At 42.0% G+C, this 105634-nt stretch overlaps 2 protein-coding genes across 5 annotated transcripts; both read left to right on the top strand.

The window, feature by feature from the left end:
• Positions 1-14502: 14502 nt before the first annotated feature.
• BLNK (B cell linker) lies at positions 14503-100602 on the top strand. 4 transcript variants are annotated; one of them, XM_020883162.2, is made up of 19 exons: positions 14503-14700; positions 15752-15951; positions 39736-39801; positions 44547-44596; positions 56866-56906; positions 61253-61315; positions 61491-61647; positions 64606-64769; positions 69648-69729; positions 70921-70992; positions 83104-83176; positions 85127-85154; positions 85945-85987; positions 87088-87175; positions 87612-87643; positions 91343-91419; positions 92214-92297; positions 93236-93391; positions 95791-100602. In XM_020883162.2, the coding sequence occupies exons 2-19, from the start codon at positions 15905-15907 to the stop codon at positions 95908-95910; spliced, it is 1443 nt and encodes a 480-aa protein (XP_020738821.2). In that variant the 5' UTR covers positions 14503-14700; positions 15752-15904; the 3' UTR covers positions 95911-100602. The 4 variants fall into 4 exon arrangements, with proteins under 4 accessions (XP_020738821.2, XP_020738815.2, XP_020738828.1 ...); XM_020883156.2 differs by lacking the exon at positions 14503-14700 and having other exon boundaries at positions 15672-15951; XM_020883169.2 differs by lacking the exons at positions 14503-14700; positions 61253-61315 and having other exon boundaries at positions 15672-15951.
• On the top strand, positions 100502-101257 carry LOC139035948 (large ribosomal subunit protein uL6). Its single transcript, XM_070469953.1, has one exon. The coding sequence runs from the start codon at positions 100541-100543 to the stop codon at positions 101117-101119; it is 579 nt and encodes a 192-aa protein (XP_070326054.1). The 5' UTR covers positions 100502-100540; the 3' UTR covers positions 101120-101257.
• Positions 101258-105634: the final 4377 nt, after the last annotated feature.

Below are 105634 nucleotides of genomic sequence, written 5' to 3'. Positions count from 1 at the left end.
CACCTGGCACCCATATTTAGAAATTTTTAAACACACACACACCAGCCTCTAGCACTGAAGTGTGCAAAACATTACAGGAAGCTAATTGCTTAAAAGCAGTGTGAGTTCAATAATTTATTTGTAAGTCTGTTGTTTGGAACTTGAAAGCACTGTTCCCCACAGAAGCAGAGCTATAAATGGTGCTTTGGTCTCCAGGCTCAAAAAGACTGTTGGAAAAATGTCTGCTCTGGTGATGAAAATAGAAAACGACTCTCTGCAATACAGTAACTGAGCCAAAGAGAAAAACTAACAAAGTAAGAACTTGCTTGCTTTGAATGCTTGTGCTTGAAGAGGTGTGGGTTTCATCTGAGGAGGCGGTACTATACATGGAAATGGAGATTCCAGGGTGATTAGGGGTCATTTCCATAACCTAGGCTCTTTGGAAGTTCAGTTTAAAGCCATGGTGTTCTCTGTCCCCCATGCAAGAAGGGGTACAAACCACAGTGTTTCGCTGCAACTTCCATGGTTGGCTTCTATTTTGGGCACAGAATAGAATGGAGAGCAAGAGAGGCAGGGAAATTTTCCTGAGATGTCTAAAGTATTGGAGAAAAAGAGAGAAGGGATAAATAAAGCTCTTTGACTTTGTGGTACCACAACTCCCACTGTTCCTTTTGTGTAGAAAGTTCCCTTTGTGCCTCTCCTGCCGCACAGGGAACTTCCTACATGTACATAAAATGCCAGCTCATAGGTCCTCTTCTTTGGGGAACTGTCCCCATTTTCCTCACTTCCCCACTGGCTCTCAGCACAGTGTATAAATATCTCTAAGGAACCATACTTCACATCTCTGTAAATTATGTATTTGTATGTCTCCTTCACTTGACTAGGACCCATCACAGGAAGAAATCATTTAAATTGATTTTTTTAAATCTCAGGAACCCACACAACACAAGAATGTGTATTTCATTTATCTAAGTAGGAAGAAGCTGTGAGCAGAAGGAAACAAGACTAGGGGAGATAGTGGGGACATCATTCTGCCAAAGGGGAATATTGGAGACTGTGGGAAGAGATCTCAGATCAGAGCCTTCCCATCTCTCACCATTTACTTTGTTGGTCCAGAACCACTTGCTTCTTGCTCAAGATGAATGGGGAAAAGACACCTTGAGGTGTGTTAGGTGAGATGGAGATTGCATAGAAGACACTGCTTTATGTGCTATGGTGATAATATTTTGAGTTTCTCTAATAGCCAAACTCCCTTCTCCCAGTGAAAGCTTCTGATTTTCATGTGGGAATCAGCCATGTGATAGCCTCCGACTCAGGCTATAGGGCATAGGATAGCCTCTGACTGAGGCCCAGGATGGAGCACAGGGTACCACTCTCCCTCTCACTTTGGAGTTTGGTTCAGGGAAGAGATGTGACCAAAATATCCAATCAGGGTAGATCTCACTTTTGAAGGTGCTGTCACGATTCTGTTGTACTTGAGCCTGAGGGCCTGTGAGGCTGAAATAGAACAGTGGTATCCTGGTGAATGTTTAATAATTAGCTCTCAAAAAAAAAAAAAAAAAAAAAACCATCTGTAATTTGAGATATTTGCCAATTCCTATGCTATAAACATTTCCACCATAGCTGATTTCAAGCTCCAACCTCATATTGCTGTGATGGTAAGGTAGAACCACCATCACATGGTCCTTCCACCATAGTCGGAGATACAATGGATTTAAATAACCTCAAGAGCACAGATAAAAGCAAAATGTAATAAAATAACTAGGAAATATGGGTTTTGAGTATCTATTACCTTTGTTTTAATTATAACTTAATTGTATGCTTAAATAATTTATCTCTTTCAAACAATGACTATGTTAACAACAAGCTCACAAGGTGCCTAGAGTTTTAACAGTTGTTTCTCAAAAGCTGATATGAACTAGATCCAGCAACCCACTGAGCCACAGCCATCCAACCTGTAAGGATTTAACCAAGAGGCCCAGAGAGTGTGAAAAACAGTCATAACCATAACTTTTACCATATAACTCTGTAACTTGTTCAGCCCAGGAAAGTTCTGCCATTTATGGCTTTAATCGACTGATTGATTCATGTGATTCCATTTTTTCTTTCTTACCATATTGCTTATACGTCCTTCTTTGCTTTTCTTTGTGATTGAGCTAGAGTTTGCAGTTACATGTACAGATAAAAAAACGTCCACTTTAAAATAACACTATGCTACTTCACAAGTAGTGTCAGTACCTTAAAATAAAATAATTCTAATTTCTTTCCTCTCATCACTTGTATTATTACTTTTATTCATTTCATTTATATTTAAGCATGCATAACCATATTCATTGAAAAAGACCCTGATGCTGGGAAAGATTGAAGGCAGAAGGAGAAGAGGGAGACAGAGGATAAGATGATGATATGGCATCACTGATCCAATGGGCATGAACTTGGGCAAACTCTGGGAGATGGTGAGGGACAGGGAAGCCTGGTGTGCTGCAGTTCCTGAGGTTGCAAAGAATTGGACACGACTTGGCAAATGAACAACAAAACATATACATAAAATGTGTACTTAAACACACATACATTGTTGGTATTTGAATAAATTGTTATCTGTTAGACCAATTAAGAATAAGAAAAATAAAAGTTTTCATTTTACCTTTACCTATTCCTTCTTCAGTTCTCTTTCTTACTTTATGTAAAATGATTTTGACCAATATTATTTTCCTTCTCTCTAAAGAACTTGTTTGGGCTTTGCTGGTGACTCAGTGGTAAAGAAACTGCCTGCCAGTGCAAGAGATGCAGGTTCCATCCCTGGGTGGCAAAGATCCCCTGGAGAAGGAAATAGCAACTCACTCCAGTATTCTTGCCTGGAAAATCCCATGGACAGAGGAGCCTGGTGGGTTACAGTTCATGGGGTCGCAAAAGGATTGGACACAACTTATCAACTAAACAACAACAAAGAACTTATTTCAACTGTTCTTGCAAGGCAATTCTAATGGCAACAAATTTCCTCAATTTTTCTTTGTCTGGTAAAGTCTTTCTTCTCCTTCTGGTATTCTCACTGCATATGCTACAACTTTTTTAGTTATCCAATAATCCTTGAGTACTCTGTTCTGGTTTGGGGTTTTCTTTGGGCTTTTTCCCTCAATCTTTGTCCTCTCTGCTTTTCAGATCTGAGGATTCTATTGAAATCTACTCTAGCTTTGAGATTCTTTCCTGAGCCAAATTCAGTCTACAAATAAGTCCATCAAAAACATTCTTTATTTCTGTCACAGTGTTTTTTTAACGTCTTACATTTCTTTTTGATTCTTTCTTAAGACTTCTATCTCTCTATTTACATTGCCTACCTGATTTTGCATGCTGGTTCTTTTATCCATTTGAGCCCTTAACATGTTAATTATAGATGTTTTAATTTCTGGTCTGATAATTCCAACATCTCTGCCATGTCTGGTTCTAATGTTTGCTATGTCTCTTCAGATTGTGGGGTTTTGCCTTTTGGTATGCCTTGTAATTTTTTTTTTTTTTTGACAGCTAGACATGATGTATGAGGTAAAAGGAACAGCTGTAAATAGGCCTTTAGTTCCGCGGCAGTGAGGTATGGGGGAGGGGGAACATTCTGCAGTCCTAGGGTCAGGTCTCAGCTGTTCAGTGAACCTACTCCTCCAGACCATGAACTTTACAAACGCTTCTCTTTTTCATTTGTCCCCCTTAGGTGGAACAGCATGACTGGAATTGGGTACTTCCCTTTCCCAGGTCAGTTAGTCTCTGATAATACACCAGCAGGTTAGGCTGTGGTTAACTAGTTTCCACTGGGGGCAGGGCTTCTTGCTAATGGAGTGCTCTGATTTATTTCAAAATGTTTTCTTTTCTCCACCCTGACCGGAAGCTCAAGGGGATTTTTCTCTGCTATTTACTGTGGGAACTTGGTCAAACTCTTAAAGGTAAATCTCACAATATTGTTGGAGTCCCCTTAGGCCTGGGTCCTGCTGCAGTTTTTAACTCTCAAGAGTTGTCCTCACTGAGCCTCCAGCAACTCATCAATCACAGTTCAGGTTTTTCTACACCTTCTCTTGTTCCTACAGTGAACTTGCTGGTTTTGCCAGCAAGTTTCTGCTCTAGTAAGCCGTGATGACCTGTATTCACCTGTCTGCCTCTCCGACCTTGGAGGAAGCAGTTTGCACATTATCCTTCCTCTCTTACAGAACAAAGAATTGTTGATTTCTTTCAGTCTATTCAGTTTTTCACTGTTGTTAGGAAGGAGTGACAACTGCCAAACTCCTTACATATGAAAACAGCAATGTCAATGATTATTTATTAGTCTTCACTGAATCTGTTACAATATTGTTTCTGTTCAGTATTTTGGTTTTTTGGCCTCGGGGCATGTGGGATCTTAGCTCCCCAACCAGGGAACAAACCCACACCCCCTGCATTGGAAGGTGCCAGCGTGCTTAGCCGGATTCGACTCTTTGTGATCCTATAACTGTAGCCCGCCAGGCTCCTCTGTCCATGGGATTCTCCAGGCAAGAATATTGAAGTGGGTTCCACATCTCCTGCAGTGGGAGGTAGATTCTTTACCACTTGAGCCACCTGGGAAGCCCTGCATTGGAAAGTGAGGTCATAACCACTGGGTCACCAGAGAAGTCCCAATGTCAATAATTTTTAAAATCGATTCAGTTCCTGAATTGGAATAGTAGTTGCATCTCACATAATTTTTACTTTATTTGCACATATCTTTTAATAACTGTCAGGCTTAATTCAGAAAGCATTTTATTATATACAAATAATAGTGTAGTTTTGTGCTTGCTCTAGAGAAAGACCAGAAAAATAGAACACAGTCCTTTCACTGGAATGTTCATAATCTCATCAAGATAATAGGATACACACTTAGGAAAATAATATATTAGAAAGTTGGCATATGGTTAAAAGTAAAGACTGTGGTCCAAGAACCAAGAGCTTGAGGAGGTCAGAGTAGCAGCCCAGGTGGATCAGAAGACAGGACAAGCTTCCAGGAGGGATGTACCTTGAAGGTGAGTGGGACTTGGACAGGTCACAGGAAGTGAGAAAATGATCAAAATTGAGGCCATAAAAGGGAGATGGGAAGACTATGCCTGGGGACTCCTGAGCAGCATTCTCTTTTTGATGGAGAGGGCATTAATGAGGAAGCCTGGGGCACCGGGCAGTTCCATCATTCCTGATGGCTCTGTAGAGGGGCTTGAGGTTGCCAAACATTTGGAGTCCTGCCATTTTTTAAACTCTTACATGAAAATGTCAAATGTATAGAAAAGCTGAAAGAATGATACTATAAATTCCTGTATACCTACCACTAGCTTGTCACTGCTAACATTTTTTTCTGAATAATTTGAAAGTAAGCTGCAGACATTAAACCTCCCGAAAGTGTCCTTATAAGCCTTATAAGGATCTTTCTATACTACCTCAATACCATAACCATTCTTTAAGAATGTTAACAATTCCCCAGTATCATCTAATCGCCTGACCACATTAAAATGTTCCCAATGGTCCCCAAATATCTTCTAGAGTTCGTTTCTTTCCACCAGCATCCTATTTGGGTTCATGCATTGCACTTGGCTGTTATGACTCTTGAGGGAACATCTCCACTATGTCTCTTTTATCTTTTTTTTGAACCCAGGTGGTTATCTTGTAGAATTCCCCACATCTGGATTTTTAAAAATTGTATTCTTTCCTCTTAATGCTGCCCAATTTGTTTCTATACCACCTTTACTTCCTGTAAACTGGGCAAGACTTCATATTTTGGTTTAGCTGGGAATGTCCTGCCTGTCTGTACAAGCAGTCCTAGTGTAATCGTTAAATGAGTCATCTTTCACTCTCAAAAGTACCTTAGTTTGGGTGATTAATTTTATGTTCATTCTCTCGAAACGGGAAGTTAGGTCTAAAAATTGATTTGAGAGGGATCAAACATTTGTGGCAACAATGCTTCTTAGTGAAATGCATTTAGTTTTGCATCACTTTAGAAAGTGTGGATCATACTGAGTTTGATCACTCAAAGCAATGACAGCTAGGTTTCATCTCTGCAAACACTGGTTTTTCCCTTCACAATTAGCTAGCAGCCCTTGAGAGGAGCCTTTACACCTTGAGAATATCCTTTTCCTCAACATTTCACCTACTAGTTTTAGCATTAATCGATGATCCTCACCTTAATCAATTATTTATTTGCAGTTGCAAAATGATGACTTTTCTTATTCTGTAATGCTTTCTACATTTACTAGCTAGCATTCTTAGAAAATCAAGGAAGATTTTCAATTCCTCTTTTAAAAGATACTTCATTCCTTTTTAATTTATTAAAATTAAGTAAGTAAGGAGTTGATGGACTAGTTATCTCTAATTGTGGCAAAAGGCTTTGGGTTTTGGTTTTATTTTAGGCCAGTGAATTTTAATTTGTTCAACATTTTAAAATAAATTACTCTCATTATTCATTTCTGTTGCTTAAATCACCTTCTTCAAAGATCTGCTCCCGTGTCTTTGATGCCCTCCCCACCCATTCACTATCCTGAGTGTGTCTGTGTTTTTTGGCACAAAATGTTTCATGTTCATTGTCTATTGTCTATGTTCCAGACCTGAAATCAACCCTTCCTTCTAGCCTCTAGCTCCTGCCAGTGGGCATTCTGTCTGTTTCTTGATAAAATTATAATTGAGCAACTTTTCATGTGTCTAAAATCTGGCATGTCATTGCTTTTAGGTCCTTTCAATATTTTATGCTAGGAAATCATCAGTTCAGGTTGATAATTTCAACTAAACTTAACATTACCAAGTTTTTCTTTGATTTTATGTTTGTATTTCTCCCCTCATACTAAGAACATTTGTTTGTACTAATATTAATGTATTTATTAGCTTTATCTGCTTTATACAAAAACACTTCAAAAATTATAATACACACTCTATTACTGAAAATACAAAGCAGAATTTGAGATTTCTTTGTAACATTTTCATTTTTAGAATATATTTCACTGAGGATACACAGAGGATTACGTTCAAAAGTCAAAATAATTCTCTTTACCTGGGTACGCTATTATTTACATTCATTTGTTTCTGTTTATTTTTATTCTAAAGTTTGCCTTTTTAAATGTTTGTGATAATTTTGTTTCTAATGTATGTCAAACCATTATCTAGCTTAAAAGTCAAAACAGAAAAGATAGATCCAGAGAATCAAGCTGTATCTCTTCTGCTCTATTTCCAGCTCCCTTCTGCCTCCTATAGGTGATTATTTGTATTAGTTTATGGTTTATCCTTCTAGTGTTTGTGGCTCAGATGGTAAAGCGTCTGCCTGCAATGCGGGAGACCTAGGTTTGATCCCTGGGTCAGGAAGATCCCCTGGAGAAGGAAATGGCAACCCACTCCAGTACTCTTGCCTGGAAAATTCCATGGATGGAGGAGCCTGGTGGGCTACAGTCCCCACGGGGTCGCAAAGAGTCGGACACAACTGAGCAACTTCACTTTCTTTCTTCTTTCTTGCAAAAATAAGTGTGTGTGTTTCCTGTATCTTCTTGTTTTAAAAAAGAAGCAGCTTATACTGTCCTGACCTTGTCTATTCCACTTATCATATCCCAGCGGCCACACCATTTTTATGGCTTCACAGAACTCTGCTGTAACGGTGAACTAAAATTGATTTAACCAGTCCCCCACTCTAAAGCATTTAGGTTTTTCTGATTTTGGTTGCTGCAAATAAAATGAAAATAAATAATTCTGTGTAGATGTTGCACACATGTGTATGTGAAAGTGTATCTTCAGGAGAGGGTCCTCAAATTGAGATTGCTGGGTTACAAGGTCAATGCATCTATTCTAAAGTTAGTTATCCCCAGTTCCCCTCCATGAGGATTGTAACATGTTATTAGCAAAGAGCGCCTGTTTCCTAAGAAGCTCCTATCATCAGACTTTCAGACTTTTAAACTCTGATACGTAAACATCTATATGTTCTGGTTATAAACTTTCTCTTAATAGGAGATGGATTAAGCATCTTTTCATCCATCTAAAGGCTTTTCAAGGTCTTGGGTTTTGCCCACTTTTTTTCCCATCTCAATTCTTAGTAAGTCTTTATCTACTAGGGAGATTAACCTTTTATCTATGACCCATGAGGCAATTCTTTACTCCCAATTTGTCCTTTGTCTTTTGATATTGTTGATAATACTTTCTTCCCCCTTGAAAAAGTTCTTTATGCTTTTCTAGTTAAATTTATTAATGCTTCTCTGATTGCTTCTGGGTTTTAAGTCATAGATATGGTTATAAAAAAAATTTAACAGTGTCTTCTTTTGGTACAGGTATGGCTTTATTTTTATAGTTAGATTTCTGATCCATTGGTAGTTTGTCAAATGGTTTGAGGTATAAATCTAAGTTTTATCTTTTTCCTAAGTGGCTTTGCAATTGCCCTGCTTATTAAAAAGTCCAGCTTTGTCTTATTAGGTATGCCACATTCATAAAAATTAATCTCCTTACATTTTTCTGATTTGTGTCTACACTTTCTCTTTAGTTCCAGTGGTCATGCAGAAATACCATGCCATTTTTATTAAAAAGGCTTCATAGCATGCCTTGGGCTTCCCAGGTAGCTCTAGTGGTAAAGAACCTGCCTGCTAATGCAGGAAATGCAAGAGATGCGGGTTTGATCCCTCGGTAGGAAAGATCCCCTGATGGAGGGCATGGCAACCCACTCCAGTATTCTTGCCTGGAGAATCCCATGGACAGAGGAGCCTCGTGGGCTACATTCCATGGGGTCACTAAAGAGTTGGACATGACTGAAAATACCCTGATGCTGGGAAAAATTGAAGGCAGGAGGAGAAGGGGACGAAAGAGGATGAGATAGTTGGAGGGCATCACTGACTCGATGGATGTGAGTTTGAGTAAGCTTCAGGAGTTGGTGATGGATAGGGAAGCCTGGTGTGCTGCAGTCCATGGGGTTGCAAAGAGTCAGACATGACTAAGCGATTGAACTGACTGACTGACTGAAGCAACTTAGCATACACACATGCACGCATAGTGTGCTTTAAATATGAAAGGTCTGTCTCCTTCCACTCCCTTGATCTTCTTTGTCAGAGATGTCTTGGCAATTTTTGCTTGTTTTTATAAACAGAGGAAGTGTAGAGTCTACTTGCCTCTGGCATGGTCGGAGAAGAGGATCTTGCTACTTTTCTCAGCATCACATTAAACTTATACGTTAAATTGGAGGTAATGCCATTCATGATGTCGAGTCATTCTATGCAAGAACATGAACTGTCTCCCCATTTGCTCAAACCTGCTTTTATTGGGGGCCCTCTGAATCTAGATGGACTTCTGGCATCCAGGACCTCAACCCCTGCAGGCTCTGAGCCTTATCTTGGCTTTCTACTTCTCTGATGCACCCATTCCTTGGACAAAGCCTCTCTACCCTTGCCTGCTCTCTGGCTTCTTCATGGCCCTGACTAACAGGGAAGACCTGACCTCTTGACTGTCCAGGACCCCACATATCTGCCTCCCACCTTGCCTTTGGATGGCAGTTTCTGGCTGGTGGCTGGTCCATGTGACTGATGAAAATGGATGTTTGAGAACCAGTCTGCCCACAAGGATGGTCATGTGCAGAGAATTAATCAGGAATAAGATGGATCCCCAAGGTGAGACTCAGTGGCAGGGCGTGAATGACATTCATAGTTGGTTCTAAAAAAAAAGGAAAATTCTCTGAAATCCTTCTTAAGAGTCATTTGTTGGAAACATAGCCTGGAATGAGAGTGGGTGTGCATCTCACCACAGAGAAGACGCAGGAGGCTGAGCAGTGATCCAGGTGAGGATGTAGGTTGGAGTGAGAGCAGGGCGAAGGTGGAAAGATTACAAAGGAAAGTCCTGTTGGCAGACTGGCTCTGTGGGCTGAAGGCAAGGGAGAAGGTGAAGGTGAGACATGGGCAAGGAGTTGTCTGTCCTAACAACAGGCTATTGTAATGCTCTTACTGACCGAGGACTAGGACTGATTATTGGACTGTTTTCTTCTAAGTTGTTTCCCCTTATAAAACAGACACTGCACTCCAGGCAATTTGATATACAGAATATTGAGTTTAGGACGTCCCTGGTGGTCCAGTGGTAAAGAATCTGCCTGCCAATGCAGGGGACATGGGTTCTATCCTTGGTCTGGGAGGATTCCACATGCCGGGAGGCAACTAAGCCTGTGTGCCACAACTACTGAAGCCCGAGCTCTAGAGACCGTGCTCTGCTAAAAGAGAAGCCACCACAATGAGAAGCCCATGCATGAAACTAGAGTCTAGTCACAACTAGAGAAGGCCCATACACTGCAACAAAGACCCAGCACAGGCAAAAATAAAATAAATAATAAATTTTTGAAAAGAATATTTAGTTTATTGGACAGATAAAATAGGGAACTGATTTGTCTCACAAAAAGTGAAGCCTCGAGCTTCAAAGAGCCTTTGCCCATTTGTTCAAGTCACAGATGTGCTGTCTCCTTCCCTCTTCCTCCCTTCCTGCCCCTTCCTCACAAAGGAGAGCAGATAGACCATGAGCAGCATCTGCCTCACTTCCTGTTTTTTCTTGGCCTTTCCCTGGCCGCTTCTGTTATTTTTTGCCGGTGGTTTACCCAGGCTCCCTAACTTCCTCCCAGATCTTCCTCCATCTGGGCCCTTAACTGGCACTGGCCAACTAATGAGGCATGGGCCTGACCAACGGCAAGCTCCTGCCACTTCAGCCTGCAGGTGTCAGAAAGTCACCAGGGCCACTGTTCTATATGACAGCCTCCTCAACCCCACCCCAAGAAAGGGGGCCAGTACAGGGGAAAGAAAGTGAATGGTTTGGGGGTTAAAGGTCCCTGGCTCATGGATCATGAAGACTGAGTGGCCTTAGGAAAGTGCTGTCACCTATCTGAGGCTCAGACTTCACATCGTGAATCACAATAGTACCCCTTTCATAGAGTTGTTGTGGGGCTAATCTTCATGGGGATAGGTTATGATTAGAACCAAAGAGCCACACTGCATAGTCTCAATGCCACACCTTGCCTACTTCCTTTGGCAATTTGCCTAAACCAGCCCTGGCAGGGGAAAAGCCATCAGCAGGTGGGTGGCAGACCAGAGGGAGTGAACCGTGGCTGACCTTCCAGTTTCAGTGAGGACTTGGACTACTTCCAAGGCTCTGTCAACTGCCACAACCAACTGGCCTCACTTTGGGAAGCAACCTAGCATAGTCCATCAAAGGCATCTCTTCTGGAAGCTATGAAAGTGTTTCCACTGATGGAAACCAATTTCTGTACACATGGGCCCATGTTCAAATGCCAAGTCAGAAGGAGTCTGAATTCTCTTTGAATACCCTTTCTCATCCACTAAAGATGGAAATTGAAGTTGAGGAGATTAAGTGATTTCCCCGGAGGTCATGGTTAAGGTGATACCTCGATGTCAGAGCAGGGCCTTCTGCTGAATCACAGATCTCTCTTGTGATGGCAAAACTCTGTGATTGTCAGCTTAGACTATGGAAACAAGCTCAGGTTTGAATCCCAACACTGAAGAGTGGTGGAACTTTCGACCAGTTACAACCTTTCTATAAATCAATTTCTTCACATGTAAAATGACTGGTGTCATAGTACAGGGACATAAAAAACACTCGAGAAGCATGCTGTTAGTTGTCATTAATGGATACATGGAAAATTTGTTGTTCAATCTCTCTGTCGTGTCCTACTCTTTGTGACCCCATGGACTGCAGCACGCCAGGCTTCCTTGTCCTTCACCATCTCCTGGAGCTTGCTCAGACTCATGTCCATTGAGTCAATGATGCCACCCAACCATCTTATCCTCTATCATCTCCTTCTCCTCCTTCCTTCAATCTTTCTCAGCATCAGGGTCTTTTCCAATGAGTTGGCTCTTCTCATCAGGTGGCCAAAGTATTGGAGCTTCAGCTTCAGCATCAGTCCTTCCAAAGAATATTCAGGGTTATTTCTTTTAGGATTGACTGATTTGATCTCCATGCCATCCAATGGACTCTCAAGAGATTTCTCCAGCATAATTTGAAGGCATTAATTCTTCGATGCTCAGCTTTTTTTATTGCCCAACTCTCATATCCATATACAACTACTGGAAAAACCATAACTTTGAATACATGGACCTTTGTAGGCATGGAAAAGAGCCCAAGAGAAACCAGGGCTGGTTGGTCTCATCCCCAGACTCCAGTATTATGTCTTCTTGTTCTCAAACCTCATCATTTCACAGGGTTAACTGAGACTTGTGGGGCGGGGTGGTGGCGGTTGTCCTGGCTTTGCCCCATAGCTCCAGAGCAGATGTTATTTTACATATTTTTGCTAAATATTTAATACCTACAATAAGTACCTAGAGACCCACCACACAACTTAAGAAATAGAACACTACCATTGCCTTTGAAGTCCTGTGTATACCTTCACTCCAATTCACTGGTACTCCACTCCCTGGTAACCATTCACCTGAATTTTGCATTTATCATTCCCTCCATTGGTTTGACCATATATCCTAAGTAATAAATTAGTTTTACATGTCTTTAACCTTGATCCTTGGAAGAAAAGCTATGAGCAATCTAGACAGCATATTAAAAATCAGAGACATTACTCTGCCAACAAAGGTCCATCTAGTCAAAGTTATGGTTTTTCCAGTAGTCATGTATGGATGTGAGAGCTGGACTATAAAGAAAGCTGAGTGTTGAAGAATGCTTGCTTTTGAACTGTAGTGTGATGTAATCTCTAACTCAATGGACATGAGTTTGAGCAAGCTCTGGGAGTTGGTGATGAACAGGGAAGCCTGGTGTGCTGCAGTCCAAGGAGTCGCAAAGAGTTGGACCCAACTGAGTGACTGAACTGAACCGAATTGAACCTTAATATACTCAGTGGGTAAAGAACCGTCTGCAATGCAGAAGACATAGGGGATGTGGGTTCAATCTCTGGGTTGGGAAGAACCCCTGGAGTAGGAAATGACAACTCACTCAAGAATTCTTGCCTGGAAAATTCCATGTTTGGAGGAGCCTGGTGGGCTACAGCCCACGGAGTTGCAAAGAGTCAGACATGACAAAGCTCGAACACAAACAGACCTTAACATAACTGGAATCATGGTGTATGATCTTCTTTAACTTGCCTTTATTGCTCAGATTATTTTTGTTATTTATCCATGCTGATCAATTGTAGTTCACTCATTTTCACCATTGAATTACATGAATATGCCACAGTTAATTTATTCATTTTCTCATTAATGGGCAATTGAGTTGTTCCCACTGTTGCTTCATTTTCCATTAGAAAGGGTGTTTCAGTGACAATTCTTGCATACGACCTTGGCATACATGGTATACTTTGAGTGTTCTGACACAGTGCTATGTCATGACCTCATGCTGGTCATCGGTATGTATCCCATCAAATGTATTAGCTAATACCAAGCTTTTCCAAAGTGATTGTACCTAGTTATATTTTTATCGGCCATGTATAGGAGCTCCAAATTTTCTTTAAGGTTGGTACTATCCATTTTCATCTATTAATAGTAATTAATTAGTTTTCATATTCACTGTGCTGTGTAGACCGAGACTGAGTGTTTATCATGCTTTATCGATCTCCACGTGCTATGGAAAGAAACCACGTTGTGTGGTCTCAGTCCGTTCACAAGTTATCAGCTTAGACTTGGTGTCTTCCATTTCCATGATTGCATGGACCTTCATGGGAAGCTGATTAGAGCTGCACAGCAGTCCTGCCAGTTTGGAACATCATGGTTATCGTGCTACATACCACATGGGATAAAATGTCCAGTCTGGAAAAGCAGACTCTCATTTTTATCATGTCAGACTAGACACAGTAAAAAGAAGAAAGACAAGTGGCTGTAAAAAGAAAAAGCAGAAGTGTAACTCTTGCTCTTGGTCGTCTTCTCTGGGGAAATAAGTTGCCAGCCCAGGTGCTGAATAGAGTTGTTGGTTGAGAGCAAAGCAGCCAATGGGGTGCACTTTACAGTAATTTGGAAGGAACAAGATGATTACCATCCCATTCAGTGGAGCTCATTTTCCCTGATCCTGATGACATTCTACATGCCTTCACCCTCCTGGTCTACTAGTTCCTTTCAGTTAAGAACTGTGAGGAGAGGAGGGATGAAGATCTAGAACTCCTTTGAGATACACTGCAAGAAAACTGAGCTGCATTTTGGGGGAAATAAACAATCGGATGAGTCAAGCATTTATACATTTCTCATGAAAGATGATCTGCTCTCTTACTAGCCTGGCGAATTCCATATAGTTTGGCTGAGCAGAAGGGCCCCACCCTTCAATAGCCCTGAGGACTCTGCTCCTGACCATCTGGTTGAGCTAGAAATCCAGAGGCAGTACATGAATGCGAATAATCAAGATTTACCGGGAGAAATACAGAACCTCTGTGTGGACAAAGAAGCACAGGAGGAAAGGATCCATCCACCACATCCATTTCCCATTGCCACTGCTGCCTTACCGTCCTCCTTCTCTTTTTTCCCTCTTCTGCCTCTTCCTCCCCGCCCCCAGTGCCCCCACACCCCTCCCCTCCCCCCGCCTTTTCCTCCAGCTCTCTCGTTTTTTGCCTCTTCCTCCCTTCTCTCCATCTTCAGCCAGACTTTGGGTCTGTAACAGGAGAGGTAACAGGGATCGCTCTGCTCGGCCCTTTCTGTGTGTTTTTCAGGCCCAGGAGAGGACTGGTCACCTGGATACATGTGGGAAACATATGCCAACTTCGTAAAGATGAGCAGAGCATTCCTGCTGGAGACAGGGAAGAGTGTCCAGGTACAAAGGGAACGGTCTTTCTCATTTTCTTCCTCCCCGACCCTAAACTGCCTCCTGCTCTCTAAATGACAGACAAGATCGAAGGTTTCAGAAGAGGTAAAAAAAGAACTGTCAAGTCTTCCAGGAGGGAAGCGGCCCCCTTGGGATGGGTTCAGCCCATGCAGGTGTGTTTACCCACACTGTTCCGGGGTACCCCTTACTGCTCTCATGTCTGGTCATCACTGGGTCTGGTAAGGGGCTAAAAGTGAGCAGGGGGTGAGGACAGGAGGGGACAAAGGCAGTGAGGAAAGTGGCACCTGCCCTTCAGGGGACTTCCAAATGGCCTGATGTCAGAACAGCCTTGTTGGAAAGTTGTTAGATTTGTTCTCAGCTGACTTTGGGGTACATCTTGATTTTGTTTGATAGCATCTGGATATCAGCACACCTCCTGACACCATCAACCTGATAAGGTGCCCATACTGTACAGTGGACGACCTCTCCCCTTTCCCAGATCTCCTGTCTCTATCCCTAACGACCGTACCTAGAGAATTGTCTTCCCATTTGACATAGATCTTCAGGATAACTAAATTCTAACTCTTTAAGTAAACTGTTACCACTTGATATTTACTTTAAAATATGTGGGGGAGCAGAGTGAAGAGAAACTGCACAAAAATGCCATTTTCATAGAATGATCCTTTAAGTGGAAAAGCTTATCCACGACTTTAGGCAAATGAGCAGGAAGTCCCAAAGAGACTTTCAGATGGAAATGATTATTCTGCTTTTCCTTGAGCCCTGGAAGAGGACAGCATGACACCTGCTGAAAACAAGGGCTATATGTGTTCAGGACAACAGGAAGCAGTGACCAGTCAGAAGCTTGTCCTGACCTGGTTACAAATCTGGTTATAAAAGAAAGCAGCTCAAAGGAAATTTGCATGTCCAATAGGTTTCACTATTAAAGTTTACACAATGTAGAGTAATCAGCCAAGCTGGCTGGCTACCCAGATCACATGATTATGTAGAAACATGAAACTTGACTATGTGCTCCAGCAAGTTTTACTTCTCCCTAGTACAGAGGTGTTTGCCAGCAGCCTGCACTCTCAGAAATCAGACTCAACTGACTGGGACCCTTGAGATCACAGGCTTACCATGCTACTCCCGAGGACGGCCAGGGACTGCTGACGTGACCACTGGACAGTGATTTGTGACTCGTATAGTTACAGAAAGAATGGATAAGCTTAATAAAATAACTGTCCCCGCCAGTCAGAAGTTGAGGTAAGATTTTTGCCAACCAATACTTTTCCTTCTTCTTCTTTTTTTTTTTTTCAATGATTTTACAGCATATCAGAAATACTGAAATGCTGGGATACTTTGCTTGTTCTAAGAAAGCCGAGTGCCAATTGCTATAGGGAAGTAGACTGTGTTTTTAAAGAAATGTGTAGGAACAAGTGGGCTTATTTTAGCTGACTTTGCCAGTGGTGGATTAAAATGTAAAGCTTTGAAGAGACAATAAAAAAAGAAAAGCCAAGGGCTTAGATTCTACCAGTGGTCAGCTTGGAGACTTTAAGCACAAGTTTTTCTAAAAAAAAGTTTGATTTAATCTGAATACTGAAAGTTTTCATTGTGGGTTTTTATTTAATGCTAAGGATTGTTGTAATGATTTGTATTAATTATAGTTTTACTATCTCATTTATTTTGTGGCTGTATATCACAACTGTTTTGGGGGAGATTAGATCTATTTTTCCAGTGTCTTCATGTCAGTGCAACAATTATCTATAAAAAGATTAAATAAACCACTTAGGAAGAATAAATAAACCAGAAGTGACCCAAGGGGCAAGAACCAAGAAACTCCTCTGAGCTATGGAAAAAAAAAAAAAAAAGACTTTCCAAATTTTTATTTTGAAGATTTTCTTTTTGTCTCACTGTAACAATATCAAGACTTTTGGACAGGGGAACTTTTAGGTGTTCGATGAGTGTTTTATATTTCAGCTACCATTTGAACTTCATTTTTTCATGGGTTGATGTGACACGTGTAGTAAGGAAGTTACCATAAATGATAAGGAGCTACAGAATTAGGGTTGCTGAGACAGAATTTAAGGGCAATTAGCCTGGGAATGGCAAAGGGACAGTCCTTGACAGTTATAATATGGGTTATATATCTGGTAGGCCCTTGGTAAATGATAGTTTGAAACGAACTGCGGTCTAGAATCAAGAGGCAGCATGGCTGCAGTCAGTCCCTCCGAGGGCATGTTGGTAAGTGCTTCTGTATGACCGGCCCTAATGGGAGACAAGAAGCTCTTGCCCTTGATCTCACATTGCTACACCATCGTGGGAGGGGGCAGATAAAATAGTGCAAGTAGTAAGTGACTCAATGAGCGTAAGAAATGAATCGGAGTAGCCGGAGAGGTTTTAACAGAGAAGATGCATCAAGCATTAGGCTTTGTCAAAGTAAATGAACAAACCAAACCAAATAAAAATGAACATATAAATATGGAGAGCCAAGTAGTGGTGACCAGAAGGGAAGGAGCAGGGGACAGGGTAGGGGGCTGAAATGGGTAAAAGAAGTCAAGTGTATGGTGATGGATGGAAACTAAATTTTTGGTGGTGAGCATGCTATGATGTATATAGAAGTAGGAAATATAAGGTTGTAAATGTGAAACTGACATAATATTATAAACCAATGTTACCTCAATAAAACAAAATAAATAAAGAGCTAGTCTTTGAGACGCATGTAAGATAAAAAGAAGTTGGGAAACTGGACGCTTGGAGCTGGACTTGAGTATGTCCATTTGTAGGATGATGGGAACTTCCTTCCCAACAGAGGCTGTAGAGTAGGCATGCAGGACCAGAAGCTCCTGGTGAGGTTAGACTCATAGGATGCAGCCATATCACAAAGGATTGTGAGGGCTGGGCCACAAAGAGCTGGAAAACAGTTTACACTGTTACAGGTGTCATGCCAACAGGCTTAAGGGCGGTTGTCAAGGATGCTCGGTGAGAGGGGGTGGCTAAAGTAACCCAAGCTTCTAATGCTGCAGGCCTGGACTTGGGGCAGAGCAGTGAGAAGGGAGACGGAAGGAAGGACATGACCAAGAAATTTGAGGGTTTCTCTCAAAGGAGCAAGAAGGTTTAGAAGGTCCTTTTCAGGGATATTCCATAACCTAAGGCTGTACTAAGTTTTAGAACTTCTTCCAGGAAATCCAGATGAGATTTTAAATAGAGGAGGGCAATAGAACCTAAATTACTTTACAATTGTGCCCTTAGGGACAAAGTCCAGCTTTCTCACAGAGCCATCAACAGACAACATACAACCATAGATTAGAGGGTGGAAAACTGAAACTGTATTGTGGATAATCATGTATTACATTCATCTGCTCAGGCAGAAGTAACTTTTCTTCCCCTACTTGGTGACTAAGTTGTTTTTACAGAATTGACCTGTTTTGACAAAATGTGCACTGTTGATGTAGAACTTTTCAAAGAAATTAAATTGTAAACACAATGAACCTGAAGCACCATTTAAAATCTTTTCTGTAATTAGATGGGATGGCAGGGCGTAAGTAACTTTTTTCCCCCACTAGGTGACTGAGTTGTTTTTACAGAATTGACGGTCTGATAAAATGTGCACTGTTGATGTGGAACTTTTCAAAGAAATGATATTGTAAACACAATGAACCTGAAGCACCATTTAAATTCTTTGCTGTAATTAGATGGGATGGCCGGGCGTAGGTAAATGAATTCTTAATCCTTTTGGTTTGCATCCTCTGTCTTGACTGGTTAGCATCACTTCAGCAGATTGACAACTGTGCAATTGTTTGGCATTGAATGACAGTATAAGTGAAGAGCTGAGTTCATATTCTTAGGTTTATCAACACCTAAACATACTTTGCTTAAATTATTAGCCAGAAAAAAATAGAGAGATAGTGAGTGTCCTTCTTGGGGGGAGGGAGTGTAAAAGGGATGAACTTGACCTAGGGCTGAAAAGAAATTAGAGGCAGGAGTGACCAGGAGGAAGAAAAAGCAGAATCACCCAGGAAAGTAGGGCAGGAAAGACTGGAAGGAAAGCGGAGAGTCTCAAAATGAAGGAGAAACAGAAGGTTCCAGATGGACCTTCTGAGACAGGCAGCTGGGGATGAATAGTCAAGTCTGAGTTCCTACTATTGAAGAGTTGAAAAAAGCGAAGTGGCTCCATTGTACGTGACCACAGAAATGTATGAGCACAGATTCTTGATTTTTTTCTCCCCTTGAGGCACTACGTGAAGTTGGTTTCTCTGTTCGTGGGAGTCCAAAAACGTACAGAATCTTTTAGTTGATTCTCAGCCATGATTTTCCCTGGATTTTATAAGTTAACAATACCACCAGAAAGGCACCTCAGACCTGAGGTCTCAATCCTTCCACAGTAAATATTCCTGTTCATAAAAATATTGCTGTTCTGGGTAAACGTTTCAACATTTACAATCCTGAATCACACTGACTGTATTTCTTTCAAGTTAGTGAAAAGGGTTTGTGAAGGAATTTTTATGTTTTACATATACTTTTTAAAACTTTTTATTTTATATTGGAGTATAACCAATTAACAATGTTGTGATAGTTTCAGCTGGACAGCAAAGGGACTCAGTCATACATATACACGTGTCCATTCTCCCCCGCACTCCCCTCCCATCCAGGCTGCCACAAAACATTGAGTTTGACTCATCACCTGTGCTTGTATTTTTCTTTCTAGCCCCCACAAATATATATTCACTTATTTTTACAAATGTGAAAAGTCTTTGACACAGGCATGGATAAGCCAAGTCTCCCTAATCCTTATCTTATTGGTGTAAGAATATGGTATTTTTCAGTCAAATTAACATATGTGTGACTTTAGGAGACTACTTAAACTTCCTGGTCCCAGCTTCTTCAGCTAAAAAGATAGAGATAGTAATAGCACCAAATCTCAAAGGGCTGCTGCAAGGATTAGAGCAATCCTGGCACACAATAATTATTGAATTGAAAAATGGTGGTTTTTTAGTACCTTTATTGTTATTCTTATTAATTCTATAGGTGTGCAATTGACTTTCTGAACAGAAGAAGAGCACTTTACATGGATCCTTGATAAATTTCATGTCAGTTTCAGTTCTTCTTTTTAGCTATTTTGGCTATTTTACCTGTTGATTCTGACATCTGTGGCATTTAGCTTTGCATGGGCTGTAGACGTGACAAACACCCTTTCTCTGCCTTCATCTAAGCGGCTAATAAACTGTCAAGCATGACAGAGCCCTGTCATGGGTATCTGGGTCTCACAACGACGGCTCTCACTTAGAGATCCTATTTGACAGACCCTGGGACATGACTTTTCGTCTCAGGTCTTGGAATCCTCAACTGGAGTTTTCAGTAACTTGACTCTTCCTGTTCACTTCAGAAACATTTATCTTCTTTTCACCTTTCTGTCACCAGCTTCCTCTGTGGCCCTCTCTGTTTCTGTCAATGGTGTCACCATTAACCCTAAGTCTGATTCATCCTGCCTTCTGTACTTCCACTCATCTACCACACCCTCTAGTTTTTATTTCACGATACTTCCATATACGCACTTCTCTTTCTTTTTCTACCACCCCTTCCTGGATAGGTCTTCATCACCCCTGTGTCCCCTAGCCACAACACGAGAAGTTTGGATCTGATTATTCTCAAAGTCCCTCTCAGCTCTGATGCTGTGTGGTCCTTTAGGCATGAAAACCATACTTGAAATGTTACATCTTCTGAGGCTACCATTTCATCCCGTGACCTTCAGGAACTATGTCCTAATGGAATGATCAACTTATTTGAGATAGTTTTCAAAATGCTTTCAAACACTTTTCTTACAAACTTTTTGAAAACTGTCCAACTCTGAACACTGGGGTCAGAGGATTCAACTAGACAGCATCCAGATACATCATCCAGAAGATAGCTATGATGTATTTTAGAAGGACAAAGCAACCGGTGCCCAAAAGGGAAAGGTTCCAATTGCCAACTACTAGCTGTGGGTCCTGATGATGTCACTCAACTTCTCTAAGCCCCAGTTTCCTCAACTGTCAAATAAAGCTAGAGATACCTTCCTCACAGGTGTGTTCTGAAGACATGGGCTAAAGTACCCAGAATATTTGTCATATGGTCAGTATAATGAGTAAATAAAAAGTAAATACAACAATCAATACTTCAACCCACCCTTCACGAGTGACTGTTTGTTATGTCGCTTCCTACTCATGGTAGTAGATCCAGCCCCCTTTAAACTGGAGTGGCAAGCAGAGCAGAAAGATGCCCAGGGGCTCATCATGGTGGATAGAGCACAGCCTGAATACAAGTGTGTCTGGACATCGCTCTTATCATTTTTTTATAAGTTTTAGGTCAGAGGCCAGTGCTGGTATGAGAGGGTGCAGAGGAAGCCCAGCATCTAATGTCAGAGATAAGAGAGTTCCCAGGAAGTATGATTCCCTATTCTCTTCCCACTGCTCACCTGCAATATGTCAGCTGAGAACCTGCTCAACTGGACTAACTTGTGTCCTACCAATGGGTGGACTTCTCAGACAGGTCTCTTTCTTCTCATGGGCAAGGAATATGGGAGACACACTAGAAATTTGCTTAGTGTTTGTGGATTTCAGGACCATCAGCTAGGAAACCTCAAGGAGCTCTTTCTCATCTACTCTCATCTAGGCACAGCTCTGCCAGGAAAACCCTAAACCAGAGTCTACACATTCAAGGCGCCCTCTCTCCTGGATCCAATGATCATCTGAGCAAGGTGTGCCATGGCTGAACAGTTCCTTCCTCTTCATGAATATGCTCCCAAATGGGCTATGATACAATTAATTAGGTTTCTGAGAACTGAGCCACAATTACATTCCAGCCCTGCCTGTTATATCACTGGATGGGAAGAGATTGGGCTGGCACCCAAATGTTTTAGGCACACATTTACAATCTCTTGGTTTTTCCCCACAGATAATTAAGCTCATCTGTTCTGTGAAGAATTTGCTTGTTTGGTGCATTTTCAAAGATCTTACTATCGCCCTTCTGCGATGACATCAAGGCATCTGGGCTTGTTAAAGAACAAGAATAAGGAAAAAAAAGAATTAAGTAATAGCTTATTATAGAGAAATTGAAACACTGGATGGCTTTTCTTTGGCTTTTTAATTAACCCCATAGAAGCTGTCTTACCCTGCTCTTCCCCCAGACATAGCTGCATCATTTAGATCAGTGGTTCTCTACCAGGGACAATTTTGCCCTCCAGGGAACATCTGACAATCACACGTGGGGTGGGGTTGCTGCTCACATGTAGTTGGTAGATGCCAGGGACACTGTTGAACATCCTGAACTGTACAGAGCGATCCTCACAGCAAAGTATTATCTGGCACAAAAATGTCAACAGTGCTATAGTTGGAAAACTCTAATTCAAATCAAGTGGAATAAATTTTATGTAGAATGAGAAGCACAGATTCACTTGTATGTACTTAGAGTGCAGTATGTATTAAAGTTTAGAGTATATAATACATATCTTTGTCATTGATGTGGCCTCTGCTTGCTAGACTGATTTTCCTCTGATCTCGGTCAGGGGTTGCCAAGCAGAAAGTCCAGAAGTTCTTGAGTCTGTATGTCAATGAGTTGTTTTTGAAAGAAGAAATTTTAGTGTCAAACAAAGCTAGATGCCAGGAACGACATGAATCACTGAAACATATGTTGTTCTCTCCTAAGTAGAGAAATGAAAGCAGGAAGAGATTTCCAGACATCAGGTCAACCTTGGAATACTCTGTTTCTACCTCTTTAAGTAGACTGGGCAACTTGAGTAGAAACCACGAGAGTTAGGATAAATATCAGGTAGACTCTGATTTTGTAGGCTAGTGGTCACTGGGGCTACCATTGCCTCCCCATTGGACACATTGCATGTCTTGTCTTGTGATTTGGATTTGCCAGATCCTTTAAATCTCAACTGACCTGGAACCATTCTGCTTCTTTAAGATGACCCTACATCTCTCTATTTGCTCTGTTAGGTGTTGATATCTAAGCTCTCTGTAACAGCTTCAGTTTTCTCATTCCATGTACTTGCTGGGCTTCCTTTCCTTGGCCTCCAGGAGCCAAGCACATGATTAGAGGTTAAGAGGATTGCACACTCGTTGTTCCAGAAATGGGTCCCCGCTGCAGATTGGTGGAATCCCAGCCCCCATCCAGGTCCTGCCTCAAGATCAAAGGAGCCGTGAATCCTGAAGTGTGACCCTGGTTTGCTGTCTACCAGGTCCCACTGACCTTAAGGGTCCCTAGCACATTGCAAGGAAGCGGCTGACATTGGCACATGGGTCACCTGGCCTGTGGTGGACACCCTCTCTCAGGGAGACACCCCTCCTGCTGTGGGCTGAGCCTCTTTCTGGGTCATGTGCGCCCATCCCCAGTTCTACACCCCTCAGCGGGCAGACTTGTGTCTCCCTTCCCACATGTGAACTTAGTGCCACAGTTGGGGACTGCCTGCTCCCCACAGCTCCTCCCTTACCGCTGCTCCTCCCAGTCTAACCTGCCTGCTCCTACCTGTCCTGCCTCATCTCCCCTCTGAAAGGTCATCCATCAGCAGCTATATCTATAGACTGATTTTCCACTTAGGTGTATTCACAACCCTTTTACAGCATCATGGCCTAGGTCCCCAAACTGGAAGTAGTCCAGCATGGCTGCTCCAATGCTCATTTCCACAGCAAAGCATGGAAGCCAGCTTAGGGACCTGTTGCATGTCCTAGATGAAAAGTGCTTCCCTGTCTGTCACTTTCCTGAGAAAGAAGCTCGTTACTCCCAGGGCATCCCTGCCTCCCAGCAGGCTAGCTGGGCGTCCTAGATTGCCACCAGATTTCAACCCTCCTCGAAGTATAGGGAACCTGCAACAGAGGTCACTGAGTTTTCAAGGCATGGGCCATGCAGTCTCACAGACCCCCAGGCTTGGCTTAGTGCTCTGCGGTTGTCGTCTTGGATTCTCAATAATTCTGAACTAGGAGCCCTGCATTTTCATTTTACACTGGGCCCCAGAAATTATGTAGCCAGTGATGGTCACGAGTTCCATGAGCAGTCTTGGCTGAACCTACTCCCCCTGCAATATGTCAGGACACAAACATCAGTGGAGAAGCCTCCTCCTCTCCTCTCCCCAGCCTCCAAATCAGAAAGGTTTACTTGGAAGGTAAAATGGAGAAACCATCTCTCTATTCCCTCAGGTAAGATGCTCAGAGATGTGATGTTACCTATATAAGCTCACACTAACAAAGCCCAGTCTAGAACTATGCCTCCATGCTTGCCTGTGAGTAGGAAGGAAGAGCAGACCATGTGTACCTCTTTTTATTTTCTGTGTTATTCACTGGCTAATAAAACATTCTATCTTAGTCTGTGTTCTATGTTTCTCCGAGATTCTTTTTAAATTAAAAAGCAGATAGTTTACTAGTCAGAAATCCCAATGAGGCCCTACAGAAAATTGCTGTCAGTATTTCATGCTATTACATGCTTCCAAGTCCAAACTTGAATTTCACACTGACGCAGGCATGTTTTGTACCCTATGATACTATATATTTTTCAAAGAATGTTCTCACAGTAGTTCATGTAATCTGAGAGTGAGTCATAATTAAAAAGAGCAGAGTTGGTCTTATGCATAGACTAAGTATAAAGGACCATGTGGTATAATTTAAGAAGTGTTCCAGAAAGGTGTTTTTTGGGGTTTTTTTTTTTTTTTGCTGAATTTTGGAATCAGGCAGACCTAGGTTTGACTACTTGCTCTGTACTACATAGGTCTTGGTCTTTGAGAAGATTACTTAATCCTTTTTAGCCTCAGCTTTTCAGGAAAATGAGAATAATAATGAATAACATAATGCATGTTCAGTTGTGCAGTCATGTCTGACTCTTTTCAAACCCATAGACTGCATCCTGCCAGGCTCCTCTGTCCATGGGATTTCCCAGGCAAGAATACTGGAGTGGGTTGCTCTTTCCTCTTCCAGGGGATCTTCCCAACCCAGGGATCCAACCCATGTCTACTACGTCTCTAGCACTGGCACATGGATTCTTTACCACTGAGTCACCTGGGAAGCCCATATAACATAACAGGGGTGTTGTAACCATAAATGTATTAAATAGAGAGTAAGGGTTCAGAGAATGTCCCACAAATCCCTCCTGGCCTGGGCTCTGCTGTTGCCCCAAATTGTGTCCTTAAAGAGACATCCTTCTGTGATAAAGCAGTGTCTTAGAGTCCTGGCTCAAGATTAAATATCACTGTAATAGGTTCAGGCATTAAGCTCTTTGCCACCACTAACACCCAGGCCGGAATCTAACTGCTCATCGTGGGGGCAGAGAGCTGTGCTCTTCTGTTTCCCACATAGATGTGGCTCAATCTGTGGTTGTTAGTTGAAAGAAGGGAACATTGTTCAGGAAAGTGGTGAAAAGAAGGTGAGAAAGGTCAGAGGAGGGAGACAACACCTAAATCAAGGGAGGCTATAAACTAAGGTGCTTGGATAACTGGGTTAGAGGGCTGAGCTCAAAGGTAGAAAGAAATGTTCTCCCTCATTGACTATGCTGTTGTTTACAACTTTACCTTGTTCAAAATTAAAAAGCTGCAGGGTGAAGAATAACCTTTTAAACATGTTTGGCATATTAATGACCATACCCAATCCTAGGCGGGAAGGAAACAGTCATTTTTAGCACAAACAACTACAGTAGGATCAAATACAAACATGAAAAACATACTTTCAAAAAGGAAAATGGCAAATGTAATACCAAATTGAAAACACGCTGGTGGCTCAGATGGTAAAGTATCTGCCTGCAATACAGGGTTTGATCTCTGGGTCAGGAAGATCCCTAAAGAGCTTCTTGATGAGGATAAAAGAGGTGAGTGGAAAAGCTGACTTAAAACTCAACACTTAGAAAACTAAGATCATGACATCCGATCCTATCACTTCACAGCAAATAGATGGGGAAACAATGGAAACGGTGGCAGATTCTATTTTCTTGGGCTCCAAAATCACTGCAAATGTTGACCACAACCACAAAATTAAAAGACACTTGCTCCCTTGGAGAAAAGCTATGACAAACCAAGACAGTGTATTAAAAAGCAGAGACATCACTTTGCCAACAAAGGTCTGTATAGTCAAAGTTATGGTTTTTCCACTAGTTATGTACAGGTGTGAGAGTTGGACCATAAAATAGGCTGAGTGCTGAAGAACTTTTTAATTTAATTTAAGATGCTTTTTAATTGTGCTGGAGAAGACTCTTGAGAGTCCCTTTGGCAGTAAGGAGATCAAACCAATCAATCCTAAAGGAAATCAGTCTTGAATATTCATTGGAAGGACTGATGTTGAAGCTGAAGCTCCAATACTTTGGCCACCTGATGCAAACAGCAGACTCACTGGAAAAGACTCAGATGCTGGGAAAGATTGAGGGCAGGAGAAGGGGATGACAGAGGAAGAGATGGTTGGACGGTATCGGTGACTCAACAGACATGAGTCTGCACAAACTCCAGAAGACAGTGAAGGACAGGGAAGCCGGTCGGGCTGCAATCCATGCGGCTGCAAAGAGTAGGACACAGCTGAGTTACTGAACAACACCACCACCAGCAAATCACTGGAAAACTGAGCCCTCCACATGTATGCGACTATTTTGCTTCTTAAATTGTCTTTACACCCTCTTCAAGGTCAAAGTCCTCTTTTTATAGCAGAAAACTTTTTTATTTCCTATCATCATCCTATCCACAGATTATCACAGTTGCCCAACCAATCCCAGATGACTGAATCGAATTCATTTGATGAATGATGAAAACAATTCTTAACATGATTAAAATAAAAGCTATCCGTGTGCCTCAAAAGTAAAGTAGGGGAAAAACATCTGCTTTAAAATTGCTAGTAACTACTTAGTGGGTCTGAGGCTTCCTTTTGGGGTGATGAACTGTTCTGCAACGAGATAGTGGTGGTAATTGCACAGCACTGTGAATTTACTAAATGTCACTAAGTTGAATATTGAAATAGTTGAATGGGGAATTTTTGGTAATAAAACTATTTTGCATATTTACTGTAAAATATTATATTATGGGGACCCATGATCGTTTCATTTGACCAATTAGATACTGTGTCAAAGCATTTTTTTTTAAGCATTTTTTTAAAATGCATTATTGGGGAATTCCCTGACGGTCTGGAGGTAAGACTCAGCGCTCTCACTGTGGAGGGCCTAGGTTAGCTCTCCAGTCAGGGAACGAAGATCCCACAAGCTGAGCAGTGTGGCCCACCACCACAAAAAATGTATTATTAATAAATGTTCCTGTATGGTAAACATTTAAGAATGACAATTCTTCCTTCCACTTCAATCTCTACATATGATATTTTCCAATAATTTTTTCACTCAGATCCCAAAGAAATGAGCTTGAGGCAAATTTTTTTGATGTATCAGAAATACCATTCTTGCAAATCTGCTCCTTGAAAATTTGCTCCCTGAAAATATCTTTGTTTTTAGTTATAGAAATGATTGTTCAAAAAAAAAGAAATGATTGTTCAGACAAGTGGGGTGTAACATGTAGACACAGCCAAGGGTCATTTCCCCCACCCCCCCAAAACTAAGGTTAATTTTTTCTTTTAAACACACCCCTTTTCCAGAATTACATTTTCAGAAAATTCTGAAAATGTATAGAATTACATGTCATGCAGTCTTACAAATTTGAGAATCATCTGCTTTACACAATAATTTTCATGCTGTTAGAGGAAAGACTGTAAACATCACAAAATTCCAGCTGTCAGCACCTGGCTAGAACAAGAAACAAATCAGAGCCCAGCACAGTGACAGGGTTAGATAACATGACCTCCAGGGGCTCTTCCAAACCCAAGAGCCTCCTTGAATTTTTTTTGCTTTCCATAACCTGCTTCCACATATTCTAGGAAGAAGTTTCCATTTATCCCAGGTCCTCCATGCTATGTGGGTGAGTGAGAGCCCACAACAGAGAGATGAAGGAAAGTGCTACATCCCTACAGACCGTTAAAATCAGGGTGCTGAGAGCCTGACACTTCTGCTGTCACATCAAGGGACAAATCTCCTAGGACCTCAGTACAGCTAATTTAACCTACTTTCCCGTCATCTCATCCGTGTCAGGGCAGTGTGTCTCATGCCTAGCTGCCTCAGATAGGGTAAAGTGCACCAGGATTTTTTTTTTTTGGAAAGGACTCAGGGTATTAGGATCCTCTTTATTCCTGGTTGTGCCACATCAGCCCAATTTCTGTCTGCTTATAACTAAGATCCGCTGTCTAGACATGTCAAAGACAACCACAAAGTATTTGCAGATCTCAGTGGGAAAAAAGAAATGGTACAGTGTCTGGAGAAACTTGCAAATTACTTTCTCTGGTTCCTAGGTGGTTAGTAAGACAACCCAGGCTGTGAGATGCCCCCACTCCAGCACTCTTAGGTGGGCTTTCGAACTAGGGTGATGAGAAGGGCGCACGGGGATGGATACCCAGGTCTCCTTGCAGCTGAGCCCAGGCACTCTACTTCCGAGCACGTTCTGCACCCGAGAGCCCTCGCCATATTCCTTCCTGCCACCTGCGTGTACTGCCCTCTCTCTTTCTCCTTCCGCCTGCCTTCTACCCCTTCCTCTTTCTTCTCTGCCCCTCCCTAAAGACTGAAACAGGCCCTGCAGAGCCCACGCAGCTTTCCAGCAACAAGTTGAGCGGGGCAGACTTGTAGCAGGGCAGCAGTGGGGGCACGCGTAAACACCCCTTGGCTGGAGGAGGAACTGGATGCCTTCTCCAGGGACGGAGAGGAAGATTCTCCAACGGGCACATGCTGAAGCTGGCCATCCACCCTGGTGAGGGGCCAAGCTGAGACAAGGCAGCACACGTCATGCAGGGCTGGTTGAGAGCATGGGTTCTGGAGTCGGACGGCCCAGCTCTGTTGTTTACTAGATGTAGGACCTGGGGCAAATTGCTTCTCTGAGCAAGTATTTCCTCACTATAAAAGTTGCGATAATTACACCAATGTGAATATACAATGTGTATGTGAATACAGTACTGACTGTATGCTCACTTAACACTAGTTATCATAAATTTAATGTTGTGTGGTTATTTTTAACACAGGATAACAATAGGACCTATATCACCAGGCGGTGAGAGCTAGATGAGATAATACACGCAAAGTACCTGGCACATAATACATGCTCAGTGAGTGCAGGCATTCACTGCAGTGCCATTGATTATCCAGTTGACCACTGGCCTGGCTCTCTGAGCCTGGACTTGTAAGCATGGCTCTGGGCTGCAGTATAAACTGGAGGGCACATCCCTGCTGTGGAAACGCTGGTTCTTGAACAGGAAACTTGGACCTCATGCGGAAAGGATGGAGCAACGTGTAAGGGAAAGAGCTGGGGGAATCCTCAAAATTAATCTGGGGACAATGGCAGAATTTCTTTGGAAGTTAATGTCCTCCCTTCCAAGAGGAGATTGACCCAGGATATTCCTAAAATCTCTCTCACCATCAGACTTCTGTGATGACCTTGATGACAGGCAAAACTAGGAGTTTCAGAGCTGTGTGGTCTGAGCCCAGCACTGGGGTCTCCTGGGCCTTGTACCTGCGTCTGTGAATGGGGCTGGGGGAGACCTTACTCTCGGGAGCATCTTGAGGTATCCCACAGTGGAAAGGACTTGCCAAAACTTCTGTGCCAGCTTCACCATGGACACACTGTCCAGAAGGAAGGGACTTCAGTTGCTGAATTCGCAAATCTAAATATAAAACCAACAATGCCACAGGAAGGCTGGCCTGGAGGAAGCTGGGCCAGGCTGTGGAAAGGAGGAGGGAAGCTAGTGAGAGGACAAGGGCTGCTGCATGCAAAAAACAGAACAGTCACTCAAAAGTGGCATTCAGTTTCAAAATGACAGTCAGTAGCCAGAGACTTCAGTTCTGAGACAGAAATTATCCAAAGGGAGATTATTTTGTGTGAGTCAGAGATGCTCCCCAACCCGCCTCCCCCCCTCACCCCGCCGCCCCATCTATCTCTCTCTGCCCTTCGGTCTGACACAGGTCAGATGTTTCTGTCATGTGACATGGTGGCAGAAGGGACCTTCCTCCTACATCACCAGAGGCAGGGCTTTTGTCATAGCAGCTCTGAATCCACATGTGCCCTCCTTGGTCTGCTCACTGAACACTGTGGATTAACTAAAACAAATACATGTCTTGCATAAAACAAATGATAATATTAAATTTTAAGGGGAAGACCCTGCCCTCAAGTCAGTTGTTGTTGTTTAGTCACTAAATCATGCCCGACTCTTTTGTGACACCATGAACTATAGCCCACCAGGCTCCTCTGTCCAAGGGATTCTCCAGGCAAAAATACTGGAGTGGGCTGCCATTCCTTTCTCCAGGGAATCTTCCCAACCCACAGATCGAACCTGAGTCTCCTGCACTGTAGGCAGATTTTTTACCATCTGAGCCATCAGGGAAGCCCCTAAAATGTTTAGTTGTATCCAAATTTTGAAGACCTTTGATTGCCAAGATAATGAGTGTGTACCTTATCCTGCAAGAACCAGGGAGACATCAGTGACTATCCATGAGTGGAGCCACATGATAAAAGGAGCAATTTAGGAACATGAACCCAGAGAAGGGGAGAGGCTGAAGGGAAGGAGACAAGATGGGGGAACACAGAGGAATGGATGGAAAAGATGGGGCACATATATACAATGGACTGTCACTCAGCCATAAAAAGAATGAAATAATGCAATTTGCAGCAACATGGATGGACCTAGAGATTGTCATACTGAGTGAAGTCAGACACAGAGAGAAACATATCATATGATATTGCTTACATGAGGACTCTAAGAAAAAGTGATGCAAATGAGCTTATTTACAAAGCAGAAATGGACTTATAAACTTGGAGAGTGAAATTGTGATGGCAGGGGAGATGTGGGGGTACAATTAGGGGGTTTGGGATTGACATATACACTCTGCTGTATTTAAAGTGGATGACTGGCAGGGACCTACTTACTGTGTAGCACAGGGAACTCTGCTCAATATTATGTGGCAACTTGAATGGGAGGAGAATGTGAAAGGCAGCAGATACATGTGTACGTATAACTGAGTTGCTTTGCAGTACACCTGAACCTTTAGTTCAGGTATAGTTTATCAACTATACTTTAATATAAAATTAAAAGTTGTTTTTTTAAGAAAAGATGGGGGCAGAGCACTGGCATAGTCTATCATCCATGAGTTCACAATGGCTGTAGCTGTAGGAATGAACAAGAGGGTATAGAGAAGGGTAAAATTCATCTAAATATGAATTGATGTAAGTGGTAATAGGAGATGAATAGTCAGAGAAAAAGTTTTTTTTAAAAAGTTGGAAATTTCAAGCCTGAAAACCCAAGAGCAACAGATTATTTAATTACTTATTAAATTTAATAGCAAAATATACCATAAAATGATTAGTAGCGTCTTAAAAATAAGTCCCGAGTCAATAAGTGAGATCACTAAAACTCCTGAAAAAGGAGGAAGTCAGTTAAACAGACCTAGTGATGATCACTGCATTTTTAAAAATCTATTCATAGTATGAAGTGGTCAAGAGACTGGATTTTTTTTTTTTTTTTTTTTTTGCCTCTCTCTCTATATATATACCAAGGAAAGCATTAGAGATTTCTATTCCAAATTGAATTTAGAAACATGTAAGTTGGAGATACCAGGCCAGTTGTGAGGAGAGCACAGATAGATGTCCTAAGAGTACCCAACCAACTAGAGGTAGATAATTCACAGGCAGTCATCCGGGCAGTTCAGAGAGAGGCTGAATAATTCTCGGTCAAGACAAAAAGCCAGGCTTGGTTCAGCAGACACTGGAGAACTGCTGTAGGCCCTAGAAGAGAGAGCAGCCTGGTGAAAGCTGGGTTAGTAAACGTGAGCTGAATAGACCCTGACAAGCCTTCAGAGCATGGACTGGAGAGGTACATTGCCAGAAGCAGCTTTTTCCTGGTGTGAAGGGGAATTTATAGGCTTGGATCTTGGTTGCAGGAGAAGGACCAGCCCTGTGCATACTGAAAGGATGAAGCTCCAGAACTGGGCTCAAGGTTAGGATGTGGGGATGAAGAAGGAGGAAGGATTTGCCTTGCTCTTTTTGTTTGTGAAGAGTTGCTTAAACATGAAACTTTCTTTAATCCATTCCTAAATCCAGATTAAATAGGGATTTTTCTCAGATAAACATTGCTTTGCAGTCTACCTTTTCTCGAAAAACAGTGAAAAAAACATCATAAAGCTTGCCTTCTCATGGTTCTCTGTGAGTGCACTAGGGAGCTAAAAACAAGAAATTTTCTGTTTTTTTCCTACAAAACTTTAAAGAAAGCACTTCTTGCAGATGATACCATCTTTCAAATCATCTATATTTAATAAAAATTATTAGAAAGGTTTTAATGAAACACAACTTAACTTGGAGTACTCTTTGATGGTCTGGCCATACGCAGCTGCCTTTCCAGTGAACCTCATGCCCACCCTGGTGCTAGTAGAGTTCTGCATCCCACCAGTCCGTCCTTCCATGCCAATCAGCCAGGCTGGGGAGCATTTTCAGTCAACCCTCCCTGCCACTACCAAAAACCAAAACAAACAAAAAAACAGCCCAGAACGACCAACAACAGCAATAATAAAAACCAATTCTGGAGTACCTTCTGGTCTGGAGAAAAGCTATCCAAGCTCATTCTACAAAGACCATCTATTGCCTACAGCCACCATTACAGTAGCATACAAATGGTTTCACTGTCCTAAAAATCCTCAGTTCCACCTACTCATCCTTCCTTCCCTCTTCCTGAGCTCCTGACAGCTGTCAGGAAGCATTTAACAAGAGGCCTCCTGTGTGCTGTTTTGGATCTGTCAGGAACCCTCTGGCCCTTATTGATTCCTGAATATTCAGGAATTAAAAGGAGAGGCACGCCTTTCCGGGGCTGAGGAATCCAGGCATTTCTCATTACAGTGATAAGTACCTTCTTCCTTATGAAAAGGTGATTGCTTGCAACTCTCTCTTTGATAGGGATCGTCTTATGTTTTGTAAGTCTGGAATTTTAATCTTTATTTTGCTGAGAATAACTACAGTATATATGCCCACGCCATGTTGATTAAAACACCTTTGCTCCATCAGAGCTTGGTTCCCCGTGTATTTCTTTTCCTTCATTCCTCCCTCCCTCCCCCTCCCTCCCTTCCTCCCTCCTTTCCTTCCTTCCTTCCTTTCTGTCTTTCTTTCTTTCTATTCACTCGCTCTCTATTTCTGGCTAATTCCTTGGAGCTCGGAGGCCCGCTGAGCTCACTTTTCTTGCCCTGGCTTCTAAGACCCACTCGAGAGGGCGCCCGGTGCCTACACGCAGCAGTGTGAGCCCTAAGAACAGGACTCTATTGGCTTTCTGCATAAACCAGGGGATATCAGCCTCTTTCTCTCTCTTACTTTCTTATTGTGGACTCCGGACCCCAGGTTCCGGTCCATTAAAGGACCAACACTAATCTTTTTACTGTCTCTATGGTTTTGTCTTTTCCAGATTCCGGGTGGAATCATACCATATGTAGTCTTTTCAGACTGAATTCTTTGACTTAGCATATATCACATATTAAATCAGAAATCATCAGAAATTAAAAACTATGCAACATATGCAACCAGCCACTATTTGCCTCTGAGCCCAAAAAAGAAAAGAAAAATGGTTATCTTTTGCCATTCAAATTATACTAGATCTATCCTTCTTTTACAGACTTCCTGCCCCTGGGATTCTGGGAGTCCCAGGCTGCTTGTACCTCTCACATCTTCCCCCTGGCTCTCACCTATCTCCCGATCCATTCACCAGTCTCCTAGGAGCCATCCTGGTGCAGATGGCGTCCTCTAGGTTCCATCTAGATTTCTTGGGCTCCTTACACCTCTAGTCACAGACCCATCCCTTATTTCCTCACAGTCCTAAGAGAGTTATGAACGTGTAATAAAACTTCACTGACATTTGAGGAATAAGAAAAGGGAAGTACATCACAAATAATGATTTATTTCTGTTACTAGTCAAGGCTTCACTCAGTGTCCTGGACCCTACCTCAGGCCCTCTCTGCTTTGCTCCCAGCCAGAGACCACTTCAAGTCCCATCTCACCTCAGCACGGTGAGAATGAATGCTTCTAGGAGTCAACTAAACCTGTAGTTGAGGGACCAGCAACCAGGAGGTCCCAAGAAGACAGGATACATCCTGGTACCAGAGCCCAAGACCTGTCTACCACATCCTCATTTCTCTCACTTGCAGTTTCTAGACTGGAGTCTTTGCAGGATGAGTGACAGTGAGGCAGCCCATCCCCCATAGACGGGGCTATGTCGTGTTTTAGTCCCAACAGCACCACATTCTGTGTTATTCCATGTTAGAGCACTGTATTAAGAAGGCAAAATCTCAGGCACGGTGCTCTGCTGGGAGCAGGTCTGGTTGCTTCTGGATTACTGCACAGTGTGAGGGGCACATAGGCCCTCCATCTCCACTCTGCAGCTGCTGCGAACTATGGTTCAGAAGAAAGCATAGGACTAAAAGATAAACAAAAATACACTGGCACCAGGTAGTCTAAATTCACACAGAGAAAAATCAAGTCCCGTAAAGAAGTGACTGTCTAGTAAAGCATGCAAGCAGATTGGGTTACCAAACTGACCACTCAGTTTCTCTACCTGAAACTCTGCACTTGAGTTAGTAAGGATTTTAATGTTCTGCAAGCAGGTATTTGCTTTGTTTGGCACAACTGAAAGGCTTGCAGTGGAAAAGGGTATGATCATCACAACAACAACAATCACAGTTGTGCTCAAAGGGTGGGCTCCCAACAGGTAGAGTCAGCACCACCTGGGGACTTGTAGGAAATGCAAATTCTCCAGCCCCACCACAGACCTGCGCAATCAGAAACCTCAGGAGCTGGAGGGAAACTCTGGGTTTCCAAGAACCTCTGGGTGATTCTGGTGCAGTTTAGTGTGAGAACCACCGGTCTGCCAAATTCTAAAGCCTCTAAACTCTTCTTTGAAAGCAAAAAACTGCTCGTAACTTTCAAACAATGATCTTTCCTCTCTCAAGACATCATGGGATCTAAATGAGATCCTGGCTCAGTCAGGGTCACATTACTCCAGTGTGTTGGTAAATAGCTAAGTTTATTGATATTAACCCAAAAGCTTGAAAAAAATTTAAAATAATAGGAAAGGAGAGAATATAATATTCAATTTGGTTTATATAAGGAATAATAATGATTTATACGACCTGCTCACTATTTCAAATGTGAAAATTCCATACTGCTTAAAAATAGCTTATTGACACTGTTTTAAAATGTAGATATGTGTAGATAAGCTTTGTCCTTCATTGTATTTTGTTAACATAAGCATGGCTATCTCTTAACAAAGATGAGAACATTGAGATCCCATTATCCTTCTCCCAGCCTTGCAAGGATATCTCTGAAAGGGATAATCAAGATACAGTTACTTTATGCCTTACCTATTTTCACCCACACACAGCTTACCACAGTGAAACAACTGTCGTTCAACTCAAGAGCATCCTCTCCTGAAACAGTCCAGCTGCACATTTCTTTGCTATTGCATATCCTCCAAGTTATACTAGAGGACAAAAAGTGCTCCAAAATGGAGCAGAAGATACTAAAGAAGGCAGCAAAAGCTGTGCATCACACGGTGTGTGAAGAGTTGATAAAGTGAGCTGAGGGCATCACCACATCTTCTCAGTCTGGGTGATGCCGACTTGTACCACGTAACAAAGTTGGCAGCTGAAACTGAGCAGTCTGTGGATGGCAGGATTTGAGTGAATGAGATGCAGAGGAAGGAAAAAAATTTAAACACAAAACATGTAGTTTGTGAAACAATTCAACCATTTGCTAAAATTATAGATTATAATATTTTAATAATCTATCAGTTCAGTTCAGTCGCTCAGTCATGTCCAACTCCTTGCGACCCCATGAACCGCTATGATTAAAAGTAATTACGAAATGCCAAGAAGCATCAACTACCCAGGTGAATAATTGAAAAAACTACATTAAACTTTTTTGCAACAAGTTACATATGACTATTTACACCTACAGCAAAGTCACTTATGCAAATCAGCCTCTGGCTCCCTATTACTCTGCCTGTGTCACACTCTTCACGAATCTCTGATAGGATCCTTCACTCCGGTTCATTTTACCCTTCAATCCAGTTAGGCATTAAGTAGGGTAAAGACATTCCACTTGGTTATAGCTGGCTTACAACTAGAGTGCCCTCTGCTCCCCACTTGAAATTATTCAGTTTCTTCCTAATCAATCCATTTCAATCTCTCTCTCAATCTCACTTCCTCTTTACGCCTTGATCTCCTATCTTTTTTTTCCCCCTCATTCCTCTATCTCACAGTTTCTCTACAGCTCCTCAGCAAAAGGAGAAAAGGGCTTGCATGGGATGTATGTGAACAAATTCTAGAATGCTGTATGGTTCTGAGGCAACTTAAAGTCCAGCTGGAAGGACGCCCCTGTGTGTCTCTAATGGACCAGGTGGTCCTCTTCTCTCTCATCCACCCTGTTCTCTCTGCTGCTGAGCCTGGAGCTTAGTTGAGCTCTCATACATGTGGAATCAACACACCCAGCCTCCCTAACTGGTGATGTAAGATATGGTCTCATTTCCTTTGTTACCCAAATGATGAAATGGCACTGACCTTGTATTCAAACTGGAACCCCTCATTGGGTTGCCCAGTCATGTAGATAATTCTCCAAGGTGTAGCCTCAAGAAGTCTCTCTTATCTTTCTACTCCACCCACCAGCTTGCCCTCCCCCTGCGATCCACCCCTCAGTGCCAATGGAGCACACCTTCCCCATAGCCCCACCAAAGCCGGGCTGCAACTCCTGACAGGACACCATTGAAGATTTGGGACAATAAAGGGAATTACCTCACTGAAAAGGGCTACCGATGGCACTGCAGATGGCTCTCTCAGAGCAGAGGCCCAGACCCAGTCTCAGGTTCAGGGCCACCTACCTCCTCACCCCTCCAGCTTCACACTATAGAAAACCCCTCAGGTTTGTCTGTGCTTTTCAGGTCTACAGGTCCTAACAATCATTAGACCTAGAAGGGAAAAGAGCTCCCCTAAATGCCCAGTCTACATTACCATTTCTTGTTTGACAATCTCGCTTTTCCCAAGATAGCTGAGAGTAGGAATGTCCACTGTGCAGTAAATGTCCCATCACCATGATGTCTGACAACCCTCAGGAAATAGCTACAGCAGAACATCAGCCCAGGAGAGTTGTTGTTGTTCAGTCATTAAGTCGTGTTTGACTCTCTGCAATCCCATGGACTGCAGCACACCAGGCTTTTCTATTCCTCACTAGCTCCCAGAGTTTGCTCAGATTCATGTCCATTGAATCGGTGATGTTATCTAACCATCTCATCCTTTGTCGCCTCCTTCTCTTCCTGCCCTCAGTCTTTCCCAGCATCAGGGTCTTTTCCAATGAGTCGGTTGTTCACATCAGGTGGCCAAAGTATTTGAGCTCCAGCATCAGTCCTTCCAATAAATATTCAGCGTTGATTTCCTTTAGGATTGGCTGGTTTGAGCTCCTTGCTGATCCAAGGGACTCTCAAGAGTCTTCTCCAGCACTACAATTCAAAAGCATCAGTTCTTCAGTGCTCAATCTTCTTTATGGTCCAACTCTCACATCTGTACAGGACTACTGGAAAAACCTAGGTTAATTTCAGCCTGAAATTAACACTTAGTGGGGGACGCCAACAGGTCAGGCCAGGCAGAGTTCCTCTGACAAGCTGTCCTCTCATCCTCTCAACTGCTCCATCCCTACACCAAAAAGCTTTGCAGCATATACATTGTAAATCCATACATAGCCCAAGAGAATATTTCTCCCAGATTCCAGTTCTTATCAACAGGGTTTTGTATGCCTATGCTAAGCTTAACTGTGTATCACTCTTCATAATAGCTAATAGAGAGCCGAACTTCCAGAGTGAGAGAAATCTGCATTTTTTTTAATGGAAAAACTCCATTTCCTCCTAGAACAATGGCTATATACAAGTTTTTTGTGTGCTCAGTCATGTCCAATTCTTTGCTGCTCCATAAACTGTAGACAACCAGGCTCCTCTTTTCATGGTATTTTCCAGGCAAGAATACTGGAGTGGTTGCCACTTCCTACTCCAGGGGATCTCCCAATCCAGGGATCGGACGGGAGCCTCTTGCATCTCCTGCACTGACAGGCAGATTTCTTTACCACTAGTGCCACATCAGAAGCCCCATATACAAGCTTTATATTTCATTAACTAAAATGCCCAATGAAACTGTTTTCTCAGAACAAAGGAAAGCCTTGCCTGAAAGGTAAATTTATATATGTTACTCTTTCAAGCAGAACCATGTGAAATTTTATTTAGATGTATTTTAAATTAGAAAGTCATTATGAAGAAAACAAAACATGGTCCTATACTCTGACCTTTTTTCTAATTCATAAATTTTTCTAACTACATTGGCCTTGAAAATAACCATGTAACAATTTTTTGCATATCATTCTAAAAAGGTATGCACATACCAGCACACATGTATATACATCTTTTTTTTCCTACAAAAAACATACATGCATATTCTGAATTTTCCTTCTTTCTTTTCTTTCTTCTCATCCTCCATTTTCATTTAACTTAATAATATCCCAAGATTTTTTTTTTAATATATTAGCAATCTGATGCTGAGGCTGAAACTCCAGTACTTTGGCCACCTCATGCAAAGAGTTGACTCACTGGAAAAGACCCTGATGCTGGGAGGGACTGGGGACAGGAGGAGAAGGGGATGACAGAGGATGAGATAGCTGGATGGCATCACCGACTCGATGGACATGAGTCTGAGTAAACTCCGGGAGTTGGTGATGGACAGGGAGGCCTGGCGTGCTGCGATTCATGGGGTCGCAAAGAGTCGGACACAACTGAGCGACTGAACTGAACTGAACTGAATAGAGATGTATTTTTTTATGGTCTGTGGTATTCCATTTATGGCTTTATCAATGTGTATTTAAGAAGTTCCCTTTTAATAATAAATGAGCATTTAGGTTGTTTCCAGGTGTTTTTGGTGGGAGAGGCAGAAAGGATTAGAGTTATTACACCTATCTGGAATAAACATTCTGATATGTATGTTTGTATAGTTTGTGACTATGTTCATAAAGTAAATTCCTAGCAGTGGAACTTCCAGGTCAAAAGGCAAGGTGGTTTTACATTTTGACAGATATTGATTGTACTAATTTATATTCCCAAGAATACCTGTATTCTCATATACTTGCCAACCCTCGGGATTATTATACTTATTAAGTTTTGCCAGTCTGATAATCAGAATATTATACCTTATTGTTTCCATTTAGATTTCTTTAAATATAAGTGATATTAAATAACTTTTCATTGATCTGTTGGTCACTTGTATTTTTTTTTTCTGTTAGCTCTGTGTTCATAGATTTTGCTCATTTTTCTATTGAATTGTTAAACATTTTTTTTGTACGGAGCTGTAAGATGCTTTGTTAATCAAAACATGTAGTTCTTCTTCTTATATGTACTGCAAATGTTTCTTCCAGCATGTATTTATCTTTTGATTTTGTGCACATTACTTTTTGCTCTGCAGAAGTTTCAAATATTTATGCAACCAGATTCATTCATCTGTTTCTTTATGACTTCTGTGTATGTACAACTTTTGAGTGACAGTTTTTCCAGATTCTATCTAGTAAAGTTAACCTCCTCACAAAAAATCTTAAGCCTGATTTCTGTCTATACTGTATTCTTCAAGGTAGCTCCATCCTTGTATGGTCTGAGGACAGTAAGTGATAACTAGTGAGGCTTCTGATAGCTTATGACTCCTCAGAACAGACATATCTGGGAGTCAGAATTTCTCCCAGAGCCCGAGCCTGACCCAGATGTCAGTGGGTCGGTGCATGGCCTGATGACCACACTCATTATAGACTCAGTCATACCTTCCCTCTGCTCAAGTAGTAAATGGCCAGCTTAACTGAATATAATATAATTCATGATATTTGGGGGTTTATTGTAGAGCTTTTTTTCTTGTACTCAAGAAGGATAGAAGACTTAAAAATCAACATAGTTATTAATATTTTATGTTTCATTTCATTTCATACAGGCAACTTCAAAAAATGGTCCATGATATCAAGAACAATGAAGGTGGAATAATGAACAAGATCAAAAAGTAAGTCAGATGCCCATCAGCAGACGAATGGATAAGGAAGCTGTGGTACATATACACCATGGAATATTACTCAGCCATTAAAAAGAATTCATTTGAATCAGTTCTAATGAGATAGGTGAAAAACTGGAGCCCATTATACAGAGTGAAGTAAGCCAGAAATATAAAGACCATTACAGTATACTAACACATATATATGGAATTTAGAAAGATGGTAATGATAACCCTATATGCAAAACAGAAAAAGAGACACAGATGTACAGAACAGACTTTTGGACTCTGTGGGAGAAGGCGAGGGTGGGATATTTAGAGAGAATAGCATCGAAACATGTATATTATCTATGGTGAAACAGATCACCAGCCCAGGTTGGATGCATGAGACAAGTGCTTGGGCCTGGTGCACTGGGAAGACCCAGAGGGATCGGGTAGAGAGGGAGGTGGGAGGGGGGATTGGGATGGGGAATACATGTAAATCCATGGCTGATTCATGTCAATGTATGACAAAAACCACTACAATACTGTAAAGTAATTAGCCTCCAACTAATAAAAATAAATGAAAAAAAAAAGGCTAAGCAAGAGAAGCAATCACAAAAGGATAGAAAGGAGGAATATTTCGAATAAAAACCTGGTAACAACCCCCAGCTGACCAGAGCTTTTGTTCTGGTCCTGTGTGAACTCTGATTTCCTTCATGGCTCCCAGGGATCAGAATATACACTGGGCTGAATTTGACCACACTTCTTGGAGAACAGAAATCAAAGGGAATGGAAACTGCGACCTTTACTCCACCCTTTGTGGATACCAAATAAATCATGTTCACACACACACACACAAAAAGTAAGTCAGATGCCATAGCACTGTGTGAGCACTTATGTAAATAACATCTTATGCCAGCCTGCAGTAAGTGGAAGAAAACAAAGTTCCCTGTTACCCGAGTGAGGAATGGCAACCTCTCTAGCATGTGACACTTTCTTACTCATGGCTAGAGTCATGGTGGTCAGACCCACATTCAGGAAACATGGTGAATGAGTGGTTGGTACTCAGGCACCTTGCTTTTCTCTCTCACTCCTGGACAGCTGAGTTATGCCGTTCAAGGTGCTTGGCAAACATCAAAAGAGACATTTATAGAAGCCAGACAATCAGCTTCTTTGACCACTTAGCTAAGGACCACTTGGATGCGTTTCTGTTTTGTAGAAATTCAAAAGAGAAATTGCAAGAACACAGCCTGATTTCTTTAGGACACCGTAACTGTTTTCCATATTTTGATTACTGCTTTTTCAATTATGACCTTGAAATGGTGTTTTCAATTGACACTTGGAGAAGGAAAGTTAGAATTCCAAATCTTCCTACACATACACACACACAGACACACACCTCTAAAGTTTTGTTTTTGTTTTTGCAGAGAATAGAAATTGTATATTACGCATACCTGAATTTGCCACTCGAAATTTAACTCAAGAGGAAAGGGGAAATGGTATTCTGTTAAGTTTTTGTTTAAGGCTTTTTTGTTTTTATGAAAGTAATACAGATTAACTAGAGACAAAAATCAAGGAGTTCAGAATTGCATGAAATAAAAATCTCTCATCTTCTCCTATTCCCACCCTAACCTGCTCCCCAGAAATGGACACAACAGGAGTGAGTTTGGTATAAATATCGGTTTGCGTATGTTTACACACACACATACACACATTGGCATAGCTGTAGTCCCTAAATATACATTACATACCTGCATACAGTTTCATCATGAGTGGCATTATGCCACACACACATTCTACCAAATTGCTTTGTTTCTTGGTTTTAATTAATGCTGTATAGTGGGCATTTTTCTTTGTTAGTACATAAAAATAACCATAAACCTTCTAAACAGATAATTAATAGTCTACTATAAATATATTATCATTTGTTTAACCAGCTATATCCTGGTGGGCTTCTTTGAAGTAGGAGTAGGAGTTTAAATGTACATTTTGGAAGATAATTTGATAACATCTATGAAAGCTTTATGGCCATTTTTTTTTAGTTTACCTGTCACAAATAATACTTCAATAAATACTCTCTGCAGACTTATGAGTATGCCAGAAAACTGAATTCTTGAAGTGAAATTTATAGCTTCTGGACAGGATTTGTGCCCTTCAGATTTTGGTTGGTATTACCAAATTGCTGCTGCCAAATTCTGTACTACTGGTTGGTGGTGGTTTAGTCATTAAGTCGTGCCTGACTCTTGCAACCTCATGGACTGTAGCCTGCCAGGCGCCTATGTCCACGTGGTTCTCCAAGCAAGAATACTGGAGTGGGTTGCCACTTCCTTCTCTAAGGGATCTTCCCAACTTAGGAATCGAACTTCCCAACTTAGGTCTCCTGAATTGCAGGTACTACTAACAGTGGATAAAAGTTCATTTCCTTGTGGCTTCAGAGCAGAGTATCTTTTTTTTTCTTTTTTGGCCTTTGCTAAACTTAAGAGTAATAAATCACTTTTCATGGTGTTTTTAGGCTATACAATGTAAATGAGTTTCAATATGTGTAACTGGTCATCATAAAAGAGTTAAAATGATCTTCTGCTTGAGGGACAGTGGTCATCTCCTACAGGAGAAGAACCTGTCTTCATGGTCTGTCCTATGACTGGGAGATGTGTATGTGACTATTTTCATTTCTTATTTCTAATACATATAGAATCTCATTGAAATGAGAGAACCCTGCCAGTCATTGTTTTCATCACTAGCAATTCTAGATTAATTATCTCACAACTGCCAATTTTACAATATACCAATTCTTTCAATAATATGAAGTCTTTGTATAAAATGTCTCCTTATTCCATTTACAGCAGCCATGCAGCTCAAATTTTCCCACATAATTTCTATTTCATTCTGCCCACCATCCCCTAATACTTGACAAACTGTTTTCTTCTCTGCTTGGAAAATATGACTGCCCCAGTCATCACCCTGGTGAAGTCAATGGCTCTTTTCGGTCGAAGTGCTCCGAACTCAGGCTCTGGCTCAAAACCAAGCCACAGGTGCCACCTTCAAAGGAGGAAGCACAGTTGATCACACTGGTTTCCTAACACGAGAGCATGACAGAGTTGTCACCAGTTCATGGCTGAATGAGAAAAGGCCTGTAAAGAGCTGAGGGTTGGAGTGCAGCTGCTGGCTGCTAAACGAGGCCCAAACGACACCTTTTATCTCTGGTTGGTGTTCAGTGATCAAGGTCCTCTCTTGAATTGCTCCTTTATTCTGAGATGATGACCTCACACTTTTGGGGGTATTAAAATATCCTTTCTTTTCTTTTTTTGAAAGGACGGCAATAACATATAATAGCTGGTTTGTGCTTTTTGAAATCTTACTGTTCAATGAACAGACCTGGCACCAGATCCAGTTTTGTTTTTATTTTTCTTCCCTTCACTACAATAGACAGTCTGTCTCTCTGGACCTCATCCTGGGTCTAATGACAATGTCTTCCTAGCATGCCCTATTGGTTTGCTGAGAACTGAGTGAAACAATAGCTAGGAGAGTCTTTAGGAAACAAAAAAAATTTCTAGGCAAATATAATTAATCTTATTTTTGCAACATTACAGTTCTGGTTTATCAGCCTTTTTTTTTTTTTCGTAATCAAACATGATTTTCTGTACCAACTTTTTTCCCAAAAATGAAATATTTTTGTATGTAATGGTTACCTTGTGTGTGTGTGTGTGTATGTGTGTGTGTGTGTGCGTGTGTGCTCTAAGTCACTTCAGTGGTGTCCGACTCTTTGCAACCCCACTGACTGCATCCCTCCAGGCTCCTCTGTCCATGGGATTCTTCAGGCAAGACTACTGGAGTGGGTTGTCACACCCTCCTCCAGGGGATCTTCTCAACCAGGGATTGAACCTGTGTCTCTTGTGTCTCCTGCATTGGTAGGCGAGTTCTTTACCACTAGCTTCATCTAGGAAGCCCCAGTGGTTAGCTTATACATGGCTTATGTAAACAGATGTGATGTTTTAGTAAATGAAGGCTACTGGGTTTTATATAGGTTTTATTTATATATGTCTAAATTTCACTAAGCAAAGCATTCTTACATAACATGCTAACTATTATTAAAAATAATAATTTACTATAAACCTGACACATTTCAAATAATGGAAGAGAAAGTGTTGTCAAAAGTTGTAAACAGTCTAAATACTGGGATACATTTTGAAATGTAATTTTAGTTTTTTCCTTTTAATGAATGGGAAAGCTTTGTGAATATTCAGAACATTTTATATATGCATAAATATTGTAGTTTTGAGAGTGCTTGAAACAATTCAACTTTTATCTAAACATCACAATCCTCAACATGGAGACACTCACTGCTCACTTATTTGGCATTTTTTTTCAATAGTTCAAAAAACAATTCCATCCCAACCTACGACATTTTAGTTCAGCATTTTAGCTGATTAGAGTTCATCTTCTCTTACCTTCTTATCAAACAATCAACATTTATTGTCTTTGAATCTCTGATCTCTCGGCTTACGAGTGTTCTGACCTCTCAGAGCCCTTCCACCCCCCGACCTCACTTTTGCCCAGTCACAGCCACACTGTGCCCTTGGGGGAGGGGTAGAGGCCGGAAAATGCTGACTAATGGCTTCACTACATTTACAGTACATTTAGTTTTTCAGTGATGAGTTCAAAAGAAACCATTATTCTGTTAGTTATCTACCCATTATCTCTAAACCTGTTTATATTATGGGCCTTGACAATAGTTGTCCTACTCACTGACCATCTGTCTAATCTGTTATCTACAGGCTGAAAGTCAAAGCACCTCCAAGTGTTCCTCGAAGGGACTATGCCCCAGGTAAGAGTATTTCTAAACTACTTGGACTCTTGACTAGCCTAATGTTCATAATTACTTTTTGAAAAGGGAACACTGTTCTACTCATTTGAAAATAAAGGAACCCATTCTAATTTTAAGAGTGACCAAAGCATCTGACTATAGTGGAGATATAGTAGTCCTTCTATCTATCCATCCATCTACCCATCCATCCATCCACTCATCTATTTATCAAATATGTATTAAGCAACTTCCACGTGACAGGCATATACAGAGTCTTAGGTAAAAATTCAATGAAAATAAGACAGATATCATCTACATACTCACAGAATTTATAGTTTAGATGGGAAGATAGATGATTTTAAAAGAAATTACAATTTTAAATTTTAAATCTTTTAAAATTATTTTAAAAGATGGGGAAGCACAAAGTTCTATGGAAGTACATAGCAACAGTATCTAATCTAATTTGAGGTGGAGAATGTGGAGGAAGTAGGGAATGGAAGACTTCCTAGATAGAGAATTGTTAAAATAGATACTTGAGGGTCCATGAGTTTGGGGGGGGGGGGGGCGGTGTGGTGTACATGGAATAAATTACTGATGGCACATAGTTATTCAAACTTCTCCAAGTTTTAGCCCTACAACCCCATTCCAACTAGGATTAAATTTGTCAGGGGAGAGGAGCTGGTCTGGAAATTGGTAGGTTTATGACAATAGAAAGCTAAGTACACCAAACCTTTGACTGTGTGGATCACAACAAACTGTGGGAAATTCTTCAAGAGATGGGAATACCAGACCACCTCACCTGCCTCCTGAGAAATCTGTTTGCAGTTCAAGAAGCAACAGTTAGAACTGGACATGTAACAACAGGCTGGTTCCAAATTGGGAAAGGAGTACGTCAAGGCTGTATATTGTCACCCTGCTTATTTAACTTATATGCAGAGTACACCATGAGAAATGTCGGGCTGGATGAAGCACAAGCTGGAATGAAGATTTCCAGGAGAAATATCAGTAACCTCAGATATGCAGATGACACCACCCTTATGGCAGAAAGTGAAGAAGAACTAAAGAGCCTCTTGATGAAAGTGAAAGAGGAGAAGAGAGAAAAAGCTGGTTTAAAGCTCAACATTCAGAAAACTAAGATCATGGCATCCAGTCCCATCACTTCACGGCAAATAGATGGGGAAACAATGGAAACAGTGGCAGATTTTATTTTTTAGGGCTCCACAATCACTGCAGATGGTGACTGCAGCCATGAAATTAAAAGACACTTGTCCCTTGGAAGAAAAGCTATGACCAACCTAGACAGCATATTAAAAAGCAGAGACATTACTTTGCCAACAAAGGTCTGTCTAGTCAAAGCTATGGTTTTTCCAGTAGTCATGTATGGATATGAGAGCTGGACTATAAAGAAAGCTGAGTGCCGAAGAACTGATGCTTTTGTACTGTGGTGTTGGAGAAGACTCTTGAGAGTCCCTTGGACTGCAAGGAGATCCAACCAGTCCATCCTAAAGGAAATCAATCCTGAATATTCATTTAAAGGACTGATGTTGAAGCTGAAACTCCAATACTTTGGCCACCTGATGCGAAGAACTGACTCAACTGAAAAGACCCTGATGCTGGGAAAGATTGAAGGCGGGAGGAGAAGGGGACAACAGAGGATGAGATGGTTGGATAGCATCACTGACTTGATGGACATGAGTTTGAGTAAGCTCCAGGAGTTGGTGATAGACAGGGAAAACTAGTGTGCTGCAGTCCATGGGGTCGCAAAGAGTTGGACATGACTGAATGACTGAACTGAACTAAACTGAAGCTAAATAGATTTTCCATCACAATTTCCTTGTCTAGAAAAGATACATTGGGCAGGTATGTCTAAAATCTCTCTTTAGTTTCTAAAATAAAAGGATGTCCTAGATGTGGACAGGTCTATCCATCCCTCACTGAGAACCACAGGGCTACAGACACTGATGATTAACTCTTCCTCTACAGAATGACAACTGAAACCAAATCTCAACCTTAAAGAATGATGACTATTTTAATTTTTCTACCACTGATCAAGATAGTATTAAATCAAAAAGTTGAGTTTTCCTTGAGCACTAATGAAATCTTACCACACTGAGAAATGCTGACCAGCATACCAAGTCTGGCCACTGACTCATAGGATCACTTTTTAGAACTCTTTAGGTGAGAGAGAATTTATTGACCTCACATTGCCAATCAGTCAGCAAGTCTAGACAGTTGGCCAGGGATTCCTTTGCAATTTAGAGCTAAAAAAATTAAGTACCCTGACCTTTAAAATCTACCCAGTTTTTCTATGGCCATATCACCTTGAACACACCCAGTCTTGTCTAAAATCTACCTAATCAAAAATTGATAAAAGCAAATACATTTTTCCGTCCAAAGTTCCAAAAGAGAAAAGAAATCAAAGCAGACTGCATCTATTAAGCCCAGGGGTTTGATTGAAGAATATGGCATCATGGGGTCTTAGGTTTAAAAAGGGGCCCAGAGGTCATATAGTTTAACATCCAATACATTGTGTAAAGTTACCCCACTCCCACACACCACACTCAGGGTCCCCTTTCCACTTGGAAAACTCCTGTGATGACCTCCCAAGCCTTTTTGAGCCCATCAGGAAGAGACAGCTGTGGAGCAATGTAGATGTGATCCATTTCCTGTGGCTTCCTAAATCTGTCCTGGTAGCCACACAGTGCAAGCTTTTAAAAATTTTAAAAAGTGGAAATAGAGTTGTTCTGTGCAACTTCAAGGAATAGAATAAGATATTTGGTCATTTGAATAGTTTCTTTCTAAAATAAACATCTCCAGGTGCTTCAGCTGTACCACACATTCTTTGATTAACTCCACAAATATTATAGGAGTGTCCTGTTTGATACTCACTCTGCTAGATATATAGCGGGAAACAAAATATAATTCTGGACCTAAAAGAACCTAATGACTAGTAGGGAGTCAGATAATAAATCAGAATGCAAACTGGTAAACACAAATATCCAAACGTGGTAACTGCTGGGAAGGAAGATGGCAGACGCAGTGATAGGGAATCAGTATAGGGTAGGGGAACAACTTGAGTAGTCAGGGAAGGTCTCTCTGAGAGGGTGCCATTCAATTTGCAAACTGGAGAGTTAGCAGGAACATTTGTTGCTTTGTAGATGACCCAACAGTACTGGAGATGATGAACACAAACATTAGGAGCTCAGCCAATTCGATCTATCTGACTAGGATGAATGTCTCCTGATGGTCCTTGTCTCCCTTGTTCACACTCAACTGTCTCCTGGTTCACACTCAACTGTCTCCTTGTTCACACTCAACTGTCTCCTTGTTCATCCCCTTGCCCAGGTCCCTTCTTTTCCTCTACTTTTTACTTGGGCAGAAGACAGGGAGCATTCATGATTTATTTACCTTTTGCCTAACCACACATACTGGAGATCATCCTTGATTCCTCCTCTTCACTCAACCTCTACCAAAAAAAAAAAAAAAAAATCAAACTCTAAATCCTATTTATTCTCTTTTACATATCTCTCAATTTTTTTTGCCCCTTTCTATTTACAAAGTTATAGCTCAGACTCTGCTCATCTCTTGCTTGTCCTAGAATAAAAGCCTCTAAGTAGTCTCCTAAATTATTAATTTTATGGGGTCTTTTCATTCTCCACCAGAGAACTGTCCTGAAATACCTTTGCTTAAATATTTTCATTGTTTTACATCATCAAGAGGACCCGCAAACAAGATCCATCAAGGTTCAGCCACTAAATGGCTGTGTAACCCTGGATAACTCTTTTCTCATTTCTCAATCATGCAGGGCTGAGCCAGAAAACCTGTTAGGTTCTCACTAGAGCTAACACTCTGGCAGAAACACAAGTCCTGGGAACCCAGGGCCTAGTGATGAAGCAGTCTCTCCTAATCTTCCCTAACTTTAGGACTCCATCACTTTCAATCTCCCTGATGGTCAGAAATGTTCCCTTGTTTGACCTCAGACACCTGCTCTCTTCCCTGAAACTCCCCAAATAGTCTTGATATCAATACCTTTGTACTTAATCTCTCTATGACACTGAAATGTGGTCAGGTCTTCTAAGTCTTTGCTGTGTGTGTGTGTGTGTGTGTGTGTGTGTGCGTGTGTGAATGTGTGTGTGTGTGTGTGTGCGCGCGTGCTAGTTGCTCAGTCACATCCGACTCTGTGTGACCCTATGGACTGTAGCCCACCAGGCTCCTCTGTCTGTGGGTTTCTCCAGGCAACAATACTGAAGTGGGTTGCCAGTTCCTTCTCCAAGGGATCTTCCCGACCCAGGATCGAACCCAGGTCGCCCACACTTAGGCAGATTCTTTACCGTCTGAGCCACCAGGGAAGCCCTCCAAAAGTAATTCCTAGCCTGGCAGCATCAGCATCACCCAGGAGCTTGTTAGAAATGCAGAATCTCTGCTCCACCCTAGAACTACTGGATCAGAATTTGTGTTTTAACAAGAACTCCAGAGGGTTTGAATGTATATTAAATTTGAGAAAGCCTGCTGTAAATCACCAACTCTGTCCTTATTGGTTATCCTAAATTGAAAGACAAATCTATTGAAATTCTAGAATCTCCAAAATTTATCCTATTGTTTCAACAGACCATATAGTCTTGCCTAGTCTCCCTGCTCTTACACTCAATCCCTGGAAAAAGTCCTTTTGGCAAGACTGCCATCATCAGCTGCAGTTAGTACCTCCCTTGCCACTTACTGCCCCCACCCCACCCCACCCCCACCCCCCCACCCCACTCCCACCCCCCCCACCCCTCCTCCCATACTCATGTCCCAGGAGCATTTTGGGCTATTTCTCTTGAGCCTTGATGTCCTTGTGCAGCTGCAAGCCGGGGCCTCAGAAACCAGCCCTGACAGTTTCCCCTGAACCCATAGAGTCTTCAAGGACATTGGAGGCCCCAGTGTTTGGAGATACTAGCCCACCAGTCCTCCTGAGTCCAGGAAGCCAGTCAAGTGCTTCCTAGAGGCCTACGCAGATTTGGTCCACCCAAGACTTCCGAAGCAGCCCCATCTGTTTCCTCTGGATGACAGATTTATGTCCTATGTCCAGTCCCAGAAGCTAATGGCTTCCCAAACCCATTAAGCCAAGGTGGAGAGTGTGTTGACCTTGGTGATGCTGACCTTCTGAAAGCAGAGGATAGAAATGGCCAGCGCCTCCTAGAGGTCAGCAGGAGCATCATCACAGTCCCTCTCAGAAGGTGGAAGGACAAAGCTTGAATCTTACAAACAGTTGAGGCTTGGACCTCCTACAGATGCAAGCAGGTTAGGCCAGTGTGCACCCTGCTACTTTCACTCCAGACGCCACAATCTACTTGGGCTCTGAGGAAAGAACATTGTTTGCAAGAACATCACGGTCTACCAAGCAAACTGTATTATTCCTGCGCAGCTGGCATTGCTGGGGGAAGGGAAGCTATTCAGAACATACTGGGTGTTTACTCTGACCTGGACGTTGTGCTAAGCTCTTTAAAGACATTATAGACATTCAGTTCAGTTCAGTTCAGTTCATTCACTCAGTCACATCCAACTATTTGCGACCCCATGGACTGCAGCACGCCAGACTTTCTTGTCCATCACCAACTTCTGGAGCTTGCTCAAACTCATGTCCATCGAGTTAGTGATGATGTCCAACTATCTCATCCTCTGTCATCCCCTTCTCCTCCTGCCCTCAATCTTTCCCAGGATCAAGGTCTTTTTTAATTAGTCAGCTCTTCACATCAGGTGGCCAGAGTATTGGAGTTTCAACTTCAGCATCAGTCCTTCCAATGAACATTCAGGACTGATTTCCTTTAGGATTGACTGGTTGGATCTCCTTGCAATCCAAGGGAGTCTCAAGAGTTTTTTTCCAACACCACAGTTCAAAAGTATCAGTTCTTCACCACTCAGCTTTCTTTATGGTCCAGCTCTCACATACATACATAACTACTGGAAAAACCATAGCTTTGCTCATTTAATCTCTCTTGGTGCTTGTGCTAAGTCACTTCAGTCGGTCTGATTCTTTGTGACCCTCTGGATTGTAGCCTGCCAGGTTCTTCTGTCCATGGTATTCTCCAGACATGAATACTGGTGTGGGTTGCCATTTCCTCCTCCAGGGGATCTTCCTGACCCAGGGATCAAACCCGTGTCTCTTATGTCTCCTGTGTTGGCAGTGGGTTCTTTACCACTAGCACCCTAATCTCTCATTGGTGCATTAAATAAAAATGGCTATTTTGGTTTCACAAATGAAGGAAATGTGTCTCAAGAATATTCAGTAATCTGTCCACTAAAAAAGACCCACCCCAGGCTTCCATTCCATTGTTCTTCCCTTTGACCCAAGTTAGGATGGTTACACTTTTCCAGGATATTTCTTATTTATTATCCTAAAAGCCCCAGAGCCTCTAATAATAAGTTCAAGAAGCCACCTGCTTCTTGAACTTTCAGAATTGAGCAGCTTCCTGTATCTCTAAGTCTGAGGTCTGGCTAGAGAGGGAGGGTGGGAAGGGGAGATCAGTTGTGGTGCATCTGGAGGCTTCTGTGGTCACTGCAGAAGCTCCTTTGGTCACTCTGCAAGCCCCGGAGAGGTCAGAACTAAATAGGCCTCTCTCCCTGTACCCTGGGGGCCTGATACCCAGGGGCTGCTGTCACATCCCCAGAGGGCCATCTTCTCCTCCCCCACTGATGTCTCGCAGGGAGAAGATCAGAGCAATGATAAAGCGGGGAGACCTCAGGAAAAAAGGAAGATACTTAGAAAGCGATCTCTGGATAAACGCCCACCACAGAAGCACAAAGCATGCATAACAACCCTTTGCCTGAAACATAACTTGCTTTTGAGAATGAAATATAGCTTGCTCTTCCTCCTGTCCCGGTGTCCTTAGTAAAGCTAGTATTCATTTGATCTTTTGTCTCCCTGGTTACTGCTGGTAATTGGTACCAGCAACGCTGAACATGGGAAGAGCTGTATTCAACATCCGTTCTGACTCATGCAACTAAGAATAGAGGAATGAAACTTGGACTCAAAGGTATTTTAAAACCTAGAAAGTCCTGAAAGATCACCCAATCCAAACTTCTCATCTTAGGACACTGGAGAGCAGAGAGGCACAGTGAATGCCCGAGGTCATACAGACAGCTGATAACTAAGCCAGGACCCTTTCCCCCATTTCTGCACACCCAGACACATTCACAGGGCCCTGTGAAAGGTGAATGATCATACAGATAAAGGCAATTTCTAAGATGTTAAGGATTTAGATGCAAGTCACCACTCCCAGTCAGTCTGTCAGAGGCTAGCTTTGGCCTCAGCTCCACACACTAAGTCACATCCCTTTCTCCTCTGGGTGTACCCAGAGGGACTGTCAGCTCGCTGCCTCCCCCGCAGCCTCAGTAGTTCTGCTTTCCGTTCCTTCCCTGCGTCTGTCCCCACCACCGCAGCTCGAGCACCCTCCTTCCTCTCTTCTTCCTGGGTCGTACTGCAAGTATCCCCACTGGGTGCTTGCATCCCGCTCTGCAAGAGGAGAACGGTGCCAGGCCCAGTGGCCAGAGCACAGCCTCTGGAGTGAGATCAGGGCCAGAGTGGAGAACACGTGTGGACATGCAGTTGCAGCGTGCACCTCAGTGCCCATCACTCGGAGGTCACCAGGTCCACCCAGGGCCTCTGGTTCTCCCGAGGACACCCAAGCAAGAGACGACATCCACACCCTCTCCTTTACCCTTTCCCTCCAGCTCTCAACACAGAGTCCTTTACTGTTCTCTCCCCATTCCCAAGAACCCCCAGTCTGGTTCAGACTGTCTCATCACATCTTTGTATTAGTCATCAATCGTGCCTGACTCTTTGTGACATTTTGGACAGTAGCCCACAAGGCTTCTCTGTCCATGGGATTTTCCACGCAAGAATACTGGAGTGGGTTGACATCAAGGGTACTCAGACACCACCCTTGTCAGCCTCCCCCTCTCCACCTGGTCACTGGAAACCGCAGTAGCCACTGAGGCTGGAGCAAGCCCCCGGCTGGCAGCGAACCGAGCTTTGTTAACCTGTCAGTGTATCTCCCTGTGATTCTCCAGTGCAGTTCAACTGTTCTGTGCGTGGCTATGCCTTATGGATGCCCCTTCCTTCCACTGGCTAAGCTGTGCTTCTGGGACTGACACCCAAGCTGCCATCTTGTGGGTGGAAGGAGGACACCCTCTTTCATCACCATTCTCCTTTAAGGCCTAGTTCCAGCCTGCCTTGGGCACACAGCCTCAGTAACCTCTCAGCCCTCAAGGGGTGCATGTTTCTTCAAATTCCCCCAGCACCTGGGATTATGATCAGCTGCTAGACATACACCAGGAAATTTTATACCACCCCAGATTGTCCTCAGTCTGATCCGTGAAAGTTTCTCTAGACCCTAGGTCTTTTATTTCATGTAGAGGCTGGGCTCAGTGAGAAGGTCTCAACCTCTGGGGTTTTTAGGCCTGGGTCAGAATCCTGGCCTTGCCCCTTAATCACTGAACCTAGGAAAGTTTTGTAACTTCCTTGAGCCTCACATTCGTTATATGGAGATAAGTATGTCTATCCCTCAGGTTATTGTGAGAATTATGCATGTGTGTGTGTGTGCATGTGTGTGTATGTGCATGTTCAGTTGTGTCCAGTTCTTTGAGACCCAAAGAACTGTAGCTCACCAGGCTCCTCTGTCCATGCAATTCCCCAGGCAAGAATACTGGAGTGGGTTGCCATTTTCTTCTCCAGAGAATCTTCCTTACCCAGGTATCAAACTCATGTTTCTTACGCCTCCTGCATTGGCAGGCAGATTCTTTACCACTGGCGGAGAGAGTGAGTGAAGTGAAAGTCGCTCAGTTGTGTCTGACTCTTTGCGACCCCATGGACTGTACAGTCCATGGAATTCTCCAGGCCAGAATACTGGAGTGGGTTGCCATTTCCTTTTCCAGGGGATCTTCCCGACTCAGAGATTGAACCCGGGTCTCTCCTGCATTCCAGGCAGTTTCTTTAACATCTGAGCCACCAGGGAAGCCTGGGATTATGACACAGTAAATAGAGGCTAAACCCCAAACCAGGTACATAACACAACAGAAAAAGCTTTCCCTGACAGGGAGGCCCAACCAGCATCTCAGCTCCCTAGCAGGGGCCTGCAACCCCATACCATCTGGCCCATATTCAACTTGAACTTACCCCCCGGAAAATTTCACTCACTACATACTAGAGGGTTCTTGGATCCATTTCTTTGTGGTAACAATGCTGTGTGGTTACCACTAGAGTGAAATTGAATTGGTATCATTTTGAGGATTTATTAAGACAACAATGAGTAACATTAACATAGCACTTAATGTGGTCAGGGTTTGCAAAACATTTCACATGTATTATATGACTTGATTCTCATAAAAACATGAGGCAGGCACTATTCTTATCCTTGTTTTACAGACAAGGAAATTAAGCTTTAAACAATTAATGTACTGGTCCATTGCCAAGCAGGTAATAAAAAGCAGAGCCAGGATTTGAACCCAGAGAGCTTGGATCTAAAACCACCACCCGCACACTTTGGGAGTCTCCTTGAGATGCTGGAAAACCACCCATTACTTGGATCTAGTACTTTGGATTGCTATGCTTTTCAGTCTGGGCAATGGCTTGCTATGTATAACTTGATGAGTGTGATGCTGTGCCAGAAGACAGATGTAGCTGGGGAAGGTGGGGTACCAAGCAAATAACCTCCACCTCCAGATGCTTTTCTCTGTTTTCTGCTTCGATGTGCCACAATGCCTGGATTGGGCTATTCTTGTTTCTCCTGGGTTTTATCTGAATGCTCGGTGGAGGGCCAGGCCGTTCACATGAGATTTCAGCTACAGAAGCCAACACAGCCTGGCCTCCAATCCAGTCCCTGCACTCACTAGCCGTGTGCCTCAGGGAGGTTTTGCAACTTCTCTTAGCCTCATTTTCCTTTACTTTAAAACAGATAATAAGGCACCTACGACAGAGACTGTTTTGACAATAAACAAAGAAATGCATTCATAATACCTCCCCTAGCACCCAGCACGCAGGAAATATTCAATGATGGAATCTCTTATTACTATCCTCATTTTCACTCATTCAATTCATTTACTGGCTTATGCTTTTGTTTCAGTATTAGTGCAGAATTACAAATGCAAAATGGCATCCAGACCCAAAGATAAATAGGTCTTGCTTTTCAGTACAGAGAGACAATAAATCGTGTCTCTTAGGGCAGGATGAAGCACATGTCACAAGGTGCCGGCAGCATCTACGAGGTCAAAACCCACAACCCAGAGGGACTGGAGAGGACCCTGACCAGAGGATTATGACCAGAGGGACTGGAGAGAACCTCATGGAGGAGGGATGACAGGGGTTTCCATGGAAGAAGGGAGATGGGCTGGGGGAGCCGCATGAGCAGAGCAGAGAACTATCAAAAGCCTAAGACGGAGGAACAAGCTATCTGGCATCACTGTGAGTGAGCAAGGGAGGGACAGCAGGTACAGTGTGTGAACGTGTTGACACAGAAGCTCAACTATCCTGTAGGGAGCCACTGATGATTCTTGAGGAAAGGGCAGCATGAGCCAATTTCTGTCTTAAGAAAATAACTAGAAACAGTTAGAAGGATGAATTGAAGAGGAAAGACCACAGAGACAGGAAAACTAGCTAGATGACAGCTACAACTGCTTTTTCCACTAGCTGATGATCAAGTGGATCCTGACTCCAGGGTTGACCAAGGCAAGGAATTGTGTCTTATAAAAATATTTTATAAATGTTTCTGTTTTTAAATGGTTGAAACAATAGCATCTTGCTGCTATACGTTTTGACCTTCAGTTATCCCCAGACTTAAGGTATTAGAAACTTACTCCCCATAGGGCCAATATTGGCATATTGGGAAGAAGACTTGTTCACCTATTCTTTTAGAGTTTCTTGGCAACTTAGTGATCTGAATATACTGTCATTTGGTATAAGTCAGCCCAGAGAATAATTTCATAAGAATTATTTTCTGTTAATGTCAAAGTTTGATCCACTTGTAGAATGAAGCTCCTTCTTTGTGTCTATCATGTTTTTCTCAAGAGAGAGTTGCTGTTGCTGTCATTTCTAAAGAGGTGGTTGTTCTGATACAAGACCTCCTTCCTGCTCTCACTTCATCTCTGTAATTCTTTTCCTTGTGCCTCTGTGGAACTGCCTAGAGCTGGAGTCAGAAGTCTCCAGTGGCAGAAATGGCAAGAAAAGTTTCTATTGAGGTTTCAGGGGATTCGGGGACCATCCATCAAGTCCTCTAGCCGCAACTGTTCAGTGGGGTAGGAGGGGAGATGTGGCCCCTACGGTGCAGTCATTGATGCTACTCTACCATCTGAACTTGGGTCTGATTGAGAGAATTTTATTTAGCCTCTAAGGTCAGTTTATGTGATGGGATTGATGCTAAGCTTCTCAAACTCTAAATGTGTTTTGGAGGAAAAGGAGTCAGATAGTCTCCCTGGCTGTCATAATCCAGGCCTATTTTATTCTTCAAGATCATAAGCTACTCAAGACCTGTCACATCCATTTTTATACCTGCTGTAGAGCCTAAGACAGTGGCTGCACCCTGGAGCCCAAGGAGAGCAAGAACAGCATGGTGCTGAGGTTCAGAGCTTGCACTTGGAAGTCAATCAACGTGCAGGGCTCAACTCCTGACTTTACCATTTACTACATGATCTTGGGCAAATGATTTATCTTCTCTAGGCCTCAGTTGCCTCATAAGGTTTTTGAGAAAGTGAATATGAAGCTCTGATAATATTGCCCAGCATGTAGCAACACATCGGAAAAAAAAACTTTTAAAAATAAAAATGTCAATGTTAGAGCCAGACAGAATCTTGGAAGTGATTCCCTTTTAGAGATCCTGAATTTTATATTATAGATCTAAAAATTGAGGCGGTCCAGAGAAGTTAGAACCTGGATGAGAATTTAGATCTCTCTGACTCCCTGTCCAGGGCTCTTCTTACTACACCATCCACATATTGATTTAAGAAGATGTGAGGAAGCAGGACAGCATGGGTTGCTACTCCAAGGTCCCAAAAATGTCCCTTGACAAAGACGTTAAGGGTCAGAGTTACTGTTTCTCTGCCCTAGTGGGACTTTTACTAATACTTTGAAAATTGACTGTTTTTTAAAAAAGGATTCAAAAGGAATGAATGTGAGATGACTGTAATAACTGCCTCAGGCCTAGCAGATGGGAGCATGTGGCCCAAGGGCAGGGCAGGCAGGTGCAGAGTGCTCCTGGACAGAGTGGAGCTGGCCAGTAAAAATTTATATTTTTCATTTTGCTTCCAACATGCCATTTCAGAGAGCCCAGCTGACGAAGAGGAGCAGTGGTCAGATGACTTCGTGAGTATTTGTTCCTGGGATGAGAAGGGTACCATTTTCACCATGGCCCCTGGGAGGTCTTTATAAGGACTTGTTTCTGAATGAAATGCTGGTGGTCAGCTGCCCATCACAGAGGGCAGATAGCTGGGCTGGAAGGGCCGCCAATAGGCAGGACAGCAGTAGGCTGACTTGGGCCAGCACCACATTGTGCTGGGCTAGACGCTTTACACCTACCACCTCATGTAATCCTCGCCACAGCCCTATGAGTCAGCATTCTTATCCCCATTTCCTACTGGTATTCAGAACCAAAAAAAGATGTTAAAGAGTTTGAATATTTCCCAATCAGTTGGCAAATGCTTTTGCCCTGAATTCCCTAGTGCCCCATCACTGCTTGGTCCCTGACAGGAGCCCTAATCAAACCAACAACTGAAGCGTGAACGCCTGGCACATCAGGGAGCCTCTGGGTCACTCCTCAAGGTCATGGTCAGCACCTGAGCCGTATTAGTGGTTAAGCAGTTTGGACATCAGTCCTGTCCATTTTACAGGTGAAGAAACCAAGGCATGGGAGAGGGTAAGTACCTGCAATTCCAAAAGTCAAACCCAGATCTCAGACCCAGATTTTTCAAACCCAAGAGGCTTGCTATGACCAAGAGGATATGAACAGACTCGGAGGGCTTCAGGTTGAGAGGGCCCTCCCTGACCATGACGACGTTGGAATGGTGGGTCTGAATTAACTGAACCCCTTCAAGACGGCTCTGCAGCCCACAGAGCTCTTTGGGGCTGAGTCTTCAAGAGACAAGACATCCTAAAAACTCCTGGGCACAATGATATTTCCTCATATATCATATCCCCACAGAAAGTTAGTCTTCTCTAGTCTGTGAGCTTCATGTCTGAAAGGGATCCCAGAGGGCCTCCATACAACCACATATCCCCTGTGGAAACTGAAGCCAAGAACATGAAAACGACTTGCTGACAGTCTCAATTTCTCAGCGGCCCAGCAGAATGAGAACCCAGGACTCCTGTCCAGGGCCCAGAACTCAGCTGAGCCCAGCTTCACACTGTTTACACCCACCTGGATTTTATTCAGAGCATTAGGAGACCGGAGTTCCTCCCTTTTCAACTGCAGAGAAGAGATTTTTATAAAGAAGGGAGGAGGTTGCCTCTCTGTGGGTCACCCAGACAAGGAGTTCCTCCCAGGGGGAGGAACTTCTGAGGGAGGCGCTGATCCCTCAGAAGCGCTGCAGCTGCGCCCCCTGCTGGCAGCACCACCAGGTCACATCTGAAGCAAAATTGAAGAAGCTGGACCAATTCACCACGCAGCCGAGAAAACCGAGCTCGCTCGCTGGATGAAAAGAACACGCATTGGGGACTTAGAAAACATAAAATAAAATCAGCCTGAAAAGGAGGGAATGACTTGTGTCCCAAAGTCAAACAACCAAAACGGAAGTACCAGCTATGGCGGTGGTTCAGTCGCTATCTTGCGTCCGGCTCTGAGCGACCCCATGGACTGCAGCCCAGCAGGCACCTCTGTCCATGGGATTTCCCAGGCAAGATTACTGGAGTGGGTTGCCATCTCTTTCTCAGGGGGATCTTCCAGACCCAGGGATCGAACTCAGGTCTCCTGCCTTGCAGGTGGATTTTTTACTTACTGAGTCGCCAGGGAAGCCCATCAGCTGTAACAAGGATTGCCTGAACATTCACTCACAATCATTCACAATCCTTATTGGATTCCCTTTGTACACTGAATGAAATCCAGACTTGTTGATAAAGCCTCCAGACCTGATGACATTGGACCCATGTAGACCTGTCCACCCTTCTCTGAACCACCCCCGCTTCAGTGCTATCACCAGGGATAGATATTTCATCCACTTGATTATTCATTTATTATTCACTATTTGTTTGTTGTTGGTCTCCCCTGCTAACATATAAGCTCTGTGAGGCCAGGGACTATGCTCAGAGTCAAGTTGGTACAGAGTAGGTGAATAAATTCTGATTAAATGAATGAAGGAATGGTCAATTTTACAAGATTTTTGTCTGATGACACAGTCGCTCCTTCAGAGTTCTCATCAGATTGTCCAAAGTATTGCACTTCCTCAAGTACTAAATGAATTAATGAGTTAACAAATGAATTTAGTCATAATTTAGAATAACTTGGGGGGAGGAGGATTCTTTAAAACTCTCAGACGTTTGAACAGATTCTCTTGTAATTCTCTTGATGAGAAAGCATTCAATACATTCTATGGTGCTTAAGTAGGAGAGGCTCGTTGTACATCTCCCGCAGAAGAGCCTTTCCAAATGAAGGGCCAGCTCAGGACTTCTGAGCAGCCATCCCCTCCTCCTCAGTCCCCCCAGAGCCCAGGCAGCATCAGTGACTCATCCATTCCATGTACGCTGGGTGGGCACCTACCCTGTAGCCGGTCCTGTGCTGGGTCTTAGATTTACATCTCAGTCCGGTCTTCATGGGGGGCACAGTCTGGTGGGCAGCCCAGTGTCGGAGGACGACTGCTAGGAACAGCTGACCTGGGGTCTCTCTTCCTATACCCTCTATGCCACTCTGCCCACCTGGTCCTCTCAGTCAGACTGCTCTGCTGGAGGGGCGGCAAGGACTCCAGAACCCTCCCCAGTATGCACACCAATCCTCAGCCTCCAGGTAATCAAGTCCATGAAGCCCATCTCTGCTCTGTGAAAAAACTGAAACAAAGTGGGATGCTCACGCCACCCCCAGCTCAGGCACATGTGTCTGGCTACCCACTGGTTCTTTCACTTTCTGAATGTCTATTAAAGCAACTGCTTCTCAGTAGTCAAACTGACGTCACCATGGAATGCCACAACAGCAGCAATCAGGTCCTTGGCCTGGAAAGAGGGTCCTTGGCCTGGAAAGAGGGTCCTTGGCTTGGGAAGCCAGGGTCTTGCCCTGTTAAGCCTCCCCTCCAGCCCGCCCTTGCATTCCTACTCTATCTCCCAGGCCCCCTGCCTGGGAATCATCACTGATTTCTCCAGATCACAGATTGCAGACTCAAAATTACTCAACTCCTCTGTGCCTTGGTTTCCTCAACTGTAAAATGGGATTAAAAAAAATACTATCTCCTATGATTGTGGTGAGGGGTCAGTGAGGTATGCAGTGCATAGAAATGTTGGTTATAATAATAATCACTATTATCATTATTTTATTCAGCCTATTTTCATATTCCCATCTGCTATTTCTGACCTAGGGTTTTGGAAAATCTCCCCTACAGTGGTTTTCTTATGTGTCCCTTCCTGTCTCCCCCACGCCAAGGTTAAAGACAAGCACCCACCTCTGGGCTCTTTCCTCCTTTTCGTCTCTCTCCCAGGCTCCCCCAGCCACCTCTGGAAATGCTCTCTCTTCAGCCTCCTTTCCCTTTCCTTCTCCCACCCTTCACCCTCCCTCTCTCCTCCATCTCCCTTCCAGCTGAGGAGGAAAGCACAGTGCTCACTCACCGACTCCTCTGCCTGTTCCCAACATCCTGAGCACCGATCATGGGCTGGCCCCGTCTTGGGCCCTGAAGATTCAGCTTGAAGGAAACCCAGCATCCACTTTAATGTTACGCAGTTGTCAGACAGGCCAAAGGGCAAGTGCATCATCGATTCAGAGGAAAATCGTGTTTGGACGAAGCATTGTGTCAGGCGGTGTGTGGGAGCAGTGGGCACGGAGGTCAGAGGACCTCTTAAGTTCTGAATCAAAGGTTTCCTGCACATGAGTATGTTAGTATATGTGTGCACTGCATACAGAAAAAAAAAAAAAAAATCACACAAAATGCACAAGAGGCTAGTAGCTGTATTTGCCTGAGGGGAAAGGAACTGAGCAACTGGGAAGAACTTCCTCCTTATAAACTGTGTGAACTTTGGGCTGGGTCAATGTATTTTCAAGATGGACTTAAATAAAATGCATGTTAAAAAAAAGAAACAAAAAGAAGGGCTGCTCTGGTGGTCCTGTGGTTAAGACTCTGAGCTTCCCCTGCAGGGGGCATAGGTTCAATCCCGGGTCAGGCTACTAAGATCCTGCATGCCATGTGGTGTGGCCAAAAAAATAAACTTAAATAATAATAATAAAAGTCTTAGTTGGCATAAGTGCCTCAAGATTTCAAAAAAGAAAGAAAGAAAGAGAACGGACTGAGTCAGTTTGAAATCCTCATCCCTGAAGCTTTCCAACTCTGTTTAAAACAAACAAACTTCACCTCCTCAAAGGTGTCTGTGTTCCTGAGCTTCCTCTTACCCTCTCTTAATAAACTTACATTTTCCTCAACTGTCAACATTATGGTTAATAAAACCTATTTGGCTATTTTATTTTAGTGGGTCCTTTTCCTGTCTTCTCGAGATATATTTTTACCTCTGGCTGTTCTTTGCAGACACAAAGAGTTCAGCCATCCTCGGGGTTAGATGCCCACACGTTTCCCCAGGATACAGTCCAGGTGATACATTTTGGAAACAAAAAGGCCTGGCTTCAACCCCAGCATTGCCACTAACAGCTGCCTAACCCTGCTTAGCCAACCCCTCGCAGCCTTGCTTTCTCGCCCCTCTGCTGGGGGAGCAGCTCCGGCCCCCTAAGCATGCATGCTGCCCTGAGCATGGTGTCTGCACTTGCAGGACAGCGATTATGAAAACCCAGACGAGCACTCGGACTCAGAAATGTACGTGCTGCCAGCCGAGGAGGCCGGGGACGACAGCTACGAGCCGCCACCTGCGGAGCAGGAGACACGGACAGTTCACCCGGCCCTGCCCTTCACCAGGGGCGAGTATGTCGGTGAGTCCCTGCCGGACCTTGGGCGCTCGGCCTTCAGAGCAGCAGGGAGCAGGGCGGACCAAGGCTGCAGGGTGGGGGGCGGCTCCACTCTCACCACCTCCAAGTGGGTCATCTGGTCACTCACAGGCACTGGAGCCCCCTGCTGGAAAGCTTGCCCTTTGGGGAAGGAGGGGGGAACCGTTGCAAATTGGGAATGTTGAAAACAGGCAAAAGATAAAGCAAACACACCCCGATGTGGCTCCCAACCCCACCACACCTCATTTCCTGTAGTCCCCAGAGAAATCAATCCTAAGATTAGTCGCTGCTTCTCCTCCAGCTTCCTACACTGAAGATTCTGACATTTCTCTTGAGATGACTGTACAGAACAAGGAGAGCTGCGAGAATCTCAGTGTTTGCTAAGGCCCCTCCTTCCTCTCTCACCCCGCCCCCAGATCGGCAAGCTGTACAGACGCTCTGAGTCAAGACTCTAGACTCTTAACTGTGGGGAGGGGAGAGTGGTCAAGAGCTCTAGGCCGAGAATGAGGCTCATGAATTAAATGGACGAGTCTTAGGTGTGGTCTCCAGGCCTGAGTGTAGCTTTTAATGCCCCTCCAAGAAGTCTGTGTTCCATTCTAACAAGTGGCTAAAGTTCAACAAAGGTGAGGAAGGGCTTGCGTCTGTGGTGATCACCATGGCACCCCTGGGAGTAAAGGGATCCTTGTAGTTAACTTCCTCCTTATGGGTACCAGGTACTGTCCCTTGCTTCCAATAATTAACTTACTGAGCACCTGCTATGTGCCAGAGCTATGCTCAGCAGCTAGCAAGACAGATGTACTCCCAGACTTTTTACAGTCTGCAACTTAGCGCTTTACTGTCGTGGTGACTTCACCTTCTTGACGATCACAAAGGAAAAAGGAGATGCTCAGAAGAGGGAATTCACTGGGCCAAGGTTTTATAAGTGGCAGAACTAGCATGCAAGCTGGCCACTCAGCCTCCAAAGCCCTAGCTCTTCATCACCCTGCTCCACACACTGCCACCCAATTTGTGACCTCCTTCAATCATCGCAACAACTTCAGGAAGGAAGGAGCTGCATCAGGCCTGTTTTACAGACCAGGAGACAACCATTCAAGCTGGGGGTGGAGAGGGGGGCAGATTAAGCAGCTCACATGGGCTTCCCAGGTGACATTAGTAGTAAAGAATCTGCCTGCCAATGCACAAGACACAAGAGACGAGTCCGATCCCTGGGGCGAGATGATCCCCTGGAGGAGGAAATGGCAACCCACTCCAGTATTCTTGCCTGGAGAATCTCATGGACAGAGGAGCCTGGCAGGCTACAGTCAGTCCGTAGAGTTGTAAAGAGTTGGACATGACTGAGCATGCTCACACTCAAGCAGTTCATTCCAGGTCATACTCTTCAGAGCCTGTTTTCTGTGCTTTGCTACTTCTGCTGGGCTTAAATCTTACGTTAAGAAATCTCAGTAAACTCCAGGAGCTGCCAATAAAGCTATTAAAACTGTCACAGGCACAGCAGAGTAGATGCCTTGGTGCCTTAACACAGCTACACCACCAGAAAGAGGCTCCTGGGAGGCACCCAGTGTGAAGCTAACCACACAACTTCAGCGATGCAGAAGCTGGAACAGGCCCCGGGACAAGAGCAGAGCAGGACAGGCGGAGGCAGGGGACTGCTGCATTGAGCCAGGGCCAGAGGAAGCTGGGAGCCAGTGTAGGCACCTGTGCTGTTCCAGGATGGGGAACCCACCAGGTTATTCCCATGCTAAGATTTTCCTATAATGAATCAGTCAGAATCTGCGCTCACAGATCAACTGGGTAGACCCCTGTTGCCTAAGCCCTCCACCACATGACGCAGCTAAGGTTAGTTCTGTTTATTAGGCATTGTCTCTGTCAGACACGGTGTTCCTCCTGCCTTTGCTGTTTTCTTCCTAATCCCTACAATAATTCTCTGAAGTGGATAGTTAGCCATCTTCATTTTTAAAATGAGGAATGTGAGTCCCAGAGACGTTACATAATGAAGAAGAGGCCCAAAGGAGCTCAGCTGGTGGGTGGAGAGCAGGAGACTGAACCCAGGGCCCTTGACTTCAGTGACTGGACTCCTTCCACAACAGTTGCTGAGGATGGCCCTGGACCAGGGGGATTCACAACTTCTTTCCCACTCAAGGAAACCACTGAGGGGAGGAATGTGTAGTTTTACCAGATGAGTAGTTGCAACCCTGCATATACCTTAGAATAACCTGGGGAAATTTTAAAACCTATAATGAAAGATCCCTCCCCAGAAGTTTTAAACTGCATGTTTGGGGTGGGGCCTTGGTGTTTTTTAAAGCTCCTAGGTGGTTCCTAGGGGCTTCCTTTGTAGCTCATATGGTAAAGAGTCTGCCTGCAATGTGGGAGACCCAGGTTGGATTCCTGGGTCAGGAAGATCCCCTGGAGAAGGAAATGGCAACCCACTCCAGTATTCTTGCCTGAAAAAATCCTATGGTTGGAGGAGCCTGGCGGGCTACAGTCCATGGAGTCACAAAGAGTCACACAAGACTGAGCAACTAACACTTTCACTTTCACAGGTGATTCCCATGTGTAAGCAGGATTGAGAATCACTGCCCTTAAGGCTTCAAGGAGCAAAATGAACCCATTGAGGAGTACTGCTCCCCTTAGCCCCCGGCACTGCCAAGGTCACCATCCACTCTATCTAGCCGCATGCTTGGACTGTCAGCTCTCTGGGGTTTGTGGATCTCATGGCTCCCTGGGAGGATACTCTTCTGGTTTTTATAACATAGGTCAATGGGTTGTTGAGATTTTTGCCTAACATGTCGTACTTCTCTTTAAAGGAATGCCCCAGTCAATAGCATGTTGGCTACATGGATTCTGGTAGTTTTATACACTTTCTAGAACTCGGTGACTTCTGCCCAGGAAATGATCCAGAATCCTTTCATCTTATGTTTTGTTGTTCTTGTTGTTCCTCTCAAGACAACCGATCAAGCCAGAGGCAGTCTCCACCCTTCAGCAAGACTCTTCCCAGTAAACCCAACTGGCCTTCGGCAAAGGCAAGACTGGCCACCTCTCTGCCAGCCAACACTTCACTGCATAAACCTCAAGTCCCACCCAAACCCAAAGAGCTCCTTGAGGATGAGGTAAAGTAAATCTGCCAGAAGGCTGCCCAGACCAAGGGGAAGGCAGGATGCAGGGGCCAGATGAGGGGAGGGGCAGGAGAGTGTAGCCTCAGGAGTGTCTTCCTTCCTCCAGGCCTGGCTTTCTGACGGCACTAACCACCTGCCCCGCAACTCTCCATTGTCCTCCGCAACTCTCCATTGTCCTGCTGAAAGGATGTTTTCTCTTAGAATGTCATATATGGCCTTATTTAAGCACTTTCATTTACTAATCAGGTATATGACGTAATTTCCAGCCCAGATTTGTGCCCCTCTCACTATTTCCTCTTTCTTATCCCTCAGTTTCCTGTAAATCTCTCATTCCTCCATAAGATACTTCCCCATCTTTATCCTCCTATGCTTCTCTCCCTGTCCTGCCTCATTTTCTTTCCCCCACTTTCTTTTCTCTCTGATCCTCTAAGAGGGATGCAATGGGATGTATCCTGGAGACCCCCGGTCTGTATGGAGACCCTGCACAACCTGTAGAAGAACTGACCCCTCACTTCCTTCGGAATCTCTTGCTTCTCACTCTCTCTCTCCCCAGCCCCAGGTATCCAGGAACCTCCTTTGCCAGCTATTTGGACCCAACTCTAGGTTTATCTTATTAATCTCCCTTCTGCCAGCACCTAAATTTTCATGTCTTATTCCCTATGAAATTTTTAAAAATGAATGGGTAAACTTACTCAAACTATTGGAATAATGACTGATAAAATTGAATTATGTTATGGCTCCCAGAAGTACTGCATTTTAAAAAAAGTCAAAGACAAGCCCTCGAACTTAGCCTTTAGAACAATTATACAAGTGCAATGGACTTTCCAGGTGACTCAGTGGTAAAGAATTTGCCTGCCAATGCAGGAGATGTGGGTTTGATCTCTGGGTCAGTAAGATCCCCTGGTGTAGGAAATGGCAACCTGCTCCTATATTCTTGCCTGGGAAATCCTATGGACAGAGGAGCCTGGCAGGCTACAGTCTATGGGGTCACAAAGAGTCATACATGACTGAGTGACTTAGTACACAAGCGCCAATAGTCTAAGAAAGAAAACAACATTAAAGGCAACTCTTAACCATCACCAGACATAATGGTACTGCAGCTTCTCGAAGAAGCAACTGTTTCTAAATGCCTATAGGTGATAAAACCCATAGCTTACAAACATGTTGTAAAATGACCTCCTTTTCCACCTTAGTATAATTTGTAGCCCAACAAGAGACATAAAAGAGAGACTTTTTAAATAAAATAGAGGCAGCATCCAGACCCAAATTCCTACTTCACTCTTACTAGTTGTGTGACTTTAGGTATCAGATAACCTCTCTGAGTCTCTCTTCATCTCTTCAGGTTCTGTTAAAGATTTAATAAAGGAATATATATACGTCACTAAATTCAGTGTCTCACACAAAGAAGCATTCTATGTATTGTATAAATTGGATTCCTTTCTACCATATTCTAGATTCTTTATAAAATCCAGTTTTCTAGTTTCTCCTGAAAACCAAGGGCCTGTCAACACTTGGCCAGTCATGGCCTCGAAGCAGCTGAGCCTCATGGCACCCTTCCAACTCAGCCATTTCCACTTGTCATCATCTTCACCACTGATACAAGGCGTGGACAGAGCCTGACTCTGCAAATGCCCCATTGTTGTTCCATGCCTGTTCCTATAAGCACTTGTGCTTATGACCCACCCCCCCTCCAGGGACGGTTTAAGTCAGGAAGTCAGCAGACTGAGAATGAATTTGGTTTGTCAATCCTCAGTCTGTCTGTCAGTCCGAGGGGATGCTGCCCTTTCAGGGTGTGAACAGGTGGCAGGGAGAATCTGAGCATGGGACACAGTAGGGAGACCATCTGTTAGGGTCTCACTGTTAATTCTTCCAGCATTCAGAGGATCTATATGAAGATACCAACTCAGACACAGAGTACAAATGAAGATTGTGAGTTACATGAGGCTCTCCATTTCTGTGAATAACTGGAGGTGGACCCCAGTGGGGAGAGGCTGAGTTTTGCTAATAACAGCTTTGTGGCGGTGGCTCAGGCAAGTCTGAACCAGTGGGGAAAGGGGATGACTGGAGGAGACATATTCTGGAATGAGGAGATGGACAATCAAGATAAGGAAGAGTTAAAAAAGAAATAGAAGACAACATCAAGATCTGGCCGAGACATTAGATAGGAAAGGAAGAAGTCAAATATAAGCACAAATAAAAATGTTTAGCTCTGCCATACAGGTTACAGGGAAAATATGGGGTATAGGCTGACCAGAGAGTTGGGGGTGGGGAGGAGCAACTGCCCTATAATGACAGGATGGTCTAGCATTTGACAAGCACTGTGTATCAGCTGGTGATCTGAGTCCTCTGTGTTACTATCTCATCACACCCTCACAGCAGCTCTATGAAGTGCATGCTATTAACACCTGCATTACAGAGGAGGAAATGGTACAGATGCGGTGACAAGGGGTTGAAAAACTGGTCCAAGGTCAAAGAGCTATATGCTAGAGCCAGCATTTGAACCCAGATCATGAGATGCTAGAGCCCAGGTGCTACATGGCCATCCTGGACTACCTCTCCAGCATCCACTGACAAAAGACCAGCCCTTCATTCAACACAAATGTTCCAGGGCTTCACTGGTGCCCAGAGCACTGACCCAGTACCTGTCCTTGCAGGGCATCAGTTTTGTGATTTTATTTGACCTTGGACAGATTACTCAACTTTTCTAATTTTTGTGATTTTATTTGACCTTGGACAAATTACTCAACTTTTCTCAAGTTCCTCATCTGTAAAATAAGGATAAATAAATTTTTAAAAATACCTAACTTAATAGGTAGGTACTATTGAAAGAATTCAGTGAAATAATGTATGTGAAGCTATTAAATTTTCACATGAAATGTGTTAAGGAAGAAACTCATGTGGACATTTAAGAACTCTTACAAAATCACTCCCTCCCCATATTTATGGTCAATTGATTATTGGCAAAGGTGCCAAGAAAATTTAATAAGAAAAATCAATTTTTTAGACAAATAGTGCTAAGATAACTGCATCAGTTCAGTTCAGTTCAGTCACTCAGTCGTGTACGACTCTTTGTGACCCCATGAACCACAGCACACCAGGCCTTCCTGTCCATCACCAATTCCCAGAGTCCACCCAAACCCATGTCCATTGAGTTGGTGATGCCATCCAACCATCTCATCCTCTGTCGTCCCCTCTCCTTCTGCCCTCAATCTTTCCCAGCAACAGGGTCTTTTCAAATGAGTCAGCTCTTCACATCAAGTGGCCAAAGTATTAGAGTTTCAGCTTTAGCATCAGTCCTTCCAGTGAATATTCAGGACTGATTTCCTTTAGGATGGACTGGTTGGATCTCCTTGCAGTCCAAGGAACTCTCAAGAATCTTCTCCAACACCACAGTTCAAAAGCATCAATTCTTCGGTGCTCAGCTTTCTTTATAGTCCAACTATCACATCCATACATGACTACTGGAAAAACCATAGCCTTGACTAGACGGACCTTTGTTGACAAAGTAATGTTTCTGTCTTTCAATATGCTGTCTAAGTTGGTCATAACTTTCCTTCCAAGGAGTAAGCATCTTTTAATTTCATGGTTGCAATCACCATCTGCAGTGATTTTGGAGCCCAGAAAAATAAAGTCAGCCACTGTTTGCAAAAGAATGAAATTGAACTCCTATCTCACATCATATTTTAAAAAATCAGATAAAAATTGATCATAGGATTGAGTATAAGAGCTATTAATAAAACTATGAAATTCTTGGAAGAAAACATAGGTATAAATCTTTATAACCTTGGAATAGGCAATGGTTTATTAGATACAACAAAAGAAAAAATAGATAAAATGTACTTTAAAATGTAAAACTTCTGTGCTGTAAATGATGCCACAAAGAAGGGAAAGGACAACCTATAGAATGAGAGAATTTTTTTGCAAATTATATATCCATAAAAGATTTATATCTGGAACATTTAAAGAACTCTAATCATCCAAAGATAAAAAGATAACCAGATTAAAAGTGGACAAAGGGGTGGAATAGATTTTTCTCTGAAGAATATATATAAATGGCCAATAAGCAGACAAAAAGATGCTTAATGTCATTAACCATCAGGGAAATGCAAATCAAAATTACAGTTAGATACCACTTCATACCTACAAGGATGCTTATAATAAAAAAGAAGACAATAAGAAGTACTGGTGAATATGTGGAGAAATTGGAACCCTTATACATTGCTAGTGGAAATGAAAAATTAGTGCAGCCACTTTGGAAAACAACTTAACCATTACTCAAACTATTGAATATAGAGCTACAATATGATCCAGCAATTCCATCATTAGGTATATTCCCAAGAAAAATGTCCAGCTACACAAAATTTGTACATGAATGTTCATATCATTACTTATAACAGCCCCAAAGTAGAAACAGCTGATAAATGGATAAGTAAAATGGGGTATAATCATACAATGGAATATGAGTTGTCCATAAAAGGGAATGAAGTAGTGATACATACTACAATGTGGCTGATCCTTGAAATTTCTGTTATAAGAAATCACAAAAGACTGCATATTTTAATAGTGTATGATTCTATTTACATAAAATGCCCAGAATGGGCAATTCTTAAAGACAGAAAGAAGGTTCATGGTTGACTGGGTCAGGGGAGGGGGTGGTTGGGAGTGACTAATGGGTGCAGAGTTCCTTTTGGGGGTGATAACAATGTTCTAAAGATAATTGTGGTGATGGTTGTACTCTGTGAATATACTAGAAGTAACGAAATCCCTTTACATCAGGAAGTTCAATGGTATATGGATTATGAAAAATTTCTTAATATCACCCTTTCTTATCCAGTAAGCTCCAAATGTACAGCATTTCTGTATTTCTTTTAGGCTGATTATGTGGTCCCTGTGGAAGATGAAGATGAAAACTATATTCACCCCACAGAAGACAGTTCAATCCCATCTGAAAAAGGCAAGAGTTTGCAGTTTTAAGCACCTGAAAACTTCTACCAGTTGATTAGGGCATTATTTGCTCACAAGTACTAAAGTGCTCAGACATGACGCTGCTGAGACCTCTGCTCCGTGGCCTTTGCCTTCTTTGGTTGAGTAACTGGTCCATCAGAGCGCATAGTGAGCAACCCATCCCTGTATTTTTCAACCTTGATTCTTCTTTCTCCATCCTCTTCCGTGATTTAATACTGTCTTCTCAAATTATAAAAGCACCTAGCTTCTTCTCTTTAGCTCTTCACTAAGAATGGGTTTCTCATAAAATCTAATACTAATGAGGTCATGAGCCACCAGGCTGACTTTACAAATATTGTACCAGGAATAATTTCTGCAGAAGACTGAGAAAATGAAAGAATAAAATATGCTCTGTGTTCTAATTCTTTAAAATTTAGTGCTACATCAGGCCCACAAGAAACATTTCATTTGTAAATCCTTCACGAAATAACAAATGCAGTTACAAATAAATTATCTTAAAAAGCCCATGCCACGTACCCTCAGATGAGGCGAGAATTAGGGTAGGATTACTTTGGACGTAGTTGCTATGGAGAATATAATCCTGTATAAATGCTGCCTCTTCAAGTAACACTACTCATCTAATAAACTTGAACTCGGAAGTAGCCGTACTCAGGTTTTACACTGTCATCATGTCACAGCCCTCGCCTTCACACCCTAAATATCAACAACAGCTTGTAGGCCCTCCAGGATTCCTGAATTCACCCATAACCATAAAACAATAAGTACAAATGAAATGCCTCCATATCCCCAAAACCTACAAAATCCAAGAGCAATGATGTGTTATGAGTGGCAGGGAATGCAGAGCTATTAATTTGGGCCCTCCACTGTTAGTTTAATACATGTTCCCCTGATGAAAAACAAACTCTTTCATCTCTGAGACCCCCAGTTTGGCAAATGAAATTCCAAGCAAATATTCACTTTAATTATTAACATATTCATTCGAAAAATGTTTCTTTTTTTCTACTGAAAAGGCTACTTTTAATGGCTTGTGGGCTTAATTGTATCTCCCATTCTTTGCGAATTATCTGGTCTAGCCCATTATTTCTACCATGCATTTTTCCATAAGTGTAAATCACCATCAGTAGACTGTGTCTACAATATATTCATATAACCCTAATATATATATGATTGTGTGTTTCAGCTCCCATGGTGAATAGATCAATCAAGCCGAATAACTCCTCAAGGTCAGCCTCTCCTCCAGGGACAGCTCCAGGTAGAGTATACACAAGATTTGGTGTTTTTGTTTTTTTATTGTGAAATGATTACATTTGGGGATTTGGTTTTCAATCCACTCTAAATAAGATAAACAACTCAGACCAAATATTATGAAACAGTCCCTTGTATTTCCAAATGTCTTCATAAGCAGCAGCAGAGACTTCTTGTGTTCATCCACTGTGTGGTGGCACCCATGTGGGGACCCTTGTCCCCACGTCCCTGCGTCTCCAACAGACACATCCTGGTCTTCATGTGACCTCTCCGGGCACTTCACTGATTTCTCCTCCTCCTCCCCTCCCCTGACTGAGGATGCCTGCACGGGTCAGCCTTAGCCCTTTGCTCTTCTTGCAGAATATCGTGCAGGTTAAGAATGTGGGTTCTGAGCCAGGCATCCCAGTGCTCCCCGTCCTCAACTGTATCACATTGGGTCTGTACTTCACCTCTCCAAGCATCACATTTTCTCCTCTGTAAATGGAGACAACAGCCCAAGCCCTGAGACAGGAGAATTCTGAAAATGTGAGTGGGAAATTCTTAAGTGCCTGATATACAGTAGGTGCTCAGTAAACCATTATTTTTCACTTCTTCCAGGTGTACCCATTCTCCTGGATTCACTTCGGTGGTCTAAGCTAATAACCCTCTGGTGTCCAAACTTAAGCTTCCTTCCTTCCCACCACCACAAGCTCAATGCATCCATCACTCCTACTCTTTAGGCATTCCTATTCCTCTTCACACGTCAGCCTCCGGGCTCCACGTCTCAGAGTGCTTGCGCTCTTTCCCAATCCTATTGCTTTTTTCCTGAATTTGCTCTTCTATTTTAGTTGCCACCACCTTAACCAGGCTTTCTTTAACACTTCATACCTTCTATCTTACAGAGTCCACTAAGCAGATCCTCGCCTCTAGGCTCTTTCCTCAGTCACTGAGATGAGCTTCTGACCCTTCCAAATGTTGCTAGCTTCCTCCCATTACACACTTTTTACCATGTCATCCCTACCCAAACCATGAACACTCAGTGCTTCCTAAGTGTCTCCTGTTGCTGTTGTTTAGTCACTCGGTTGTGTCCGACTCTTTTGCGACCCCATGAACTGTAGCCCGCCAGGCTCCTCTGGTCATGGAATTTTCCAGGCAAGAATACTGAAGTGGGTTGCCATTTCCTTCTCCAAGGGACCTTCTTCTCCTGTAGGGTCTGGCAACTCCCAGACTGAGACCCCCAGTGCTGAGTAATGCCCATCCCCTCATCCTATTATAGCACAGAGAGATGTAGGAGCCTCCTCCACAGCATTCCTCCTTATCCTCTCCCCAACTGTGTACCCAACACACACACACACACACACACACACACACACACTCCCTTCTCCCCCAGACCTGAAGGCTCGACACAGAGATTAGGAAACTGACCTCTGCTTTCAGTGATGTGCTCCTTGGGAGAAAATGAAAGAAGAGTATTTTTTAGTATATTTTCCTAGAGTCATTTCCTGTGCAATTGCTCACCCTCTTCACAAGTTCTTACTCCTCCTCACCCTCAGAACCAGCAAGCTCTTTACACTTGCAGCGTAGCGGTCAGACTCATCTTATCCAACTCATCTTCATTCCTGGGAACAAATGTCAACACACCAAACTAAAATGTCATGGTGTGGTTACTTTCTTCCCAACTGAAATAGAGACTCCTGACCTGTGATAACTCCGAAGAGCCGTCATTGCTGGAATAGAAAATGTTTCATTGAAACAGATAAATGAAGGTTTAAGCACTCCTTTAGAACAATAGTTTAATACTCTCTGGCGCTTACATCTTAAAATGCTCTTCTTGCCTTCCTAAAACACACCTGATACTCCAATCAGCCTATTTTTCACAGGTCCTGCCTTCTGGCATTTGTTTGTGTTCTCACTTTTATGACACCAAATCCTGCACATCCTTCAAGGTCCAGCTTGAAGTCTCCCCTCCTGGAAGCTTCCTGTGTTCTTTAGCCCTCAGAGAGCTTTTCTTTGCCATAAGCCTCATCCCACTCATACTCAGCCCGCGCCTATTCTCCAATTGCTTTGGGTCTCAGTCTAATCTCCCTAAGTATGTTGCAAGCTCCTTGAAGACACTGCCTTAGTATTGCTGACACAGGAGGCCTTTCCTGATACCACAGTGGGCTAGATCCCCTCAATGTGCACGCCTGTTGCACCCTGCACTTCCCCTTTATCCCCTGATCCTTCCTGAGATCTCTGTTTTTCCTGTAAGACTCTCAGCTCCATGTCTTGCTCATACTTGTGTTTCTAGGGCCCAGACAGGTCCTGGCTCAGAGCATGTGCTGAAATGGTAGGTGGGTCAGTTAATTGAGAGCAATTGAGCCCCACAACTCTGACTGTCTTTAAGGAATTATATGGTCCCATTATGAAGTCATTAGCCCACTGGATTTACTATTCATTAGTTTTACATTAATCTAGTATGGTTAAATTTTATCACTAGAGGCATCAGATGCAGAAACCAAACTTGAACAAGAAAATAATTTCCTGGTTAAATGACTGTTGGATATAGACAGAAGAAAGTTCAGGAGGAGGAAGGAAGTGAGTTACCTTAAGGAACAAACCTGAACAGTTAGAGGGAGTTTCTGAGTATGCAAACAGTATAGTTTTCAGAGATGATTTTTATAAAATGAATAATCAGACTCCTGGCCTATGTCTTTGAATAATTGAACCATTGTCCTTTAAAGGCTTCAGAAATTGCCCTATAGGCATCATGATAGTGCTAAGGTTTCAGGTGTTCCTATCAAAGTACCCCATCGTGACACTTGAAAGTAAAAGTCACTCAGTTGTGTCCGGGACTATACAGTCCATGGAATTCTCTAGGCCAGAATACTAAGTGGGTAGCCTTTCCCTTATCCAGGGGATCTTCCCAACCTGGGGATGGAACCCAAGTCTCCCGCATTGCAGAATACTGGAGTGGGTAGCCTATCCCTTCTCCAGTGGATCTTTCCGACCCAGGAATTGAACTGGGGTCTCCTGCATTGCAGGCGGATTCTTCAGCAACTGAGCTATAAGGGAAGCCTGACACTTGCTTCTGGTTAATGTTGCTCTTGGCTCTTTGATGGCTAATAAAGTGCTGGCCAAGGATCACATGCTGGATTAGGCGCAAAGGCAGGCTCTCTTGCTCGGTGTTCCATCCTAAGAAGCACAGAAGTGGGACTTAGCCCAGAAGTGGAAGAAGTGGAGGTGGGACTTAGACCAGACTCCAAAGCCAGATGGTCTAAGCCTTGGCTCTGACACTCACTAGGTACTAGCCTTCAAGCAAGCTAAGTAATCTCCCTGTCTGTTTCCCCTACTGAAAAAAATGAAGGAGAGAATGGCACCTATGTCTCAGGATATTGTGAGCATTAAATGAGTAAAAAGATATGAATCATACATAAAAAGCAAGCTCTTTTGTGATTTATTCTTATTATTATTGCCCAGAATCACTTGTTCAACCTGCCTTAATTCAAGACCAGTCTGGTAGAGCAGCCTGTGCACATCTCAGGGAAGTGTTCCTTTCTCTCCATATAAAGTTTTACTGTAAATCACATTTTTCCAGCCTCAGCACAGTTGGCGCTTGGGGCTAGGTGACTCTTGTGGGGGCTGTCCTGTGCACTGCGGACGTTCAGCAGCATCTCTAGCCCCTGCCCACTAGATGCCAGTGTCCCCCCTTCCCCAACAGTGATTGGCTAAGATGTCTCCAGTCACTGCCTGGAGGAGTGAGACAAAATCACTCCCCGTTCAGAAGCACTGGTCTAAACAAACTGAAAGAATGTCACCCATTGTGATTTATTTCTAAATGTGCATTTAGAAGGTGGTGCAAGCTCTGGTTGATTTTGTAGCTTTTGTCAGAAGATGGTACTCAAGGTGTGTATTTCTGAGCATCCTCTAAGAAAACTGCATTTTAAAATATTCTTATTTCCTTATTTTCCTAAAATGGGGTGGGGTGGGAGTGAGCAGAGTTTTGGAATTTACAATTCCTTGCTAGTGTGCAAGTTGAATTTTACCTGTAGCCCAAATTGTTCTGAAGTTATTAAATACAATGTCTTTATGTATTTTGTAAGAATTCAAGCAGTGCATGAGACTCTAGATGCTTCAGCTAGTGTGCAAGTCCCACTAACGATATGTATAGGGTGTCTGTAACAGCTAAAATAGATTAAATCCCAAAGGCTTACAATGTCAACACTGAATTATTAAGAATAGGGAAATTTAGCAACACTGTATGTAAAACAGAATAAAGGATGGTTAATAAAATACATGTTCAGTTCGGTTCAGTTCAGTTGCTCAGCCATGTCTGACTCTTTTCGACCCCATGGACTGCAGCACTCCAGGCTTTCCTGTCCATCACCAACTCCCAGAGCTTGCTTAAACCCATGTCCATCGAGTCAGTGATGCCATCCAACCATCTCATCCTCTGTCGTCCCCTTCTCCTGCCTTCAATCTTTCCCACCATCAGGGTCTTTTCCAAAGAGTCAGTTCTTCACATCAAGTGGCCAAAGTATTGGAGTTTCAGCTTCAGCAACAGTCCTTCCAATGAATATTCAGGACTGATTTCCTTTAGGATGGACTGGTTAGATCTCCTTGCAGTCCAAAGGACTCTCAAGAGTCTTCTCCAACACCATAGTTCAAAAGCATCAATTCTTTGGCTCTCAGCTTCCTTTATAGTCCAACTCTCACATCCATACTTGACTACTGGAAAAATCATAGCTTTGACTAGACAGACCTTTGTTGGCAAAATAATGTCTCTGCTTTTCAATATGCTGCCTAGGTTCATAACCTTTCTTCCAAAGAGCAATTGTCTTTTAATTTCATGGCTGCAATCACCATCTGCAGTGATTTTGGAGCCCAGAAAAATAAAGTCTCTCACTGTTTCCATTGTTTCCCCATGCCATGGCATTCTCCATTGCCATGAAGTGATGGGACCAGATGCCACGATCTTAGTTTTTTGAATGTTGAGTCTTAAACCAGCTTTTTCACTCTCCTCTTTCACTTTCATCAAGAGGCTTTTTAGCTCTTCTTTGCTTTCTGTTGTAAGGGTGGTGTCATCTGCATATCTGAGGTTACTGATATTTCTCCTTGTAATCTTGATTCCCGCTTGTGCTCCATCCAGCCCAGCATTTCACATGATGTATGCTGCATATAAGTTAAATAAGCAGGGTGACAATATACAGCCTTGACGTACTCCTTTCCCAATTTGGAACCAGTCTGTTGTTCCATGTCCGGTTCTAACTGTTGCTTCTTGACCTGCATACAGATTTCTCAAGAGGCAGGTGAGGTGGTGTGGTATTCCCATCTCTTGAAGAATTTTCCACAGTTTGTTGTGATCCACACAGTCAAAGCCTTTGGCATTGTCAATAAAGCAGAAGTAGATGTTTTTCTGAAACTCTTGCTTTTTCGATGATCCAATGGATGTTGGCAATTTGATCTCTGATTCCTTTGGCGTTTCTAAATCCAGCTTGAACATTTGGAAGTTCACGGTTCATGTACGTTGAAGCCTGGCTTGGAGAATTTTGAGCATTACTTTGCTAGCATGTGAGATGAATGAAGTTGTGCAGTAGTTTGAACATTATTTGGGATTAGAATGAAAACTGACCTTTTCCAGTCCCATGGCCACTGCTGACTTTTCCAGTGGCATATTGAGTGCCGCACTTTCACAGCATAATCTTTTAGGATTTGAAATAACTCAACTGGAATTCCATCACCTCCACTACCTTTGTTTGTAGTGATGCTTCCTAAGGCCCACTTGACTTCGCATTCCAGGATGTCTGGCTCTAGGTGAGTGATTACACCATCATGGTTATCTTTTTTGTATAGCTCTTCTGTGTATTTTTTTCACCTCTTTTTTTTTTTTTTCATTTATTTTTATTAGTTGGAAGCTAATTACTTTACATCATTGCAGTGGTTTTTGTCATACATTGAAATGAATTAGCCATGGATTTACATGTATTCCCCATCCCGGTCCCCCCTCCCACCTCCCTCTCCACCCGATCCCTCTGGGTCTTCCCAGTGCACCAGGCCTGAGCACTTGTCTCATGCACCCAACCTGGGCTGGTGATCTGTTTCACCCTAGATAATATACATGTTTCGATGCTGTTCTCTTGAAACATCCCACCCTCGCCTTCTCCCAGAGTCCACAAGTCTGTTCTATACATCTGAGTCTCTTTTTCTGTTTTGAATATAGGGTTATCATTACCATCTTTCTAAATTCCATATATATGTGTTAGTATACTGTAATGGTCTTTATCTTTCTGGCTTACTTCTCTTTGTATAATGGGCTCCAGTTTCATCCATCTCATTTTCACCTCTTAATATTTTCTGCTTCTGTTAGGTCTATACCATTTCTGTCCTTTATTGTACCCATCTTTGCATGAAATATTCCCTTGATATCTCTACTTTTCTTAAAGAGATCTCTAGTCTTTCCATTCTATTGTTTTCCTCCATTTCTTTACATCAATCACTGAGGAAGGCTTTTTTATCTCTCCTTGCTATTCTTTGGAACTCTGCATTCAAATGGGTATATCTTTCCTTTTCTCCTTTGCCTATAGCTTTTCTTCTTTTCTTAGCTATTTGTAAGGCCTCCTCAGACAACCACTGTGCCTTTTTGCATTTCTTTTTCTTGGGGACGGTCTTGATCACTGCCTCCTGTACAATGTCATGAAACTCTGTCCATAGTTCTTCAGGCACTCTGTCTATCAGATCTTATCCATTGAATCTATTTGTCATTTCCACTGTATAATCTTTAGGGATTTTATTTATGTCATACTTGAATGGTCTAGTGGTTTTTCTTCCTACTTTCTTCAATTTAAGTCTGAATTTTGCAATAAGGAGTTCATGATCTGAGCCACAGTCAGCTCCCGGTCTTGTTTTTGCTGACTATATAGAGCTTCTCCATCTTTGGCTACAAAGAATATAATCAATCTGATTTCGGTGTTGACCATCTGGTGATGTCCATGTGTAGAGTCTTCTCTTGTGTTGTTGCAAGAGGGTGTTTGCTATGACCAGTGCGTTCTCTTGGCAAAACTCTATTAGCCTGCTTCATTCTGTACTCCAAGGCCAAATTTGCCTGTTACTCCAGGTATCTCTTGACTTCCTACTTTTGCATTCCAGTCCCCTATGATGAAAAAGACATCATTTTTGGGTGTAAGTTCTAGAAGATCTTGTAGGTCTTCATAGAACCATTCAACTTCAGCTTCTTCAGCATTACTGGTTGGGGCATAGACTTGGATTACTGTAATATTGAATGGCCTGCCTTGGAAACAAACAGCATTCTGTTGCTTTTGAGATTGCACTCAAGTACTGCATTTCCGACTCTTTTGTTGACTATGAAAGTGAAAGTGAAGTAGCTTATTTGTGTCCGACTCTTTGCGACCCCTTGGACTGTAGCCTACCAAGCTCCTCCCTCCATCGGATTCTCCAGGCAAGAATACTGGAGTGGGTTGCCATTTCCTTCTCCAGGGGATCTTCCTGACCCAGGGATCAAACCCTGGTCTCCTGCATTGCAGGCAGATGCTTTAACCTCTGAGCCACCAGAGTACCCCTTTGACAATGAAGGCTACTCCATTTTCTAAGGCATTGTTGCACACAGTAGTAGATATAATGGTCATCTGAATTAAATTTGCCTATTCCAGTCCATTTTAGTTCACTGATTCCTAAAATGTCAATGTTCACTCTTGTCTAACTCAATGAAACTATGAGTGATGCCAAGTAGGGTCACTCAAGACGGATGGGTCATGGTGGAGAGTTCTGACAAAATGTGGTCCACTGGAGAAGGGAATGGAAAACCACTTCAGCATTCTTCCCTTGAGAATCCCATGAACAGTATGAACAGTATAAAATAAATGTGGTTGAAGGAAAAACTAAGGGTAAATTGTTTTCCCAGTTAAGAAAACTTAGTAACCAGCAGCTTATGCAAAGCCTGTGCTGTTAAATCAAACATTAACATAGGGACTTCCCTGGCAATCCAGTGGCTAAGACTCTGACCTCCTAGTGCAGGGGGCCTAGGTTTGATCCCTGGTCAGGGAACTAGATCCCATATACCGCAACTAAAGACTTCGCATGCCACAACTGAGGATCTTACATGCTGCAACTAAGACCTAGCGAAGCTAAATAAATAAATAAAAAATTTTAAATTAGCATAAATTTTGCTCACTGTGATTTAAACAGAGCTGATTTTTCTCTTTGGTTAGTATGCTTTTGGACACTCTCCCTCTACTGCATCCCCCATTTCTGCCTTGGAGTTTTCCAACCAAGAATTCAGCTTTACCAGGAAGTGGGGATCCTGGCAGTAAGGAGGGTATGATGTTGTCCCTCCCCAGCCATGCCCAGGGGTCTGACTTCAGCCAGAGTGACAGGAAGCGTCACTGGCCTTGGAGGAGTCATTCTGCATCCTCCCATGGGCATCCACAAAAGCACCCCTCTATTTCACTAATCTTTCCCCACAACAGGAAGAAGCAGCAAGAGAGTCTGACAGCCCAGTCATGCCCCCAGGAGAACATTATGAGATTTTGACTGGAGAGGATACTGCCTGCCTGGGCTTTCAACATGAATAACCTTAGTTTTCAGCAATGGACCTTCCCCTTAACCTCTCTGAGCCCCTGTTCACTCCCTTGGATCTTATGGGAGGCTCAGAAGTGACACATGTGAAGTACCTGGCCCAGTGCCCAGCATCTAGAGACACTGCAGTGGTTGATAACAAGAGAATAAGATGAAAATAGCAATAATCATATTTACTGAGATCCTTTATAACTAGCATAAGTCATAAAACCCATTCATTTTACAATGGTTTTGGTAAATCATTACAATTACAGAGTTTTGTAACCAACACTACAATCCATTTTAGAAATTTACCATGTTCACCCCAACTCCAAAAGAGCCTTGGGAAAAAAAAAAAAGAAAAAAAAGAGCCTTGGTGCCCATTTTTGGTCAATGATGTTCCCATGCTCAGCCCTGGGTATTCTGATCTGCTTTCTGTTGCTATGCTGCTGCTGCTGCTGCTGCTGCTAAGTTGCTTAGCGACCCCATAGACAGCAAGCCCACCAGGCTCCTCTGTCCCTGGGATTCTCCAGGCAAGAATAACTAGAGTGGGTTGCCATTTCCTTCTCCAATGCATGAAAGTGAAAAGTGAAAATGAAGTCACTCAGTCATGCCCTACTCTCAACCCCATGGATTGCAGCCTACCAGGCTCCTCTGTCCATGAGATTTTCCAGGCAAGAGTACTGGAGTGGGGATGCCATTGCCTTCTGTGTCTGTTGCTACAGAGTTATCTTTTATGAACATTCATACAGATGGAGTCATATAATGTGTAGTCTTTTCCATCTCACTCCTTTCACTTTACTCAATGTTTTTGACCATCAAATACTTTCAATCCCTTTCCAGCAATAATTTTACTTTGCTTAGTGACTGCCCAGCTGCTAAGTCATGTCCGACTCTTTGCAACCCCATGGACTGTAGCCCACCAGGCTCTTCTGTCCATGGGACAAAGGGCTACAGTCCATGGGGTTGCAAAGAGTCGGACATGACTGAAGCAACTGATCATGCATGTACAGCACCAGCTGAGAATCTGGTTAATTCTCTACATGTTCATGCGTGTGTGTGCTAAGTTGCTTCAGTCGTGTCCAACTTTTTGCAACCCCATGGACTGTAGTCCGCCAGGCTCCTCTGTCCATGGGATTCTCCAGGCAAGAATACTGGAGTGAATTGCCATGCCCTTCTCCAGGGGATCTTCCCAACTCAGGGATCAAACCCTAGTCTCCGGCATCTCCTGCATTGCAGGTGGATTCTTTACCTGCTGGCCATGGGGATTGTTACCCTATTACCTAAGCACAACAACTCTGTGTTAGATAAAGTAGCTAGTGGATTCCCATCTCGCAGAGGGGTAAACTGAGGAGTGGTGACTTGTAAGAGGTCACATAGCCAGTTTGGTGACAGAGAAACAACTGGAGCTGTGTCTTCCTGATGCAAGGCCAGCGCTCATACTGGACTCCACCAGCACCGAGGACAGCCAACCTGCCCCTCCCTCTCCTTTGATCACAGGAGTTATTTGTGAGGAGGGAAGGGGAAAGGAAGACGTTGTCTGGCTGTTTGCAGAACAGAAAGGGAAAGCTTAGTAGAGAAGCCAGACAGTAGATGTGACAACAATAACATGCCCAGGCCAAGTGACCCCTTGGCTTTTAAAAAGAGAGGGGACCGCTGGGAGGAAATTCTGACTTAGACTTCTTTCTACTTCTTTATTTTTCAGGCAAGGTTTTGGTTTTTTTTTTTTTAAATCTCTTCACCAAAACCTTCCATCAACATCTATGAGTAGCCAAGGGTATTTTCACAATGTCAATTTTTTCTTTTCCCCCTTGGATGTAGGCAAATTTCACCTTAACTGCAAATGCCTTCATTTATAGCATATTCAATAAGGAAAAAAACAGCATAGCTGTGACTTTTGAACTTATGAATGTGTAAAAGTCCCTTGAAATTTAGGTAGTCAAGACGAGGGTATTTCACAAAGAAAGCACCTCCCACTCACAATGTCAATCTTAAATATTGAGAATTTGAAGAGCAATATCAACTTGATGCCCTAGCTAATGAAACAGTTTCATTAGGACTTATACTACTCAAACACAAGACTCATACTACTACATATTCAGTTGATATTGCAGTTTATTGCCACAGGAAATGTTAAAAATTTCAAGTGTAACTTCTTTTTCAAAGTGTTTTAAAAAATCACATCAGGGTTGGGTTACATCTCAGTAAGAGTTACATGGGAGGGGCCTCTCCTTTTGCAGATGCGGCTGGTGAGAGCTTATGGAAATCAGCCCTTTTGTAAGGACTGTGTGTAGAAAAAGAGTCAGTGGGCTCTGACTGAGAGCCTGAAGGACTTTCTAGTGAAGTACATGAGAATGAACTTTATGATGTCTGCATTTAATACTTTTCAAGGCCTTTCCCCCTTTTTTGTGTTTGGAATAGGTGGTCCTGTCTGATGAGGTGGCATGGGGTGCCTTTGTCTTCCCTTGTAAATTCCGAGAAGGCAGAGGCCTACATTTACTTCTTTGGCTCTTCCACAGCAACTAACATAGTACCTCCAAGTGCTTTACACATACCAGGTTCTCAATAATTCTTAGTAATTGATTATCCCCTCACCGTTTACTTATATGTGCTTTATCTTGCAAACTCAAATAATACATACGGAGGTCAAGTCCAACCTACATTTATAGCATATCCCTTTTAAGTCCATTAGGAACTGTGAACTTGTAAATGTCGTAGGTCCTTAGTTAAAATGTTTATTCAGTTCAACTTAATTCAATAGAGGGCCTTCATGCCCCTGAGCAGTAATGTCCAGGCAGATGAATATCAGCCTGAGAGGAGGCAGCCAGGAGATGCTAAGGGGTGCTGGCTTAGCTCTGGCCTCTCCCCTTCCAGGCCTGCTCCCTGTCTAGGGAGTGAATCTCTGCCAGTCTCTCACCTTCCACTTTCGTAATGATGGTCAGGTAGGGAGAGGGGAAGTGGGCATGGTGGACAAGGCCTTCTGGGTCCCTTTTGTGGCTTCAGAAGACGAGATTTCAGTTACAGCTTGCTGCTTTTCTCAATGTGTGTATTTGTGCAACGGGTGAAGGCCCTGAGAATGCACAGATGAATGAATAAGTGTCCTCCAAATGTGAGGTGAGGTGTGTGTACTAGGTAAGTGTGCACAGTTAGGAATGATTGGTATCTCTAGGTGTGATCAGGAGTGGTGGGTCTGTGCCCCTCTGACTCTGGGCATCTCTGGTGTGCACATATGTGCAGTGATTATAGATGCAAGTGTGAACACCCTCCCATATGAACCCTTGTGAGCTCTCACTGAGCCCACAGAATCAGAGGTTCTTAACTTGTCCCATAGGGACAAGGAGAGGTCATTTAGCAATGTTAGGATGGGAGTTCCTAATTAACACCCCAGTTCTGAGCTTATAAATTGGCATTTTAAAAAGTATTTCATTACCTTTGCCTATGATAGGTTCCCCCCCAAACTTCAACGTAACTACTTATATATGCTTAATTGAAAGTAACAAAAAATGAGCATGTCTTTTGGAGCCTGCCAGCAAGGCCAGCTCACTGTGCCATCAGGACCAGAGACTGACCTGTGGATATGTCTGTGCAGGTCGCAAGAGTGGAGCCTGGGACTCCAAGTCAACTTCTTTACCTGCTGCGCCATCCCCACTGCCCAGGGCCGGGTAAGTTCCTGTTGCAGAGAAGCAACTTTCTGTGATTTAAGTGACTGGTCTCTATCACTGCTGTGAGCAGCCTGCCTGGAACCCACAAAGGAGTCCTGCCTGAGTATCTGGGGGCCAAAGTGGGGCAGGTGTCTTTCTGCTATTTCCATCCAGAAGAGCACACGTGCCCAAGCTCAGATGCAGGCACACCTAACATTACAATAGCTGTGCTTCTGGAGTGTGGAAATGAGACCCTCCTGCCCTACTCATCTCCACATCCAAGGCATGCTTCAAGTTGGACTTCGGGTGCCCCTGCTGACATCAAAAGCTAGTAGTCTTTCCTCCCATGAGCTGTCAGTTAAATCTTGAGCTCACTGACTTGTGCTCCACAAAACAGAAGGTCCAGAGCTTGAATAATTTTAAGACTCACAAGCAGGTTTCATTCCTACTTTCTATTCCTTGGCTAACTCTTCCAAGTAGTTAGTGATCTGTAAACAAATATGTACTGTACACAGAGCAGCATGCACTGGATGTTCAGTCAAAGCAACACTGCTAAGGTTCCTTTCAAAATGGAGATCAGAGGATCATTCTTTCTCATTGAATTTAGGAGAACTTTGTAAACTATTGGGTGAGTATTGTAATGTGTTAATACTACAAACAGCGACCCAATAATGTCATATTGGCTCAACAGGCTATTTTAAAAGTACACTTAAATCTGTCCAAGGCTGGCCTGCATGGTTACAGTCTTAATTCTGCCTTTGAGTTAAGCAAATGAGCTTTTAATTTCAGGGGTTTATTAAGCAAAACTCTGCACACCTCTCTTGGCTCAGTTTTATGACTTCAGACAAGTTACTTAGTCTCCTAATCTCTAAAATGTAATAAAAATACCCATTTAAAAAGGACAGTGTGAGGTTTAAATAACATGTGAATAGTCTAACCCAATAATAGGTGTCTTAGAGGCACTTGGGAATTGTTAGTATCCTTCCCCCAATCTTCCAGCTTTCAGCCAAAACAAAGTGAGAGATGGAGAGAAAGCCAGTATTTAGAATAAACGCAGAAGACAATTATAAAGCCTTAGCTTCCCTGGTGGCTCAGATGGTAAAGAATCTGCCTGTAATGCAGACCTGGGTTTGATCCCTGGATTGGGACGATCCCTTGGAGGAGGGCATGGCAACCTACTCCAGTATTCTTGCCTGGAGAATCCCCACGGACAGGTGAGCCTGGCAAGCTACAGTCCATGGGGTCACAAAGACTCGGAAATGACTGAGCAACTAAGCACATTGTGCAACATTAGAGTCCAATCTCTACTGAACTAAGACAAACTGGTATGTTAGCTCATGTAAGAACCCTCAGGACCAGAGGTCACAGTGGTTTTCAAACATGTCATTTGTCTTGGGTTTATCTGTTTGGAGTGAAATTCTAGGCAGACGTCCAGTAGAGAGGAGTCACCAGAAGCTGGAGGGACACTGCGTGGGGAGGCGCTGGCTGCAAACACATCTGCTGGGCCACCCTCACGTCTTCACCCTCCTTCCCCCCACAGCAGCCCTGAGGTGCTGTCGGGGGAAGGGAGGGATCTGCATGTACCTTTGAAAATACTGTTTGTGGTCCTTACGTTACAGATGAGGAAACTAAAGCTCAGACTGGCCCTCACAGCCAAGAGAGAGGCCTTAGGTCACAGGGTGATTAGTTGTAGAACTGGAACAAGAGCTCAGTTATCTTGACTCCCTGGCAACTGGCTCTCCTGTATATCCCCATTAACCCCATGGCCATCTGTCAGCGGATGCTCTCTGAGGTTCAGAAGATCATGACTGAATCCTGTTTCTGCCCCTCTCTGCCCTTCATGGATCATCTTCTTACACACTTGTATCACTTTCATTATTCTAGTTTATATTTGAGAGTAAAATGATAAGTCATCAGCTCCTCTTTATCTCTGCTGTGTTTTAACAAAGTCAATCTCTTTTTATCCCCCAGGAAGAAAACAGCTATGCCACTGAAGACAGTGAGTTAATTCTGCATTTAAATGTGCTTCGTATTTCCTGCATTGTTCATTCTTATCTATTTATTTAAAGTTGACAGTGCTTTCAGCTAAGAGGAAACAGCAATCTTGCTGCTGCCTGGACAGTCCAAGAGAATCTTGGAATCCTCGTTTAGGCAGGGAAGATGGGAGGGTCCCATCTTCCAAGAAGCGTGTGGCTTCACTGAGTTAAGTAGTTGCAGAGGCCAGGCTCCCTGCCTCCTGTGACCTCTGCCTTCCCCTTGGGAGGCCCTGGGTCTGCTTCCCCACCCGCTGGTCTGGGAGCTAATGACCGACAACTGTACATCAGGCACACAGCCCTGACTACACTCATATTCTGGCCAGAACGTGGGGAACCTGAGCCAGCCCACTATTTAAGGAAGCCCATCATGACCTAGTATCTTCACTGTAGCCTGACATTTACAACCACAAACACCAAGATGGTGGGGTTCTGAGACCTCAGCCAGATGCCAGATTTCCACTGCACAGGCGCTACTGCCCAGCAGCTGCTGGGGGCCATGCCTTCTACCAGCCTTGCTGACAGACTGTCACCAAAGTGACACCGCTCCTTCTATGACACACTTCTGGTCCATCATCACTTGATGCAAAGGTTGAGCTGGGGACTGTGTGTCTTTAATGGTTGTTCTTGTCATTGAAAGAAAAGCCATGCATCAAAGAAATATTCTCCCCAGTATTTATTTTAATAGTATTGTTTTGACTTTTATTTCCACATACCACTGTATTGAAGATCCTTACCCTTTTTTTTTATTAATAGACTCCAGTTGCCTCTCAACAGAATGCCTCAAGTGTTTGCGAAGGTAAATCTATATTACTTTGATGGAAGAACATGTCCTCTAAAAGTTATTTTGATTAAAAATTTGTATACAAATATATTTCTAAATTTCTTTCATTATTTATAAGGCAATTGTAAACATAAAACTCAATTTTTAAACAGAACAGTCTTTACTTTGCCACGAGTATTGAGTAGCAAAGCTGATCAGGACCTGGGCTTGCCAAGCTACATCTGTGCAGTAGACTACAGTCGACATGCCTCAAACCTGCCTGTCTGTAGACAGATATGACTTGCCAGAAACTGTACCACAACCTTACATAGGTGTGCAGACTGATTTAGAACCATTCATATGTCTCAGAATTAATGGCTAAGTTAAGTAATGAAAATTTTAAAAATCTGTTTGTTTGAACAAGTTCTTGTGCTAAGTTTTCAAAACAATGTTTCCTGAGTTCAAATAGCTATCTTCTTAGTACACCTTCAGATGCTTCCTTTCCTTGATCATAACCATGTATACTTTCTATTAGAACTTTCCCATTTAAAAAAAATTTGAATTTGAAAAATACTGGGAGGAAAAAACCCAGAAGAATCATTCATAATCTCAAGACCTAAAACACTACATAGAAACGAAAGTTCTGTACCCATCTAATTCCACACTTGAAGGTACTCAATGTTAAAAGCTACCATTTTCTGAGTTAACATGGGCATACCTGTCTCTGATGATGGGTGGTAGATATTTTCTGAAGGTGCATTATTACTCACCTGTCTGCTTTCATTGCTTCACCGGGTCTTTTCCAGCATTTCCCACATCTTTCCTCCAGACTCTTTTCCTGTTGTCTTGCTTTCTTCTGCCTTTCCTTTGATGCTTTTGGCTTGCTATCCTTCCATTCCTTATAGTCCTCCATGCCTGCTGAGCAGGGAGTTGGAGTGATAGTGAAGGCTTAGGGTGAGCCTCTACAGGAAGTAAATACAACTCTGAGCAAACTTCATGGCTTCAGAGCTTCTTGGTGAAAGACTTGCTCATGGGAAGACATTTGACCAAACTCAGTTCTTCTCAGTTGATACTGGGTTTGGGCATGGGGATAGACATTTCTCTCTAATCCTAATATGATCATTTTCTTAATGCAGAAAAACCTATACCTGCTGAACGCCACCGGGGATCTAGTCACAGACAAGAAAATATGCAGTCACCGGTGTTTCCTCCTCCTGCCCCGAAGTAAGAATCTTTTCCTTTAAAAATAAGTTTCTTTAACACCTGCATTGTCATACTGCACAGAAACACTGGCTTATAGTGATCAGTAAAGATTTAGTAGTTCATTGCTTTGCAATTAAATTTTTAAAAAATGCTAAGTAGGCAACAACTTTAAAAGAACTGCTTAGAATCACAGAGACTTAACTAATATTTCGGTTAATGATTGGACTGACGTCAAATCTAACACAAGCTAAGCCTCCTTCTTTCAAAGAAACTAAAGGGAATAATCCTACTTCTCTTGAACGTTGTAGTGCCTCTCCTGTCTTTAAATATGTTTTATTGGTTCTTCCTATTGATCCTTTGTGATGCACCTGTTCTGAGTATCTTCAGTGCAAACAAAAAGTCAAACTTATTCATCTTCTGCATTGCCCTTTAATTAATCTGAATTTCTTCTTTTCAGGGCAGTTCATCAAAAACCTATACCTCTGCCAAGTAAGTACAATGAAGGCATGAAGAGCAATATCAAGTATTGTGTGAGCTGGCTCTTCATGTCTCCACCCAGGGGTCCAGGGAAATACTGCCTCTTCCAGTGGAGTGTCTTAGTATCCTCTCCAGTTTGTTTCCTCATCTGTAAAATGGGGCCAAGAATACTTATTTCATAGAGATGTTCGGAAAAGTAAATAGATTTGGGATCATTCTTACTTTTTCCTTTTTTAGTTTCGATTATTTTACTGATCATCATTTATTTTTTATTTTCACAACAACAATATAACTATTTTCAAAATAAGATGATTAAGTAAAACAACATGTTGTGCCTGGTACATAGAAGGTTTTCAATAAATGATATTTAAATTAAATCTAAAATACCTTTTAATGATTATAAAATGTATCTATAAAAGGTACCCTGAAAAGAAGATTTAGCAAATATCTGAATAATTTTCCCAAGGCAAATAATACAATACCCTAAAAATATATGAAGTCAGGCTCACAGAACACAATTACCCAAACCTCAATTTGCTTTCTACTTAATGTAGGAAAAAAAATGAAAACACAAAACAAAACCCTTCCTGACATGAATAATTTGAAAAATATTCCAAAGTATTCAAGATCTGTTACATTTAAATAAAGAGAATAATTATTGTAAACAATAATTTTGTTGTTTTGTAAACAAAATGTACATGTGTTTAAATAAACATAAATCTGTTTACTAGGTTTTAACTGGATGTTGATTCATCTTAAATAAATGAAACAAAATATAACTTTTCTAAAATTCTGAATGCAAGTGAAATGGTGTAGTTATAGAATTTTTTTTTTTACTATGTAAAGTTTTATTATACCCTTTGCTGTTTTTTAACCCAAATCATTCTTTCAATTGACAAATACTTATTGACCATCTGCCATATGCCAGGCACTATTCTAGATACTCAACATTCAGAAAACTAAGATCATGTCATCCGGTCCCATCACTTCATGGCAAAAGATGGGGAAACAATGGAAACAGTGAGAGACTTTATTTTGGGGGGCTCCACAATCACTGTAGATGGTGACTGCAGTCATGAAATTAAAAGACACTTGGTCCTTGAAAGAAAAGTTATGACCAACCTAGACAGTATATTAAAAAGCAGAGACATTACTTTGCCAACAAAGGTCTGTCTAGTCAAGGCTATGGTTTTTCCAGTAGTCATTATGGATGTGAGAGTTGGACTATAAAGAAAGCTGAGCACTGAAGAATTGATGCTTTTGAACTGTGGTGTTGGAGAAGACTCTTGAGAGTCCCTTGGACTACAAGGAGATCTGACCAGTCCATCCCAAAGGAAATAAGTCCTGAATATTCATTGGAAGGACTGATGCTGAAGCTGAAACTCCAATTCTTTGGCCACCTGATATGAAGAACTGACTCATTTGAAAAGACCCTGATGCTGGGAAAGATTGAAGGCAAGAGGAGAAGGGGATGACAGGGGATGAGATGGTTGGATGGCATCACCGACTCAATGGACATGAGTTTGAGTAAACTCTGGGCGTTGGTGATAGACAGGGAGGCCTAGTGTGCTGTAGTTCGTAGGGTTGCAAAGAGTCGGACATGACTGAGCGACTGAACTGAACTGATTCTAGACATAGGGGCTACAGCAGTGAGCAAAACAAATGAGTCCCTCCCTTATGGAGCTTCTATTCTACTGGAGGAGATAGGAAAAATAAACAACTAGATAAGTCATATGGTATCAGGTAAATGCTAATGTACCATAAAGAAAAATGAAGCAAAGTGGCAGGGGTTGGGCACAGACAGGATTGGAGGCAGTGAGGGCTACAGTGGCCAGGGAAGACTTGATCTATAAAACATGGTCTGAGAGCTCCTCCTATATAGGGCAGATGTGAGGGGGAAATGAGCTGAGACTTGGAAAACAGAACAGGACTAGCACATATCCAGGGATCAGAAAATATCAGCCTTGAACTCCCTCAGCTGCCCAAACCATGGAAACCCTTAGCCACCTTGTACTATGTACCTTAGAAGCACGTGACCACCTCTTACATTGCTCCCATCTGGGAATATTGTCCCCACCTGTTAGAAGACAGCCTTCCTTCATACCTAACCTTGCTGGGCCTGCCACACTGCTCCCTCCTGTTAACAATGGTGGCTCTTACCTTTGAAAATCCAGGACACTTTTATCTGAAGCACTTGGTTCATCTAATCCTGTTTTTCTTGCAGACTTTCCCTCCTAAGAAAGGATGACTGGTTGCTCTGCTCAAAACCTTAGAGTCACCCATGACTCCTCGCTCGCTTTCCTCACACTCTTTCCAAATGTTCCTTCAAAATATGTTCAGAATCCAATCACTGTTGCCACTCCCATTGATACTATGTACTGCAAGCCACCATCATCTCCTGTCTGGGTTTGCAACACTCAACTGGTCTCCTCTCTTTGTTCTCACCACCTTCTCTCTATTTTCAGCCCTGGAGCCAGAGTGACCTATTAAAAGACAGGCAGACAATTTTACTATTCTATTCAAAACCCTCCAAAAGCTTCCCATGCCATGTTCGTTAAAGCTTAAGTCATGTTAAGTGTCCCAGGGGTCCCACAAACTTTGCCCCTTCCCCACCTCCTGTCTGACTTCATTTCTTATTCTTCTCCCCTTTTCTCACTGTATTCCAGGCACAGTGGCTCCCTCTCTATTCCTCAAATTTGCCAGGCCCTTGCATTCACTGTTTCCTATACCTGGAACATCCTTCCCTGAGATATACGCATGCCTCCTCCCTTTCCAACTGCAGATCTTACCCAAGTGTCACCTCAGTGAGGTCTCCCTGACTTGTCTATATAAACACACTACTTGCCCAAAACTATCCGCCACCCGCTCCCCTGTCTATTCTTCATAGCACTTATGTCTCTATAATATTATATGTATGTTTACTTATGTCTTTATTGCCTATCTCACTCCATTAAAGTTTAAGCTCGAGGAAGGAGAGATATTTTGTTGTTTTGTTGACTACTGTATATTCCCAAAGCTTTTGAATGAATAAATACAGCCAAGTATTTTCTCCATTTCATGTCTTCACATTTACATGGAGTTTGTACTTAAGGCAGCAATTCTCAATCATTTTGACCTCAGGACCATTCTAACACTCTTAAAAGCATTGCAGACCCAAAGAACTAGGGTTTATGTGTTTCTTTCTAGTAATATTTAACATATTAATTTAAAGATATTTAAAGATTTTATTAACCCATTTAAAAAATATTAAACTCATTACATGTTAATGTAATGTAATAAGTAACATATTTCTATGAAAAAATTATATTAAAAAAAAAACGATTTAGTGAAAAGAGTGGCGTCGCTTTACACTTTTAAAATTTCTTAAATGCCTACAGTAACAGAGACAGCCAAATTCTCAAATCTGCATCTACATTAAACCTGTTACAGTATGTTTTACTGGTTGAAGTATATGAAGAAAATTGGGCTTCACAGAGATACGTATTTAGAAAAGACCTTGCAAATCCCCTGAAAGAATCTTGGGGATCCCCAGGGTGCTCAGGCCACACTTTGAGAAGCACTACCCTTAAGGATTTTTTGGTGTGTGTGATTTTTCATGTTGTGATTTTTCAGAGTGTGTGCTCCTTGCAGCACCCAGCGCAATGCTGATGTACAGGCATAGTAACTGATCGAGATATAACAGGATCCACTGACTTTTCAAATCCCTTTCAGGATTTCCAGAAGGGGGAAGCCCAACCGTGGATGGCCCACTACCCAGCTTTTCATCTAACTCCAGTTTGTCAGAACAGGTATGACATGAACTCATAAACTGCAGGAAAGGGAATGCCTTCTTATAAGAGAGATTTGGAAGTGAAACTTGAGAACAGATTCTATTTTAAGTTGGCTTGTGAGTTGTCATTTGCTGATGGGTACAGAATACATTTTTTCCCCCAATTGTTAAGACCTTGCTCCATTTATTCTAATTTGTATTCTGGATGCCATAAATAACCATTGGTGCTTCTTCAAAACTAGCAAAGAAGTGTGCTGTTTTTATTGTTCTCCCTCTCACATAGATTCTATTTAAACTATGTAATTTTCTCAGAATAGATCTGTGGAGGCATATGATATTAAAACACATAAAATAGCAGTTTTAAAAAAAGACAGAGAAAGGGCAAGTCTCTAAGCTTTCTCAAATTTAAAATAAGGATGATGGCAGGTATTTATCTTGCCTTCAAAGTGGTAATAAGAATCAAATAAGATAATATTTATAAACGTGCTTTGTAAATTACAGAACAGTCCATAAAGCACAATAAGATCATAATAGAAAGGGAGACGGTAACTTATTTAGGAGAAAGGAATAAATGGTTCAGGAATCTGGCAGGACTTAGTTCTTTTGTTCAAGTATTAAGTCCAGCCCCTAAGGTCAAATGGGAAAATTATGTAATCCTTGCAGCTGAGCAAAAGAAGCATAAAACTCATTTTCAGATTACTCACCCAAATGTAGTTAGGTCTTTCTGGTGATGCAAACTTTGTTTCTAGTGCCCAGAAACTACAGTGTCATTGAAGTGCCATCTCATGCTTAACAATGCCTTCTCATTCACAGGAAGCTGATGTTCACTGTAAACCGTGGTATGCTGGTGCCTGTGATCGAAAGTCGGCCGAAGAGGCATTATACAGATCAAACAAGGTTTGACTGTTTTAAATCTCGTATTCTGTCCTCAGCCTATATTGGCACAGTTGTCACCCTGATAATGTGTGCTTGTCCGACTCTCTGCAACCCCATGGACTGCCACGTTCCTCTGTCCATGGGGATTCTCCAGGCAAGAATACTGGAGTGGGTTGCCATGCCCTCCTTATAATTAATTTCTTCTTCATTTCTGATATAGTTTTGCTTTCTCTTCAACTTCTTTCCTGAGTTTAATCAAGTCATTGTATTTTTCCTTGCTGTTTTTTGTCCACTTTTTGTTCATAATTTTTGAATTTATGATTCTATAATATTTTTAAAGATATTTAATTAAATTTGGAATGCCATGTTACACTTTTTAAAAACTTTTTATTTTGTGTTGGGGTACAATTGATCAACAAATAATGTGGTAGTTACAGGTGAACAGTGAAGGGACTCAGCCATACATATACATATATGGATACATATACATGTATCCGTTCTCACCCAAACTCCCCACCCATCCAGGCTGCCGCATAACACTAAGCAGAGTTCCACTTGCCATCAGTTGAAATGTTTTGGTTCCCAATGTCTGCTTTCTTCTTATAGTGCTTTTGAATGGAATTTGTCTGATATGTTTTATTATTCATAGGTAACTTGTGAACATGGCTCCTAGTTCAAGAGTGCTCCTTAGATTTGACCTTAATGTGTCCCTTCACACATTTCCAGATCCTAGTCTCTTCAGTGCCTCAAAAAGTTAGCACTGACCTCATTCAGAGTTTTCTATAAGTATATATTTTACTGAAGTATTTTCTTAGAAAATAAAACACGTTCTAATCAGTAACAAAAATCATATACTTAAATAATTACCTTTTGAATATAATATAGGTATTTTCATAAACTGATTTTTAACCTATGGAAATACAAGTAACACTAATCTTAATTATTCTTTTAATAAACAGGATGGATCATTTCTTATTCGGAAGAGCTCTGGCCATGATTCCAAACAGCCATATACATTAGTTGTATTTTTTAATAAGAGAGTATATAATATCCCTGTGCGATTTATTGAAGCAACAAAACAGTATGCTTTGGGCCGAAAGAAAACTGGTGAAGAGGTCAGTAATTTCTCTTCTAATCCAATACGTCTGTAAAAGGCTTAAAGGTGGATGCAGGAGCTGTCCTTTTTAGTGGTCCTGAAATACTCTCAGATAATATTTTGAGCTCTTAGAGGGGCTTTGGACTTCCTTGTCCTGCTAGAAAACTCTGGTAAACAATGATTCTTCTTGGCTTAAAGAATCTTCATCCCTATCCCAGAATGAATACATCAGAGTGTCACCCCTCTCCCCAGGTATCTGGCCTATGAATATTAAAATAAACACATATTATTATACTAGCATCTAGAAGTATGACAGTCCTTTAGAACATTTACTTAAATTGTCTATAGTAAAAAGATTATTTGTCACAGATACTGAAAATTTGAATTGAAAAATGAAAACTTTGGTTATATGATATGAAGCATGTGGATATCTTAAAAAGTCTGTTTGTGTTGAGTATTTTGGGGTAGAAAAAGTAACTACATGATTAACTTTTTTGCAACTTTTTTTCAGCACTATGTGGCTACATATTGAGTATTTTATTGCTTTGATATATTTGCTTTATTTTATTGATCATGGATTTTGAGTTATCAAACACATTTTTCGGTCCATGTGTGAATATTTCAAATACACTGAGTTTAATGTAGACAGAAAAAAGGGCTTCCCTTATAGCTCAGTTGGTAAAGAATCTGCCTGCAGTGCAGGAGACCTGGGTTCAATCCCTGGGTTGGGAAGATACCCTGGAGAAGGAAATGGCAACCCACTCCAGTGCCCTTGCCTGGAAAATCTCATGGACAGAGGAGCCTGGTGGGTTGTAGTCCATGGGGTCACAAAGAGTCGGGCACGACTGAGCGACTAAGACAAGGGGAAACTGCAACTAAGTTATTCTCAATTCTTTATTCAATTAAATCAGAAATATGTGTATAAGCCTATATCTTAAATATGGGATATTAAAAGTATTTTAAATAACAAAAATATCACAAAAAGGCCTCAACTCCACTCCTTACTTCAAATATTTCAACTCAGCTCAACCCCCTACTTCAAATATTTCAATCCCCAAACTGTAACAAAGTAGTACTCAAAAATATTCAGAAGAGAATAAGGACAGAGTGAGATGCTTATTTGTGTAAACATAGCAACTCTCTCCCGTATTTCCTGGGTTCAGAACACACGTTTTCATTTGGAATTCACTGCAAAGAGGTTGTGCTATTTCATTTCTTGGTTTGTTAGTCCATCAATTTAACCTCCAGCTGTATTCAGTTTAACAATATGGTGTGCCAAACAAACAGAATGAATGTCTTTATGAGTATCATAAAAAATTCACTGGCAAGTACAAGAGGGGGAAATGACTGAAGAGAAAGTAAGAAATAAAGACTAAAGGTACTTGAAAGTCTCTGTCTCTTACCTCTCCTCCCTGACCAAGTATTCAGAAGCCAGTTATCTAGAAAACAACTGGTGTTTCATTTGAAAAATTGACTAGTATTCTGAATATTTATTTAATATATAATATTTGGAAGTTATCCAAATAATTAATGAAGGCTTTTAAACATTTTTTATTCTAGATGTTTATCTTTATATGAAAAACTAAAAGAAAATCAATTGATGATTATTGCTAAATTACATAGCAGTGTTGCAAAACAATGATCACTTTTTAAAAAATGACCCTTAAAGGCTTTATTTGATAATTGTGAGCTTGTAACACTTTTGTATAATTGATGCATATCATTTCATGGTCTGTGTTACATTTATTATATCCTTCATTTAAAACACTGACTACTTTTCAGAAAAATATTGTGATAGCCTTAAATTAAAACCAATAGATGATAGAAATTAATATACAGAAAAATAAGTATGTATAGTAAGAGCCTAGCATGAAATTCCATTATTAATTAGACACTAATTGAGCTCTAAATTTATTAGGAGCTAAAGCAAAAATGGGTATATGAGGGTTTATAAAGTTTTTCTTACTTGTTAAAAAAAAACAACACAAAAACAAACATGAATTAATCTGGGAAATAATTATCTTGACACTAAATTCTAAGATTAATTTATTACATCAGTCCTTGTATCTAAGACATGCAACATAACAGACAGTCTATGTTTTATATAGACAGAAATTCAATGTATGACAGCTTTATACTTGACGCTAAATAAAAAACAAAATATTAAAACATAACAAAGTAATTTCTCTAAGTAGTTATACTAATTGAGGATGTCAGTTGTGTTTTTAATCTTGTTGAATGGCCAGGGTCTGACACCTCAAAGGTTGTGACCTCTGTTAATTTAGACTTTTTTGGATAAAATGTCAGCTGGGAATAGTAACTTTGACTAACTTGAAAGAGTGGGAGAATACGGGAGTAGTGGCGCTCAAGGTTAATATAACTTCCAATGCATAATTCATCTGTGTTTTCTTGTTCTAGTACTTTGGAAGTGTTGCTGAAATCATCAAGAATCATCAACACAACCCCCTGGTTCTTATTGACAGTCAGAATAACACAAAAGATTCCACAAGACTGAAATATGCAGTTAAAGTTTCGTAAATTAAAAAACATTTTTAAAAGGAAGTCAACATCATTGCTTCAGATATTTTCCCTACTTCCGCTTTTAAGGAAAAAGCCCCCAAGGCTCATATTTTGGATTATGAATCATCCAGTAATAAAACAGATGAGGAAGCTGTGGATTTCCTTATAAGAAGCTCACAAGGACTTGTTCTATTGCCTGAACTGAAGAACTGTTAATACCTGGTGAGGCTGAGAATATGCTAGCAATATTCTCCAAATAAATGTCTTTATTAAAAAAAAAAAAGGCGTAAAGTATTTTCAGTCATGTAAGAAAATAACACTTTACTTCCGAAATAATAAAATGATATTCTTGGATAAAACAAAGCTGCTAAAAATTTAGGCCACCACAATAGTCCTGGTGCACTAATGTAACTAGGGTGTCTACTGTCAGTGCTTGACAATTATGTCCTGGTTAAAATTTTAATATGTAGAAAATAAAATAATAATGTATGATATTCATAAGTACAGATAAGGGGGATGTAATGATTCCTTTGTGTGTGTGTGTGTGTTAGTTTCTCAGCTGTGTCTGACTCTTTGCAACCTCATGGTCTGTCCATGGAATTCTCCAGGCAAGAAAACTGGAGTTGGTTGCCATTCCCTTCCCCTTTTTGTGAGCTCAAGGCTAATATAAGTTCCAACAAGAGATGTATACAGATACAGACTTTCTACAAGTTAATTCTATAACTACATATAATTGAAAAGTAAAATAACTGACATGAAAAATTCACTAGAGGGGCTCAGCAACAGATCTGAGCAGGCAGAAGAAAGAATCCATGAGCTTAAAGATAAATCAATTAACATTGTCTATACTGAGTTGTGGATGTGACTGGTGATAGAAGCAAGGTCCGATGCTGTAAAGAGCAATACTGCATAGGAACCTGGAATGTTAGGTCCATGAATCAGGCAAATTGGAAGTGGTCAAACAGGAGATGGCAAGAGTGAAGTTTGACATTCTATGAAGCAGCAAACTAAAATGGACTGGAATGGGTGAATTTAACTCAGATGACCATTATATCTACTACTGTGGGCAGGAATCCCTTAGAAGAAATGGAGAGGCCATCATAGTCAACAAAAAAGTCCAAAATGCAGTACTTGGATACAATCTCAAAAACGACAGAATGATCTCTGTTCATCTCCAAGGCAAACCACTCAATATCACAGTAATCCAAGCCAGTACTGCCACAACCAGTAATGCTGAAGAAGCTGAAGTTGAACGGTTCTAGGAAGACCTACAAGACCTTTTAGAACTAACACCCAAAAAAGATATCCTTTTCATTATAGGGGACTGGAATGCAAAAGTAAGAAGACAAGAAACACCTGGAGTAACAGGCAAATTTGGCCTTGGAGTACGGAATGAAGCAGTGCAAAGGCTAATAGAGTTTTGCCAAGAGAACACACTGGTCATAGAAAACAGCCTCTTCCAACAACACAAGAGGAGACTACACATGGATATCACCAGATGGTAAACACCGAAATCAGATTGATTATATTCTTTGCAGCCAAAAATGGAGAATCTCTATACAGTCAGCAAAAACAAGATGAGGAGCTGACTGTGGCTCAGCTCATGAACTCCTTATTACCAAATTCAGACTTAAACTGAAGAAAGTAGGGGTAACCACTAGACCATTCAGGTATGATATAAATCAAATCCCTTATGACTATACAGTGGAAGTGAGAAATAGATTTAAGGGACTAGATCTGCTAGACAGAGTGCCTGATGAACTATGGATGGAGGTTCGTGACATTGTACAGGAGACAGGGATCAAGACCATCCCCATGGAAAAGAAATGCAAAAAGGCAAAATGGTTGTCTGAGGAGGCCTTACAAATAGTTGTGAAATGAAGAGCAGTGAAAAGCAAAGGAGAAAAGGAAAGATATTCCCATTTGAATGCAGAGTTCCAAAGAATAGCCAGGATAGATAAGAAAGCCTTTCTCAGTGATCAATGCAAAGAAATAGAGGAAAACAACAGAATGGGAAAGACTAGAGATCTCTTCAAGAAAATTAGAGATACCAAGGGAATATTTCACGCAAAGATGGTTCGATAAAGGACAGAAATGGTATGGACCTAACAGAAGCAGAAGATACTAAGAAGAGGTGACAAGAATACACAGAGGAACTGTACAAAAAAGATCTTCATGACCCAGATAATCATGATGGTGTGATCACTCACCTAGAGCCAGACATCCTGTAATGTGAAGTCAAGTGGGCCTTAGAAAGCATCACTACGAACAAAGCTAGTGGATGTGATAGAAATCCAGTTGAGCTATTTCAAATCCTGAAAGATGATGCTGTGAAAGTGCTGCACGCAATATGCCAGCAAATTTGGAAAACTCGGCAGTGGCCACAGGACTGGAAAAGGTCAGTTTTCATTCCAATTCCAAGAAAGGCAATCCCAAAGAATGCTCAAACTACCGCACAATTGTACTCATCTCACATGCTAGTAAAGTAATGCTCAAAATTCTCCAAGCCAGGCTTCAGCAATACGTGAACCAAGGACTTCCAGATGTTCAAGCTGGTTTTAGAAAAGGCAGAGGAACCAGAGATCAAATTGTGAATATCTGCTGGATCATCGAAAAAGCAAGAGAGTTCCAGAAAAAATCTATTTCTGCTTTATTGACTACATGAAAGCCTTCGACTGTATGGATCACAATAAACTGTGGAAAATTCTGAAAGAGATGGGAATACCAGACCACCTGACCTGCCTCTTAAGAAACCTGTATGCAGGTCAGGAAGCAACAGTTAGAACTGGACATGGAACAACAGACTGGTTCCAAATAGGAAAAGGAGTACATCAAGGCTATATATTGTCATCCTGCTTATTTAACTTATATGCAGAGTACATCATGAGAAGCACTGGGCTGGAAGAAGCACATGCTGGAATCAAGATTTCCAGGGGAAATATCAATAACCTCAGATATGCAGATGACACCACCCTTATGGCAGAAAGTGAAGAGTAACTAAAAAGCCTCTTGATGAAAGTGAAAGAGGAGAGTGAAAAAGCTGGCTTAAAGCTCAACATTCAGAAAACTAAGATCATGGCATCTGGTCACATCACCTCGTGGGAAATAGATGGGGAGACAGTGGAAAGTGTCAGACTTTATTTTTTGGGGCTCCAAAATCACTGCAGATGGTGACTGCAGCCATGAAATTAAAAGACGCTTACTCCTTGGAAGGAAAGTTATGAACAACCTGGATAGCATATTAAAAAGCAGAGACATTACTTTGCCAACAAAGGTCCATCTGGTCAAGGCTATGGTTTTTCCAATGGTCATGTATGGATGTGAGAGTTGGGACGGTGAAGAAAGCTGAGCACCGAAACATTGATGCTTTTGAACTGTGTTGTTGGAGAAGACTTTGGAGAGTCCCTTGGACTGCAAGGAGATCAAACCAGTCCATCCTAAAGGAGATGGTCCTGGATGTTCATTGGAAGGACTGATGCTGAAGCTGAAACTACAGTACTTTGGCCACCTCATGCGAAGAGTTGATTCATTGGAAAAGACCCTGATGCGGGGAGGGCTTGGAGGCAGGAGGAGAACGGGATGACAGAGGATGAGATGGCTGGATGGCATCACCGACTTGATAGGCATGAGTTTGAGTAAACTCCAGGAGTTGGTGACAGACAGGGAGGCCTGGTGTGCTGCAATTCATGGGGTTGCAAAGAGTTGGACACGACTGAACGACTGAACTGAACTGATACTGAGGAAGAGAAAGATAAAAAGAGAGAGAGAAATGAACAGAGCTTTAGAGACCTCTGGAACACTATCAAGCATAGTAGTATATTAAAAATGTGAGTCTCAGAAGGAGAGAAGAAAAAGCGTCAGAAAGAATATTTGAATAATAAAAACTCCCCTAATTTGATTTAAAAAAAAAAATTGGTCTACCAACCCAAAAAGCTTCATGAATTTCAAATAGGATAAACTGTAAAAACAAGGAAAAAACCAGGAATATCATAATTAAACTATTGGAAAACAGAGAATCCTGAAAGCAGCAAGAGCAAAGTAACTCTTCACATATGAAGGGCTCTCAATAAGATTAACAGCTGATTTCTTGTCAGAAACCATGGAAGCCAAATGGCAGTGAGATAACACAGTCAAAGGTCTGCATAGAAAAAATTGCCACTCAAGGATTCTATATTCAGCGAAACTAGTTTTCAAAATGGAAAAGTTAGCACCTTTTCAGGTAAACATTGCTAGCAGATCTGCTGTCCAAAAAAAATCCTTTGAGTTTAAAGGATACTACTTAGTAATGCAATTCCACACAAAGAAAACACAGAACTGATAAATGTAAATACAAACACCAGCATAGGTAAATATAAAAGACAAAAAAAAACAACTATGTAATTTTTATTTGTAACTTTCCCCCCTTCTAATTTAAAAGAAAAATGCATAAATAATTATAAATCTGCCATGGAGGGCACACAATTTATAAAGCTATAATCTATGACAATAATAGCATTGGAGGTGGAGAGATAAAGCTATATAGAGCAAAGTTTTTAAAAAAATGAAAATTGAAATCAAATCTGTATTAACCCAAACTAGGTGAAACAGATCACTTTAAATGTCTTCCAATAAAAATCTGAGGTATCTCTTTGCCGCATCTACTGCGAGAATGAAGACCATTCTCAGCAATCAGACTGTCGACATCCCAGAAAATGTCGACATTACCTTGAAGGGACGGACAGTTATTGTGAAGGGCCCCAGAGGCACCCTGCGGAGGGACTTCAATCATATCAATGTAGAACTCAGTCTCCTTGGAAAGAAAAAGAAGAGGCTCCGTGTTGACAAATGGTGGGGAAACAGAAAGGAACTGGCCACTGTTCGCACAATCTGTAGCCACGTACAGAACATGATCAAGGGTGTTACACTGGGCTTCCGTTACAAGATGAGGTCGGTGTATGCCCACTTCCCCATCAACGTTGTCATTCAGGAGAATGGTTCTCTTGTGGAAATCCGAAATTTTTTGGGTGAAAAATACATACGCAGGGTTCGAATGAGGCCAGGGGTTGCCTGTTCAGTATCTCAAGCCCAGAAAGATGAGTTGATTCTTGAAGGAAATGACATTGAACTTGTGTCAAATTCAGCTGCTTTGATTCAGCAAGCCACCACAGTTAAAAACAAGGATATCAGAAAATTTTTGGATGGTATCTATGTTTCTGAAAAAGGAACAGTTCAGCAGGCTGATGAATAAGATTTCAGTGATCCTGCTTCAGAAACAAGATAGCAGATGGTTCTGTGGACTCAGTTGTGATATTTTAAAGAGACAATAAAAACTCTTGATTTGAAAAAAAAAAAAAAAAAAATCTGAGGTATCATTTTTCTCTCATTTTTTCACTTGTGATTTTGGTGTCATATCTAAGAAGGCTTTGACTAAACAGTGGTCATAAATCTTATTTCTACAAGATTTAAAGTTTTTGCTTATATTTAGGCTTATAGTCAATTTTTAGTTAATTTTTGTGTATGTGGTGTGACTGCTTTTCTTAATTCTTTTTTCTGTCTGTGCTTCATATTTCAAATCTCTTATTGATCTTCATATTTGCTGATTCTTCTGCCAGTTCAAATCAACTGTTGAGCCTCTATAGTAAAGTTTTCATTTTGGTCATTGTGCTTTTCAACTCAAAAATTTTCATTTTGTTCTTTTTTTTTAAATTTCTACCTTATTGATATGACACTGTTTGAATACTTAAATACTTTATATCTGGTTTTCTTTAGGTCTTTGAACATATTTATAATAGCTGCTTAACATTCACCCTACATCTGGAACCCCTCAAACGAAGTTTCTATTGCCTTTTCCCCTGGTATGTCACAGTTTCTTTGAATGTTTAATTTTATGTTGAAAACTAGACAGTTTAGTTTTTATCATTTTAGTTATTATAATAATATTACAGGATCTCTGGATACTCGTCCCCTACTCTGGACTTGTTTTTTAGTAACTTGGCTGAACTAATTCACCAAGTTTATTTCTCCCCACAGTATGCAGCCTCTGATGTCAGTGGTCAACTTGTTTCCCCCTCGGTTTTATCCTTAAGTCTGACTGCCTAGGGGTTGCTTCTCAGTCAACACTATTTAGTGATCAGCCACTAATTGATCAGGCTTCCCTAGTAGCTCAGACGGTAAAGAATCCACCTGCAATGCAAGAGACCTGGGTTCGATCCCTGGGTTGGGAAGATCCCCTGGAAAAAGAAATGGCTACCCACTTCAGTATTCTTGTCTGGAGAATTTCATGGACAGAAAAGCCTGGTGGGCTTTAGTCCATGGAATCACAAAGAGTAGGACACGACTGAGCGACTAACACACATGCACTCTGATAGATCAGAGGTTGTGCTTAAGACTCCCGAATCAGTGAGATTTATACCCTTTACCATTGGATTTGTGTATGACTTGGAATTTCTTTCACTGCTCAGGGAGTTTACAAGTTTTGCCCTACATTCAGCCAGAGTTGTTATGTGATTGCAGACTTGAGCACACACACATCCTTTCTGATTACAAGGGATGTCTGCAGTTTTATCCAGATTTTGTCTCTCTCAGCTTTAAGCTTCTCAATGATAGCTACTGGTATCATCAGCAATTGTTAGCCCTCAATAATTGCTAGATGATTGCTCTACTGTTTTCAACAATACTATAGGGTATAAACGATTCCAATCTGATCCAGATAAAGTCAGGCCCCTTGCAACGGACAGTGTGTTACCAAGTCTCTGATGCTCATTCCAACCTTCCCCTGAACAGAAACTCTGTGCCTCTGTGCTATGGAGCAGGTTGTGGGGTAAGGGAGCGTTGGGAATTTGGCTCTTCATTGAATGCTCCCTGTCAAACAGCTGTGTTGGTGGTTGGGGAGGGCATGGAAGCTGACTAGAATGTGGTGTTCACTAGCTGTTAATGTATATACAATAGCTCTTCTGCCCCAGAAACCTGGGAGAGATGTAAATTGTCACATGACTGCCAATCTAACAAGAGCTGGTAGATCTGTTGCAAGCTGTGGGGTAAAGTGGGGCTACACACTTCTTTAGCTGTCCTGTCCTGTCCCTTATATTGCAGGAATTGCGAGTGCCGCAATGAGCACCACTAGCCAGCCACCACCACCCAGCCACCACCACCTATTTTGATATAAGCCGTCTGCAGGGCACAGACATGGGAAATGAGACCTACCAAGGAGTGGTACATTTAATCTTACACCCAGAAACACTGTATCTCTCCTTTTGGCAGATTCACACAATTTTTATTTTGTGGCTATTATAAATGGTTCTTCCTTTATTTCCTTCCAAATGACTACTGTTGAGTGTTCACAAAGCTAACTATTTCTCAATGTATTCTTTTGGATTTTCAAAATATTGAAATAGTCATTTGCAAAACTCTCTCCAAGTTTTCATTTTGCTCTCCTACAGTAACAATATTAGTAACATGAAATAATTGATACAGCAGGCACCTACATTTCATTTCTTAACTGAAAGAGGCAATTTGAGTTGCAACATGAATATAACCTTTATTTTTGGTTGAAGGACTCTAAAGTATTAGGGAAGAATTCTTAACATATTAAAAATGTCTCTACTAGCAATTAGCATTTTTAAATAAGTACATTCTTGGCATTGACTAAAATCATGATTTCAAAACTGAAATACATTAACATTCTTCCTACATTATTCAGGTTTGTTGTTTAGTCGCTAACTCGTGTCCAATTCTTATGTGATCCCGTGGACTGCAGTCCCCCAGGCTCATTATTTCCCAGGTAGGAATACTGCAGTGGGTTGCCATCTCCTTCAGGGAAGCTTCCAGACCCATATCTCCTGCACTGCAAGCAAATTCTTTATCACTGAGCCACCTGGGAAGTCCTATTCAAATTTACATTATCATAATTTATGATATTCACTTTTTTTTTTAATATTCACTTTTTAAAGAAAAAAGATTTTTAAACTAGAGTCATTTATTAACAGAAACCATTTTAGACAGAGAAATAATCAAAAAATAATTCAAAGACTTTATCAAACACCTCCTCTAAGATATTGACTACTTCTTAATTTTCCAGTTATTAAAGGGAACATACTTAAAGCAATGAACACCAAAATCAACCAAGCTGATCCTCTATTTCAGTTCTCCACTATAGGGAAATTCTTCCGCAAATACCACACTCTTAACTAACATCCCTCAATAAGCTTCACCAGATGAGATCCCCAAGGCACTTTGCTCAAAACAAGGTTCATAACAAAGGCTGTGGCAAGGAACAGAGCCAATACCTCAGCACAAATGGGACAAATCCTCAGTAAGCAGATGTCAAAGGTGAAAAGGAATCACTTACCAAAAAAAAATCATAAGTGAGCTGCACAGAATTTATACTATATTCTGTTCCCAGCTAACCTCCATTTCCCCCCATCTTAAACAATTTCTATTACTTTTTCTCACTAGGGATTTCAAACCACTAAAAGAACTAGTATCTATTTCTCATTTAACCTGAACATAAATTCTCATAGCAATTGTTTTGATTTTTGATCCCTCCATAAATTTCATTACTGTTAGCACACAAAAGACCTATCTACTAAATATTTTCATCACCTTCACTACATTTTTGAACAAATACATCTATGGTGGTAACCATATCTACATACATTTTAGTTTCAATACTTTGAACCTTTTATATAGTTGGTGTGCATCACAAAAAACCCTCTTAAACTTCTATTTTGGATAAAAATCTCAATCTAAGAACACATCTATGAGAGAAAGCAAGGGCTGGAAAAACCATTTGATGGGCCACATTAAGCCCACTGACAATTTTTTTAAACAAAGTTTTAATAAAATGAAGAAACTAACACATGCAGTTATATTCTAATTAAAAAAAATAGGCACATTCATTCACATGTTGTCTATTGCTGTTTCAGCATGACAACAATTAAGTAGTTATGACAGAAACTAACAGCCTACAAAGCCTAAGTTATTTGTTAAGACCCTTTCCTGAAGTATCTTGCTGACTCCTTAATAAAAATTAAATTCTTAAAAATTACATTTCAATCTGTGCTGAATACTTAGTAAGACAGTTAACTCTGAAGAGTTAAACCATTAGTTGAAGTAAATGACAAACAGGCCCTCTTCAATGGAAAAGGAGAAGTAGGAAAAAATGAAAAACTCCTTACCAGGAGCTGGATTGAAAAAGTAACACTAACTCTTCCAGTTGTACCAAGAACTTTGAATTAATGAATACTGTTTTGGAAAACCTTCTTTAGCTAACTTTCAGCCAGGAGGAAAGAAGGATAGAGGTTTCTATTTTCAGATTTCCTGCTGTGGCAATAGAGGCTCCAAGTAAGCTTTCCCTCAGAATAACAACCTAAGTTTAAAAAAAAAAAAAAACTCATAAAAGGTACCAACTAGAGGAACTGGAGCATGAAGTTTTCTAAAACAGCTTTTAAAAAAAAGCAAAATATATATATCTCAACATTAGCATTAATTTTTTTAAAGTATATTTTTATAGTGCTGCAAACAGTGGCAAGATAGTTCTTCCTCTCCCTTCTGTATTCACAGGTGAATCTAACTGTAACACAACCACATTTCAGTTTTATTGTCGTTAGGGTACTGAAGAACATAACCCTCTCTGTGTCTTTTCAAGATTTTTTGATGTGGACCATTTTAAAAGTCTTTATTGAATTTGTTACAATATTGCTTGTTTTGGTCTTCTGGCCCCAAGGCATGTAGGATTTTAGCTCCCCTACCAGGGATCAAGCCC

This window comes from Odocoileus virginianus, chromosome 7 (assembly GCF_023699985.2).
Source record: "Odocoileus virginianus isolate 20LAN1187 ecotype Illinois chromosome 7, Ovbor_1.2, whole genome shotgun sequence".
NCBI lineage: Eukaryota > Metazoa > Chordata > Mammalia > Artiodactyla > Cervidae > Odocoileus > Odocoileus virginianus.
The sequence above is the reverse complement of the archived record's forward strand: the minus strand, read 5'-3'. Positions and strand labels throughout refer to the sequence as shown.

Excerpts from the sequence above, each read along its gene's own strand:
- BLNK (XM_020883162.2), top strand. The coding sequence starts at position 15,905 with ATGGATAAGCTTAATAAAATAACTGTCCCCGCCAGTCAGAAGTTGAG. Across the intron at positions 83,177-85,126 it reads TCCCCACTGCCCAGGGCCGG|GAAGAAAACAGCTATGCCAC; the intron begins GTAAGTTCCTGT and ends TTTATCCCCCAG. Across the intron at positions 93,392-95,790 it reads GAAAGAAAACTGGTGAAGAG|TACTTTGGAAGTGTTGCTGA; the intron begins GTCAGTAATTTC and ends TTCTTGTTCTAG.
- LOC139035948 (XM_070469953.1), top strand. The coding sequence starts at position 100,541 with ATGAAGACCATTCTCAGCAATCAGACTGTCGACATCCCAGAAAATGTC.